Consider the following 144179-nt stretch of genomic DNA (forward strand, 5'->3'; position numbering starts at 1 on the left):
CCTTGAGGATTTTGCACGTGGAGATTGAATACATTAAATGCCTACCTCGAGAATGTGTGATTTTCTGAGCGCTTTATGAAGAGCGCATGATGGGTTACCATTTTTTAGATGCGGTGAAGATCAAATGATGCAAAGTGACTTGAGATCTATTTATATCATTTCATTCTATGTAATGTGTTTGGATGGTCAGATTTGGACCGCTTGAAATTGTAAACCTAAAATACTTAGGGTTTAGGGTTTATGTTACTAACCTAAGTCTATAAGGTCGATGAGTTTTGATATTGTTGTTTTTGGCAAATGTTGTTTTTGTGTCTACATATTGAGATACTTGCCAAACCAGAGTGTGAAACCTACAGAGTGTGATTGCAGAGGAGAGCAGCTGAAAAGGACATGCCTTAGCAAGTAGTGTTGTTATCAGATCAAAGCTTTACCTATTGACTTCTAACCATTTCAACAGAAGGAAAATCCCTTGATCGGGTAGCTTTAACAGGCTTATTGTAAAACCTCCAACAAGGTGACTCAAGTTCATTGAGCTCTTTAAATCCTCTAGCGAGGTAACCTTTAACAGGGTTTCAACCTTTAACAGGGTATATAGCCATCCCTTAACTGGGTGATCTTTAACAGGATCGGTTCCTAACAGAACCTTATTGTAAAGTCTTTAACCAGACTAGGCTCCTAATAGAGCAAGCTTCAAAAGAGTTTAAAACAAGCTTGTGGGTATTCATCCCCACCGTGGTTTTTCCCATTTGGGTTTCCACATGAAAAAACTGTGTGTCATGAGTTGTGCATTTTTCATGTGATGATTGAGTATTCTTTGTTTAGGCTATTATGCATGCAGAGCTAATGGTTATGGTATTACTGTTACAATACATGCATATGTATATGGGTGAAGTAATTATCAAGTGTTGAATGATATTTGAAGTATTCAATTTTATTGGTTTAGTTGTCTGAAGTCTTACTATGTTTAACCGGTATTGCCATGGTTAAGTTCAGTGATGAAGACAACCGGTCATCATTGTTTTAACTTGATAAGTTGTTGAGAAGTTTTTGTCTGTACTGATTCACCCCCCCCTCTCAGTACCCATTAAGGTATTTGTTGTTCATCATTATTCATCAATTGGTATCAAAGTGACTCCAGGTCCTTGGTGATATAAGCTTAACCGCTTGAGGTAAAAGATCCTTCTTTAATGATGAAGAGGGAAGGTCCTAAGTTCAATAGGGATAACTTTAAAATATGGAAGGACAAAATGAAGATTTACATCAAGATTTTGGGTTCTCAACACTGGAGCTATGTTGAGAATGCCTATATAATCCCCACTGGCACTCTAACCGATGATCAAAAAAGAGAGATTCAAGAAAATGGTCAAGTCATGGAAGCCCTTATTAGCAGTCTGTCTGATATTGAGTCAATTGATGTACAAGATAAGGAAAATCCTAAGGATGTATGGGACACACTGGAAACCATTTATGGTGGTGATGAGTATGTCAAGCAGGCTAAGGAAGAAAGCCTTAGAGGAAAATTTGAGGACATGAGGATGGTTGAAGATGAAACCATTCAACAATATGGCATAAGGATCAAGACTGTGGTTGGAGATATCAACAGCACTGGTGGAACAATTGAAGATGCCACTGTTGTCAGTAAACTTTTGAGATCATTGTTACCGGTCTATGCAATCAGAGTTACTGCTATTCAGGAGCTAAGGTCTATTGACAAAACCAAGGTATCCTTAGACTCTGTCATTGAAAAGTTGACTACATATGAGTTGAATATGGAGGAGGTGATGAAATGAGCCATGCATTTTCAAATGAAATGAAAAAAGAGTTTGAAATGTCTATCATTGGAGAGATAAAGTTCTTCATTGGTTTACAGATTCAACAAATGAAAGAGGGTATCTTCATTATCCAGTCCAAGTATGTCAAAGAGGTATTCAAGACCTTTGGCATGGAGGAGAGCAAACCGGTTGGTACACTAATGGTGACCGGCTATAAATTGACTAAGGAAGATGTTTCAGTGTTGGTGAATGAGAAGGAGTACTGATCAATGATTGGTAAGCTACACTATGTGGTCCATAGCAGACTGGACATTGCTCATGCAGTGGGCATAGTAGCTCATTTTCAGAAGAGTCCAAGAGAATCCCACTTGGTAGCGATAAAGAGGATGCTTAGATACTTGAAAGGGACTGTTGACGATTGATTGTGGTATCCATACAATGGCGACTTTGATCTCAAAGTGTTTATCGATGCAGATTGGGCAGGTAATGTGGACGATCAGAAGAGCACAACCAGTGGAGCGTTCTTCCTTGGTGGAAGATTAGTCTCCTGAACAAGCAAGAAGCAGAGTTGTATTTCCTAGTCTATAGCTAAAGCAGAATATGTGGTAGCATTTATGAAGTGCACTCAGGCAATCTACATGAAGCATGTACTGAATGGCTTCAAAGTGCCTATATCTGAACCGGTGAGTATTTTTTGTGATAATACTAGTGCAATCAGTATTTTCAAAAATCTGGAATTGCATGCTAGGACAAACCACATTGAACTCAAGTATCATTTCTTGAGAGAAAAGGTTTAGAATAAAGAGGTTGTATTAGAATATGTTTCCACTAAGGAGCAACTAGCAGACATATTCACTAAGCCCTTACCGAAGACTACATTTACCTATTTGAGCGGTGAATTAGGGGTTCTGCCTCTTCATGAAGTAAACTAAAATTGTGTGCTCCACTTCAGTCAGGTACCACAGTGACAAATCTTACAAGGTTGATGTGTTGAAGGATACTACTCCATAGGGGGAGCAACATAGTGGAGTATGGAAGCTCATGCCTCCACTTTGGCATTGTTGTCAAAGGGGGAGAAGACATATGATAGGGGAAAAGATATCTGGTGTATGGGGGAGAAGATATCTGATGATGAAGATATATGGCAGAGTACACACTGACCAGTCCAAATGGTGGTGGTTGTGATCTTTGAACCAGTATATTCTATTGAGCATGGTACAGATACTGAGCAATGATACACTAAGCATTGCCATCAATGCCAAAGGGGGAGATTGTTGGCATATGATGAAGCGGTGACTAAGTATGTTGTCATTGATGTCAATATGTGCTCAAGAAGGTACACCGGTATGCACCAGTATGAAGAGTGGAAGTGGTTTTGGTCAACTGGGATAGATTGAACTGATGTTAGAGTTCACTAAGTATAACTACCGGTTGGTAGTCTCTATTCAGTTTTAGGGTTTTCGGTATGATCTGTGCAGTGCAACTGATGGTGTTTTGTGAACGTTAAGGATAAGGATCAGGATGCCATGTTAGTTGTGAGAACGTGAAGGATTTCCTTGAGGATTTTGCACGTGGAGATCGAATGCATTGAATGCATACCTCGGGAATGTGTGATTGTCTGAGTAGTGTATGAAGAGCGCGTGATGGGTTACCATTTTCCAGATGCGGTAAAGATCGGATGATGCAAAGTGACTTGAGATCTATTTAGAGCATTTCATTCTATGTAATGTGTTTGGATGGTCAGATTTGGACCGCTTGAGATTGTAAACCTAAAATACTTAGGGTTTAGGGTTTATGTTACCAACCTAAGTCTATAAGGTCAATGAGTTTTGATATTGTTGTTGTTGGCAAATTTTGTTTTTGTGTCTGCATATTGAGATACTTGCCAAACCAGAGTGTGAAACCTACAGAGTGTGATTGCAGAGGAGAGGAGCTAAAAAGGATCTACCTTAGCAAGTAGTGTTGTTATCAGATCAAAGCTTTACCTATTGACTTCTAACCATTTTAACAGAAGGAAAATCCCTTGACCGAGTAGCTTTAACAGGCTTATTGTAAAACCTCCAACCAGGTGACTCTAGTTCATTGAGCTCTTTAAATCCTCTAGCGAGGTAACCTTTAACATGGTTTCAACCTTTAACAGGGTATATAGCCATCCCTTAACTGAGTGATCTTTAACAAGATCGGTTCCTAGAAAAACCTTATTGTAAAGTCTTTAACCAGACTAGGCTCCTAATAGAGCGAGCTTCAAAAGAGTTCAAAAGAAGATTGTGGGTATTCATCCCCGCTGTGGTTTTTCCCATTTGGGTTTCCACATGAAAAATCTGTGTGTTATGAGTTGTGCATTTTTCATGTAATGATTGAGTATTCTTTGTTTAGGTGATTATGCATGCAGAGCTAATGGTTATGGTATTACTGTTACAACACATGCATATGTATATGGGTGAAGTAGTTATCAAGTGCTAAATGATATTTGAAGTATTCAGTTTTACTAGTTTAGTTGTCTGAAGTCTTACTATGTTTAACCAGTATTGCCATGGTTAAGTTCAGTGATGAAGACAACCGGTTATCATTGTTTTAACTTGATAAGTTGCTGAGGAGTTTTTTTCTGTACTGATTCACCCCCCCCCCCCTCTCTCAGTACCAGTTAAGGTATTTGTTGTTCATCATTATTCATTATAGATTACATAGGGATAAGTGGTCTTGAGGTACTTGCAGTTACAGGAATTTGGTTATTCAAAGGCCTAGGGTGTGTCCAACAGTTTTGTTCTTGAAAGATGGGTTTGTTTTGCTGATAGCCTTGATCTAGTGGTCGATAAGGCCTATTGTCCTAAGACTATTACCTCTTGATTGAGTCCAACTCATTATCAAATCCTGACAACACCTTTTGCATGGACGTTTGAAGCTCTTGAATCTTTGGAGGTGGAGGCAATGCAGGTGTGCATGGTTGGCATGTTGGTTCTGTTGGAATTGGTGTAATTGCAAGTCATTGTGTAGGAGCCTTTGGGAATAAGGGCATTGGAGGTGTTGGAGCTAACTTTCTAGCTTGAATTAAACACCTTTCTGCCTTGATAGCAGTGTCATAAGCTCCTGGAAGGTAATCCCTTCACATTGATTGTATCATCACAAATATGTCATAGTTCAAAGCCTTGAGGAATTATAAGAAGGCACAATTTGTAGATGGTCTGACCAAAGCAGGGATTTTGTCCCAAGTCTTTTGAAACCTATAGTTAAAATTTGCCATAAACTCATATGGGGCTCTCTTTATGGTTGTATGTTGTTCAACTAGTGACAAGGCATCACTCTTGTCTTCAAATTTCTTGCATAATCTTTCCCCTAATTCATCCTAGTTATGGATTGAATCAGAGGGTAGACCCTTGTACCACTGCAGGGCCTTTCCCTTGAATGATGAAGCTAGGAGCCTCACTACAAAATTGTCCTCAGTGACATCAAAAACTGTAGATGCTTGACACATCCTGTATATGTTCAAATGGGGTGATAGAGGTTTCCTCAATAAAAAATGGGATAGCCTTTAAGGCTGCAACTGGGATGTCACTATTTTGGGTTAGAGCTAAGGGGCTGCCACCATTAAAGGTGACAAATGAAAGTATTCTAGGGACTTCCATGAGAAATAGAAACTCCCTCTTCTTCTAGAATCTAATAGTTCATACTATCAAAGAAAAATATCTCTAGAAGATGCTCCTATTGAAAAACTTGATGTGAAATGGCAACTGGACTTGAGCAAGAGCCTAGATTTGATCCTCAGAGACGCCAAGTGTTGAATGACACTGCCTCCAAAGGCAATATTTCTAAGAGCAACATTAAACTCTTAGCAAATAAATTGAAATGTGTGTCCCACCAGGCTTGCCAAAAACTGTTGTCACAAAAGTTTGCACCCTGTGATGATCAGACTTGATCACCAACTGTGTGAAACATGGAAATAACCTCCCAAGTGTGAGACTTGTAGAAGTGAAGTTGAATCTCCAAAGAAGGCCAACTTCCTTTCCAATCTGAGATGCAAGTTTTGGACTAACCCAACTCTGATAAATCCTAATCTATGATCTGACGGGGAAAGAGAGAAAGAGAAGGGATGCTTGAAAGAGGGGGAAATAAGGCTTGCACCTAGACTTAAAAAATGATCTTCCTACCTATGGTTGCACAAGATATCAATGAAAGCAACCAATAATATGCATAACTTTCTATCCTAATTAGTTTCCTAAAGCATGAGTGAAGGTTAGACTTCTTATAAAAATCAAAATGAGTTGCACTTAGCTCATAGATGAAGTTCTAAGAGGGATTAACATAGCCACCTATACTCAAAAAATAGACAAGAATGCATTTAGATAAAAAGGTAAAAATTTACACAAGTTATCCAAACTGAAAGTAGGCAAGATAGCTAACTTTATTCATATAGAGGCAAGCCAAAATTTATAAATGCAGAAGAACATGAATTCTACAAGAGAAAATGGGAGAAGATCCTTAGGAAAGACTACAAAATTTGCCTTTATAGTTTAGGCATAACTAAAAATTGAACTACAGCTAGAAACCCTAACCCTACCTAGGGTTAGGTTATAAAAATATTCGAGAGGAAGATCATATCAGAGAATGATTTGATGGCATGTGAGTGCAATCTAAGAAAAGGCCATCATCTCGAAGAGAAGAAAAATATCTCTGTAGAAAGGGGAAATCTCTACGAATGATGCATCTGAGATGGTGTATGCAAGCAAAAAAGTCTTCATTCTACAATGAAGAGGCATGGGTGGTGTCCAAAATCGGCATGCACATCAAGTCTAGAGTAATAGTGCAAATATCTAGTAGTTGGATCAAAGATCAGATCTAAAATCGAGCGTCGACTATGTAGAAAAAGGACCTTGACCATTGGATCGACAACCAACTCTACAGAGCATTTAAAATTTAACGGCCCCTACAAGCTTGAAATTCAGCCGCTTGATCATTTTGGGCGCACGAAAAAATGGACACGCAAGATTGCGCCACATATCCCTCCAAAGGGCTTAATCTGAGTTTAAAATATGGTCATTGATCGGCCTCTTTAAGAAAATCAGGCGGCACCGGATGAGCCACATAGCAGTTTGGCCCCACCTATCTATAGCTGCTTTGTAGCACTTGAAAATTCTTCTCTAAGTAACCGAGTAAAACAATGATGAAGTGTCAACTAACATGACATGTTAGTCACGCTATCGCTATTTTACAAGCCTGAGAATGGCCTCGGAGCCCATTGCTTCAAAACAACAATGTCATCTTCCTTTTACTGTGGTTGTTATTGCCATTTCACGGTCTAGCATTTGTCTTTGGCCTTTACCGCCATGAAGTGGCGATAATCATTTATGTTACCGTCACCTGAGCTCGCGACCTCTCGAGTTGGGCCCCGCTTTCTTTAACCATCATCGTGAGACCGTGAAGTTCCTTAAACCTTAGGCTTTAGCACCTTTTGGCACATCACGAGGTCAAGTAGAGATCAAACTTGACGGATGCGACCCTGTGAAAAGGTATCCCTTTCCTTCTATCTCTTTGCGGCCAAGGATGGAATATTCCTTGATGTTGCTGCGAAATAGTGATGAACTAAGTGTTTACTTCCATATCGTGGGGGGGGACAAAAGCAATAGTTCCCTACTTCGTGAAATGGCAATAAGTCATTTCCTTTGCACCAGCAGGTGGGGAAAAAAGGAAACCGGTCCCTCAAATGTTTAAGGACCCTCTAGCCGGTAGGAACTTAAGTGATTTGACTGGCTGGGGCAGTCAATAAAAAATTAGAAATTGAAGCCTGAGGAGGTCACTAACCTTCATGTTATGCACTGTTTCTGAAAAAGAAAAGAGGAAACTCGCTCTGTTGAGAATGACTAACGCGATGTGTTAGTCACAATGAATTCTTAGATCAGATTTCTGCAAGGGTTTGCACAAAAATTGCCAACAATTAGCTTAATACAAGACTATGCAACTCTACAAGCTTGATTCTTAGGAAATTTATGAGTACAAATCTATGGATATTCACCCAATAAATTGAAAGAGATATCTTGACCTGATATGATGGTTGATTGATGATTTGTTAAAAGTTGTGACCCTATGCTAAATTGATGAGCATAAGAGTTGAACTTAATGATTGATTGATAACAAAAGTTTGATGAGGTCTTAGTATCTTGACAATAACTATGGTTTGATCCTAAGATTTGATTTTTTAATTTTCTTGAGAATAACTAATTCTTATGATGCAATTTATCTAAGGATACTAATATTTACAAACTGATTTTTTTGATCTAACAGACTCTAAAGAAAAATAATGATGCAAAAACAAAACTAGATGAACCTACTAATCTTAATGACTTGGCCAATCATAGAGTTGGAATTGATTTTGGATCCCAATTACATAGTTTATGTGACCTGATTGTAATTCAAATTTGAACATAGGAAGTTGCATAACTTTATTGGTAAATGTGTAAAGGATTGATGAAAATTGATTGATCCTACTATCAGATGCATGAAATATTTAAGGTAGTTGTGTGAAAATTCTTAGTAGATGCACAAATTAAATAGCAATTGTGTGGATCAGTTTGCGATTGCATGACAAAATTCTGTAGACTATTTTGTATGAGATTTTCAATGCAATTAGTTTATTAGACAATTAGAATACAATGAATATAGTCTGGTTGCTAACTCAATGACCCTAACTAGTGTAATCGTGTATGTTCATAGGCCAAATTCAGCCCAATTTTCACTGGTCTTAACATAATCGAAGACAATTTAGACAAATTAAACATCCTAAGGACAAGACACATTGCTATGAAGTCAACCCGTAATGGTAATGCTTTGTCAACCTATAGGCTCAACACCTAAAGGGGTGTTTTACACTCATAAATATTTGCTTGAGTAGGATAGATAGAAGGTTTCAATACTGGTAGCATGAACCAATTATTGCATATTGGTGAGAAGTTTTCTAGAATGATTTGTTGTTATTGATGTCAACATATTCTTCTATGTATTCCAGTGTTGTGGTCAGATTGGATGAGTTGGTTTGGCCATTGTGTTGTTGTTGAATTGTTGCGGTTTAATGGGTTTAGAGATAATTATCTCTAGTTGATTTAGCAAAAGTTTTAGAGGTTTGCATGGTGATTTATCATGTTGTGTGATCCATTTTTAAGGTTGTTCTTTAGTTATTCGTGTTATTCGATATTTTGGTTTGTGCTCCGGAATTGCTATATCTTAGTTTGTAGATTTGGCAGAGTGTTTGGGACATTCATATGTGTCCTCAATTCAGATGGTTTGTGATTTCAAAGTTTGCAAGTGAATCTTTCAGTTTGACAATCAGTTTGGTTTGTGTTCTTGAGGTTTGGTATAATGATGATGGATATTCTGGTAAGTGATGATGTTGCGGTTGCTTTTTATGTGATTCATGTTGCTTGTGGATATTTATAGATTGGGTCCTATCCATGTTGATGGTCCGCAGTGATCGTTGTGTGCATTATTGATTATTTTCTTGATCTAGTGGTGTTCTTCATGCTATGCGACATTCTTGGTGATTGTAGCATGTTGAGGATGATCAAGGCGTAATTCTTGGTGGTGTTTCTTGGTTGCGGTATTGATTTGGTTCCAGACTGTGTCTTAGTCGATATTGTTTTGGTCTTCATGTATGGTTGTAGTGTGTGAGGTTATTTTTTTGTAATTTGTGTTGAGGGTTTAGCCGACCTTGAAATATAGGTTTATGATTTGTATAAATATATATCATTCATTTGTGAAATGTATTTGTGTTGTATCTATGAGTGTGTGATCAAGTAAGTGTGCCAACAAGTGTTATGATCTTTCAGAAGTGTAAAGAAAAGTGTGTGGTAGAGAAGATCATACTATTCTTAACCAAAACAGTAACAAGGCATGTGGAGATGCTATTTTTACAGTTCATGTAATCCGAATTGTTGTTTGAATCTTGTAAGGTAGTGAGACTTCTTTAGGGTTGTAGCTCTTCTTGTATTTGAGTAGTGAGCTGTAGGATGTGTGCTCGAATGTATGTGCATTCCCCATTGTAATATTTATATTTACTCCTAATAGGGTATTATCTCATTGTGGGTAGGTTTTCGCCGTGGTTTTTCCCTTAACTGGGTTTTCCACGTCAAAAATATTGGTGTTATTTGTGTTATTGATAAGGTGATGGTTTATGCTTTCATTACTAATAATATATATGAATTTAAGTTTGAGTTGTGTAGAGTGTGTGAGAAAACTAATTCACTCCCCCCCTCTCAATTTGCTGCATTTTTGCCAACAATTAGTATCAGAACTTGGTCACGGGTTCAAACCCCTCACTTGCACGAGGGGGATTGTTGCAAGGTGTGTGTCATTGGTCTCCTTGTGTTATGAAACATAGCGCTTGGGTTTGTGACTTGGATTAACTACCTCCTGCGGATTCTATAAGTCTAGTGGTTGTATTGGGCATTAATAAGTTGATCTTTTGGTGCAACGTGTTGCCTTCCTCAAGGTTGTAGCCCTTCTTGTATTTGAGTAGTGAGCTCTAGGCAGTGTGCCTGAATGCATGTGCAATCCCCATAGTAATATTTACATTTACTCCTACCAGGGTATTATCTCATTGTGGGTAGGTTCCCGCCATGGTTTTTCCCTTAATTGAGTTTTCCACATCAAAAATCTTGGTGTTATGTGTGTTGTTGATGTGGTGATGGTTTATGCTTTCATTGCTAATAATCATATTTGAATTTAAGTCTGAGTTGTGTAGAGTTTGTGAGTGAATTGATTCACCCCCGCCCCCTCTCAGTTTGATGATTGAAGGAAATGTTTCACATATCTATTGGAGAGAAGGTGTGAGTACTGCAGTGTATATGCTTAACCAGGTGCATATTAAAGGTGATGCCGGTAAGACTCCTTATGAGTTATGGTTTGGTCATGCTCCTAAAATTAGATATTTTCAAAAAAAATGGCAGTGAATGCTATATTAGAAGAGATGAAGATCTAGGGAAGTTTGATGCTAGAAGTGATGAAGGAGTCTTTCTTGGTTATTCTACTAAGAGTAAGGCCTATCGGTGTTATAACAAGAGATTGAGAAAGATAGTTGAAAGTGATAATGTGAAGGTTGATGAAAGAAATGAGAAGCAAATAACATCTTGTGGATTTGATTTAGATGATTAGATTGTCAGTCAAATAGAGGAAAGCAAGTGCAGACCAAGAATCAAGTGCAGATTGCTTCAAAAAAACCTGAGAATGAAGGAGAAGCTAGTGCAGAAGAAAGATTTCAAGAGTCTGAAAATCATGTAAAATCCTAAGACTCCTAGGTATGTAAGGTTAAATCATTCAAAGAATCAAATCATAGGTTATAAAAAATAAAGGTGTGATGACTAGGAGAAGAGTTGCTGAAGAGTATTGCTTGATTTCTAAGATTGAACCTAAAGATGTTGATGAAGCTTGCAAAGATGAAAATTGGGTTAAAACAATGGAAAAAGAGTTGAATCAAATTAAAAGAATAATACATGGATTCTTGTTCCCAAACCTAAGGATAAAAATGTAATTGGAACTAAATGGGTGTTTCAGAATAAATTGAATGAGCAAGGTGAAGTTGTTAGAAATAAAGCAAGACTTGTTTGTAAGGGTTATTCTTAGATGTAAAGTATTGATTTTGAGGAGACTTTTGCTCCGGTAGCTAGAATTGAAGTTGTTAGATTGTTTCTTGCTTATGTTGCTTACAAATATTTCAAAGTGTATAAGATGGATGTCAAGTCAGCCTTTCTTAATGGTGAGCCAGAAGAAGTCTACATTGAGCAATCAAATGGTTTTTAGTTGATAGATCATAAATATATGGTTTGCAGGTTGAAGAAAGCACTATATGGATTGAAGAAAGCTCTAAGAGCTTGGTATGCAAGATTAGATAAGTATTTGATGAAGCTTGAATTCAATAAAGGTACTGCTGATAGTAATTTGTAGTTAAATATTGATAATGATAACATCTTAATTGTTGAAGTTTTTGTTGATGATATTATTTTTGGTGGAAATGATGGTTTGTGCATGAAGTTTACTGATGATATGCAGAATGAGTTTGAGTTGTCTATGATAGGTGAGATGAAATTATTTTTGGGATTGCAAATTATTTGGTTGGGTAAAGGTATTTATATATCTCAATCTAAGTATGTGAAGGAATTGTTGAAGAAGTTTGGTTTAGATGATGCAAAGCCCGTTAGTACACCTATAATGACCAGGTGTAAGTTAACAAAGGATGATGATTCTTCGAAGGGAAATCAGACTAGATATAGATCTATGATTGGTGGTTTGTTGTATTTGACTCAGACTAGACCAGATATTATGATGTTGTTTGTCTTTTTGCTATATTTCAAGTTGATCCTAACAAATCTTATGTTGTTGTAAAAAGAATTATCAGATATTTGAAAGGGACGGTTGATTTTGGTTTGTGGTATCCTAGAGATGATGATTTCACTTTGAATGCTTTTACAGATGTTGATTGGGTAGGTGATGTTGATGAGAGGAAGAGTACTAGTGGTGGTGCATTTTTCTTGGGTAAGAGATTGGTTTCATGGATGAGTAAGAAGCAGAATGCTATATCTATGTCTACTACATAAGTTGAATACATTGTTGCTGCTAGAAATTGTACTCAGGTGATTTGGATGAAGCAGATGTTGAATGATATCAGAGTTACTAATGATGAGTCTACTGCTATATACTACGACAATTAAAGTGCTATCAATATTTCTAAGAATCTGGTGTTGCATTCAAAGACCAAGCATATATCAATCAAGTTTCATTTCTTAAGAGAGAAGGTAAATGAGAAGGAAGTCAAATTGGAGTATGTTTATACAAAGGAACAAATTGCAGATATCTTTACGAAGCCTTTGCCTAAGGATACATTTGAGTATCTAAAAGAGAAGCTAGGGGTGATTTCTCCTCTCAATAAGAACTAAGATGCATGGAGTTGCATCAGTCTGGTGGACTTCACAGAGATTTCTTGTGATTTGGATTGATGAGTGAGGTTGCTACACAAGTGGAGTAGTCAGTATGTTGTTCAGTCATTCAGATTTGTGTGTTTATATAAGGGGGAGAGAATCAAGATTGGTGTTATATATGTCTTTTGCATTGATGTCAAAGGGGGAGAGAAGCATGTGAAAAACCCTATGGGGGAGAGAAGCATGTGAAAAATCCTATGGGGGAGAAGAGCATGAGAAAAACTACTATATTATGTGCTGATCTCAGGGGGAGATTTTTGTGAGTTATGGGAGATTGTTGGTTGTTGATTTCTTTCTTTTCACATTCATATGTTGCCATCAATGCCAAAGGGGGATATTTTAAGATATTACTGAGAAGTTTGTTGGGATGATGTGTTGTCATTGATGTCAACATATTCTTCTGTGTATTCCAGTGTTGCAGTCAGATTGAATGAGTTGGTCCGGCCATTGTGTTATTGTTGAGTTGTTGTGGTTTGATGGGCTTAGAGACACCTATCTCTAATTGATTCAACAAAAGTTTAAGAGGTTCGCATGGTAATTTTATCATGTTGTGTGATCTGGTATTGAGGTTTTTCTTCAATTGTTTATGTTATTCGGTATTCTAGTTTGTGCTTTGTATTGCTCTAGAATTGCTATATCTTAGTTTGTGGATTTGGCAGAGTATTTGGGATGTTCATATGTGTCCTCAATTCATATGGTTTGTGATTTTGAAGTCCGCAAGTGAATCTTTTAGTTTGATAGTCAATTTGGTTTGTGTTCTTGAGGATCAGTATAATGATGATGGAGATTCTAGTAAGTGGTGATGTTGCAGTTGTTTCTGATGCAATTCACGTGTTGCTTGTGGATGTTTCTAGATAGTGTCCTATCCGTGTTGATAGTCTGCATTGATTGCTGTGCATGTTATTGGTCATTTTCTTGATCTAGTGGTGTTCTTCATGTTAAGCGACATTCTTGGTGATTGTAGCATGTTGTGGATGATCGAGGCATAATTCTTGGTTGTAATATTAATTTGGGTCTAGACTATGTCTTAGCCGACATTGTTTTGGTCTGCATGTATGGTTGTAGCATGTGAGGTTATTATTTTATAATGTGGGTTGAGGGTTTAGCTGACCTTGAAATATAGGTTGATGATTTGTATAAATATATGTAACATTCATTTGTGAGATGTATTTGCGTTGTATTTACAAGTGTTATGATCTTTCAAAAGTGTAAAGATAAGTGTGTGGTAGAGCATATCAGATTGTGCTTAATTGGAACTGTAACCAGGCATGTGGAGATGCTATTTTCATAGTTCATGTAATCTGGATTATTGTCTAAATCTTGTAAGGAAGTGATCCTTCCTCGGGATTGTAGCCCTTCTTGTATTTGAGCAGTGGGCTCTAGGCAGTGTGCCTGAATGCATGTGCATTCCCCATTGTAATATTTACATTTACTCCTAACAAGGTATTATCTCATTGTGGGTAGGTTCCCACCATGTTTTTTCCCTTAACTAGGTTTTCCATGTCAAAAATATTGGTGTTATGTGTGTTATTGATGTGGTGATGGTTTATGATTTCATTTCTAATAAGCATATCAGAATTTAAGTTTGAGTTGTGTAGAGTTTGTGAGCAAACTAATTCACCCCCCTCTCAGTTTGTTGCATTATTGCTAACACCAATCACCCTCTTCCTAGAAGTTGCAATTAGCTTATACAACCTGAAAATTCATATCTCAACTCAAGGGAGGTGTTTAGAGAGTAACTTTAGGGTGCAATGCTACACCCTTGCACCAAAATCAACACAATGTTCGGGTAGTTATAAAGGGTGGGTCTCTATACACAATGGTTTTAAATCAATATTTGGGGAAAATGACACATACACATTTGACAGTGAGACACTTAAGTCTCTAATCAACCCTATGTGGTCTTAAGTGCACCTCCAAATTGACATTGTCGACATATGATTATGATATGGGCTACAACTTTTACTCTCACACTTTTTATATAGTGGCCCGAACAAAATATTGCTTGAGGTCAAGTCAAGGGGTGATGGAATCCCCAAGGAAGCCTCTCCAATTAGAATTTTATGATTTTCTCTTACACCCAGGATCCATGAAGGCAAGGGGAGATGATACTTTTAATAAGATTTTATGTAAACAACAAAAATGTATCAAGGCACCAAACAATGATGAAATGGATAATTGTCCCTTAGAAATCCATATGTTTGCTAACCACCAAGCACATAAGAGTATAAGAAATAACCAATTGAAATGAAATTCTCCTATAAGGTTCTTGCAAGGCACTTGTTAGTAGTTTGAATGGTTTATTTCTTTGGTCCACTATCGTCAAAACGCTAAAAAATAGAAATTAGTACGAAAAATCTTAATCTAAAGAATTAAAAAATAGAAAACAACAACATAAAATGACAGAAAAAATAAACAAATGTAGAAAACAAAATATTATACCCATTGAATTTCAATAGAAAATTGTGTGAAATCAAACCAACAATTGTGTGAAACTCGACTATCAAATTCATAAATCCAACGTCAGTTGCATGAGAAATCACAGTTGATTGCATAATCGAAGAAGCAATTGCATAAATCCTTCGTTAGTTGTGCACTTTGGAACCTGTAGCTGCACATTTTCCAGGATTGCACAAAAATAAGAAGTTAGCTTTTTGTTCATTCACATCAGGTTCACCATATGTATACGAGAAAAAATAAACGTGCTAATTAGACCTAATAAGGTAACCACTAAATTTCAAATCTAATAACAAAGTCCAATCGTAACACAATGAAGCAATACTTAAGAGAAATCAATAATAAGAAAATAAACCCAATGTTGATGCTCAAACACTTGGCCTCTATTGTCTTGTTCCTTGTGTTGGATGATGACTTCCAAAGTTATACTTTACAAAAACCTTCAAAATAGATGCACAAGAATACAAAGATAGTGGTTGTTGATAACAGAAAATGAGCTTGGATATATAGATTTTTTGAAATTTGATTCAACAGTTGAGATCGATTTGAGAACAAATATAATCAATGGTTGAGAATTCATGAGACAAAGTGGTTGAAGATGATCATTCAATGTGACTAAATATGATTGAGGAAATAACTCATTTGACCGATCAATTAAGAGATTTGATTGAGAGCGGAACTAGATTGAGTAATGAATAAAAAAACATGATTTCAAAAATAGTGAGTTGACTAGTTAGTTAGAAAAAGTGATTAATGACTAACTCAGAGTCAGTGGCAGTTAAGAATTTCAACATGTGATGTTGGAGAATGAGAAAAATTTGCATTTTGGTGAATTTAGATGAATTTGGATTTTCAAAAACATGAAATTGAAATTGAAATGAGAGGGAAATGAAGTTGATTTGAATTTTGAGGGAAATGAAATTCATTTGAAATGAGAGCTAAATGGAATTAAATAAATTTGGAAATTTGTTTAATTAAGAAAGCATACTATAAATGAATTGAATTAAACAATAAAGATCTCTTAATTAAAGTGAACAATCAAAATTAATTAAATAATATTATTTAATTAACAGTTGTAGCATCTTAAAATTGCACCACTTTGCAATTTTGACCGCATTTGGGTCCCCACCTTAATGTTTGTGCCCCTATGCCTAATCTAAACCTAATTATGCTCATCCCAATCAAGTATTGCTGCATTTTTTAACTTTACATCAATTTGGCACCTTGTCCTAGCCCCAAAATAGGGTAGGACCAGGGCATGGTGCCTTGGTCCTCACTAGGACCATGGTTCCACACCATGGCCCTCCTCATTTTGGGCCCCTCAAAAACACAAATTAGCATTTCAAATTTGAGCAGGATTCCTAGCTCTGTGTCAGCTCATGTCAGAAAATTAATTAGTTTTCTTGATGGGCAAGTATAAAAGGAGGCTTCCCCTCTTATTTGAACATTCGACAATCATAAGACACACACATTCAATCAGGTAATCAATCATTCAAGAGAAATTGAGCAGCAACCAGTCTTCCTTCAAGCCTTGGAGCAACAATAAAGTCAAGATTCAAGCATTGAAGTAGACATTTTCATCCTATTTTGTTGAAAACTTCATAAAACCCTAATTTTGTGTGGAGACAAACAAAACTTCACAAGGAGGTATATCATTTGATTTTCAGTCATTATTCAACATCTCCCTCAAAAGGAGAATCTTCCATTACAACAATTTCAATTATCTTTATCTCAATTTCATGGTTAATTCCAAAACTAGGGTTTGACTTAGGCAAGCCCCTATTTCCCCTTTTTTCTATGTGCAGGAAATAGGTACAGAGCTATGATCTTTAGAATCGATATTATTTGCAAAGACGAATCAATCCCCCTTTGGTGTGTGAAAATATTGGAGGATCATGGTGATGGGCACCACAATCCCGACATTTCAGGTGCTTTATCAAGGATCAGATCTGAGTTTGCAAACATTTCTCAGATCTAGGTGCAAAGCTCAATCCCACATCTGTAGCTCACGACTTACATGTTTTTACCTTCATTTCCAACACTTTATCTTAATTCAACAATTTAATTTATAAAAGATGACCCCAATTAATCAATACAATCAGTATTCAGTCTTAATTATTGCTAATTTATGATTGAATCTATTGCATTCCCCCTCTTTTAAATGTAATGGTCATCTTAAGGAAAAATTAGTGGGTTTCTCCCTCTAATGGTGGAAACCCTAATTTTTCACCATAAAATAGTAAAAAGAAAATGATTAATGATGAATTGATTATAAATTTAGAAAAAAATGAATTATGAATTGTGAAGTGGAAGAATAATATCAATTTGGTGGAATAATATTAGACTAATTAAATAATTAATTAACAAAAAGGAATTATTAGTAAAATTAGCATTTTGTAGGCGCGGGACAATTTTCAATGTCTACAATAAATTTATCCAAATTCTTATAAGATATCTTTCAAAATAATCATCCATGTCACTAATTAAAATACTTTAAAATTACCTTTTTCTCATACAGTCATCTAAAGCCTTTTTAATTATTGTACCATAAATAGTATCCAAGAATACATTTTTAATAGACACAAATATTCCTCTCAACCATTTATAAAACCTTAACATCTTTTTCCTAAAACAAAATTAATGACCATTTAAAATGCACTATTACTTGGTCGTCTTCAATTATATCAACAGATACAAATTGCATCTATTGAGGAACCAACCTTGATTAGTATGTTAGCTAGTTCTTTCCTCGCCTTGCGTGTTGGAGAATGGGTGAGACTGCGAGCTAGAGACTAAAAATAGAGATTGTGTGAGACTGGGTGAGACTGCCAACAGAGACTACGTGAGGGGAACTGTTTGTAGAATATTTTGGCCTATTGTCATTGATGTCATAGATATAATTTGGTTTGACATGTATGTGTAGTGTCAGAAAATTGTGCCTCCTGCAATTTTAACCACATTTGAGGTCCTCACCTTGGTGACGACATCTCCTTCCCTAACCGAGGCCTATTTCTGCATTTTCGTCCCTTCACCCTTCCTCCTCTAGGACCTATGGCTTCTCTAGACCCTGTCCGGGCCCCAAAATAGGGTAGGATAGGGGCGTGGCACCCCTGTCCCCCCTAGGACAGGGGCATGGCGCCCTTGTCCCCACCCCTTAGGGTGGCCCTATGTCAGGTCTGCCCGGTCTCCTATGGACAATTTGTCTTCAGGGTTTGCAATTCCTCTTTGTCGACCTTCGGTGGTTGAAAATTAATCCTTGAGGTATGTATAAAAAGGAATTCAATTCCCTCATTCAAGGACGGATGAGAAGAGGATAAGAGGCATAAGGATAAGATACAAGATTTCAAGGTCATCATCAAGCATTCAAGCATTCAAGTCCTCTTCATTCATCCATTGGAGAAACATTACAACATTCATTTGTAAGCATGTGTATGTGTTAGGGTTTTGTCATATTGCATTCCATTTCATACAACATTTGTGGTTACATTCAAGAAGCAAAGCAATCATCATCAACAAGTTGCAAATCTACAAGGTATACATTTCCATTGTTTACATTCAAGCATTTGCAACTACTTTCTTTCCAAGTTGATTCCTCAACCAGGGTTTGTCTGAGGCAAACCCCTATCCACAACCATTCTCCCTCTCTTTTTTGTGTGTAGGTTGCAAGTGCGTAGCTGTAATTATAGGTTTGGGCTTCATTTGACAAGACAAAAGAACCCTTTTCGCTTTGAGGATTTTGTGGAGGACCATGTACATTCCCACGATGGTCCCAATGACTTTTCTCCAAATTAGTAGGGCAGATATGTATCAATCTAATTAGCTCAGATTCAAAGTTACAGCGTGATCCTGAACTGGTAGCTCCTCATTTCACTCATTTCACTCATTTCCTCTCTTTTCCACTTAGTCAACAAGTCAACTTTCTCATTTACAAAAGAGGGTAAATCACACTTCAACCCTTTCAATCCCCTTGGAATTCACATCCTTGTTTCCCTTGGATTTGGATCTAGTGGATTCAAGCCCCTCTTTTGAATGTAAAGTTCATCCCAAGTGAAAATCATCCTAGTGGCTTCCTTTTTCTCTCCTAGGTGGGGAGTCACTAGGATCTAATTTTTTGCTTTACATTTTGGTGAACCTGACGTCTTACACATTAATTTTAATTTCTCATTCTTAGATCTAATTAATTGCAATTTGAATTTTAAATTTTCATTTTCAAGTTTGATCTATTTCCAAAATTTAGAGGTTAATTGCATAAAAACCCTAATTTTTCATTTTGAGAAAATTATGCTTGTGAGGTATAAAATTTTAATTGCTTATTTCAAATCTGATTTCTATTTTAAAATTGCAATTCAAATCTTTCTCTTTATTCTGAAAATTCAGTGGTTAAATCATAAAACCCTAATTTTTAAGATTCTTCTATTTTCGACCTTTGACTGCAATTTTGACCAATCTAGACATCTCCAAATCGACTATTTTTTTGGATTCCCCATTAAAATCATAATCTCTATCATCCCTGAAAATTTTGAAAAAAGTTGGTCGTGTGTGTTTTCGCCACCGTCCTCGACTTTTTTCCCAAAATTTTGAGAGACAAAATTGGCTGTATTTTTCTGCTCAAACCCAGAAAATCAGCGTTCTTTATCAATTTTAACACTCTCTAAGGTCAAGCACAAATTCAGAATTCATCAAATTCAAACCTTAAAATTAATTTTCATAGAAAGGTCCTAATTTTAGATTTTCCTTTCCAACAAATTCAGAATTCACTTAAGAGACATTTAATGGCAATCAATAAATTGGATTTACTTGCTCTTTTTTATGTGATTACATTAATTTTTGCATACATTTATCATGTGCTGGATAAGAGTTTCTTCCATTTCCTGTTGCTTCTCTTTCTTCGTAGCACTTGGTCATATTGTGTTGTTAGGATTTCCAAATTATTTTCTTTTCAATTAGATCTCAAAGCTTTCATGTATCATTTATGTTGCATTATGATGATGTTGTTAATGAAATGCATTTCCTATGTTAATCACCTTAAAGCTTTTGTATATCCTAACCCTTGTACCTCTCCTAGGGTATCTCGTGTAGATGAAATGAGATCTAATGCTTTACCCAATGATCTTTCTAAAAGAGAGAAAGCATTGGAAAGTAACATAGATCCATCTTCTTCTCGTACACATACCCTTGAGCAAAGGGGGCAATATGGAAACATCAACATTATTACATCTTTAGATCCTCCTTATTCTTCTAAGACCTATATTCAACATCAAAGTATATGTAGGGAGGATGATGTCATGCATTTTATTCATGACCTTTCTCCTCACATAGAACTAACTAAAAATGAGCATTTAGATGATGAAGATGATCTTCCCCAATCTTCCAAAAATGATAAGTTTGATAAAGGCAAAGAGATTCTCATTTCACATGATACTCCTCCTTCATCTACAAATCCTTTTCTACCTCCTTACACATCAGATTTGAAAGAAACTCATGATCATGTTCCTCCATCAAGTCAATTGCAACATTCTTATAGTCGTGGCTTTCATAAAATTACAAAACAAGGTTTTAAAGGACAAGGAATTGGGAAATTTGAGCATGGAATTCATATCCCTATCAATCCTCCTACACAAACTACTACAAGAGGCCTAGGAAGTGGTACCGCTCTTTTTATGGAAGAATTCCTTTGGCTTCAAAATTTTCAAGATTACCTTCAAAACCAACAAATCAAGAGAGCCCGCAAGAATGCTTATTCTTCAAAGTGTCCTTTTTGTTCATTTCATCAAAACCATGACCATAATGCTGATGATTGCCCTGATTTTCAAAAATCTATTCAAGATGGTTTAAATAGTGGAAAAATTAGAATTGTGGATAATGAAACTTCTTCTTCTAACAAACCCTCTTCTTTATGTCAAGGTGATATTTACCATCCTAATAGATTAGCCACAAGAATCTATTGGAAGTTGAAATATGACAAGAACATTTCCTTTCCTCCTCAAAATAAAAACAAAAATCTTAAGCAAGTGAAAGGTATTGAATATTGCATTTTTTCATGATTCATATTCACATTCTCTTGGAAAATGTTATGCATTTAAGAAATTTGTTCAACTACAATATGATCTTGCACATATTTGTCTTGTTAACATTATTTCGGGGTTGTCCGTAGGCGGCATTTTAATCCGGTGCCCCCCCCTTCTTTTGACTTCCTAGTTGCGCTCACCGTACAGGCCAGGTGTCTTTTCAGCATTGTTCTTAATGGCCTTCTTTTTCTATTTGAGGTTAGGGGCAATGCAGATTTGTCAAATGGCTCTGGTTTTGATGACGACGCATCCGGTTGGACCCCACTCTGCATCGCGCGAAGATAGGGACACATGGTGCCTCCGTGCTGCCCATCCTTTTTCTATTTAGATGTTCCTTTTCAGATGTCCTCAGAGCTGTCGCGTGTTACCTGTGGTGACCTATCTCTCTGGCTATGATTTGCGTCAAAATATTTTCTGTTCGGGCAAGTATGGAGATGATACGACAAGTTGGAGGCAACAACCTCGGAAGCGGTTTTGCTAGGTGTGTTCCTACAGGATGCCACGATGGTTTTTTCTACTCAGAAGCGGTTGCGGGAGGATGGCAAATGCTTTGGACTATTAGCCGAGTCGGGGTGCTCTATTTATAGGGTTTTCTTTCTTGCTTTAGGGGTTCAAAATTTTTATAAAAAAGAACAATTAAGTATTCCAGATAGCATTTCTTTTAGCCTTTTAGCTGTTATTGTTTTCTGAGGAAAGGATAATCAAATTGTGCCTACGGCCTCTGTGATATATGTTTTCAGTATGATGTAATAGTTTTATGTGCATTCTTATAATTTTGATGACTTTGGAGATATATGTCTAATACTTTGCCGATTAAACTATGTTTTGCACTTGTTATCTAGTGGATGTGTGATGTATGTTTCTTTATGTTAAAAGGAATCTTGGTTGTGTCTTGTTTAAGGTTTTATTCAGATATATAGATTGTTGAATGGGCTTTAAAACCATATGTTTCTAGGTTTTATATGTTGTTTATGTTTTCCCAAAATGCTCTAGTGCATCGCCTAAATAGTCTAGATCATTTCTTTAAGTTTCCTCTTCCCCTTTTCCCCCAACCACAAGGAAGAGCCGACTTCTTAAATCTGGAGGTCATTCAATGATTTCAGCGCAATAGGTCCCCCATCAGTGAATTTCCCATAAGGTTGTTTGTTTCGAAAGTAAAATTTAGAGTCAACATGTCTCATAACAGATCTAGTTGTATTTCTTGGTAAAAACATCATGCCTTAGCATTTCTTTTCCCTTCATGTTTCTCTTCACTATAGCTCTTTATCATTAGTGGTGGTATTGTTTCACTTTAACATACTTTGGGGCAGCAACATGAAGTCTATTTTTTCTTCTTCTTTTTATCTCTATCTTTGTGCATTATTCATTATTAGATATATTTTCTCACATAAGGTTATTCTTATGTGAGCATATAATTGTTCTTTGGTTTCCCTCTTTGCTTGGAGAGGGGCATCTTTAATGAGTACTACACTTCTTCTATTTCCTTCATTCTCTTGGAAATCTTACCTCTTCTATGGTTTCAATTATTCGCAAGTATGATATACCCCTTAGCAGGGAATGATCTCTTGTGAAGTATGTATCCCTTCCTTGCAAAGATTTGTTCCACTAGGACAACATATTACTTGAAACTAATCACCATCAAAAAATGTATAATGTTTCTCCTTGTTCTCCTCACTTGGGGGCAAGGATTTTCGCTCCTTTCCCTTTCTTTCTTTCTCATTTATCATTATTTTCTTTAGAGGCTGCATTTTTCATATGTGATTATCATTTCTTACAACGGTATACTTTTATGATTAATCCCCCTTGGGGAATATATGATGCTTTTTCTCTTTTCCTTTCGAACATTACCACTTCTTGAGACATGTATTTTACATTTACTAATGTCTTTTCTTGCACGTGTTCATGTAAGTTCATTGCACATTTGCTTATGTTTAATCTCTCTAGTATATTGTGTAAGCTCTTCTCATTGTCCCTTAGCTTGGGAAGCAATGATCCTTCTCTCTCTCTTTCTCTAGGGATCCACTTTTTCTTATTAAGTGGATGGTGTGAGTTCTATTACTTGATGTCATTTATTGTGTCGAATTGTTGTTGTTCACTCAAGGATTCTCTCTTATACACGAGTTGTTAGTTCTTGACTACGACACTTTTACACTTGGTAATGTACATCTATGATAAGTTCACCCATCCCTCTAGGGGCTAAAAGTGAGTCATCCCTCATCAAGAATCCCTTTCACCTAGAAATAGGAGGAAGGATTGCATTCTTGTTCTTGCCTTTTCTTGTTCTAGAAGATGTTATATTTGTCTAAGACAACTCCTCTTTGGGGTAGATGTCTTTTGAACAAAGATCTCTTCTCCTCCAAGGATCACCTTTACACTTACAACAAGATATCTGTTTCCAAATATCTTATCCTTTCTTGAAGACTATTCCCTCTCTTGCTTTGATTTATGGCATTGTTTCATAATGGATATCTTCTTTGTGATGAAGGTAGGTATCCTTGTTCTAGTTTCCTTAAGATATCAACATCAACCTATGTTGACATCTTAAGGGGGGGCACCCACACTACTCATTTGTACTATACTTCTCTCATGCATTGTACAGTAAGACATTCTTGGAACCAGAGGGAAGCCTCTTAGAGAAAGATGTCATCACTTTTTGTACAGTGGGTCATTCTCGGAACCAAAGCACGGCCTCTTAGAGAGAGATGTCTTCACTTCTTCTTTTCTTGTACAGTGGGTCATTCTTGGAACTAGAGGGAAACCTCTTAGAGAAAGATGTCGTCACTTTTCTCTTGTATAGTGGGTCATTCTTGGAACCAGAGGGAAACCCCTTAGAGCAAGATGTCGTCACTTTTCTCTTTTATAGTGGGTCATTTTCAGAACTAGAGCACGGTCTCTTAGATCAAGATGACGCCACTTTTCTTTTATGCGGGGTGATTATTCTCGGAACCATAGCACAAACTCTTAGAGCAAGATCCCACACCTTTCTTGACACCTATACTATACATTCTATATTGGTTGTAGTGTACTAGGACATAGACTCCTATGAGGCGCTTTCAACCTCACTTGCAAACACATGCATGAGGTTGAGTGGAACTAATGATGTTCTCACTCTTTCTCTTTACATGGATCACCTAGACAGTCTCTAGGGGCGAGATTTTCCATGTCCTTCTCTCCATGGACTACCTAGTTTTAGGGGTGAGACATCCATGGTTTCTGTATTCTTCACCTTTCTTCTCATGGATCACCAAAGTGTGTATTCATGTTCTCTCTCTTCTCCCTCTCATGAACTCATAGTTTTACTATTGATGGTTCATGGATGATGTCAGCTTTTCTCTTTTATGTGATCGCTCATGTTTATGTGATGGAATTGGTCTTTGTGTCCTGATTAGTTATTGAGAGATCTGAATATCGAGGTCTCTTCGACTAGTTAGTTTGTCGTCTTGTGTCTTGTTCTTATTGTGTGTCTTTTTGTGCCTTGTCTTTGTTTTCATGTGTCTTGTGTCTTTCTGTTTTGTGTTCTCTTGCGTATGTTGGCATGAGTTGAGAACCTAATATTGGGGGTTTTTTTTCTCCTCAATATTAGTGGTGTTGTATACTCCTTGTGTTTTTTCTCTGCATCTCTCATCTTCATCTTTCCTTTTCTTTTACTTTACCAGTGGTATTGGTGTAGGCCATACTCTCGCTAAAGTGGGGACTAAATGTAGTGTCATAAAATTGTGCCTCCTACAATTTTAACCACATTTGAGGTCCTCACCTTGGCAATGACATCTCCTTCCCTAACTGAGGCCAATTTCTACATTTTCATCCCTTCACCTTTCCTCCTCCAAGACCTGTGGCTTCTCTAGACCTTGTCTGAGCCCCAAAATAGGGCAGGACAGGGGCGTGGTGACCCTATCCCCCTAGGACAGGGCGTGGCGCCCTTGTCCCCACCCCTTAGGGTGGCCTTATGTTAGGTCTGCCCAGTCTCCTATGCACAATTTGTCTTCGGGGTTTGCAATTCCTCTTTGTCAGCCTTCGGTGGTTGAAAATTAATCCTTGAGGCATGTATAAAAAGAAATTCAATTCCCTCATTCAAGGACGGATGAGAAGAGGATAAGAGGCATAAGGATAAGATACAAGATTTCAAGGTCATCGTCAAGCATTCAAGTCTTCTTCATTCATCCATTGGAGAAACATTATAACATTCATTTGCAAGAATGTGTGTGTTAGGGTTTTGTCATGTTACATACCATTACATACAATATTTGTGGTTACATTCAAGAAGCAAAGAAATCATCATCAACAATTTGCGGATCTACAAGGTATACATTTCCATTGTTTACATTCAAGCATTTGCGATTACTTTCTTTCAAGGTTGATTATGCAACCGAGGTTTGACTGAGGCAAACCCCTATCCACAACCATTCTCCCTCTCTTTTTTGTGTGTAGGTTGTAGGTACATAGCTGTAATTGCAGGTTTGGGCTTCATTTGCAGAGACGAAAGAACCCTTTTTGTTTCGCGGATTTTGTGGAGGACCATGTACATTCCCGCCATGGTCCCAATGACTTTTCTCCAAATTTGCAGGACATATCCGTATTAGTCTAATTAGATCAGATCCGAAGTTACAGCACAATCCCAAACTAGTAGCTCCTCATTTCACTCATTTCCTCTCTCTTTTCCGCATAGTCAACAAGTCAACTTTCTCATTTACAAAAGAGGGTAAATCACACTTTAACCCTTGCAATCCCCTTGGAATTCACATCCTTGTTTCCCTTCGATTTGGATCTAGTGGATTCAAACCCCTCTTTTGAATGTAAAATTCCTCCCAATTGAAAATCATCCTAGTGACTTCCTTTCTCTCTCTTAGATGGGGACTCACTAGGATCCAATTTGCCACTTTACAGTATGTATGTGATTCAGTTCAAAAAATTTCTTCTTTATATGATGTTTCATTATCATGAAATACATGTATGAACTTACTTCATGCAGCTTTGGGTCCAATATTCTCTTACTAGAAGATGTTTTAGGTCTGGTCCCATCTAGGTGGGATGTGAGAAAAGTCTTTTGGTTTGATCCTATCCAGATGTGTTGGAAGTGTGTTCTTCAAGGTGTTCTATGATTCAAATTGGAAGTTGGCATTTATTGGAGTTATTTTGGTTAATATTGCATGTGGTTAAGTCTAGTCTCAACCTTTTTGGATGAGCTAACTCATTAGAATAATTGATGTGGATATATTGCCATCAATGTTGCATATTAATGTATGGTTGTTGAAAAACAACTATTGTGTGTACAATGTGTATATGTGAAAATATTTATGGATGTAAATATTGTTATGTGGATTAAGTACAATGAATGTATGAGACAGATTTGTGCACTTCAAAGGATCTATAACCTATGCATATGTCAGATGCACTTCTAATAGTTCAAACTTTGTATACTTCTCTGATAGTGAGTCATTTGTATTTGGGAAGTGAGCCACCCCTCTTGTACTGTGTAACCGGTTACATATTGCATCATTCCTGAGAGAACACTCTCTCTATGGTTTTTCCCATATTGGGTTTTCCACGTAAAAAAATTGATGTTATGTGTTTTATGTTGATTTCATTTACTACAATAAATTATGTTATGTGATTGGTTGGTTAAAAGTTTTAATAAGTTCAAGGGAATATTGATTCACCCCTCCCCTCTCAATATTCTAGATATTCAACAATTGGTATCAGACCTAAGTCCTTTGGAAGAGTTTAACAACTCGAAGGAGATCCAAAAAATTGAACTTATGGGTTTAAGAAAAGATCTTAGAAATGCTCTTGAGGATCTTGAGGCGGTAGAAACTGAAAAACAAAGATCTGAAAGAAAATGTCCAACTAGCTAATGAATGCATTAAGAAGCTAAGAGAGAAGATCTAGAAGTTTAAGACAAGGCACAAAGAAGTTAGTGGAGAGCTCAAACAAGAAAACAACACTATTGCATATCTAAAAGTAAAAAATGAAGACAATGAGAAGGCCAAGGAATACTTGAACAAAATGATGAAATGCAAAACAAAAGAGTGCGAGAAGATAAAGAAAGAAGTAACATCTCTAAAGCTAGATCTAGAGAAAGCAAAGAAACAAGAGAGTAAAATAGAATCCAGTAAGTTTGACAAGGTAACAGATGCAAAGAAATTTTCGGAAACCGTGAAGGAAGCGAAGAATAAATCTGGTGAATGTTCACAATCCAAAGCAAATCACAAACAAGATTCATGTTCGATAAAAGTAGCAGCTACTAAGGAAGAAAAAGGTAAGTCTCTAGTTGAGCAGTAGGTAAGTAGGAAAACCACCTTCTTTAATGGGTTCTTGTTTTAAATGCAATAAGGTAGGACATAGAGCAATAGAATGTAGAATTAGCATGAATCAAAATTCTAACCTATTCTTCAGGTAGATGTTATACATGGAATAATTTGGTCATAAAGCTAATCAATGTAGAAATCCATTTATGAATCAAAATAGATATAATCAATTTAGAGGAAGATGTTATACAAGCAATATTTTTGGACACAAAGCTAACCTGTGCAGGTCAAGACATAATCTGGAATCATTAGGTATCACAACTACAACAAATTCATACATATGGAAAGAGAATGTAGAAGAAATGAGGATCAAATTCTAATCAAACCGACAAAAAATATCAATGTGAAGGATGTGAAAGTAGATATGAAGAAGATATGGAAAAAGAAAGATATGGTAAATGCATTAGCACCTAACCCCAGTGCAGGTACTCCATCCGAAAACTAAATAATTTGTGGCTTTGGCCTAAGGGGAGCAATCAGAATATATCATATCCTTATCCCCTGCCAAATAGTGCGAGGTCGTATTATTGGTAGAGATAAGTGTGATGAAGTCCGACTATTGTAACTCATCACAAGATCCAGCATGATGTTGTGAAACTCGAGAAAGTGGTAGACAACTCGTGAGCATTTAATGTAAAACATTAAATGAAGGAATATAAGGACAACACTTCAATAAAATTAGTTTCACTGCAAACTAAAGAAGCGTTAAGAGTATTGAAGGTGATCAGTGTACCTAGGATTTATTCAACAAATTTGTTCAAGGTTATCAATTTGTTGAATCAACGATCATGGCTACCTCGACTGTAGTTGATGTTGTATTTGAGCCTCATCCCATATTCATGAAAACTCCTTACAAGGAAATAGAAACTGGCCTGGATGGGGCTTTCTCAAATATTCCCATTGACGTGGTTCTGGCAGAGGACATATGGTCCTTCATCCATGTGAAGATAGAAGAATTTAGTCATCACGTGAAAACGCTGGAATTGTGGACTAAGAAGATGATCAATGACCATGGTCAAGTAAGACCCAAATTTGCTAACCTAGCTGAGAGGAAACTTGACACATGGAACAATTTTCCTGACTTCTGTTATAATGAGAAATGAATTAGGATAGCTATGAGTAGGTTTTATGATGAATTCCTTTGGTTAGAGCAAACTCACCTCATCACTAAGAATGTAATGAAAATAATTACTGATCTGAGTGATCCAGAGGCATTCTAACTCTAAAATCCACCAAGAACAAATATGTCATTGAGCTAACTGGTGTGACATCCGACAAACGTTCTCTGGCAATTAATTCTATAAGGAATCCAACGGTTAGTACTTATCCATGATGATTGGAAATAAGGTTTATTTCACTAGCAGTGAAAATTCTATTTTGGCCACAACAGTTAATATGGCATATGAAATGGAAAAGTTGAACAAAAATTTTGGTCTATGTGAGATCTTGCAGTAGCAGTTCCTTGAAAATCTTGCACAATGTATGAAGAAGAAGCATTCTTTCAAGTCTGTAACCCTAGCACTGTGTATTCTATTTTACTTCCTACAAGAGTTACCCGTACGAGGTGGGATTTTTTGGGTTTCCAGATACCCCAGTGGCTCATCAGATTGTAGACAATCTAAGAGGGTTTGTCAATGACAAGGCAAGATAGGAAGTGTTTGCAACTTTTTTCATTATTTTCCAAATGAACATGCAAAGCATAGACAGTATCCCGAATGAGGTAGTTGTCAAATACAAGAACGACATTACATTTGTACTCATAGCAGATAAATATTTCATGGAGGTTGTTGTGTTGAGAAAGGTTTGGATCCCTTCATTCAGATATGAAGCTACTCAGGAAATTCTTGAAGGTGCAACACAAGTCCTTTTTCAAAGTTCGGTTGATGAGTCTCAAGAACGCTTTGGGACTACATATGAAAAGTCCTTGAAGGTCTGCATAAAACATACCAAGAAGGATTGTGAAAAGGCTGTGAAGAAAGTAACTCAGGAGTCTCTAGATAAGGCTAAGTTTATTGAGGAGGATATCATTGAAATTAGGCGTTCTGGAAGGCTTGCCAGTGCATCCAAAGCATCTAAGATCACTTAGAAGGAACTATCTTCTTCCAGTTCCCCAAAGAAACCAACCAAAACCAAAAGAAATAGTTCTTCAATCTAAAGATGAGGAAGATGTTGAGCAATACCAGATACATGTCTGCAAGTCTAAAGGAAAGAAAGTCAAGATGCCACTCAATGCAGAGAGCCTGTGTGAATCTATGGTTCAAAGTAAAAGTCCAAATGAGGTAGGTCGTCTTTATTCTAAAGAAAATGTTGAGGATCAAAACATTATTATCAAATATTTTTTGTTATATTGTGTGAAATTTGAAGCTACAGCTGATCAATTTAGAAATGATATTCCAAAATAATTATATGATGAATTAATTAGGATCAGACAAATTGTTGTTAATTAGGAACAATCCATTAAGGATCAGACAAATTGTTGTTAATTAGGAACAATTCATTAAGGATCATGTCTTTGAGTTAGTTGGTTCTGCACTATCCCAAGATAACAATGCTACTCTAATTGAAGCATGCAAAACCAAATTAATAACCAAGAGAAGTCTAGGTAGTCTTATGTTAGGAGAGGCTAATGCCAAAGAAAAACTTAAAGGTGAAATCATGGAAACTGCAGTGATAGTTTCAAAGAACCTTGGCTTGTTCCATTTTGTTGACTCGGACACTTCTACTTGTGTACGTGAAAATGTATCGAATAATCCTATTAACTCTCCTGTTGATAATCTTGATGATAACCCAGTTGATGATTCATCTACTATAGATAATGCTATGGACAATGTTATGGATATTCCCAGAACCTTTGAGGTTCCTCCAGTTAATGATGAGTTTATTAAAGGAAAGGAAATTGAAGATGTTGTAGATGAGAAATTATCTATTAAGCCCAAAAAGGATGAACTTGAGCTCAAGGTTCCATCAGTTGATAAGGTTGACAATTTGGTTAAAGAGTCTAGTCTGCAAGTACCTGCTTTAGTAACAATAGTTGGTACCAATTCCGGTACTGCTAAAGATACCTAGAAAAATTATTTTATGCACCCCTAATTATTCAGCCTATCACTTCATCTGTGCATTATGTTGATTTTTCTAATGTTGACCTAGTTCAGAAGCTTGAAATTGGAGAGGCATTCGTTTCATCAACAAGACAAGATTTTAGGAAAATGGATAAGATTGTTGATGATATGTTGGCAACACTCCATGCTGCAATGCTAGACTGTTAGCTAGATCTAGACACCCCTAATGTAGACAAATGCAAAATGTTGATTAGTTCATTGAGCAGTCACAATGAGAAGCCGAAAGAAATGTATGAGAAAGATAAAGAAAATGATCGAGAGAAACTGTTGCAAGAATTCAAGGCTAAATGTGAGTTAGCTCATCATCATCTCTCACAACTTATTTCTCAAAGACAATCGTATCTGTAAAATGATGGCATACTCTTTTCTTACAGTCTTTAGTGGCCAAATGCTATAAAGAGAATCAAAGATGAAGTGAATATTATTGAGGACAAGATTCGACAAGCTCATGCAAACTTCAAGTTGTCTACAGACTTATCCAATTCTGGTAGATCCAAAATTAAAGAGCTTCATGAAAAATACTTTGGATTGCAACAACAAAGGGATGACATTATTCTTCCCTTGGGTAAGTTGAGAGATTCGAGGAATGAAAGTATTTTTATCATGAACAAGGCCCTCTCTCGAGCCACTCAATTCCAATATCCTATTCCTGGCTCCATTCAAGAGGCAGAGCAATCACACACATCCATGAAGGTTCAGATTGATTTTATGTTTGAGGCCATTTCTTACTGGGATAAGCACAAGGATGCCTGGACTACGCATGTCCAGAATCTTACGCAGTTCTCCAGATGATCACAACTATCTCCCTAAGGGGGATTTTTTCAGTTATTTAGTTATTTATGCATTGTTTCTAACCTTTTTGACCCTTTGTCATTGTTGTCAAAAGGGGAGTGTTAAGTGTTAGCAATATTTTTATGTTATTTTATGCAGACTCTCGGACAGTTGTCGGTTCAATACTTTAGTTGTTATTTCAACAAACTTATAATGTATAACTTTATATTGCCATCAATGACAAAAGGGGGATATTGTTAGCCTATTGCCATTGTTGCCATTGCTATCATAGATATGATTTAGTTTGGCATGTATGTATGTGATTCAATCCAGAAGTTTTCTTCTTTATATGATGTTTCTTTATCATGCAATGCATATATGAATTCACTTCATGCAACTTTGGGTCTAGTATTTACTCTTACCGGAAGGCGTTTTGGGTCTAGTTCCATCTGGACGGGATGTGAACAGAGTCTTTTTGTTCGATCTTATCTAGATGTGTTGGAAGTGTATTCTTCAAGGTGTTCTATGATTCAAATTGGAAGCCGACACCGCTTGGAGTTATTTTGGTTGATATTGCATGTGGATAAGTTCGGTCTCACCCTTTCTAGATGAGCCGACTCATTAGAATAATTGATGTGGATATATATTTCCATTAGTGTTGCATGTTATTGAAAAACAACTATTGTGTGTACAGTGTGTATATGCAAAAAGATCTGTGGATGTAAATATTGTTATACGGATTAAGTACAGTGAATGTATGAGATAGATTTGTGCACTTCAAAGGAACTGTAACCTATGTACATGTTAGATGCACTTCTAATAGTTCAAACTTTGTATACTTATTTCTCTGGCAATGAGCCGTTTGTATTCGGGCAATAATCCCTCTGGGTAGTGAGCCCAAATCAACAATGAGCCACCCCTCTTGTACTGTGTAACCAGTTACATATTACATCATTCTTGAGAGAACACTCTCCATGGTTTTTCCCATATTGGGTTTTCCACGTACCAAATTTGGTGTTATGTGTTTTGTGTTGATTTTATTTACTGCATTAAAATTATGTTATGTGATTGGTTAGAAAGAAGTTTTAATACGTTCAAGGGAATACTGATTCACCCCTCCCTCTTGGTATTCTGGATATTCAATAGGAGATAGTGTCTGTTGTGAGGTCTGAGTTTGTTGGAGATAATCATGTTGGTCGAGAAAGGTTTGAGCTGGTCAGAGGCAATATAAAAAGTGGCAAAGGTGTGGGCCCTGGGCTGCATACCAATATGTCTTTCTGTTGCCTTCTTTGGTTTCTATTTATTTTAGTTTACATTGTCTCTTTTTTGCAAATTAGGATAAAACTGGAAAACTCACAAATACAACCAAATCCACAAGAGACTTCATCATGGAAGATAAACAAAAATATGTAAGTGAAAACCTAGATCCAACATGTCAGGGACCCACTGTTGTTGGGTCTTAGTTATCAATAAAAACAGATACTCAAGGGTCTACTATTAAAAACCTCTTCTCAGATGCAAGTATGGGTTTGGAAACCCTAGGGATGGTAAAATAGACCCCAAACAATTTTGAACCAACAAAAGGGGTTGCAAAACCATATCTAGGCACATAATGGGGTGACTTTGTTAGACCTTGGAAATCATTTTTACTAGACCTTCATCAGTCTAATGGGGTCAAAATAAGTGATAAACTAATTTTTATGAATGAAAAGCAATATTTGGCGATTTTAAGGCGTAGGAAAATCCATAAGAGGTGACAACTACATAAAAAGAGGCTCATTATGATTCTACCAAAATTAGCTAAACACAACCCCACAATAGTTGTTAAGATGTGTGATTTAGTAGCTTATCAGATATATGCCAAGGATGGGTTAAAGGAAAAAAGAAAGAAGTTTTCTCCTTCAAATAGACATGAGAGAAAACAAGCCTAAATTGAAACTTTTTCTTTAAACAAAGAGACAAGGAAGGATGGTTTTCAAAGCAATAAAGAATTATACATCCCCCTGACCTCTCCATTTTTGTGGTCATCAGAACTGCATGTTAGCAAGCTCATGAAAATGAAAATAAGGATTGAAGTTATGGAAGCAAAGAGGCAACAAGAAGACAATAAATTAAGAGAAATTACAGAAGACAAATGGTACCTTGAAAGGGAGAACAAGATGTTAAAAGAGAAAATAACGAGTTTGCAAAATAGTGTATAGAGGGGGCAAGAAGAGTTAAACAATGTAAAACAAGGAATAGAACATGCAAAAACAACAAAGAAAGATAATTCAGAGTCAATAAAAATTGATATCATGGCATAGCTGGAGGAGTTTCAATTGACAGTAGAAGACATGGTGCTAAGAGAAAACAAACTAAAGGAACAAATAAAGGAAGCCAAATCTTGGGCTGAAGTCCTACAAGTGCACAAAAGGAAATCATAGAAAAAAAATCAAGAGACAAATAAGAGAATTTAAAGACAGACAAGGCAAGGAGGTAAATATCATTATCAAAGGTTTGAAGGACTTAGGGGAGAAGGAAAGAACAAATATTCTAGCAAGAGATTTTTTCAAGGACAAGATGAAGTAGACAGGTTGTATTTGAAGAGGGGAAAAGACTAGTGAGGAGGATTTAGTTAGCAAACAATGCAAATCAATCATAAAAACATATGAATTTGAGAGACATAATTTGAAACACACAAACAACAATAATGAAATGCATATACCTCACAAACCTTATACCTTATCCTTCGGATGGAGCTTGATGAAGTGAAGACGCCCTTGGATGATGCTCCACTTGATGTGCTCCTCTTGCTTTCTTGATGTGGATGGCTCTCTAATGTTGTGCACAAATGAGATGGATCTTGAGGGATGATAAGGATGAGATGATCAAGTATGGATGGGAGATGATTTTGACATGATAAGGGTGCTAAGATGATTTTCTAGGCTCAAAAGGGTAGCATAAGATTACTAAGCTTGGAGATGAAGAATGAAGGGATGGAGTCCTCAATTTATAGGAAGAGGGGAGGAAGAATGAATGGTTAGGATGGATCCAAGATGAAGGGCTAAGATTGCTTGTGAGCTCACACAAGGCCCAAGAGAGGGTGTGGAGACCAAGAGATATACATTAAAGGCATTTCTTGTCTCCACACTCCTCAAGGTGCATTGGGAAGACTTCCCAAGGTGCCTTGAGAAGAGCAAGGTGTATTAGGAAGACTTCGTAATGTGCCTTGAGAAGAGCAAGGTGTATTAGGAAGACTTCGTAATGTGCCTTGAGAGGAGCAAGGGATGTGACATTCCTTGTAGAATGGCGATGAGGAATTTAAAATTCTCCAAAAAGGGATGATCATGGGGATTGGAGGAATAAAAAGGAATTAAAAATTCCTTGGGAGAGGAGATGCCTAGAGGAATGTGAGATTTTAAAAATCTCACAGTCACCTAGGAAAAGAGCATTAAAAGCCAGTGGTTGGATGGAAGGGACAAGGAGTTGACTTTGTGTCTAATCATGATGATTAGCCACTAGCAACTCAGTAGGAGGGGATTAGAGGAAGAATTAGGTGGGATAGGATTTGTAGGGGGATTTGACTAGGAGAGAGAATGAGTGGGAGAATTAAAAATAAGAAGAATAATGTTAAGTGGGTTTAGGGAGTTTCTAGAAGACTTTATTAGGTTAATGATAAATTAGGAAGATGATTTGGAGGAGTCATGTGGGTTAACTAATTAATTGAAATTAATTAGCTAAGAGGAAGATTTGTGAGGATTCAACTTTTTAGAAGAATAAAGAAAGGGATTGATTTATTAAATAAATCAGTCACATACTATAGTGACAATATTAATTTTAATTAATTAATATTGAGGAGATTTTGAATTAACATAATTAAATTAATTAACTATGTTAGGAATTAAAAATAATAAAATAATAATTTTTAAGTGTCTACATTTTGCCCCTCTTTTATGCAATGGCAAATTTGGCGATGTGTAGAAGATAGAAGAAGAAAAGGATGCCCCAAGCGTAAATCATGGGAGGTGTATGCCCCCTCGAGAATTTTTTCGAAAAAGAAGATGAAAAATTCTCAAAAATAGAGGAAGAAGAATTAGAGTGGAAGGGATAAATGAGGAAGAAATATGAAGCAATTGTGAAGAATTTGGAAAGAAAAATAGGAGATGCGAGACCGCGGAAGAAAATGGGCCCTCATGGGGCCCATATAAGTCACAACGGGCCCAATGAGGGGTCATTGTTACACACAAGCCTTGGAGCTACTCAGAATGAAGAAGAAGAGAAAGAGAGATGGATCACATTCTAGTTCGTGATCATCGCGCTAAGAGGATCTAACGATTCGACCGACCGACAAGATATGGACCACCGGTGAGTAGGTCTATCCCTCTTTTGAAATTTTTGATTTTAGGTATATTTTAGGGTTAGAAACACTTAGGGTTTAGATTAGGCGAGGTGCTCACGCTGATCGTTGTTTCAGCATGTGCACCCCTAGGCCAGTGTGAGCACTAGCAATCAGAGCGGGCGCTCGTCGGGAGGTCGGGTAGAATAGGAGTTTTGCTAGGGGAAATGGGGGATCAACACGGTCACTCGCGCTTCAGCATGGGCAGTCACGCTTCAACGCAAGCGGTCACACTTCAGTGCGGGCACCCAAGGGTTTACGCGAGCACTCACGTTGATGGGTCTAAGAGGGAAAAAAGAGGGTAGGGGGGCAATGTTGGCGCGAGTGCCTGATAAATCAGCGCGTGCGCCTGGGATGGGTGGAAATGCAATTTTGGGTTAAAATTTTGGAATGGGGGGTTTTGAGATGTGAAAGTAATGATTTGGTCTAATGGATGCAGGTGGAGAGGGGGCCACTGGCTTCGAGAGAGCATTGGCTTGCGACAATGAGCATGTACCATGAGCTAGGTCGTGATGAGCTGGAGATTTTAGATGCGCTGGGATTACTTTATGTAGGCAGATGGCCTAGGATACGGGTGCATACTGCTATGATGACTGCACCAGTGGAGAGGTGGGATAGTTGGTATAACACCTTTCGTTTGCCGACTAGAGAGGCGACAGTGACCTTGCTAGATGTTTGAAGGATCTTGAAGATCCACGTTCATGGCGTGATCCCTGAGTATCAATTGGATGCAACTTATTTTTATCCGAGGGAGGTGTGCGAGTATGAGACGCCACCGATGCTAGATACGAGCAGGATGCACTTGGGCCGAGTGATGGGTATTTGGTAGATTCCTCGATTGGTTTTGGTGATTTGCGGCTTCCTGAGTGGGCAGATCATACCGGATTTGGGTGGACACGGATTTTCATTGGGGTGGAGCAGATGCGTTTATTTCATGGTTCATGATGGCATCTAGTATGCGTGGGGGTCAGCAATGCTAGCCTAGTTGTATCATGACATGCATCTGGTGATCTACAGGGACTATGCCAGTTTATTTGCGAGGGTTACACTGTTACACATCTGGGCATGGGATCATATTGCAGTGACTCGGCCACTAGAGGTAGCCACAATAGTCGTTTGTGGACAGGTACAGGGGACTGCTTCACTACACACAGACAACGTCTGTGTGGTTTTGGAGGAGGATCCTAGATGAGCTGGCGCAGTTCACATGGAGGTCGTTTTTGGGATGTGAGCGGTGGAGGGATGACTGACAGTTGCACTAGGTAGGAGTGGAGATGTGGATATTGAGGAGGTTGGTCTACATCATGGAGTACTATTCTCCATTCAGGGTGGCTCGACAGCTTGGGCAGGTGTAGGATATAGTGGGGGATATTCCAGTGTATCCTCGGATCACACGGGAGGTGAGGTATTGGGGGCCTACAACGAGTCCCTTGGATGGTCGGACGAGTTTCCAGACAGTATTTCACATAGTCTGGGATGAGTGGATGGGGGCAGGGGAGGATCCAGGCATGAAAGGCAGATACAGGAGCTAGTGGGAGGGGCACTTGCCAGTGCGGTTTACCATTCCTGGGGTTTTAGATGATGAGGAGTTGGAGTCGGGGGTTGATCAGGTGGTGGGTGGGGAAGATGATGGCCCAGGAGAGAGAGTTGAGTTCACGTAGGGCATGGTGTGGGTGGACAACAGAGGAGAGTTCGGGTTGTGTGGCGGAGGGATCCAGAGGAGGAGGAGGAGGAGGGAGATGGAGAGGATGCCCCAGTGGGAGAGGTTGCGGAGGCCGCAATTGGCGAGAGAGAGGAGGCTGCAGTTGGTGAGGGAGGGGAGGCAGTTCCTATGGATATCCCTGAGACCCACGCAGAGGAGAGGGGATGAGTGTCGCAGGCTAAGTTTGACCGTGTTCAACAGAAGCGAGATACTTATAGAGCGAGGCTCCATTCAGTTGAGGATGAGCTATAAGTAGAGAGGGCTCAAAGGGAGAGCATGGGGGCAGAGGTGGAGCAGTTGACATGGGAGATAGTCGATCTGATAGAGAGTCTCCATATTGTCAGGACAGAGGTAGATGCCTTGAGGGCGGAGGGGGAGGAGGCAGAGAGGATGTTGGAGGAGGCCCAAACAGGTACAGCTGTCGCAGGGCTCCAGGATTCTCTTCGTCGACAGGATGTCGAGTTAGAGAGGTTACAGGCTAGAGTGCAGAGGGTGGAGGCAGAGGCGACATAGTTGCGGGGGGAGAGGGATGCAGCCCGACAGGCATTGGTTCTGGCAGGATTGACACAGATGTTTTCTGATAGTCTGCAGCAGTGAGAGAGGGCGGAGAGGTCAGCCTGAGAGGCACAATACTATAGGGAGCTATATCACGGAGTAGTGCCTATAGGACAATGAGCAGCCTTGTACACTGAGAGTGTGTTGTCTCACAGGACCCATAATCAACGGCCGACTCAGAGTCAGCAGACAAGGGGATCAGTGGGTTTTTGGCCACCAACACGGGGGCAGGAGGATCGGGGGGAGGGGGCACAATAGAGGGGGGTGGAGAGATGGGAGGGGAGAGCTAGCTCCTTGTATTGCTTATGTATTATATTTTTGACCCTTCGGGGCGATCATTGTATCATGACAGACATATTTTCCTCTTTGTATATATATACATGATTTGATTGGTGATAGATGATGTGTAGCATTTATTGTGATGAATTCTTTTTGTTTTTCTTATGATGTCATATATGGATTCAATCATGGATGTGTTATGCTGACTTATTTGTGATGCAGAGTGGATGCTTATACATGTATGTTTATGATGTGTTGTTGACATGGTTTTTTTGGATGCAGGATGAGTGATTTTTTATGTTTTTATGTATAAATGCACATGTGTGATGGATGAAATGATTTATGATGCGATCTAAATGTAATGTTATATGGATAAAAAAGTATCTTTTATTTATGTGATGCATCCTAAGTGCAACTTTATATGCTAAATGTTTTGTGGAAAATGACTATCTAAATGAAATAAGTAATGCAATCTATATGATGTGAATAAATAATAGAAAGAGGGAATATGCCAATAATAACATAATGATCTTAGATAGAAGAATATGGAATAGATGGGAAATGGGGGAAATTGAGAACTCCATGGGATTATTGAGTTTAGGATTTTACGAAATGATAGTGAGATTTTTGTGCACAACAAATGTGGAGAGCCAACCTAGTTTTGATATTGCCCTGGGTGACTTGCACCACTGATTATAGAAATCGGGATGCCATGAGAAACCCAAGGTGTGGACTGACTCTCAGATAAACGAGAATTCCTTACACACAGCTATGCAAGTGTTAAGAAACACTGATATAGAGTTGTGGGTACGTGCAAGGAGACCCTCAAACACACCGATAACTCTTGTACACAAAAGGGTAGGTGTTGACAAACACTAATACCTGATCGTCGGTTTATACAAGAGAGATCCAAAACATGCCATGCTATGAAAATATGCCCCAATATGCACCTATTGTAACATACCTGGATATGGCAAACCCAGCCAGTCATAGATAGTTGCAGTCGTAGGGCAAGATGCAAGTCTAAATGAAAAGATCCGATAAAATCTAACAAGTCAATTCTTCTATGACCAAATGATATCTCTTGCCAAGAGTAGGACTAGGATGGAGGATTAGGTTGTCAGGCGAGGGAAGGAATCATCCCTAGGACAAAGTGGACTTGTGGATTTAGGCAAGTGATTTTATGGTTTTGGAGAGTGACCGACGGACTTGGGATTGTTACTCAAGACTTCTTGAAGTTTACTCAGAGGCATAAAAGATCAGTTTAATGGGACACTCCTTGTTCATGACTCAGGCGAAGACTCATCATCATACGCGTGTTTTATTGGGAGGCGAAAGAGAAGGAATGTTGCGAATGGGTGGACTAGATGGCAGGTGATTTGCAGTGTCGATCTAATAGACAGTGGATCCAGTTATTTACCTTTGGCACCTGCATGGAGGTTTTCACCAAGGTACTTGTCCATAGCGCCACAAAGTGGTTTTCACTGGTGGACGAATTATTTTTCTTTCTTTTTCTGATTTTTTTTTTTTTTTTGTGTCACACGGTGCCTGTTTGCCAGGTTTTCACCAAAGTGATGCTTTTTTCAGGATCTTTTTCTTTTCTTTTTTTTTTTTTGTATTTTTCTTGATTTTTAATTTTTTTTTAATTTTTTGACAATTTAAGACTTTCTGAGGACTAGGCATAAAATCTTTTGAGGTGCATGATATTCATTGGATAATCCAAAGGATTGCCTTCAGGAGTAGCCAACTGATAAGCTCCTGATCCATATTTTGTTGTGATTACATATGGTCCAAGCTAATTAGGCTCGAACTTGCCTTTCTTTTCTCTTTCTTGTAGATTTTTCTAATTCTCCAGGAGGACAAGATCACCAATTTGGAATTCTCGGGTTCTGACTTTCTTGTGATAACTCATGTGCAAATGGTTTTGATATACTCAGAGATGATTCAAGGCCTTGAGGTGCCTTTCATCTAACAATTCTAGCTCTTGCAAGCGGGCAATTCTGTATTCCTTGTCTCGTAAGATATTTTGAAGTGATACCCTTAGAGAGGGGATCTCGATCTCAAGGGGAAGGATGGCTTCGGAGCTAAAGACCAAGGAATATGGGGTGGTGCCTGTGGGGGTGCAGATGGAGGTACGATAGGCCCACAAAGCGGGATGGAGTTGGAGGTGCCAATCACAGCCAGCTTCATTGACTATCTTTTTGAGGATTTTTATTAGGGTTTTATTAGAAGCCTCAACTTGGCCATTGCCTTGGGGGTAATATGGAGTGGAAAAGCGATGTTGGATGTTGAATTTTTGGCAGAGTTCTTTGAAATCCTAGTTTTTAAATTGTCTACCATTATCTGTAATAATAACTTTTGGGATGTCATATCAGCAGATTAGGTAGTTCAAGATGAATTTGGATATTTGTTTGCTAGTGGTAAAAGTAAAAGGGATAGCCTCTACCCATTTGGTGAAATACTCGGTGGCGGTGATAATGAATTTATGTCTGTTGGAAGATGGAGGGTGAATTTTTCCAATGAGATCGAGCCCCCACTGTGAGAAGGGCCATGGTGTAATAAATGGTTGCAATTCTTGTGACGATGCATGAATCTTGTCACCATGTTGCTAGAAAGGGATGCATTTCTTCACATAGTTATATGCATCTACTTCCATCTTAGGCCAATAGTATCCTGTTCTCAAAAGTTTTTTAGCCAATGTGAGTCCACTTGAGTGTGCCCCATAGATACCCTCGTGTACTTCACGTAATGCCTATTCTGCCTCTTGTTTATCTAAACACCTTAGGAGGGAACCATCAAAATGCCCTCTGAATAGGGTATCTCTAAGGAAGGTGTAACGAGCACATCGGTGAATGAATGTTTGTTGTTGGGTTTTGGTGAGATGTGGGGGAATGGTGTTGCCTTTGAGGAAAGCGAAGGTTTCTTGGTACCAAGGGGACTTGGGACCAACGAGAACACACACCATTTCAGACTCTGGTAGGTCATATGCCGGTATAAATAATTGCTCAACCAAGAACTCACACTTCTGACTATGTGCGGGCATTTGAAGGAGGGAGCCAATGGTGGCCATTGCATCTGCAACCCGATTGTTTGTTCGTGGGATTTGGTCAAACTTGATTGTCGTGAAATGTTGCTTAATATCTTCAACCATGGTACGATAGGGAAGGAGTTTATCATCTTTTGTATGCTACTCATCATTGACTTGTTTTATGACGAGCTGAGAATCGCCATAGACTTGTAACTCCTTTATTTTCCAGTGGATAGCCAAGTGCAAACCTGTGATGAGAGCCTCGTATTCTGCTATGTTGTTGGTACATGCAAAGGCTATCTTGTATGATTTCGGGATGCCATCTCCTTGAAGTCTGACCAATAATATTCATGCGCCCGATCCATTTTGGGTGCAGGAGCCATCAAAGTACAATCGCCATGTGGAGGATGTGGTAACAGTCATAATGAACTCATCTGGTAATTCTGTGAGAAGAGGATGGTCCCCTGGAAGTGGAGCTTCAGCCAACTGATCTGCAATGACTTGTCCCTTGATTGCCTTTCTGTCCACGTATTCAATGTCAAATTTGCTTAAGGGCATGACCCATTCAGCGGTTCTGCCAGTGAGAGCATCTTTTGACAAGAGATATTTGAGTGGATCAATTTTAGCAATTAGTTTTGTTTTGTTGTTTAGCATATAGTGTCAGAGTTTTTGTGTGCTAAACACTAATGCCAAGCATGCTCTTTCAATGGGGGTATAATTGAGTTCATACCCTACCAGTGTTCGACTAATGTAGTAAATGGCATGTTCCTTTCCTTGGTCATCTGTCTGTGCCAATAATGCCCCCAATGCTGCTGCAATAGCACATATATATAAAATAAGGTGTTCTCCAGGAGTAGAAGGCATCAATACTGGAGGTGATGCTAGATATTCTTTTAGTTTCTCAAAGGCCTTTTGTCATAAGCAGTCACATTTGAATTTCATGTCCTTGCACAGGAGGTGTGCAAATGGATGGCACTTATCTGCTAGTTGTGAAATAAAACGTCTAACAGATTGTAGTTTCCCCTGGAGACTGCGCAGTTGTCTGAGAGTTTTTGGTGGAGGCATTTCCATGATAGCTTTTACTTTTGCAGGATCGACCTCAATGCCTCTACGGGAAACAATGAATCTTAATAATTTTCCCGATGTGACTCCAAACACACACTTTTTGGGATTTAGGCGTAGTTTGTATTTTTCTAATCTTTCGAAGATTTGATTTAGAATAGGGATGTGTTCTTGTCTTGTCTTGGATTTGCCTAGGAGATCATCCACATAGTCCTCCATAATTTTGTGCAAGAGGTCATGAAAAATTATTGTCATGGCACGTTGATATGTAGCTCCAGCATTTTTAAGACCAAAAGGCATGACCCGGTAATAGAAAGTACCCCATGGTGTTGTGAATCCAGTTTTGTGTTGATCCTTGTTTGCTATTCTGATTTGGTTGTATCCGGAAAAGCCATCCATAAGCGATAGCATTTCATGTCCTGTCATAAGGTCCACAATCATGTCTATATTAGGGAGCGAGAAATCATCTTTAGGACAAGATCTATTTAGATCTCGTAAATTTGTGCAGATGTGGATGCCCCCAGCTGGTTTGCCGATAGGTACAATGTTGGAAACCCATTCAACGTAGTCTATTGGTTTGATGAATTCTACATCTAACATTTTTTGGAGTTCCGCCTTGACCAGGAGTGTAATGTGTGGGTGCATTTTGAGCAATTTTTGTTTTACAAGTTTTGCATCTGGGCGAACAACAAGATTGTGAGCTACCAAGGTAGGATCCAATCTTGGCATATCGGCATAGGACCATGCAAAATTGATTTTTACCTCTGTAAGGAAGTTGATGAAATCTTGTTTCTCTTTTTCTGTGAGGGACTTAGCAATGAGCACATTTTGTGGGATGGCTTCGGTGCCCATGTTGATGCTATTTGTTTATTCTATCAGCAAATTCGATCTGTCCTGTGGAAGGTAACCAATGGTAGGGAGGTCAAGTCCCTCATCGTCAAGTGCCTTTTCCAAGTTTTCACTTTTGGATACGCCCTTTGTTTTTATTTTTTGCTCATCCAAAGGTGCCTTAAAGAGGTTTTCACCTAAGGAATCATGTTTTTTGTTTTGATTATCTTTTTTGCGACTAAGGGCATTGACCTGACTACCAAAGTATCCCTTTTCATGTAGTTGAATACCCTCTACTCTGTTACAATCTTCCAGATTTTGCACTGTCAAGAGAGTAATGAGAGCATTATCATTGACGCAGATGTCTAACATGGGTTTGTCTCATTGGCCCCAGTCTATGAGTTCAGGATGGACAAGATATAGCTCGTGTGAGGTGGGAGGGGGTATGGGGGAAATGGTATTGACGTGAGTGTCAAAGAAGATATCATTTTCATATTCATAAGGCATTTCATGGAACTCCTCTTCATCAGTGCTTTCAATATCCAAAGAAGGACTATAAGGGGCACCAACGATAGTAATCTTAGGAACCGGGGTGTACTCCAAGCCTCTGTTGTATTTGTAGGAGATAGGGTTTATGGGTGTTTTTCTTCCTTTCTCCTCCGGTCCCAAGCCATGTCCTTTGTAACCCATTTTTCAACTATGACTGATGTTTTTGGATACATCTTTTTGGATATTTTTGTTGGATCTTCATCCTCTTCCTGGTACAGCCATGAAGAGACATCTGCTTCGAGGCTCTCCTCATCAAGTGGGCCCCATTGCTGGAAGGTGGTGTTTTGGCATTGCATGACTAGTTTCGAGTCCTTTTTGAGCTCTTTCGGTTTGCCAAATGACTTAGAAGAGAGAGGGAGGTTGCCTATTAATAAGACGTCCTCCAATTTGTATTCTCCACAACCATTGTCCAAGATCTTGATTTGATTATCTGGTTGGGATGAAGTGGAGGTGATGTTTGATGTGTCAGATGGAGGTGTTGGCGAGGGTCTATTTAGTGGGCAATGATACGAATGTTTCCCCTCTAATAGTCTGCAATATTGAAAAGGTTGGGGATCACCCTTGATAGTGATCTCTCTTCCATTATAGGGGAATTTGATACATTGGTGATAGGTGGAGGGTACGGCCTACAAGGAGTGAATCCATGGCCGCCTAAGGAGAATATTATAGGGGAGATAAAGATCTAGTACTTGGCAAGGGGTTTCAATTGTAATAGGTCCCACTTGAAGAGGTAAGGTGATCATGCCCTTTGAAACTCTCTCTGCATCATCATATGCTTTTATTGTGATCCTTCCTAATGTGTCTACCAAGTCCTCAGAAAGTCCCAATTGTTTTATTAATTGATATGTACACAGATTAAGTCCGGATCCACTGTCTATCAAAATACGTTTGACCTTTTGTTTTTGGATAAGGACTTCAATGTGCAAAGGTTTGTTGTGATCTTCATTTGTAGGAGCATCTTTGGAAGTAAATACAAGGTGTTGTTGGGCAGCCAAGTTTCCAGTGAGAGGTTGGAATTGAGTAGCATTGATGTTATCAGGAGCGTGGGACTCAAGGAGGGCTTGTTTCAAAATTTCCTTATGCACAAGGGAAGTCTTGAGAAGTTCCAGAATGGAAATCTGTGCAGGGGTCTTCCTAAGTTGGTCCAGGAGGTCAAATCGGCAAGTGGAAGACATGGGTGGGGGGTTTGGTTGGGGGGGAACTCCTTGGATGGTGACTTTTCCTCGGCGTGTGGTTACTTTACAATCATTTTGGGGATGGGAGGTAGAAGGCATGGCGCCTTGAATAACTATCCTAGCAGAATTCAGTCTACTTTGGGGAGGGCGAGGATTAACTCCTTGGACGGTTATGACGTTTACATGGTTGTCTATGGGCTTGATACGACCCACTAAGGAGTCAAAGCTGGTTATGTGATTAGTGTAGTCATAACCCACTGCGTTAGATGATGAGCTTTTTCCTTTATCATGCTTCGGGAATGGTCCCTGGTACATTTTAAGTTTGTCATTGTTATTACTAGGTTTTGCGTTTGCTACTTCAATCTCACCCCTATCAATGAGATCTTGCATGTAGATTTTGAGCTTCATGCACTTTCGTGTGTCATGTCCATTGATACGATGATACTCACAATACTCATTCTCATTATACCATCTAGGTTTGGGTTGATTGGGGTCAAATGGGCGAGTAATCAAAAAAACCACTGCGCTTGCTTGGACAAGTTTTTGAAACACCATTTCAATAGGCTTAGCAAGAGGAGTGAAGTCTCTTGGAGCTCTGTTATTTGATCAGGGTGGTCGTCCTTGGACTAAGACATTGTTGTGAGGTTTTTGGGATTGATTTTGGTTGTTTTGGTTGTTGAATTGATGATTATTGGTGGTGGATTTTGGGGGAGCAGCCACGGTTTGGACCCGCTTTGCATTAGTTACACCATCGTTGACCATATTTTTTTATTTTTAGACTAGAATTTTGGCTTGTCGTTATGATAAGAGGAAGAACTTTGTGTCGATTTCTGGTAATGTTTCAAAGTTCCTTCCTCCAACAAGACACGTTCGAGGGCAAGGCCCTTATTAGTCAATTTTTGGAAGGATTTGATACATTGGGAAGTCAAGGGTCTTGAAAGTTCAGGCACCAAGTTCTTTTGAAACAATTCAATTTGATGTTGTTCTAGCATGTCCTACTAGAATTTCTTGATAAGATGTCACCATCTTTGTAGGAAGTTGGCGAAAGTCTCTTCGAGCCTTTGTTTTGTGTTACATAGGTCCATCATAGAAACGTCATTAGCCATGTTGTAAGCATAGTGGGCCACAAATTTTCTTTGCCAAGTCTGGGAAGGAGACAATGGAGCCTCGTGGTAGAGATGAGAACCATGCCAAGGCATCTCCTGTAAGACTCTTGGGAAAAAGTCTCCAAAGATATAGGTCACTATAGGAAACTTCTTGACATAAGATGTGAAATTCCCGGACATGGTCGTGGGGGTCTCCTTTGCCCTCATACTTGGTGAATTTAGGGATCTCAAACCCTAGAGGGTAAGGTGCAACTGATATAGATGGGTTGTAAGGACAAGGAAAAAATTCTTCAAATGGGTAAGGTTTCCTCTTGTTAGTCCCTTCCTTCATGTCCTTGATGATATTTTTCATGTCTTGAATTTCCTTGATGAGGTCTTGTTGTGGATTTTGATAATGATGAATTGTATTTGCCCCAAGAATTGGATGAGTCAAGGAAGGTGTACCACCACCACTGGATTGATATGCTGAGGAGGCAAGAACGTGAGATGTGATGACCGATGTCGCAGGGACTTGGGTGATAGTTGGTTGGGGTTCGCAAACTGTTGTGACGGGATTGAGTACGGCCCGAATAAAATTTGTGACATTGTTGACATGAAGGTAAGTTTGTGGAATAGAAATATGTGGTTGAATGGAAGGAGGTGGATAGAAGCGTGTTGGAGGATGGATGAGATCGGATTTGATAGTGGTACATATGGTAAAGAGGAAGAGGTGGGATGGAGACCACGGTGGGAGGTGCCGCAGGCGGCATTGATTGAGCTTGGATGATTGATGGGGCTGCAATCGATTGAATTTGAGTAGCCGGTGCAACGCTTTGTGTGGACGTAAGATCCCCTTGTGGTTGCTGGCCGAGAGTGGATTTATCAAATTCGGGTGGAAGTTGAGCTCCATTTTCAAGGAGAGTCTTTAGAAGTGCAGTAGGATTGTGTTGGACGAACTTTTCAACCATCTCTTGGTTATAAGAGTCTGCTAGGAAAGTTTGCACTTCCGGCGAGAGTTCATCTTGGCTAACCATGTTAGGATTTTGGCTTTGATTTTGATTGCTAGGTTGCCCACTTTGTGTAGGATCTTGTGTGGGATCTTCATATAGGACACTAATGTCCGACATGCCATATTGTTGTTCAACCATCTTTTTCTTATGGGATCGAGTTGTGACCATACACGAATAACCTTAGAAAAGCTTGGAGGAGGAAACTTGTGATGAAAGGACTTAGCAAAATGTTTGTGGAATTTTGGATTTTGTCTTTGGATTTTGTCTTTGATGACAAGGGATTTTGTTGATTGGTGGGGTTCTTGGATTAGAGCCCGGATTTGATTAGGATTTTGACCCCTTAGTCCTTGGATGAGGATTTTAGGTGGTGGATGAAACCACAAGCAAGGTAATGACCAAGTTGGGTAGAATTTAGACCTGGGAATGGTGATTAAAAAGCCTCTCTTACACCAAGGGTTGACTAATGACCCTAAGGAAAGTAAAGACACGAGTTAAGAGTCTTGATTGACTCAAAAAGGATTAGGCAAAAGGTACTTGGAGAGGATTCTTCTTCAAGCACGAGAGCCAATTGATTAATGATGAGGTCTAAATGAAACTTTACAAGGCATGTAACCTTAACGTGAGGTTAATATTGGATTAGAGGATGATTGGATTTGGATTTTGATAATTGATTTGATAATGGTGGGAGATTGATTTGATGTGCTAAGTCCTTAGGGAATTTGAGGATGATTGATTGAGGAGGTGTGATAGTGATGACTTAGAAGAAACTTGATGACTAGGTTGTTCTTGGCATGAACATGATTCAAAAGAGAATCGATTTGAATGACAAGTTATATGAAGGGACACGACCACCCTGATTTGGACGATAGTTGGTGCTTTAAAGGACAAATCTAAACCTTGATGGAGAGCATGGACTCTTAGTTTCTCACTTAGGCTATTGAGACATGGGATGGACAAAGTTTGGACACAATTTTGGACTTTGTGTAGGTAATGACTTGGACAATTGTTTGTGCCTTGACAAGTGTGTTTTTTTTTGCAAAATGTTTGGGGGATAGTGATGTGTCTTTAGTCTACTCTTGGAAAGTATGTACCAAACAAAGCAAACACAATGATCAAATGCATATTATCTCAAAGACACTCATGCTCATACACAACATTCTTAAGGCTGGCAAGGACAATAGTCATTGGATCCCAATTGGTTTCCCAGTTATGCCTACCCAGAGCGGACACTTAGATGCTTGACCCCACTAGCTCCCCTCCACGACACTCACTTCTCTGGGGCAGCCAAGCATCAATTCCCATGAAAACTCCTCATGGCGAACTTTGTGTCTCTACTAAGGGCCGTAAAAATATGGGCGGCTTTGGAGGTCCGACCTCCTGCACCAATGACTAGAAGGTTTTTGGCCACTATGAACAAGGTGTTTAGTAAGTCTTCCCGTTAGGAACTACCCTTCGCAGTTGTGCAAGCGCAATTGAGGCCTATAGCTCAATGAAGCACCAAGAACTTAGTAGTCATGGAAGCGTGATTGAGATCTCTAGGATCCTACTAAGCACCCAATGTGAGAGTGAACTCTCATATAGCCTCAACCATTGACCCTTTCGTAGTCAATGACCTATTTATTATAGTGAGTTGGGAACCCCAAGTCCGGTGTACTCACTTGGGTCATTCCCCTCTTACCTTCTCAAAGAGCAAGTTGGGAGGGCAGACCCGCTAGAGGTAAACATGCAATCAAACAAGAAAAGGTTGGAGGGTCCGGATTTTTGATCGTCTAGCTAGACGAGAGCATACTCTCCTACCTTTACCCTTTTCTTAAAACACGTAAAACAATGATTCATTGCCTTTTAATTAACATCTAGGTGCCTAACTTAAAAAAAAATGCACAATGTTTGGTTGAATCTGCTAGGCAACTTGCAAAAACGGGATTAGTATTTTATTTTATTTTTTGATTTTTGAGTCTTGGATAGTCGAATTAAACTGCAAAACTAAAAAGATGGAAGTTAGTCCGAACTATACTGCACATACAGTGCATGCATTGAAGTGCAATCAGAGGCGTCGAAACGCCTGCGTATGCGCTAAACTAAATAAAAATAGCAAGTCAAAATGACAAAAAACACAGGATGGAGAAGGACTTTATACCTGTCTGTCACGCTGATAAAAAAAACGCTCGCGTTGAAACGCCTGCGCTCGCACCAAAACCTTTAAACAGAAACCTGTGGGAATTAGTGGGTAAAATTTTCAAAATTTAAATTCAAATATCTAGGCGGGAATAACATAAAAATGATTGCGCTGATTAAAAACGCCTGCGTTTGCACCGTAACGCTTGCACATGCGGTAAACAAACAGATAGATAGCAAAAAAATTTAAATTTTAAAACGGGAGTGGGAAAAATTTAAAATGTGGTGGAGCAGTTGCGCTAGTTCACTATCGCTCGCGCTGATGTGTTTGCGCTTGCACCGAAGTAGGTTTTCTGTCGCGCTAACCCCGAGTTGCTCGCACTGATTGCAGTCTCTCACGGTGTTCCAGGATCTGCGTCTCACAACTCACAAAAACTCATAAAATTATTATTTCTTAGGGATGTGGGTCCCACCGGGCGTGCCAAAATGAAGAGGGGAAAAGACTAGTGAGGAGGATTTAGTTAGCAAACAATGCAAATCAATCATAAAAACATATGAATTTGAAAGACATAATTTGAAACACACAAACAACAATAATGAAATGCATATACCTCACAAACCTTATACCTTCTCCTTTAGATGGAGCTTGTTGAAGTGAAGACGCCCTTGGATGATGCTCCTCTTGCTTGCTTGATGTGGATGGCTCTCAAATGTTGTGCACAAATGAGATGGATCTTGAGGGATGATAAGGATGAGATGATCAAGTATGGATGGGAGATGATTTTGACATGATAAGGGTGCTAAGCTGATTTTCATAGGCTCAAAAGGGCAGCATAAGATGAAGAGGAGAGGAGAGGAAGAATGGATGGTTAGAATGGATCAAGATGAAGGGCTATGATTGCTTGTGATCTCACACAAGGTCCAAGAGAGGGTGTGGAGACCAAGAGATATGCCTTAAAGACATTTCTTATCTCCACACTCCTCAAGGTGCATTGGGAAGACTTCCCAAGGTGCCTTGAGAAGAGCAAGGTGCATTGGGAAGACTTCCCAATGTGCCTTGAGAGGAGCAAGGGATGTGACATTCCTTGAAGAATGGGGAGGAGGAATTTAAAATTCTCCAAAAAAGGATGATCATGGGGATTGGAGGAATAAGAAGGAATTAAAAATTCCTTGGGAGAGGAGATGCCTAGAGGAATGTGATTTTGAAAATCTCACATTCACCTAGGAAAAGAGCATTAAAAGCCAGTGGTTGGATGGAAGGGACAAGACATTGACTTTGTGGCTAATCATGATGATTAGCCACTAGCAACTTATTAGGAGGGGATTAGAGGAAGAATTGGGTGGGATAGGATTTGTAGGGGGATTTGACTAGGAGAGAGAATGAGTGGGGGAATTAAAAATAAGAAGAATAATATTAAGTGGGTTTAGGGAGTTTCTAGAAGACTTTATTAGGTTAATGATAAATTAGGAAGATGATTTGGAGGAGTCATGTAGGTTAACTAATTAATTGAAATTAATTAGCTAAGAGGAAGATTTGTGAGGATTCAACTTTTTAGAAGAATAAAATAAGGGATTGATTTATTAAATAAATCAGTCACATACTATAGTGACAATATTAATTATAGTTAATTAATATTGAGGAGATTTGAATTAACATAATTAAATTAATTAACTATGTTAGGAATTAAAAATAATAAAATAATTATTTTTAAGTGTCTACAGTATTCAACAAGCGAATAAGATTGGAAAGAAAATAGGAGAAGGAAGGGATGGGCATGTAAAAGTTACTTTAGGAAACTTGGAAGACAAATATGTGATCCTAAAAAATAAGGGGATGCTTAGAGGTACTTATATTTACTTGGATGAAGATTTGACTTTTGTACATCAAGAAGAGCGAAGGAAAGAGTGGGAGAAAGTTAAATTAACTAGAGATGCAGGAAAATGGGCATGGTTGAAAAATGGGAAAGCTTAAATCACCGATCGATGGACACACAAGAAATAGGGATTCAAGGCCCCACGAGAGTATATAGACATGGTAAGTTGCAATTGTAGAGGTTTCTAGTGGAGAAGAGGACCGAGCTTGGGGACCATAGAAAAGGGGAAAGACATTATTTTTCTTATGAAAACACATGAACATGATAGATGCAGGGTTCCAGACATTGAAAGATACATTGAAATCTCTGTGTGGAATGAAGAGACAAAAATAGGTAAAGGGCATGGAGGAATAACAATCCTAATTAATAAAGAAATGTGGCGTGATATTATAAAGTTGGAGAAAGAGGACCCAAATAAGCAGTTTATATGGCTGAAAATAATAAACATTGAGGATGCAATTTGGATGACGGCTTGCTATTTTGCTTCAAAAAGCTCAAAATTCTACATGAAGAGAAATTTGGATAATGAAGACCTTTATGTTGCATTAAAAAAAGAAATTTCAGCTTATAGCATTATAGGTGAAATTATCTTAATTGGAGACTTCAACGCTAGGACAACAAACAATCAATCGATTTAGTTGAGAAATGATGTGGGAGAAGACAACAACCCCTTATGGCTAGGGGAAAATGAGGTTCATCTTTGGAAACAAACTTCACATGATAGGAATAGGAGTGTTTCACACTTTGGGGCAGAGTTGTTAGGCCTTTGCAGCTTATATGGAATGGTTATATGTAATGGCATGAAGAATTGGCCAAGATCCAATAGTATTACTTGCAAGACTTATAATGGACAAAGCATGGTAGACTATGTAATATGCTCTTTTAGCTCTATTCCCAAGTTGTTGAACTTCAATATTCAGAGTTGTCCCATAGAGTTGAATTCTGATCATATGCCTCTTTTTATTAAGATTGGCATAAATGCTAAGGGCTTGCATGAAGAGCAGAATCAACAATCTCACAAGAAGGTTGTTAAACAAGGTAAAATCCTTATAAATCAAGAAAACCATGAACTCTTTAAGGTTGCTCTAGAAAAGCACCTAAAGTAGCAAAAGAGTATGTTTGTAGTAGCATGTTGATCCCTTTAATACACAAGGCTTTGAAGGCATGTAAGCGATCTAAATCTCTGAAGAAAGTTTTAAATACCTTTCCAACTAATCCTTGGTATGATGAAGAGTGCAAGGCTACTAAAAAATATCTTAAAAGAGAAGGATTCAAACAAGGAAAACAAGAGAATATACAAATAATTGATAAATCAAAAAAAGAAAGATATGTAATTTCAAGGAGGAATGAATTAATTGCTTTGGGGAAACACAGTTTCAAAGGATTTTGGAGGGAGCTACAACTTAAGAGAAAACAAATTGAATTTAATATCACAAATGCCCAATGGTTAGAATATCTGAAGCTCTTATATGAATGAACAAATGAGAAAAGTAACCCACCCACAATTGACACTTCTACTGAGCTTTTCTCAGTAACAAATATCAAACAAGGTATAAAGAATTTGGCAAGTGGTAAAGCACAAGATATTGATGGTTTACAAGCATAATTTTTAAAGTGGGGAGTGGATCTCCTAGCTCCACATATTAAGAAGATCTTTATAGGTAGTTACTCAAAACATCTTTTTGATTGAATGTACAACTAGTGTTGTTATTCCCCTTCAGAGAAGTGGAGACATCAATTAACCTTTCTAACTATCGTACTATTATTGTCAACCATCTCTTTGGGAAGATTTTTGGGAGCATGATAGATTATATAATCAACAAATGGGTAGAAAAAAGGGTAAGAGGATAGACTGGTTTCCAGCCTAAACACTCCACCATCGACCACTGCATCACTCGAAGGCACTTCATTAAAAATGTTTGGTACAACTAAGGGGGAGATGCCTTTTGTTGCTTCGTTGATTTCAAAAAAGCTTTTAACATTGTTCCTAGGGATAAGCTTTGTCACAAAATGGATGAACTTGGGGTACCAGAGGAGTTTAGAGTTGTTGTCCACAAACTTTATGAGCAGGTTAAAGCCAAATTAGAACTAAAGAGGGTATGTCTAAATGCTTTGGTAGTGACATCGATGTCAAATAGGGGTGTCCTTTATCTCCTACATTGTTCGGTTTATATATTGATAAACTTGAAGAGTGGTTAAACAATACTAATAAAGAAAGTATCTAGTTGGTAGGATACGTGGTGAAGTTGCTTCTATATGTAGATGACCTTATTCTTATTGCAAAATCGACACAAGGTTTGAGAGAACATTTGAAGACTCTTGAGCTCTTTTGTGAGGAGGTAGGGATGCAAGTGAATACTAGCAAAACCAAAGTCATGATTTTTTTTGAAAAGGAAGAAGCAACAAGTTAATTTTATTTTTGACGGTAGGCCCTTGGAGGTAGTGGAGGAATACAAATACTTAGGAATTGATTTTCATGATACGCTCAACTAGGAGACATGCATATCAAAGAGGATCCAGGGGGGATGGAGAACCTTATACCTTCTTCAGAACAAATGTAGGAAATTTGAGTTGTGGGATCAGAAGACTGAGAAAATTCTTTTTGGTTTGTTAGTGGTGCTTGTTATCCTTTATGTGTGTGAAATTTGGGGGAATAACATGTGCAAACCACAAATGGCAACAAATAGAAAGAATTCAAAAACATCTAATCATTGGCAACCTCAAAGTCAAATCAATGATACCTTGTGAGATTCTTTTAGCAAAAGCTGGTATGTTCCCAATTGAGGCCTCAATGGTAATTCGGTTGTTATGCTACTTAACGATTGAAAATATCGATAAGCACCATTGGCCCAAAATGATTGTTGAAGAGGAGCTAAGTCATAGGAAGAAGACGTTGAAGAAACAAAATAGCAAGTGGATGAACAAGTGGGACATAAAATCTACATGATTGTCCTAGTAGTAAAGAGGAGATTAAAAAGTGGGTATTAGAAAAATTTAGGATGACCATGTGGACAAAACAAGTAGGTAGAAAAAAACATACTATATTAAAGAATTTAACCATACTTGGGAATATGATGAAATAGTTTATTTGAAATCTATGATCAATGGAAAGACCAAAATTTTAATTGCTCAGTTGAGGCTTGGATCTCATCATTTGAGATGTGAAACAGGCAGGTGGAAGGTGCCCAAAGAAGACTAGGAAGAAATGTTAGGAATTGCATGCAAAAAATATCAATTACATGCAAATAAAGGTTAAACAGAGGAATGAAAAACACATAAATAATAATAGAGAGGAGACAATTTTAACGTGGTTCACCCAAACTCGGGCTATGTCCACCAAATAGAGAGTCCAATATTATTATCTAGTAAATCGAACCGATTACAATCAAAAATCCCTTACAACTCAATACCACTGCAAAATACTACAAAATTCTCTACCGAAAACCCTAACCCTTAGCCGTTTTATCAAGACTTATGTCGGTTACAAAATGTCAGGGAATAGAAAAATAATACCCGATGCCTTTATAAAATAATAAAAGTCTTTTGGGCTCACGGGGAGCTACCCCTCGACCCCACCTTGTATCCCAACAGGGAGCGCGCCAAGGGTGTTGCCCCTGGACCCCGCAAGGGGCGCTGCTCCCAAACCCCCATTAAATAATTTGGGGGGAAACTACGCAGATAGAAGTGAGACAAATTAAACTCCGAGTTTAATTAGGCTCCATATAACAATAAGAAAGGACATGCATTTTCTACAGTAAGAGGGCGGTGGAGAATGGCATTTCATCAAGGAGTGTACAACTTATGAGGATATTCGCAGTCAATTTGAGAATGAGTTAAAGGTGGACAGTTCAAATGAGCTTTTTGAAAAGACAAGGCTTCACAAAACAACGAGTTTCTTACTCAAGATTCATAATAAAAGAACCAAGATGAAAATGAACTTGAAAATAGGTTAATTTTGGTTCTTGGTCCCTTAGACCGCTAGATCTAATAAACGTAGTAAAATTCCTTCATTCATTCATTGAACCCTTTTATAAGAAAACATAAAATATACATGTGTAAATACAAATTACTTCATCACATACCAATTAAAAAGAAAGATCAATTAAAAAATACTCCAACCCTTTTCAAAAATACTTTCACCCTTGTTCCCCATATTCAATAATAACAAAGAAAAATAATTTATTTATTTTGTTTCAGAAAGAATTCTTACAACTGAATAATATGGACCTGCTTAAGGCAATCAGTACTTAATCCAATACCATGACAGTTTTGTCCCATAGACTATATTTAATCTCATGAACGTTAAAATAATTTCTTCCTCCTCCTCCATGAATAAAAACAATCTCACATTCTTTCCTCTTTCGGTATCTGGCCAATGCGTTTCAATGCGTTTCAGAAATACACGCAAACGCTTTTAATATTGAAATGAACCTTTTTTTTAATGGTGATGATTGAATAGTTACTGCAGTCTGCCATTTCTGGTTGCCAAATTTATTGAGAGTTACCAGTGGGCCTCCAAATTTATTCAACGTGTAAACACCTGTTGTTGAACCACATCTCTTAGGAGCATCAATATTTTAAATAGTATATTATATTTTGGCAGTGATCAGAATTGGGGATGGATATAGTAAGGAGAGCCAGTCATGCAGGAACATGGTATACAGCCAATGGTACCAAATCTCTTTACCCCCATTCAAGCAGTTCAAAACAGTAGTCATGCGAAAACCTGCATTAAATTTTAAAATTTTATGTTTTTTCATTGTTTTGTAATTGAATATGGCCAATGTGTGCGTGAAACGGGTATTGGTTCAGGTGGAATCTAATACTGTAATCACTAATTCGTGCAATTCTCACTGAGTCGGACAGAGCAGCTCTCTTTTAAAGTTTCATGCATACAAATTGGCAAGCATTGCGCTACTTTTAGATAGCTGTGATGCTGTATTCACTGTTGCATTTACCTTTTCCGCGTACTGCTGAATTAATTGTTTCTTGCAATGGTCCAAAAAACGCTTTGTTTTTTTACATAATATCTCCTCGGTGATGATTGACAATAAATAGTGTCTGCCCAATTCCATTCCGTGAAAACAAATTTTTATTATCACAGTCGGTTTAATCCTATTAGCCAAAGATGCCAGGGCCCATCTCTGGCTTAGATAGATGCAAAGATATAGACGTAGGTATGCGTCAACTGAGGAGGCCAGATCTAAGGCTTGGGGGAATTTGACGAAACAGATAATCATGAATGGTGGCATCCAAGCTAGGGGAATTTGCCAGAATTTATTTTCTATATTGGAGTTGAGAATTTTGGTTTTCGTTGGAACATTTAGAGGAATATAAAAAATTCCACCCGAGTTTTCTCCTCTTTATTGCAAAATTCTTCTTTTTTTTTTTCAATAAAAGTGGATTATTCCACTAAACTTTTTTTATTAATATTTTTTATTTTTAACTTTATTGCAAAAGTCTTACAGTGAATGACATTTAAAATTTATATTTTAACTTGGGGATTTTCAGATATGTTGGAAAACTTGTTCGAATGTGAGCAACACAGTCATTTTGAAAATATTATTTCTTGTTTAACAGTTATGTCTGTAAGGAATATTACATCATTAGGGTGTGTGTTATATCATATTTATCAGATAATATAATATTATTGGTTTTAGTGTGTTTATGTATTATGAATTGTTAGGACAACTTGTCTATGTAAAACAGTAGTTATAGAAACTCTCTTATGTTAGTCCTATAATATAGTGTTATGTATTATTGAACAAAATAATAGGATCACATTATTTTGAATTTCATTATGCTATTGGAGCTGGAGTGTCTCCACCCTTGCGCAGCCAAATGTGGTGACTGCTCCTTGTTCATGAAAAGTTTTCTATACTGCATTCCTTCAGAGTGAATCATACCTATACCTATTTTTTTTGGGCTGTGTGGCCAGCCACGATCAAGAGAGATACACATGGAAGAAAAGTTGGTGTGGAAGCATTCATCTGTGGTGATTGGGTCTTGTCTGCACCTTATGTTTTGAGATCAGACCTGCTGCTGCTGATTCGTGGTTAATGGTGGTGATTTACCTGGTGATCGAGCTGCTGAAAAGAAGCTGCATCAAAGCAGGAAATGGTCCAGAATGCTTCTCCTTAGACTCTTTTTGCTGCTTAGGATCAAGGGACCTTGACATATCTTCCTTTAAAACTAAGCTATTACCATTATGGTGGCATTTAAAAGGAGGACCATTTAAACTTAGAGATTGAATTGGAAGAGTTATGGTGCCTGTTGGAGGAATGTGAGTTATGCAACAATAAGCAAGCAAGGAAAAAGAAACCTACAGCAAAGGTGTTGAAGAGTTATGAAAAGGTGAAATAGAATGGTGAGGATAATACTCACCTTGTGTGCAAGAGCCATTTTCAAAGAGAAAAGTCATTAAGAATTAGCCAAGGGGTGTGTTGTGACGTTTTCACACATAGCCCCATTGCAAATGGGGACCCCCAATTTTTTCCTGCCTTTTAGCATAGTGGTAGAGTCCTTCGCCATTAACCTTTGTATTGAAGAGGTATAGTTGGTCAGGTCGCCAGAAGTTAATCAAGTCAAGAGTGAAGACAGCCAGTTATCAAGGCTTTTGGAATGGATGACTCGTCTTTTGCTAGGAATGAATAACTAAGGCATTATCAGTAACTTCCTTTGCCCTTCCTTGGCATTGACTGCCTTCCTTTAACCTTCCCGTGAGATGTGAAATGAAGCAATATGAGATGAGGAGTCAAGTCGAGGGTTAATTGCACTCTGCTGAGAGGTAGGTCACATAGGGCAAAATTTGTCTAAGTATGGGAAAATTTCCATTGCCTAAGTTTTGGAGCGAACTTCCTTTGCCTTGGTTTTAGAGCGAATTTCTTCCTTGGTCATCAAAGTGGAGTGGTTGCACTTTATCAAGAGGTAGGTAGCACGAGGAAGATGAGATTAAGGTTGATGAATTTACATTGCTCTTTTGGAGGAGCGAACTTCCTAAAATGCTGACCTTGCATTAGCATGGCACAAACAAGTGAATGAATGGAGGAGTCCCTTAGATTAAGTTTAGTCAACTATGCAAGTGTTTCCTTCGTCATCCGGGTGATCTGATCATACTTCATTGGGAGGTTGCAGGGGCAAAATTTGACTGTGTGTATGAAAATTTCCATTGCTCCTTCTTAGGAGCGAAATCCTCTTCCTTTGCCCCATTCTTGGAGCGAATTTTGCTTCCTTTGCTCCTTCTCGGGAGCGAATTTCCTCTCCAAGCCTTCTAAGACATATGAACTCCATCTAGTCATCATAGGATGTCTTCGTTTGAGCAATGAAGTCAATCCTCAATCAGCTACCTAAAATTTGGCTAAGTACAAGGTCATTTCCTTTGCTCCCTCTTAGGAGCGAAATTGACTTCCTTTGCTCCCTCTCAGGAGCAATTTTCACTTCCTTTTCTCCTTCCTAGGAGCGAATTGGACTTCCTTTGCATATTTGAGAGTGATGAACAAGTCTAGTGCCTTTAACATCATTGAAAGAGGTAAATGCATCATGGTTTTGACAAAGGAAAGAATGGAGATGGCAAATTTGGAGTGACTTCCTTTGCTCCCCTCCAGGAGCGAAATTGACTTCCATTGCTCCCCTTTAGGAGCGAATTGCTCTTCCTTTGCTCATTCATAGGAGCGAAGTCATCTCCAAGGCATTCATTGAGGGTAATTTGATGACTTTTGTGCATGGAAACTAAAAACCTAAGACATGAGTTGATGAAACCAAGCTAGAGGGGCTAATTTGAGGTCACTTCCATTGCCCAAGTCTTGGAGCGAAAACACTTCCATTGCTCCTCATTTGGAGCGAATTACTCTTCCTTTGCTCTTTCATGAGAGCGAATTTGCTTCTAAGGCCTCACATGAAGGTAATTTGATGCATATGAGTTGATGAATGGAGAGTAAGTGGATGAAAACTGAGCTAAGTGTCTAAATTGCAATGACTTCCTTTACTCTCCTTTAGGAGCAAAATGTACTTCCTTTGCTCCCCTTTAGGAGTGAAATGTGCTTCCATTGCTCCTTCTTAGGAGTGAACTCACCTTCCTTTGCTCTTTCATGAGAGCAAAATTCCCTCCTAGGCATTTTTAATGATCATTGAAGCATTTCATATAAGAAAGGTGATAAATTTAAGACATAAGAGAGTAAATTGATGAAATTTAGTTAAGTGGGCTGAGATTGATGTGACTTACATTGCTCATGATTTGAAGCGAGCTGAATTTCCTTTTCTCCTTGATAGGAGCGAATTTTACTTCCTTTGCTCCTCCTTAGGTGCGAACTTCCCTCCATTGCATCCTAAAAGGTGAGTTAATGAATGGAGAACAAACCTTGAGCATTTCCTATATTTCACCTTGCATATTGATATGACATGAGCAAGTAAAGGGATCAGATTGATGGACATTTTGATAAAGAGATGCTGGAGATGGGGATTTAAATGCACTTCCTTTGTTCCCTTGGAGGAGCGAAAATTACTTCCATTGCTCATCCACAGGAGCAAATTTCTTCCTTTGCCATCTAAGGAAGCTGAGTGCACTTTATTGAGAGGTAAATTGCCTATGCCAAATTTGGTTAAAGTATTGGAAAACTTCCTTTGCCTATGTCTAGGAGCGAATTTCCTTTGCTCTTGTTTAAGAGCGAATTTCTCTTCCATTGGTCCCTTGTAGGAGCGAAAATCAGTTCCTTTGCTCCCCTTTAGGAGCGTATTGCTCAATTACCATGCCTAGCAATGCAATAGAAACACATTTGGTGCCTAAAATTGAATTCAAAAGGAAAATGTATGAGATAAGTAATAAGTCGGCCACCTTGAAGAAACAATTCTAATTCTATTTGCTTAAAATCAGGTCGGCTTTACCTCAAAAGACACATCCTTTCCCTTAAGTGCCTATAAAGGGGCATTCAAAGTGTTTATTTGATCACCATTTCAAAGCAATTCACTTCTCTAATAGCGAATCCAAGAGTAGAGTAGCAAATCTAATTAGCATTAGCAGCAAATTTGACCAAACGGACAACGAATTTTGATCTTAAGAGCAGAGAATTCAATCATAACTACAGCGAAAGGGAGCAGATTTGCTCATAGGAGGAGCGAACTTCCATTGCTCCTCAATAGGAGCAACCTCCCCTAAAAATGCACCTATCAGACCTACAACACATTGTTGACGTGTATTTTATACACCATCATACACAGAATAAAATACCAATAGGTATCTTATCCTCTCTTGAGAAAATAGTCTCTAACTGCTGAAGATTCGCATAAAGGATCAGTTAGGAAGACTCCAAGGTTCTGTTAGTAGGGTCTCTACGTGTGGACAAGCTTCCAGCGGTATGATGTGATTTGCTGTTTCCTTCAAGGGGCCTTACATATTCTGAAAGTTCAAGATTTTACTAAACTAAAGAAACTATTCAAAAATAACAAAAGAGTAGGGTTTGAAAGAGGTCTAATCTAATCTAACCCTAAGAATGACTTCCTGTAGACAAGACTTGGCAAGATTCAACCAACTTCAATTTTGCCATAAGATAACAACTCAATTGAAATTAGTGCGATCTTCTAAGGTAACAAAATGATATTCAATGCATCAAAGATCAAAGACACTACCACGAAGGTACATATCCAAGATACAATAATGATTGAAGATTAAGGGACTCAAAGTATTCTTCAGTCGACCACGCAAGGCGTTCCTACAATCAGCAAGAAGCTAGTGGTTTGGATTACGAATCCTACCAAAGATCAAGTCTCACACAATGTCCTTCAAATTAACACACTACTTTGATTGAGCATGATTCAAGTAGATTAAACAACCATGAAGATAACCAAGAAAGTTGCAACAAAACACCATAACTTCAATATTTTATTGATTTCCAAGTCATCATGTACAACAATTGCTTGAATTCCTCTCTTCAAAACTCAATCTTGCTACAAAATAAAATTGCTTCTAGCTCTAATTTCTCTAATCTCTATTCTCTCTTACATCAACTATCGACTATTGACTATTACTAAATGAAATGAAAAATGGGGGTATAAATAGCATCCCCAATTACAATGAAAGGTCTAGATCGAAAGTAGATCAACGGTCAAGATCATGACACCTAAACCCTAATTAGGGTTTGTTACAAATGGCCTCCTTTTTACTGAACAATATTAAATACATAGCCAAATATTAAATTTGGCACAAAAACCTAGGAGACATAAACCAATGACAAATAAGATGCCATGTCATCTATAACAACCTTTCATCTAGAACCTTATTCCCTTTCCAATGTTCTTTTTTTGCATATGCAATGAATCTTGTCACGATTCCTTCGATTTCTGCAATTGGAATCTCGGGAAGATTCTTCATACTCTCTTCCAAGTGGATGACCTGATCGAATGCATCTAGAAGAGCTGCGTCCCAAGTAGATTCAAGTTCCTTTGTTCTTTCAATCAGGAGCATAGTGGCAAACATTTGATCATATTGCTCATCTGTAACATTTGCGTCCTTGCAAAAGATGACCTTGATTCTATCCTCTAATTCCTGCATATCCACATCTGTCTCGACCTCGATCCTTCTGCCAAGAATGGTACGAAGTACCTCAAATACTCTGTCTTGGATCGGATTGATCAACTCCTCAACTTGGCCACATCTAACACTGATGTCCTCGAAGAAAACACTCTTCATATGGAGCAAGGTTGACCACTGAAACAAACTGTGAGATTCCCCATCCAAGATCTTCTCTTGCGCTAAAACTTTCCTTGATGTGTGTCTAATTACCTTCAAGACGAGAATGATGACATCTTTGGTATGGGCAAATGCAGCTACTGTTATCATCAAATTGTGGATTATCTCAAGAACTTGGATAGCTTGATGAATAATCTTCATCATCCTTGTTACAAATTCTATGGCCACTGTATGAGATCTATCCATCCAATTACTTGTACGTTGGACCATGTTCCTGAATCTTTTTGCTTCATTGATTGATTGAAGTGGAAGTGCTTGCACTGGTGATCTAGCTGGATCCTGACGTCCCAAAGGTTCATTGATGTGACTGAAATATATCCTCCATGCACCGACCTCTCTCTCAAGCTTTCTGTTCTTCTCCATTTCTTCTCTAAGCTTGTCTTTCAATGCCTCAAATGAATCGGTGGCATCATCTAAAGTCTGCTCTGCTGTAGATGGTCCTAGCTCAAATGTCTGTATATCATATTCCTCTGCTAGGATCTCACCCTCATATTTGTCTACTGCCGGTGTAGCTATCTGCAATTTCCTGGATCCAGTCTCATCTCGAATCATCTTGGACATCTTGGTAGCCTTCCTCTTTTCTGTTACTTCGTGTGAACGTCCAACAAGGCTCTCTAAATCAATTGCATTGTCCTCGTCCTCTACTACGATCACCTTGGTTAATCTTTCCTTCAACCAATCTGGGATGGCTGATCTTGTTTCTTGAACTTGAATCTCTTTATGCACTATTTCTTCTTGTCTGGGAGGAGATGTCATTTCATTATCTTCTTTATCTTCATCTAACTCATAATCTTGGAGAGATCCATCTGGTGAACCATGCTGTGCCTGTCCCTCTTCCTGCCTGTCATTCTGTACCATCGATTCCATGGATTCTTCCACTTGAAGTGTCCTCTTCTCTGGTCTAGAAGAAGTACCTGATGATCGATCTCTGTTAGCCTCTTGTTTCCTCTTGGAAGACTCTTTCTTTTCCGACCTTTCTTTTCTCTTCGAACCTCGTGGATGGAGATTGCCCTCACTGGCACATCGAAGGTTACCTTCACCTGAATTTCTAGGATTAGGATTGCCTTCACTCACACTAGCTCCACCTTCGGCTGGTTTCTCTTCCAAAATGAAAGTCATAGCTATGCCTTGTTCTCTCAACTTCTGATGTTGTATGTCAACCCATCTGCGAGTACAAGACAAGACTGGTGCCATCAAGGTATCTAAATCCACGACCTCGGGCTCATTCCAATCTAACCTTATTGTTTTGCTTTCTCGATCATAGGAGGACTGGATATGTCTGCCACTGTCCTGAGCTTGGTCGGCCACTCTGTAAATCCTGCATTTCCTGATGAAATCCAAAGGCAATCTAGAATGCATTTTCCGTTTCACTTCAAGATCATCTAAGAGATTCATCATAAAATCTTCTATTTGGTACTCATGCCTAAACCTTCTGCCGACTGTCTCCTCTAAATGTCCATGTGGATCAAAGCTTTCTCTCAAAGCAAAAGATGGAAAAGAATACAAAGCTAACTCCTTCTCTGCGTCATCCATGGCTAAAGCATTAGGACATACCTCAACTGAGTTACCCAAAATGATAGGTACTGGAACTCCATTCTGATGTCTGTGTCTGAATGCCTTCACATATGCTGCCAACTATCTTGTTACTTCAAGTAACACAATTCTGTCTGTCGGATATCTCGGCAACATGTATGGAGGTAAAGGACATCCATGCACTCTAATATAAGTGAACTTGGGAAACTGAATGAACCAAGCACCGTACCTCTTTATGAATTCCTGGGCATCCTGAGATAATCTGTTGTGAATCCCACCTTGCAACGTCCTTGTGATGTTCATCGTGAAGGTATCATTAACTAACTTATAGTTGCTCCCTGGCGGATGATGCAAGTAGGCATAGGAATCACAAGCTCTGACCTCGCTGGGTCCTCTTCCAATCACTCCTCTGTGAGGTAGTCCTGTGTACTCAACACTCTTGATCAAGGCATAGATGACATATGAACTCATGTGGAAGGACTTAGTAGCCTTGAGTCTCCTCAACTGTACGTCCAAGCAATGGCTAATCATCCTAGCCCAATGTATCGTACCCTTCCCTTGAACAATCACCTGGATGAAGTAAAACATCCAGTTCTCAAAATAGAAGGCATGAGGGGCTCCTGTAACTCGGTTGAGCATGGTAATCAAATCTCTGTACTCCTCCTGGAAATCAATCCTGTGCGGTGTGTTCGGGACCTTGCTCAGACGGGGACGGCTCTTAAGTAACCAGTTCTTATTGATTATGCTTAGACAAGCATCTGGATCATCTTCGTACATTGATCTGGCTCCTTCTATGCTCTTGTATATCATGTCCCTGTGCTCTGGAAGATGGAAAGCTTCACTTATAGCTTCCTCTGAAAGGTACGCCAAAGTGTTTCCCTCATTGGATACGATCGTTCTGGACTGTGGATCATAGTGACGAGCACACTCGATCATCAACTCATGGCACTGAACAGCTGGAGGAAAGCCGGCCGCCTTAATGATGCCACTCTCGATTATTCTCCGGGCGACAGGTGATGGCTTGCCAATGTAAGGGACCTCTCGAAATTTCTTCGTGCTGAAGTTGCCTAAGTTTGTATCTCCAATGTTGCTCCATTTCGACACGATCTTGGTCTCCACTTCTTTGGTCTTTTGATCTTCTTTCATGAGAGCTGAACGACTGGTGGATGCTCCCGCCTTCGGGGTTGCCATACCTACACAACATTTCATAATGAGAGACTAGATTTTGCAATGAATAACATAGATTAGAGAGTAAATTTTAGGAAACATCATGATAAGTCTTTAGAGTTATCATTTCCTAAAAATAACGATTGAGCTAGGAATTCAAAATTCAAAAATCAAAATTTAAGTTATGATGATCAACAAATAAAACAATAAAGCAAATATCGCCATACCTCAATAGAGAGCTAACTCTAGAATGCAAAAAGAACAAAATCGCCTAGGAAAAATTGACGTATAAATAGTCTTCAACGCAATCTCTCCTTTAAAATATCAATTTCACCACCTTTTGATATGTCCTCGATGTGATCTTCAAAGCAACGTTCCTCTTATCAAGTTCGCCACCCTTCAAGTTTTTGACGTGATCTCCAATGGATTTGACAAGTTCGCACAAATGGAAACCTCAAGTTCGCACCACCTTGCTTGGAATGAAATTCGCTCCACCTTGGATATCAATTCGCACTTCTTCCTTTGATCGCATATGAGATGAAAATGATAATGTGAAAATAATGATTTTCACCTCCCCTTTATAGCGCTTACCTCTTATTCACCCCAAGGCCGACTTGGTAAAAACTAAGGCAATTTTAAACGATTTTTAAATAAATAACAAGGCCGACCCTCATAAAACAATAAAATACCAAGCGCTCTATAATAATTAATTAATTTGCCATCATTTTTAATTAATAAACTTCGATTTTTTACAAGGCAAAAAATAATTAATTAATATCAAGTGCAATATTTAAATGCCAATTTTTAATTAAATTTTCAAAATTATCGATTTTAGCATTCAAAATAAATCCAAAAATGTACGTTTAGCGCCAAAATTTGAAAATGAAATAAACAAACCTCATCGCCCTGGTCCCTGACTGAGGGACAGGAGCGATCCATCAACTGGGTCTTGATTCTTGCAATTTCAACGTCCAAAGTCTCCATCCTTACGTTGAATTTGGCATGTTCGCTGGATCCTTCGAGTTTGATTGACTTGCTTGTGTGAACAAATGCCTTTGGACCATTATCGCCCTGGTCCCTTGGAGAGGGACAGGAGCGATCTTAATGTTTTCACTTGAAATTCTCCATTTTTGATATCAACTCCTCCTTCATCACCTTTTAGAAGACGTTTCAAACCTTGTGCAACTTTATTTTGATGTGATCTTTAAAGGATAACATGTGTCTTGGCAAATATCGCCCTGGTCCCTTGGAGAGGGACATGAGCGATCCTCATAATTTCTCCTTGACCTGGCATCTTTAATCTCTAATCTTCATTGTAGGGCGAATAATAACATTGTTTGTTCATTCCATGCTTGTTCCACTTGATTTTTACAAGGCATTTAGACTTTAGAAAGATTATCGCCCTTGTCCCTTGGAGAGGGACAGGAGCGATCTGGAAGCTCTAGCCAAAATGTGTGATCTTTCAACCTTGATTCTTCGTTCATTGCCTCTTGAAGGACGTCCTTGATCTCACGTGCACTTGCCTTGACATGCATTTAAAGGATCATGAGTGTTTTAATGAAATCGCCTTGGTCCTTGTCCAAAGGACAGGAGCGATATGAGTTCCTTGCACAAATTGGTAACACTTTGACGTTCAAAACTCTTGCATATCATCTTCAAAAGACACCTTATACCTTGTGTGGTCCCGAAAAACCCTGACTTGGCATGAACTTGAAGGAAAATGAAGAATCCCAAGCAAATCGCCCTGGTCCCTTGGAGAGGGACAGGAGCGATATAGCTTCTGTGTTCAATTTGAGGATCTTTTAACGTTTGAAGTCTTTGTATATCACCTTCTAATCATGCCTTGGACCTCATACGACCTTGCAAAACCTTGACCTTACGTGATTTTTGAGGGATTTGGCCAATATAATAAACATCGCTCTGGTCCCTTCCTGAGGGACAGGAGCGAACTTCAAGTCTTTGGGTTCATGCTTGCGTTCTCCAACTTGCAATTGTCCTCATTGGGTAAAACGTGATCCCTTGATCTACCTTAATCACTTGATGCTTGTTAATCTTTCGAAATCTATGCCTTTATGCAAATTTCGCTCTGGTCCCTTCCTGAGGGACAGGAGCGAATTAGGTGTCTTGATGCAAATTCTTTAACTTGGCGACCTTTGTAACTTTGTGCTTGATGGAGATGTCTTAAAATGTCCTCACCACCTTGTTCTTCGCCTTGGAGTGTCCTGAACTTGGAGGAACGGCAATATAACCATTATATCGCCCTGGTCCCTTGGAGAGGGACAGGAGCGATCTTGCTCTTGTAGGCTCCACATCACATTGCTAACCTCTAAAATTATCTTCAATGGATTCGTAACATTCCATTCCATTCATCCATGCCTTGGGTTTGATTGTAACTTAGCAAGAAATTTGTCTTAGACAAAAATCGCTCTGGTCCCTTGGAGAGGGACAGGAGCGAACTTAGGCATTTAGGTCTTTTGTTGACATTTGGTAATCTTCAACTTATCTTCAATGAGTTCATTTCACCCTGTTTCTTGCCTTCAAACTTATAACTTGCTTGATTTTCGTCCAGAACATGCCCTATGAAGAATATCGCTCTGGTCCCTGGGAGAGGGACGGGAGCTACAGTGTACTTCGCCCTGGTCCCTTCCTGAGGGACAGGAGCGATTTTGGCATTCTGGACCACTCTCCTTCATGTCGGCACTTCAAGTTATATTCATTTGATAAAACATATCTCCTTGGACATCGTCAAATTGTTAAGTCGTCAAAATCCTGCAAGGACAAAGCAATATTTGATTTGTAGCTCTGGTCCTTTCCTGAGGGACAGGAGCGATTTTGCTTCCTGGAGGCACTTCCGTGTTCGTGAAATTCTTCAATTTATATTCAACGGAAAGATCACGCCATTCTTTATCACTTGCAATTCGAAATTCATCTTGACTCTGCAGGGACGGTAAGATATTTGAAAACGAGCTCCGGTCCTTCACTGAGGGACAGGAGCGATTTTGCTCCTACAGGCCAAAATATCATGATTTTGCACATTTAATCTCTTCACAAGGCGAAAACAAATCATTCCCCATGCCCGGGATCAAAAATAAAAAAAGTCAAAATTTGGTCAAAATTACTCAATTGGACAAAATTCACATTTCATCATCAACACTTAGACAAATTTAAGCTCTGCACTCAAAATTTCAATTGAAAGTAGACCATTTTGGCGAAATCATTGCATTCAAAATTTGCATCCTACAAAAGGAAGCTCAAAAAGCTCTCAAAACTGACTGGATTCTGGCCTGAAAAGACGGCAATTAAAACCCTAAGGCTTGACCCTAAATCCAGACAACTGACTGACTAACAAAACCCTAAAAGCGAAGCGAAAAGCGAGCGAAAAACGAGCAAAAAGAGGGGGTCCCCATTTCAAATGGGGCGATGTGTGAAATGGTCACAACACACATAAAATAAGAGATTATACCAAATTAAGAGGGTGTGTAAAGATTATATATTATGTGTGCTTAATACCATTTTTGTTTATTTTGCAGGGATAATTAATGAAAAGGATGAAGATTTGGACTAAAAGCAACAATCAAGAATACTTCAAAAGCATGGAAGAAGACTCCAGATATTGTCAGGATGGAAATCTTCAAACATCTCGACAGCTGCAAGCATGAAGCAAGCATAACAACAAATGGAGCGGGATACCTTCAAAGGTTTCATTCTATCATGGTGACATGGAGAGGTCAAAGGAGTGTAAAGGGAGAAATCACACAACTATCTCAAGGCCGGATAAGTATGCAAAGATGGAGGAATGAATCGACTGTAACATCACTACATTGAGCAAAGTGACTAATGTTGACTATCAAGAGATATTGCTCAACATTCCTTCATGTTAATCTGTCAAGAGTCTACAAGTGCAAATTGAGGTGGCATCCTAGTCACCATTCCCACCAATAAGAGGATTCTACATCAGCATGTTTGGATTCAATGAACCAAGCTCATTCACGGGGACAGAAACTCCAATGTACCTACCCCAACTATCTATTGGTCGAATATTCTATAGATGCTACGTGTCAAAACATTGTAATTATTTCATTGGCTAGAATAAAGTTTGTTGTAACAAACCCTAATTAGGGTTTCATTGTAAAATCTTGGTCATTGATCTGAAACAATCCTGGCCACTCATTGTAATGAGCTCTCTATATAAAGCTCATACTTCTCATTTGTGAAGCGTTAATAGATAGTTTAGAAATAGTGAATAGTTGATAGATGTTAGATAGCAAGCAATTAGAATAGATTAGGAGAAGAAGAAATTGTTGCTAAGGCTTTTCATTGAAGATATGATGAAAGGCGTTATTTCAATTTTCAACAAGCTACATGGTTTCTACTTCTCATTTGCTTTCACGTTGACTAGATTGAATGGGGGAATTTGTTGAATACATTTGTGTGGAATCCATTTAGTCCATACCACTAGCCTCTTGCTGATTGTAAGTGTGCCTTGCATGGTCAACTAAAATTATATGAGCTTAACTTCAATTTTTATGTGTCCATTGTTTATGCATTAACTTGAATGGTAATCAATGTTTGATGATAATGATTTGAACATCTTTGAATTGCACCTTAAAAGATTGTAGTGAGCTTGTGTCAAATTTTTTGGTTTGATGATGAGACTTTGCCCAGTAGGATTTCATCGAATCATTCACCCTTTTCTTGCATTCTAAGTCTTAGGATAGAATTCCTCAACCCTTTCCCTTTTGCCCTTTTTTCAATTCAAGCTAGTTTAGGGTAAAAAGCATCATAAGATTACAACATTAGACGATCAAGTTCCAACAATTCAAGCATTTGTGTACAATGTAAGGCCCCTTGGAGGAACAACAATCACAACGACCAACTGTGCTTATCCACATGTCGTGACCTAACATTGAAGAACCTTGGAGTTATCTCAAGTGATCCTTGTGCGAATCTTCAGCATTTGAGAGACTTTGATCAAGAGAGGATAAGATACTTTTGGGTATTTTATTCTGTGTTTGCATGTGCCTAAAAAACACATCAACAAGGTGGAAATGTTAGAACAAGGAAAGATTAAATCTATTGAAGAGCTTGCAAAAATACTAGTGGATAGAAGACCCTTAAATGTGGTCTTCCAGGAGTTACAGAGAGCAGAGATAGATGAATGGAATGAAGATAAAGAGGTAGATGAAGTTGTGGATGAAGTTGCAATGGGCTATTATTTAATTTTTCTAATCATGTTGATGCTGATTTACATACAAAAGAGGTAGATGAAGTTGTGGATGAAGCTGCAATGGGCTTTGATAGTCTGATATTTGATAGAGAAATCGATGAAGAAGAAGACAATCTCTTGTTGAAAGAGGAGATACAAAGATTAGAAAGATTGTTTGAAGGGGAGATGATAAATGTTGAAAGAAAAGAGGTTGCAGCTGATACAGGCCTCTTTGAAGACATTAAGGTGGAAGATAGAGATGTTGCAATAGTAGGGAAAGGGGAAATTTCAGAGGTGGTTTTCAATTTTTCAATATCGATATTGAGGCTAATTTTTGTGTGGATGAAATGACAATAGTATGTGGAAAAGAAGAAGATGTTAATTGCAGCAATAAGGTGGTACAAGTTGAATTCAGCAAGGTATGGTCCATTTTGTTGATATGCAAGAAGATGAGTGTAAAGGACAAATAGGTACAAAAGAGGAAGTTGACATTTTTGATGAATTTGCTAATGTCAATTTCTATGAAGAATTTGAAGAAGATGAAGTAGAGTGGGAAGATGAGACTTGGTGGGGTTCATATTATAGTAAGATCAATTTCATAAGAGGAAGAAAGATAAGAAAGAAGAAGATAGGAATTTTCAGAGCAAGTTAAAGAAAAAGAAAGAACACGTGGATAAGAAAGAGAGGTGGTTGAAGAGGAAGTACACTATTCTCAAATGTTCATGAGTTTCAGCTCATGGAACATTTCCACTTACCATGGGTGTTTGATGCTGGAGCATCTAGGGGTGTATGGTAATCTTGCATCACCCAAAAATATGGTTTCATTTAATTTTGCTTTGTTGGTTTTATTTGATTTTGTTTGTTGTAGGCAAGTCTTTAATTCTTGAACTTCAGCACTCGAGAGGAAATTTAATCCCAAAAGAAAATTTTAATTTGGTTGAGCAATTTAATGTTCCAAATCCAATTAATGGGGATAAATTAAGGGGTTGGGCCTATGCATTAGTGTTTTGTTTTTATTGCTCTCAAATCATGATATTGTTGATTTATAAAGTGCATTATTAATATGCACATTAAACAATTATTGTAAGCTTGAAAATCCAATTCCCAATCTCTGGTTGTGAACATTTCATACAAATTAAATGCTCTGGAAAAACCAATCCCCATAAATAGCTGTACCTCATTCTTGGGTGCCAAATTAAAGAGTTACAAAGGAGGAGTTGTTGGAATCTTTGGAGGAGTTAAATTTCTAGATTGCTGGCAAGTGTTCTTGGAGGAAACCCACGGCCCTATTTTGGGTGTTGGGTAATTTATTTAAAAGGTATGAAGAAAAAGAAGAGTAGAATGCCTGGTTGCAGGAGAAGGGGATGTGGAGAAAAGGATGAGGAGTTGAAGTTGTAGAGGTGAGGCTTTTTGGGCATTCCCAATGTCCAAAAAAAAGAGGTTTCCTGGAGATTTTGGCATGAAATAACGTATGTGGTTATTGATTTAAAAAAAATTCTGAGATTGTTTTTCTGTAGATGAATGTTGGATCTTTGATTCTATGAATTTTGGAGGAAAGAGATTACCAGTTCAAATTTATTTTCAAAAGTGGCCTGTGAGAAAACTTTTAGCATAAAATTTGTGAGATTATGAAAAAATAAAATGTTTTTCTTTTTGAATACCCATTTGGTTGCCTTCAAATATTTATGCTTGTGAAGAATTGTTAGTTGCTTTATGGCTGCAAAGATGAGAACTCCTTTTTTGAGTTCTTGATCTTTGTTTTGCATCAACCATAGGAATCAGACATTAATAGAGGACGAGAACATCCTCTAGCTGATGGATAATTTCAGAATCTTTTCGGTGCAGCAATGGTATAATTGACCTCCAATCATGAAGACTTCACAATCTTGATTTGAGAGACTGACCTCAGTCAAAAAAATTTGCCATCCACTTTATTTTCTTTGTATATCTTTTTTTGGTATATTTGCTTGCAAATTGGGTTTAGTGCAAAATTAAGGGTGCATTATCGGTGGTATCTGATACCCTCATAGTTTGTCTTGACCAAGGAAGCAATTATTAATTTTTTTAGTAATAATTGAGAAAAGTAATGCATTCACTATTGAAAAGTTTGAAGGTAAAGACTTCCACACATGACAAGTGAAGTTACAGTTGATCCTTATTGAAAAGAATCTATGGGATGTAATGGGTGGAACTACAAAGCCAACTGATGCTGATGGAATCACAAAAATGGACTACAAAAGGTCAAAGAGCAACAACTTTGATTGGTCTTGGACTCTTAGATGCATACCTCGAAGCAAGTATGGGATGCTTTAAGTGCTTTATTCGGATCACAAGCTTCTAGTGCAAAGACAATTTGAAACAACCATCTGAATGTTGAATTCTCATGTTAGAAAACAAATATTCAGGATCCTCTGATTTGTTGTCCATATAACTTTCACACTATTTTGAAAGCTTCTTTGGATGTGCATCCCAGTAATTGTAAAAATAGCATCTGTAGGAAGAGTCTTTTTCTTTGACAAGACAAAAGGATGAATTTGCTGAAGTGTTCAGATCTGTTTAGTAAAAATTTAGAAGTTATAGAGGTGTATGAGGATAATATCAGAATGACTTTTGCAACTTGAACCATATATGAGTTATCTAAAAAGTAAAGAAAATGGTTGGTCGGAGGCATAGGGAAATCTGGCACTTCAAGAGAGCCATATGAGGTATGCCCTGGCTAGATCGAAGGATCTAACTTATCATCACTCCAGGTTAGAAAACTTAGTCATAGTTTGACTATCACGTGATGGATTACTTTTTGAGCAATGTCCTGGCCATGTTAAAGCTTTACGGGTCCAATTATTCTTTGCTTGTATGAGTGGAAAGTCAAATGTATATTGGTACCCATACTTAGGGCAACTGCTTGATTAATTATGTTTTACTGAATGTTCAATGATCTTTCAAGACCATTTTTCTTGGCTAACCATTCTATATGGTGAAGAGTTCAGCAATACTTTTTTTAACTATAGTATTCTTAGATCTGTAACTAAAGAAAAGTGAATCAGAAGTCTTAGGTACCATGTTCTTTTCATAAATTTCCTTTATAAAAATATCTTTCATAAAGAACTCATCGTCATTTGAAATATGTTGTGTCAGCAAACAAGCTAGGAGAGGAGCTGGACACATGGTTAAGAACTTGTGGCCAGTTTAGATCACCTGATGTACGAGGAGTAGTTGCTCCGTAAGTTTCAATCTTCTTATTTTGTATTCTATGGAATCAATTGTTCAGAATCTAGATGCTTGTATTTCATCCAATTTTCCTTTGTTGTAGATTTTTTTTTCCATACTTGAAAGTTGAATCTATAGTCAATAATAAGGGGAAGCCTTTTCAATTTTGGATACACACACACACAATTTGTAGTTTTAGTAACTAATCATTTGCCTGAAATCTTCCAGGCATGCTGGATACAGATACTCAGGTCGCTGTGCAGCATTTGCTTTTACACATATTGATCCACAACAAACGTGAGTCAGCCTAATCATGAATTTCAACTGAGTTTCCTTTTTAAAATCACGTTGATAGTTATGTAGCGTGCACCATGCAATTGTAATTTTAGTATCGTTGATAACTTGATACATCCTACATGTCTCTTGTGTGGATATCTAAGTATCTATTTATCACATTGCAGAAACAATATTTATATTTGAAGAGGATGCAAATAATTTCACAGTTTGATGTATGCTTGATGACAGTGAACCTAAGTGTGACATTCAGGAAAGTCTTTAGTCAACTAAATAACTATTTTAGTAATCTGAATATCTTAGGGAGGGTTGGTTATAATGGGTCGTCCCTACTGGGAAGTCTTGATAGTTTTTGCTGATTTGAAGATCTCCATGCCTGAGATTATTAATTACGCTTCTCACTTTGGGAGCCTTTAATGGGGCATGTAACCGAATTCTATTCTTCTTTTATGAAGTTATCCTTTTCAATATGATCTATTGGTATGTGCATGCTTACTTCTTTATTTTTGTAGAGATCTATATGTGCTTGACACATTAGGCTGCACTTGATAGATTACCCAAGCCTAGCGTTCTAACTTATTCAATGATGAATATATGCAGTACTAGATTCCACCGTACATCCATAGAATAATTGAATCAAATGTACACATATAGTTAACACGACTATTTGTTGTATCAATTTTCAATTATGTAACAGTGAGTACGTTTGAAATTGCTTTCTAACAATATTCACTACAATGTTAAGAAAAATCACATTCATTATAAACAAGGTATGCTTATCGATGGTATTCCTTGGCTTAAGAAGGGCCTAAAAGGTGTCACTTCTTATCCCTTAAAATGTCAGGATCCTTCAAAAATTATTTTGTAGTTGGCACATTAGTTGTGTTTTGATACCAGAGGGAAATTAAGAAATGCAAAGAATGAGAAATGAATTATTATTATTCATGATTTCAACTTCTCCTATCGGAATCTATGATGAAGCAATCATGGTTGAATAGTGAACAGGAAGTTAATTATGTCTAAAGTTTGTCAGTACAGAATATTTTTTACTACATGTCTGCTTTAGTGGAATATGTACAGATGCCTTCACAACTTCAAAGATGGACGTGATTGGTCAACCTAGCCAAAGAGGAAACATCAGTAATATGCAGACATGGCGGTATGAATTTGTATGAAGAGATTTCACTTCAGAAGCTATACTCCACAATGCAGTATGTGATGATTGGGAATAATGTAATCTGTAACCAGAAATTGCATGGTTGAGGCTAAATGGATTGCATTTGATTCGAACACATCATTACAAGCAAAATCCTTTTATAAAACAAGTTGCTTGACAAAGAGTTATGGTAGGGAGATTGTAGGTAAATGTGGTTTGTTCAAAAAGATAAACCAACCTGGAGATTGTTACTTGTAGGAAAATCAGCCTTTAAATCCTTGGATGTCTGCCATGGAGATTCGGACAATGGATAAAGTGACATGCCATGTCTTTCCTATGACATTGAGAAAGTAATAGAAGGCATTCTGAAGATGGATTTGTTTCTCCGTTTGTCATTAACTTAAATGCAATGATCAGGTTGTGTCAGGGTAACTATCTTAGCAAGAGATGATGCTGACAATATGCATTAGATCTAGACACAATCAACATAGCTAGGCAAATGCTAAACTAAGCTTTTACAGAACTCGTTTATATGTAAACCATTGGAAAAATTCCAACTATAATAGAGACCATGAGGAAGTACTCATGCATGACGCCACAAGCATAGATGGAATTAGTGAATGATGATCTGCATATTGAGGAGGAGTTTGACATTTTCAATTGTACACACCCACACACATATGTTCAGTAAAATGTATTCAGGCATACAAAGATGATTTGATAACGAGAACATGTAGTTGCAGGAGGGGAAGAATAAAGAAAGCTTGAAACAGTTGCAGTCCTATGGCATTAAAATGGACATGTGGCAGGCAGTGTACTTGTTGCATAGCAGAGGAACTAATTGAAAATTTTGGTGTTGGTGTTTGGAAGGCTGAATGTGAGGAGAGATGCCCAGCAAAAGGAGGTGAGACCATGTATCTGCCATAGATCTGTATTGTAGTTGGTTACAACATGGTAATATTGCTATGAAGCAAACACCATATGCTGTGCAGGTAGTTACATTTATTGGTGCAACAGAATGATGTATGGGTGTTAATGAGAAGCCAAACCTTTTGCAAACAAGTATTTTATCGCAGAAGATAAAAGATTGAGCCCACTTGGATGATCTGAATGCGTGGAGGCTTCTCTTAAGTGTTTTCAAAATTGTTGGCTCAGGCACCATGTAAGATTTGGTAGTTGTCTGCCCCACAAAGATGGACAGAGAAGAGAGTTTGTGCGATTACAGTATTTCTGTAATACACAATTTGGATACAATTGTTTCATGTTTGGATTTACCAAGTAGATTGTGAATCCAAGGTGGAGTATCTAATTTGAGATTGCCAAAAATCTTTTCATCATGATGCCATATCCATAAAGTACCATGGAAGGAAACATACTTGTTGACATGTGGTACCTTCTATCCACTTGTTCATGATGTTTGTTTGTCCATTGGTTTGTGGGTGTTAGCTTGTGTTAGGTGTGAGCTCTATACATGTCAATTAAAATAGTTCTTATAAAAAGCCTCTAAGAAATCTTCTACCCTTGTCACTCACAATATTGTTAGGCAAACCATGCAATCTATATATCTCTTTAAAAAACAAGCTAGCCACTTGAGGAGCTTTGGAAATTGAGGGAATAGTAAAAATACTTAGTCTATCCACAACAACATAAATGCAATCTTTTCTTTGTACCTTCAGAAAGCTCAACATGAAGTCCATAGAAATGGTTTCCTATTTTTCATTTGAGATAGGCAGCGGCTACAATTTATGTATGGGATGTGTGGGCTTCTTCTTCTTTTGTTGGCAAGTGATGCATGCACTCTCTAATATGAGTGAGGACTCCTCCTTAAGTCTCTTCCATGAAAACCTTTCCTTGGTTGCCAATGCATCTTGTAGTATCTTGCATGTCTACAAGAGGTGTCTTTTGAAAATATCTTAGACCATTTTCCTTCATTTTAGAGCTAGGAACAATTTATATTCTTGTACAAAATGTGCCCATCCTTGATGGTATAATTATCAATTTATCATCCTTCACAATTCCATCAATTATATTAGTGTAAAAGCATTCTTCACATATTTAGCCATAATGTTAATTTTCCAACCAGCAGAAATGGCACATATAGAACATAAAGTTGGTTTCCTAGAAAGTGCATCAGCAACAACATTGATCTTACCTTTAACATATTCTATATCAAAATCATATGCTTGAAGTTTACTCACCCATATTTCTTAGCTATCATTTAATTTTTTTTGATTAAGAAAATACCTTAAATTGTTGTGTTTGGTCTTGGCCACAAACCTACACATACTAGATATTTTTGGAGTTTGTCCAATGCATACATAATGGCTAGCATCTCTTTGACATAAATAAAAAATCCTCTTTCCATGTTTTTTAGCCAGCGAATCTCAAACACTATAGGGTGTTTGTTGTGCATCAAAACTGCACCAATACTCTTATTTATGAATCACCTTCTAAAACAAAAGGAAGTGATAAATTGAGATAGCTAAAGCGGGACACAAACTCATTACTTCTTTGTCTTTGAGTGTATTAAAAGCATGATGTACTGCTTCGGACCATATAAAGGCTCTCTTTTTCATTAGATTGGTCAATGGTGCTGTTAACTTAGAAAACCCTTTAACAAACCTCCTATAATAGCTGTAAAGACACTAAAATCCCTTAGCTGAGTTAATATTTTCAGTGGAAGTCAATTTGAGATTGCTTGGATTTTTTGTTGATCTAGAGGCCAATGAATAGCACAACCAAGAGAGAAAAAGATAGACAAGAACACACTGTTTTCTCATCAAGATGCAAAAATCGATCAATTGGATTAACATACAATGTAAATGAGCTTGCTTATAAAGGCAAGGCCATAGGGAAATGAGAGCACTCAATTATGACATGTGGTCCAATGAGATACAAGGGTAGGCAGAGGTAGGTAGGAGAAACAATAGATAATTTCACTGAAGGTGGATCACCCACCAAAGGTAGAATGTGATAACAAGATAACACCACAAAAGGTGGAATTTCTCCTACAACCATCTTCCCTAGATGCAAAATTCCTAAGTGTCTCATATGCAAACTACAATGAATGCATTATCTTAAGTCAACTTAAGTAAAGTGTAATTATGAGACATAATTTACACCAACCACCCCCCCTTAAGTGCAACTTAGGCGAATGTAGACTCAAGCTAACAATGCAAGATGGTTCAAGATGAGGCCATGTTAGGTACCCATGTTCAAATGCAATGCAATCTCTCACAAACGGAGAAAGAGAGAAAAACCTAATGGGAAAAAACTCCCCCCCAAAAGATAGATGAAAGCACACAATTCTCTCAATGAAGAATGAGAAGAACAAAACCTCATGTGAGGATAAAGTCCCCCCCATAAGAGAGAAGAAGAGAGACCATGAAACCCCCCTCAATGTAGAATCTCTTGCAAATATGGTCCAATGATGTTGACCAAAATTCCTCCACATTAGGAAGAAAGAGAGCCAATGTTGCACCAAGAATGTCAAAGTGTGACAAAACCAGGAACCAATGTTGATAAAGAATGGATGACGAATCACTCACTGCAACAAAATGAAGATCAGGCATGGAGACACCTGCTTGAGCATTGAATGGATACTCATCAATGGCAGATTGGTACAATCTAAGTCTCACTGGAGCCATGCACAAATAGGTACAATCTAAGTCTCAATTGGAGCCATGCACCAAGCCTCACAAGATATTTCCTAATCTACAGAGTACAAGAGGATTACATCAAATTTGTCATTAATGACAAGGTACAAAGAGGTGTGACATTTTATAGTAGTGCGTTACAACATAGCTCATGCAAGAGAATACAACATGATGATGCAAATATGGAAACATGAAGATGATGCCACCAAAATGATGCCCTGTAGAAGACTGCAGATGAAGATGCCTTTGATTGGAATGTTGCCAAGAAAAATGTAAGAGCAAATTGATCCCCCCCTGATTGCTGGTTGGAGAATGCTACAATACAGGTATGATAAGTGGACAAGAAAAAAATTGTTCCCAATTTGCTTATTAAATGAAATTTTTTTTTCTAAAAGATTTAAAAAATCTTATTAAAAACAATTATTAAAAGCATAAAAAATTCATTAAAAATTAATAAAGAAAAATTTGAAAATTTTTTATTTTTGATATTTAAAAAAAAACTTTTAAAAAAAAGGACACGTTTTTTTTTAAATTTCCATTAGAAAACTTTATTAAAATAATAATAAAGAGTTTTTGTTTAATTTTAACGTTTAAAAGAAACATTAAAAACTTTTTAATAAAAAAACATTAATAAAAAAATTGTAAAAAGGGGTAAAGATTTATTCAGAAATCACAGAATTACAAAGAACAGGCCTCAGGCCCACCAAGACAGCAACAAAAACTAAAAGGAACCTAAAAGAACCACCAACACCACCACTACAAAGTCTAGTGACCATAGCATTAGATCCGACTGTCGGATTTCCAATGATAATACCTTTTCGGAAAGCCCTCAAACAGATGACGTTATACCAGAAACTAGGCTCATCCAGAGCCTCGAAGGGCCTCAAAAATGACAATGAAAATGAAACAAATATAAAAGGGAAATTGATCCTACACCACTGGGTGCTCTTGCATCATCCTATCTTCCAGCATTAACCTGTCTAAAGTTTCAAGATAATCAGGAGGTAGACCATCCCTTCCACTAAAATCCCAACCATCAACATGCTCTGAATCCCACTTGGCCAAACGATCAACCACTCTATTTCACTCCCTGGGAATATGACAAAAGGAGACAAATTCCAATGCATTACATAGTTGTAAAATCTGTCTGACCACAAAAGCTAATTGCCAACTCACATCCGTCAAATTTTGGTTGTTCAACATGTCCACAATAATCTGAGAATCCGACTCACAAATAATCTTCCTCCATCCTAAAAAACAACCTCGCTCAACAACAATCTTAATAGCTAGGGCCTACATAAGATTGTTAGAGTGCTGCCCAATATAAATAGAGAAGAAAAAAACTGCACAACCATCATCACCTCTACCTATACCTCCAATACCTGCATGTCCAGGATTCCCATGGGAAGAGCCATCTGTATTAATTTTTAAGATTCCCATAGGAGGGGGAATCCACCTTCCATCTCTATTTATCCGCTGATCCGCATGTCGAGATCTATTTCTAGCAGCACAGTCCATTTTAATGTTTTCCAATTGTAGATTCCTTACAATAGCATAATCACTCGGATCAATATTTTCAGACAAATTGCACTTAGCCGAGATTGTCTCCTGAAGTCTATTAACTATCTTCTGCCACAACTGAGGACTCCCTATATGTGAATCACAAAAGACCCTCGGATTCCTTTCCAACCACAAATTCCAGATAATAAGGGTTGGCCCAATAGCCCAGGCCACTTGAAGAAAAGAGGTCTTTGCTAGGGGTTTGCCCAAGCTATCCCAAAAGTCAATTAAGGAGGTAGCATGAAAACATGCATGTTGCCAAGCCTCCCACCATTTGTGCCGAATCTCCCTAGAGAAAGGGCATAGAAAAAACAAGTGGGAGCAGTCTTCCTCATTATGCATACAAAGATAACAGATAGATGGTCCCTGGAAGCCTCTCTTACGAAGATTCTCCCACGTGAGGCATTTCCTCTGAGCAACCAGGCATAAGAAAAAATTACATATCGACCAAAAGAAGCTATTCCAAACCTTCTTCCACTAGGGAACATTCGTCAGGCCATGCAATTGCCTATCAAGCTGAGCATAACCTTTAGCAACAGAAAACTTGCCTTTTGGGTTAGGACCCCAAGCCAAAATATCTCTCTCCTTCAGGGAACTACATAACCTACCCTCCAAGATATTAACCAACACCACACGATCTTCATCCGAGCCACCCAAGGGCCATTCAAGAGGATCCTTCCAACAAGTCACCTCAACCTGTCCAATGCGCCTAACCATTTTAAAATTCTCCACCTTAACCCATCCAGCATCAATGAAAATGTTGCAAAGAGGCTAAAGCTGTGGATAACTATACAGAATAGAAGGGTGACTATCCCAAGAGTCCTGCCAAAAAAGAGCTTTAGAGCCTCTTTTACAAATCCAGAAAAGGCCATCTTAAATAAGTTGGGCACCTTTTTTAAGAGTATCCCAGATACAAGAGCCCCTGCCCACTAAACTAAGACGAGGCACCTCATGATCATTAGCACTAGGGAGATACTTGTGGGTTAAAATCTTGGCTCAGTCCTGATCCTGACTGTTACACCACCTCCAATACAGCTTAGCCACCAAGGCCTTGCTAACCAAGGCAATAGATCTCAGGCCAAGACCCCCAGCATGTCTCAGTCTACAAACAGAGTCCCATTTAACTAAAATCCACTTAGAAGAAAGAAAACTACCAGACCAAAGAAATTGACGGGAAAGAGCATCGAACTCTCTCACAAAGCTGGAGGGGGGAGCTTGAACAAAACATCTATAAATGGGAAGCGCTTGCACCACAGTCTTCAGAAGAATCACTCTTCCAGCAAAGGATAACCACCTGTAAGTCCAATGATTAACCTTGCAACGAAATTTATCCAAAATTCCTTGCCAAAAATCTCCGCGCTGAACCCCCAAATCTAAAGGAATCCCGAGGTACAACAAAGGAAGGGACCCTGTCTGAAATCTGAGGATCCCGACAATCCTATTCTGAATAAGCTGAGGGATATTAAAGAAATATATGGATGATTTATCTTCATTAATTTTTTGACCCGAGGCTTTGCAATAGATATCTAAAGCTCTCCTGAAATTCACTGCCTCATTGATTCTGGCCCTGCCCATCAAACCTGTGTCATCCACAAACTGAAGATGAGAGTAGGGAGGTAGAGCATTGCTCCAACTCCAGCCCTGAATAAGACCATGTCTCACATGGGAAGTGAGAAATCTGCCAAGACCTTCAGCCATGAGAATAAATAAATAGGGAGATAAAGGGTCCCCTTGCCGAAGCCCCCGTGAAGCACTAAACAATTTCGAGGGTTCCCCATTAATAAGAACTAAGAAAGAGGTAGAAGTCACACAACTAAGATCCCAATTCACCCACTCTTCTCCAAAACCAAAAGCCAAAAGGATCTTTTGTAAGAAATCCCAACTCACCCTATCATAAGCTTTGGCCATGTCAAGTTTAATAAACATAGCCTTCTCTTTAGAGGAAGCCATCGAATGAATAACCTCCATTGCTATCACAACTCCATCAAGGATCTGTCTTCCATCAATGAAACCACCATGCTCCTTAGAAACCAAAGTGCAGAGGAGTGGTTTGAGTCGTTCAACAATCAATTTAGTGATTATCTTGTAGACAACATTACATAAAGCAATAGGCCTGTACTGATCCAAGCTATTAGCCCCCTCCTTCTTAGGAACGAGAGCCAAGAAGGTAGAATTCATAGATTTGAGCATTTGTTTATTCCTATGAGATTCCTGAATCACATCTAGAAGATCATACTTTATAATCTCCCAAAATTCTTGAAAAAACTCAATAGGAAACCTATTAGGGCCAGGAGCCTTGCCTTTTTTCATTTGAAACACAACCCCCTCAAGTTCCGACAACAAAATGGGGCGCAAGAGAGCATCATTCATTTCAACAGAGACAAGAGGGGGAATACAGTTCAAGATGGCCCTCTCTTCCACCATAGCTTCAAGATCCTCTTTGGTAAACAAATTAGAAAAAAAACTGACAGCCTCCGTAGCAATTTCTTCTTTAGATGAAAGATGAACTCCTTCTGAAGATATGAGAGAGGTAATAGAGTTACCATTCCTCCGAGCCTTAACAAAATTATGAAAAAAAGCAGTGTTTCTATTACCTTCTTGGAGCCAATCCACACGAGACTTTTGTTTCTAGAAAATCTCCTCACGCAACTCCCACTCTTCTAAGTCCTTTAGAGCAAGGGACTTGGCCATACTGAGCTCCACAGTCATCCCTTGATCCCTAATTTGATGCATAACCTCATCCAGCTTGGATTGAGCTGCCATCTTGTGTCTATGTAGATTCCCAAAACATTGTTTATTCCACCTCTTCAGCCTGTATTTCACATGTTGTAATCTCTTCCCAAAGGTGTACATAGCCTGCCCGTGGGTAGGCACCCCTTCATTTCACCAATCAACCATAAGATCCCTCAACGACTGATCACGAAGCCACATCAATTGAATTTGAAAGAGAGATTTTTGGAGGTTCTAAAAGATGTAATAGAAAGCTTAATAGGCCAATGATTAGAACCCCTCCAATCAAGAATTTCTGAACTGGTGGACCACCTATCATGCACCCAATAGCAGGATACCAAAAATCTATCAAGCCTTTCAGAGATAGCCTCAACACCACTCCTATTATTCCATGTAAAGACACCATTAATTGGCTTCACATCAATGAGATTCAAGAGACCAATATTATCTCTGAGTAAATTTGAGGAAGGATCGAGCCTGAATAACCCACCTCACTTTTCCTCCAAACTAGTAACGACATTAAAATCTCCAGCCAAAATCCAGGGGAGAAGAGGATCTTGAGCCCGAACAAGATTGATGTGAGCCCAAAGATGTGACTTACCCACAAGATCAGTAGGAGCATAATTATTAGAGAAGAGGCATCTTTCTCTAGTCTCAAAGCTAGAAGCGACCATAGAAATGGAAGACCTACTAGAAAACCACCACAAAGGGGAAACTTTCCTCGGGTTCCAGAAGCAAGCAACCCCCCCTGAACTGCCATAAGAGCTCACTCTCTGCCAAAGGCCCTGGGGCTAGACACGCAAAGAACAACTGGCCAAACCATCCACTGAAAGCTTGGTTTCTTGAATAAAAACAACATCAGAGACTCAGAGTCAATTAATCTGCGAACAACCTTTTGTCTGGGGATGCTGTTCAATCCCCTTACATTCCATGAGAGCACAATCATTTATGTGGTTGAGAGAAGTGGGAATCAATGGGCTTCACAGACCCCAACTCAACCAAAGTATCACCAATAAGCTTAACCTTTTCTTGATCTGTTTTTCATCCACTCCTTAAAGGTTTGTCTAAAGAACCCTTTTTGAGGGTCTTCTGCTGCAAGCCTAAAACAAGCAGAGCTTTGTTAGTCTTCACAAAACCTGAGTCCACTATAGTGGAAGGAGGAGTAGACGCCATGACCACTGCACCTTCAGGGACTTGTGACCCACTAAGATCTTTGTTGTCCTGAACATGGGAAGGCAAATCCATAACCATTTGAACATCCCATTGATTCTCCCAAAATAGGGCCCGACCCTCTTTCTTGGAATCCCCATCCAGCTCCTCATGCTGAAATTGGGCACCCAAGGACATTTCAATTGGAACTCCTTCCTCATGGACCAAATCCTCTAGAACATCAAACCTATTTAGGGTGACATCATTTTGCCTATCCAACCTGGTTCTCTTCTTTCCTTTGTCTTTATTTCGAGGTTTGATAGGAATGAAGCCATCTTTATCAGCAGGACCATTAGGCATAGGGGCTTTCCCCTTATCTTCCCCCAGAACAGAGTAAGGAGGATCAGAAACAGCCAGTTTAGAAGATTTATTTTTGGGACATCTCCGCTGTAAATGACCATATTCATGACAAATTCTGCATCTAAATGGCAGGGTCTCATAGTCCAGCTGTTGGATCCAAGAAGATGTCCCCAAACAGATTTCCATAGAGTCTGGCAAAGGATTATTTAAATCAACTTCTACACATATACGAGCGTAGGAAATTACCTTTCGATCTTGAGTTTGTGAAGTCGAACCCACAGGTTTACCAAGAAGCAGTGAGATTGAGTGAAGAATATTTTCTCTCTAGAATTCCAATGGAAGCCTCAGCAATCAGATCCACACGGGCACACGAGAGGGAAGCTCCTTAGCAGAATTAAAACCAATATGCCAAGGTTTGATAAAGAGTCCCACCTAGTTGAAAAAATAAGGGCCACCCTCAAAAGCCTTGTTCTTGTTTGCTAGGTTGGAAAAAATAACCAGAAAATAGTTATTGGCTGCCATAAGTAGCTCCATGTCCTTCAGGATTCTAGACACGGCGTGCCCAAGACTCTAAAATAGGTATAGAGAGGCGAAGACCGATAAATTTGCATATGAGAGCATGATTACACCAATATTCAACATCCTCCGAAATTTGCTCAGGTTGAATAACCAGAACTGGACGATCTTGGGATCTCTCCAAACAACCATTCACCTTTTTCATGAGAAAAGGCTTTTTCGAAGAAGAGATGCCTGCCTCTGATTGGGAATGACTAATGTGTTCCTTTCCACATGCATGCAACAAATGAGACGGATCCGCCATATCCAGATTTCCAGAGATCATCTGAGAAGAGGATAATCCTCTATTCTCCATGGACCCAGAGAAAATACCAAAAGAAGAGGGGCAGAAAACCCAACCCCAAAACCCCACACACCCCCAACGGCAACCCAGAGTAGAAGAAACATAAAAGGGTTGCAAAAAAACCCTGCGGTAGCCCAGAAAACCCGACCACGGGCAAGCAAAAACCAACCCCCAGCAAGCAAGAACCCCCCCCGTGGAACAAAGCAAGCAGAGCACAGGACACGGGCTAGGGCACGTCGGCCCTAGCACGACGCCCACGCAAACGTAGAGCTATCATTCGTTTTTTCAAAACATTAATAAAAATTAATATTAAAAAAATGATTTTAATTTTTTTTAAATTAAAAAAAAAAATTAAATTTAACAAAAAAGACTTTTTTTCTTAAAATGGCCCCCCCAGTAGCCCTACGTGGCAGGTCTGTGGGGCATGCCATGGTTGGTCTGCAGACCTTGCCATGCAGGCCTATGAGTCCTTGCGGGTCACCCCCAGAAAAATTTAAACAAATTTTTGCCCTTTTTTTTAAAACGAAACAAATAAAATTGCCCCCCCATGAATTAATAAAACAAATTTTAATTCGATTTTTTTTAATTTCTGAAAAAATTTAAAAAGGAACTTTTTAATTTTTTTTTTTAGACATGTACCTGCAACAATGACGTCTATACGATAGGGAAGGTCTTTTTTTTCAGCTCTAGGTGCCTAGCTCCAACCGGGACGAATGGACAGGTGATCTTGGGGTCTTGGGCCTTTGAACACAATGGTGATGTCGGATTTTGCCAAAAATGCTCCAAAATTGCAGATCACTCCTGGGATAGGTAACCACCCACCTTCAAATGGCTTTAAATTTGGCCTCTGGTGTCAGAGCTGGACAAAACAAAAGGCGATTCTGACTTTTTCGAACCTCTTCAATCCAATGGTAACCTTAGATCTGACCCAACAAGCTTCAATATTAACCTGCAATAGAAAGCTCCAAAATACAAGACCCCAAATTGCATCAAATTTCTCTCAAATGACCATCCATGGAATCCTATAGGCTCTGATTGTTACAAACATGTGTTTTGTTGTCAAACAGTGTGGTCTGGATATGTTCTGGTCTGAACATTTGTTGTATTGGATACTGTGTTGAGAAGCTGATTGGAGTATTGGTTGATTTGGTTTTGGTCTGGAGGTCGATATGTTTGGTTCTGTGTTTTGGTTACAGGTAGATTGCGTTGGAAATTGATTCAGTTGATATCAGTGAAGACAGTGGGAAGCATGTTCTGGATGGTCCAGGTTTTGTTTGTTTTGGTCTGAACTCTTTCTCTTTTGGTGCAAGCTTTAGGTCATAATATCGGAATCAGATGTGATATATGTTTCATCTGGTAATTCCTTGAGAGGTATTCTTTTGGTCTGGTGCTGCACATTGGATGTTGTTTTAGGACCGGTCTATGTTTCATGTTTTATATTTTTGGTCTGGTTGTATATTTTGAGTCGAAAAAGTGTGTACACGTTACAATCTATCTTGTGGCCGACTTGGTGAGAATGCTTTTGTTCCAATTTGATATATATATGATGATTTGTTGAAAAGAATAAGTGTGTGCATATATGAGTGGATGTGAGAGATGCGAACAAGTTTGTTGATATTGAATATGCAAGATATGTGTGTAAGGACGTTGGTGTGATACTATTGCAATGCAAAAGTGATAGTGGATGTAAGTGTTGTGATTCGGAAGATCTGATAGTCTGGATATTTTCTGTAAGAGTAGAGTTTGAGCTTTAACAATGACTGTAATCAGCATATGGAGATGCCTCTATCTATACAGTTCTTTTTCTGAAATCTTTAATTCTATATCCTGCCCTGAGTTCAGTTAGCTTCAAGTTTTGCAAGTCCTCTTTTGTATCTTGCCTTGAGTGCAATTAGCTTCAAGTTTGCAAGTCCTCTGTTGTATCTTGCCCCATGAGTAGTTAGCCTTGCTATGCAAGTTTGGAGCAGTGTGCTCTACCTTTTGTAATCATTTTCTATATAGTGAATTATCTTGTGGGTTAACTCCCACCATGGTTTTTACTAGTTTGGGTTTTCCGCGTATAAATCTTTGGTGTTCCTGTGTGAGTGCTTATGTTGCTATTGTTTAATTCTTCTATAGGTTAAGTGGATTAAAATTATTAATTGTGTTATTGAGTTTTGGAATTTAATTTATGCTGATTCACCCTCCATCTTTCATGTAAAATCCCTTGCTTATGCAATTAAGAAATGAAGGTTTATGGTTCAAGGAATTTTGTCAAACAATTCACATACAGTCTGAAACTTAAAATTAACTGATTGCAAACTTCTAGGAATCAAATGCTAAACTGAAAACAACTCAAATATGCATCAAATTGGAAGTTGACATTTTGTCAAATAGTTGCCATACATGTTCTCAGAAGTAACGAATCTGAAGTACACTACTGCTGTCACTGATGTTCTGATTTAATTTCAGACTTCATTGAATAAACAATAACATTCATTGATGCAAGTACAAGAAGTTATTAAAAACTCTAATGGCCAACTTCCATTCTCTGAACAATAGTGCTCAGAAAAATAACATTACATAAGCAAATAATGATCAAGAACCTGATTTAATGGTGCCAAAATGAAGGTTGAATCCCAGCAATCATGTATGAGTTGTCACAACAATTTTTTGAAAGCTCCAAGTATGAAATCACCCCACTAGGAGCTGGCCGCCCAAATGCCCTAAGTTGCAGATGTAATAATAAATAATTGCAGCCCTTCCTCCCCTCCAATGATTGATGGAAATGATTGCCAAGGTCAGCCGAGTTGAATGAACAAGTGCCCACAAAATTCTGAGCAACCAGCAATGAGTAATGAGTGAAAATGTGAGGATAAGTAGGTCTGATCGACCCTCGGGACAGAACTGGAAATGACCTCAGAATGTGCCTTCAAACACCTCTAAACACCACCAAATCACCTCCAAGATGATCGCCTATCTTCCCTTGTAGTGCAGCTATAACATGGATAGATGAAGCATTGTCCCAATTCGACCTCCATGAATGCTGATGCAAAACACAATAAGCTCAGATATGAAGGACTGAAGTATCCCTCGCTCACAAATGCAACCCTTCGGAGGATCTTTCACCACCTTAGTTATGCCAATCAAAGAGAGTTATCGTACTCAATGACGGAAATGATCTGCAGAAACCCTTGGCTCCACAAAGCTCATTAGCACAAGAAGATGTCAATTATTCGATGCCAAAACAATGAGCCTCACCCCCTATTTATTCTTTTTTTCACATGGATCGGTCCCCTTCTAGAAGATTCTCTTTTAATATAATAATATTTAATTGCACCTTAAAATAATATTTAATTGCACTTTAGATAATATTAAAATATCTTTATAATATAAAGTGCAGTTGACTTCATACGTGACACCATACATGAGAATACATTATCCCACCAAAAATCATATAAAAATGAAATGTGAAGCCACACGCAACTGCCCAAGCGACCCTCTCATCAACTCCTTGGCCTATGAGGGTCAAGTAATAGGCCAAACTCCTTGAATGTCTGCGAACTAGTGAGATGGGGACATTACATTTCAGCATCCAATGTGTGTTCAACATTGATACCATGTGATAATTTGCCTATAGAAATCCAAGATCTAGAGGCCATTGAATAGCACAACACAAGAGAGACAAAGATAGACAAGATCAAACTATATTCTCATCAAAATGCAAAAATTGATCAACTATACAATGAACATGAGCCTGCTTACAAAGGCAAGGCCATAGGGAAATGAGAGCACACAATCATGACATGTGGCCCAATGAGATACAAGGGTAGGTAGGAGAAATAATAGAATATTCCACTTATCATCCACTGAAGGTGGAATGTGGTAACAAGATAACACCACAAAAGGTGGAATTTCTTCTACAACCATCTTCCCTAGATGCACACTTCCCTAAGTGTCTCATATGCAAACTACAATGAATGCATTGTCCTAAGTCAACTTAAGTAAAGTGTAATTACATGAGACATAAATTACACCAACAAAAATGAACTCTTCTCCCTTTTATATCTCATGTTTGAGGGAGCCACAACTCTTCATGGCATGCCTCTCGACCTTTCATTAAACTAAATTAACTTAAAATTATGTTATATTATATTTTATTATTATTTTTATTTTTTTTATTTGAATTTATTATTATTATTATTATTATTTATTACAAAATCCTATTTCAGAAAAGGGGACATTACATTCAGTGACTAAGAACAAGTTCTACTCCAAGAATGCACCTTTGGGTCAGCATGAAAAACCTTTTCATAAGGGTTTCCCTCAACCTAAGGCACTACCTTTGAAACCAAGCAAGGTTAAATAACCCAAGAACAAACTTTTAAGGAAAAAATTATTCTTTTCTTGTAGAGAGCCATGGGAGCAAGGCATAGATGCTTGGGAAAGGGACAAGTACACTACATAGAAGTGGTTTTTGATGAGGATCTCAAGGCAAAAGAAGTAGAGAATGAGGTTTTAGCTAATGAGATAGAGCAAGAGGACAAGCAAGGAGAGGTTGCAAGAAGTAGATATCATCCTTTTGGAGTACAAGGGGTCTTGCAAGGTTATAGAGTGATAGTATCTATTGATGGTGGGGCCATGCACAACTTCATTGGCAAGGGTTTGGTCAATAGGATGGAATTAGGATAGATGATTTTGGGGTATTGAACATTACAATGGTTGATGAGTTTACTATTCCATTGAATGTTATAGTAGCTTATGGATTTACTATTCCATGCAACAAGAGGATTCAACATCATGATATGACCTTAGGGAGACATAGAGTGCAAGATGATTTTTTATGTGGTTAGTGTTGATGTGTATTTTATGCACTATGCAACACAGAATAAAATACTAAGTATTTTATCCTCTCTTGAACAAAATCCTCCCAAGTGCTAAACTTTGTGATCATACGGGATGACTCCAAGGTTCTAAATGTCAGGTCTTGACGTGCTCTTGGATAGACTCGCCGTGTTTGATGTGATATTGCTAGAATCACAAGGGGACTTACGTTGAATCTTAAATGCTTGAAATGTCGCTGGAATGTGGAAATTTTACTTAACTTAAAAACAAGAAAAAAGGATAAAGGGTTAAGGAAGCTAATCTAATCCAAAGAATGCAAGAGTGATGAACAATCTTTGGTGAAACTCAACTAGACTTTTCTTTGCCATGCAAAGAAACAACTCCACAAAGTTTCATGCGATCTTCAAAGGAGAGCAAAATGATGTTCAAACTACTACCACGACATAGACAACATCAATGTAATGCATATCAATGTGTAAATAGCAATTGAAGTTGAGCTCAAATAAGATGGATCTAGTTGACTACGCAAGACATTTTACAATCAGCAAAGTGTTAGTAGTATGGATGTACGAATTTCACTATTGATCATACAAAAAGTTTTCCATTCATCTAAACAACATTGACATTAAATGAGAAGTAGAGACCATGCAAATTGTTGAATCAACATGTGAAGTTCACCATATCTTCAATGAAATTTACATGCTTCTTACAAAAATGTCTTGGCAACAATCTCCTTTCCTCCTACTCTACTTAACTATATGCTATTTAACTATTTGCTATTGCTTGCTACTAAAACTATTAACCTTTACAAATGAAAGAGTGGAGCCTTATATAATGCTCTCATTACAATGAAGGGCCAAGATCGAGTCCACATCAATGGCCGAGATTGAAAGATAGAAACCCTAATGAGGGTTTGTTACACCCATTACAAAGCATTTAATGCTTGACCAATTGTAGACGCGTAAAATTAATTAAATTAATTTAGCCTTTTCACATAATTAATTATATTAATTATGTCAATCCTCCTCAAAATTAATTAAATTATATTTTTAATAATTTTGTCACCTTAGCCCTATAATTAATTTATCAAAAGTAATTATATCCAGTTCTTTTAAAAAATTATTTCAATCCCCAACCTATAGCCAATATTTCCTCTAAATCCTAATTAGTTAATTAATTCCAATTAATTAATTAATGCCTTGATTCCTACAAATCACCTTCCTAATCCCCATCATCTAGCCTAATTAATTCTAGCCTAACCATGTGTTGTGACCTATTCACACATCGCCCCATTGCAAATGGGGACCCCTACTTTTTTCGCTTTGTGGGGTTTTGCTTTATAGGTTTTAGAGTTTTGTCTGTTAGCCTTTGCTTTTCGAGTGTCGCCAGGGGGATCACCAGGATGGCAGGCTCTGCTTGAGCCGAGGTGAGTCTTTGGGGCCCCAAAATTAGGGTTTCTTTGAAAGTCTTCCTTAGGGCCTGGTTTTGCTCTTGTTGCTAATTGTGTCTTGCTTGGTGAGTGAGTATCATTCTTGAAGGTCCGAGCTAGGTCAAGTTGGTGAGTGATGAAGTTTGGAATGTCATCCTGATCTTCAAATGCCCTGAAATTTGGCTAAATCTGGAATGTCCCGATCCTAAAATTTGACTGTCTGGAAAACTGAAGAATCCTCCAAAAACTAGATTTTGCAATATAACTCCTGGAGGTCCGAAACCACTCTTAAACATCCTGACAGTATATATGGAATATAACTTAAAGTATAAGAATACTTAAATGTTATATTCCATAAAATGATCCTGACGGAGAGACCAAAATGTCAAATTTCGCTCCTGACCCTTCCAAAGGGTCCAAAGCGAATTTCGCTCTTGACCCTTCCAAAGGGTCCAGAGCGAAATTCTCCATAAGACATTCTACTTTGACCAAAACCTAGAACTAACGCATTCCTAGGCTTGAATGAAGGTAAAAACGCTTGTTTGAATGAGGAAATGTGAAAATGAAGTCAGGATTTGAGCCCAAGGATGATTTTCGCTTTTGACCCTTCCAAAGGTTCCAGAGCGAAATTCATTTTTCTCCACTTTGCTCTTTGACATGACCAAGTTTGTTGACTTCTGGGGCGTGATGGGAAGGTTTTGGTGTACATTTGTCTTTGAGAGGAGATTCGAGGTGACAAAATGATGGAAATTAGCCTAAAGTAGGAATTTCGCTCATGACCCTTCCAAAGGGTCCAGAGCCAAATTCTTGAAAACATCATTTTCTCCCTTGTTTAGACCAACGTTCTAGTTTTGAGGTGATGGGATGTGAAAATTTGAAGGATTTTGGCTAAGATCAGGAATTTCACTCCTGACCCTTCCAAAGGGTCCAGAGCAAAATTCTTGAAAACACTCATTTTTCCTTTAGCCAAAGTTAGGACCAAGGTGGAAATGAAAGGAAAGTAGTCTATGTTTGCCTCCCAAGGAAGATTAGAGTTTGAAAAATCAAGAATCAAGGTCAAAACATGATTTTCACTCCTGACCCTTCCAAAGGGTCCAGAGCAAAAAACCTTATATCTCTTGTTTTCTTCCTTGTTTTGGCTAGGCGTTGGCATGATGAAGGAGGAATTAGTATGTTCTTGCCCTAAGAGGGAGTGGGATGCTTTTAGAAAATCAAGTTTTTGCCTAGGAGATGAATTTCGCTCCTGACCCTTCCAAAGGGTTCAGAGCAAAATTCGTTATATACTTTATTTGCTCCCTTGTTTTAGCTTGAAACCTTGCTCCTTAGATGAAGAATGATCTATGTTTGCTCCCAAATGAGATTGAAAGTTTGAAAATTGAACAAACAAGCCCAAATCATGATTTTCGCTCCTGGCCCTTCCAAAGGGTCCAGAGCGAAAATCTTCTTAGACCTCATTCCCTTCCTTGTTTGACCAAATTTTGATTTGCAAGGTATCTTGAAAGGAAGAATGGACATGTTTGGCCTTTGGAAATGTTTGAAAGCATTGAAAAATGAAGGATTTTAGCCAAGAGGGTGAATTTCGCTCCTGACCCTTCCAAAGGGTCCAGAGCGAAATTCTTGGAAACTCATATTTTCTTCTTGAAGATGGTCAAATTCTTGAGTTTTATGGCATGGTTAGAAGGACTTTGATGTGTTCTTGCCTTTGAATATTGGATTGAGGTAATGGAGTAGTCAAAACAAGCTCAAAATAGGAAATTCGCTCCTGACCCTTCCAAAGGGTCCAGAGTGAAATTCCTAAAATCCCTTATTTTCCTAGCAAAGTCAAGTCCAACTTGGGTTTTTGTAGCTTGGATGGGTGAGGAGAAGTGTTTTCTTGCCTTTTAAGGTGGATTCAAGTTGAAATGATGGAGGAATAAGCCTAAAACAAGATTTTCGCTCCTGATCCTTCCAAAGGGTCCAGAGCGAAAATCCTAAAACCCATCATTTTCTCCAAAATTTGTGCCAAGCCATGCCTAGACTAAGGTGAGGGATGCCCTTGAGATTGTCCTTGAATTTATTGTTGTCTCCAAAAATGATGATTTTGGGCTAGAGGAAGAAATTCGCTCCTGACCCTTCCAAAGGGTCCAGGGCGAAATTTTGCAAAACCTATCTTTTCCCTCAATTTTATGCCAAATCTAGTGTGGATCAAGATCAAAGAAGGCCTTAGGAATGACTTCAAATTGCCAATAATTATCAAGTTTGAAGGAATTGAGCCAAATGATGAAAATCGCTCCTGACCCTTCCAAAGGGTGTAGGGCGAAATTCACAAAATGTCCTTTTTCCTTCAAGTTTGAGCTAAGCCAAGACGATGATCAAGGCAAATTGGACCTAAAGATGGCCATAGGCATGTGTTTCAATAGGTTTTGAGTCCAAGAGGTAAGGATTTTGAGCTAAAGAGTGGATTTCGCTCCTAACCCTTCGAAAGGGTCCAGAGCGAAATTCCCAAAATCACCTAGTTTGCCCATGAGGAAGGTCAAGTTGTGGATTCCTAGCCTTTGGTGAGCAGAAGGATAGCGTATGCTTGCCTTGGAAGGCATTTTGTAGTAGAGACATGATGAAATTTGTCCAAAAATGCAAAATTTGCTCCTGACCCTTCCAGAGGGTCCAAGGCGAAATCCTTTGAAACTACTATTTTTCACCTTGTTGGGGCCAGGCGAGGAGCTAATTGTGAAATAATGTTGAAAAGAGGTCTAAATTGGGCAAAATAGCAAATTTCGCTCCTAACCCTTCCAAAGGGTCCAGGGCGAATGTCCCTAGGGAGAATCTTGAACAAGATTTTTTTTTTTTTATATCCTCTTGTTGATGATTTAAGGTGGAAAATGCTATGTTATATGACCTTAATCATCTTTTGGTTTGTTGTGCAGATGAAAGAAGACCAGGCCAGGGCAAGGACGACCTTCTCCGGTCCAACATCATCAAGGACGACCTCTTCTAGTCCAACATTTCAAGCAAAGATGAAAGAAGACCAGGCTAGGGCAAGGACGACCTTCTCCGGTCTAGCATCATCAAGGACGACCTCTTCCAGTCTAGCATTTCAAGGAAAGGTACACCATCCATCCTGCACATCAAAGACTAAGGGGGTTGAAGCAAGAGTTAATTAAAGTTAGCTTCTCAGCATCACCAAATTGAACATCAACCAAGTGTCAGACAAGGTGGCGTCCCAGTCATCATTCCTCCAGTTAGATTGGTCCACCTCAGTGTGTCCAGATTCAATGTACTTGACTCGTCGGGGATGACACAAACTTCGATGTACCTACCCCGGTTATCCATTGGTCGAAGATTCCAAAGAAGACACGTGTCCAAATAATGCAATTATTTCATTGGCCAGAATTGAATTTGTTGTAACAAACCCTAATTAGGGTTTTCATTGTAAAATCTCGGCCATTGATCTCAAATTGATCTAAGCCATTGAATTGTATTGAGGGCGCTATATAAGCCTTGGCTCCTCATTTGTAAAGGCTAATAGTTAGTCAATAGTTAGCTAATAGTGAATAGTCAGCTGATAGAATAGCAGTTAGAGTAGAATAGAAAGAGAAGGCAAAGATTGTTGCCAAGATGTTGTTGTAAAAGACTTGTAAACTTCACTGAAGAAATGGTGATATCTATGGGTCGATTCAACAATTTGCATTGTCTCTATACTTCTCAGATTTGATTTCATGTTATTAGATGAGTGGAAGAAATGTGTTTGATTGATGGTGAAATTTGTATATCCATACTACTAGCAGTTTGTTGATTGCAGACTTGCCTTGTGTAGTCAACTGGAATCATTCAGCTTAAGCCTAACTTCAATTGTCGCTTCTTCACTGATATGCATCAGTTTGATGGTGTCTATGCCTGTAGCGATGATCTAAACATCATAAACCTTTCCTGCGAAGATCGCACTAACCTTGTGGTGATGGTCCTGGGATGTCAAAACAAGACTTAGTTAGAATTTCATCAAAGGTCATTCATTGCTCCTACATTCTTAGTGTCAGAATTAGATCCTTCATTGAAGAAATGGTGATATCTATGGGTCGATTCAACAATTTGCATTGTCTCTATACTTCTCAGATTTGATTTCATGTTATTAGATGAGTGGAAGAAATGTGTTTGATTGATGGTGAAATTTGTATATCCATACTACTAGCAGTTTGTTGATTGCAGACTTGCCTTGTGTAGTCAACTGGAATCATTCAGCTTAAGCCTAACTTCAATTGTCGCTTCTTCACTGATATGCATCAGCTTGATGGTGTCTATGCTTGTAGTGATGATCTAAACATCATAAACCTTTCCTCCGAAGATCGCACTAACCTTGTGGAGATGGTCCTGGGATGTCAAAACAAGACTTAGTTAGAATTTCATCAAAGGTCATTCATTGCTCCTACATTCTTAGTGTCAGAATTAGATCCTTCCCTCGCCCTCATCTTTTTTTCCTTTTTTCAAAAATCTAGGCTAGTGAAATCCTGTGTTCCAGTAATATTTAAAGCAAATCAGATGTTCAAATCACCGAGTGTAAGTCCCCATGTGATTCCAGCAAAATCACATCATATCGCAAAGAGCTTATCCACACGTAGAGAACCTACATATCAGAACCTTGGAGTTACTCCGACTGATCCTTCGGCGAGAGCTTCAGCAGTCGGGAAACTTTGTTCAAGAGAGGATAAGATACCTCTGGGTATTTTATTCTGTGTTTGGTCGTGTACAAAATACACATCAACACCATGATTAAAATTTCCTCCAATTTTATATTCCTCCACTCGTTCTCTCTCCTCATGTCCCATCCTCCTAACTTGCCCACTTGCACTCTAATCCTTCATCAACTCACCTAATCACTCCTAATCATTTGCACATCCCTAATCACCTTGATTATGGATGGGTCAACTCTTTGCCATAAATGGCTTCCCCATCTCATCCTCCAACCTTAAATGCTATCTAATTTTGTCTATCTAAGGAATGTCAAATCCCTTGCATATCCCCATACCCCCTCTTCCCAAGGAATTTTTAATTCCTTTATCCTTTATTCTCCCCATGCTTCCTCTTTCTTGAAATTTTTTAATTCCCCTTGTCCTCTCCCAAGGAGTTTTATATTCCTTTCCTCTCTTCCCAAGGTACTTGGGGAATTCTTCCCCATGTACTTGAGAAGTATGGAGAGAAGAAATGCCTTTAGGGCGAATCTCTTGGATCTCCCACTTGTCCTCTCAAATTCTCTCCCACTCACTTTCAATCCTAGCCCTTCATTCCCCTTTGATCTTGGCCATCTATTTTGGGCCCCTCCAATCTATAAATTGGAGTCTCCTCTCCTCTCATATCAATCCATCTCTTGCACATTGTTATGATGTCGCTTTGAGCAACAAAACCATCCATTGCACCCACATTATGCCCAAATATTGTCTCATATAAGCCAATCCATCTATCACATTATCCAAGTCCTATCATTTGTTGTGTACTTGAGAGCAATCCACATCCCTCATCCAAAGGAGCAAATCAAGTGGACATCAAGGGCGCATTCCCCTTCCCGCTCAATTAGAGGAGGTGAAGAATGAAGGTGAAACAAATTCACTTCGTGTGCTTTTATGCTCTTTATTTGCTTATTTTATATTTCATGCATTGTGATTTTGCTAACCCGTACTTTCCTCATCCTCACCAATGACAAAATTATATTGAGTGGGACACATGTCCTTCATTGAATTATTCACCAATCAATGATGATGGTAGGTACATCAAACTCTGTTCCCTCGTGTTTTAGTTATCCTTCTCGATGGATGAGTCAAGTGCATTGAATCTAGACGCCTTATCTTGGAATGATGTGATTGGATGAGTGATGACTGGGTGCCACCTTAGCTAGCTATACACCTTGTAACTCATTACAAGTGTAGGTGATTCATGCATATTTCCTGATATTTAGCATTTCCAAGCTCAATCAATGAATGAGACGGAGGTAGGAGATATTCCCAAATTGCATCATCTTCTAACTTTGATTAACTCTTTTGAAACTATCTCCCTGATGTACTGGCAATGGTTCTTGGATTTTCAGAGGAAATTCAAAATTTTGAAAATTTTCTTCCTTGAGCAAGTGCACTCTCATGCTGAACCTTGTGCTTCCTTGATCTCTTCTATGTGGTGAAGTCTCTCTCTCCATGAAACAAGTTTATAGTGTCTATCCGTTGTGATGGAAGTCATCTTATCCATTGCCTTGCATGAGCTTGAGCCTTGGAGTGCTGCAATGTCTTCCTCGGGCCCTTGTCTTTGCTTATGTGGTGAAATCTTTCCTAGAATTGCATTTCTGATCCTCCACAATCAGACCTGATCCTTTGCCTTTGCCTGCAAAACAAACAAGAGGGTGTCAAATACATGTGATGCATACCAATTCTACCTATCTCTGTGCTCTGATTTGTCTGATTAAGGGATGTCTTTAGGTCTGATTTTGATTGATTTCAAGTTTGAGACTTATCTTATTTTACTTTATTTCAGGTCTGAGACATATCCTTACTTATTAGCTCTCTAAGCAGTGGATTGGAAGTGCTTCTCAAGAAGTTTGGGCTTTTTGAAGGTCATTGACAAGCAGCACAAGTTGGACTTTTGAGGGTCCACTTGCTGCGGGTGATCAGACTTGGTGATGAGCACTAACAGTGCTTGCAAGATGATCACGGATTTAGGGAGGCATTGACAATGCCTTGATCTTGGTTATACCCTTTAGGTGGAAGCTAAAACTTCCAACTCTTGCCCTCTACATGCTTTAATTGTCACCTTTTGATCTTTCACTTGATCAGCTTTGAAATTGCTCCTCCTTCACCTATTTGACCAGATTTTCAAGGCAAACTAAGACTTCATCCAGCATGATCAGACCTTTGACACCCCATAGAAAGTTCAGACTTTTCAATAGGCATTGACTGAGAAATTTTGGGGGTTCAATAGGGCATTGACTAAGGTGTCAAGAAGGTCGGAGATCCAAGGGGTCATCGACTGTGGTAGTTTGGACTTCTCACAAGGCATTGACTGGAAGTGCAAGTTGAACGGGCTTTGGAGGTGTTGTGACCATTTCACACATCGCCCCATTGAAATGGGGACCCCCTCTTTTTTTGCTCGATTTTGCCTGTTTCTCTCTCTGCTTTTAGGGTTTTGGGTAAGTGAGTGAGTTGTCTGGATTAGGGCTAAGCCTTAGGGTTTCCTTTTTGATATTTTCAAGCCGAAGTCCAGTCATTTTTGGAAGATTATTGAGCATCCTCGTATGAATTGCAATTTTGAAATAGGACGAGTCCGTCAGGATGTCAGGTGTGTCTGTCTAGGTACAGTCGGAATTTTGAAAGCAAGTTCAAATTTTGCCTAAGTGTTAGTGATGGAATTGTGCAATTTTGTCCGGGTGAATTTGGACCAAATTTTGGAAAGTTTGATAATTGACCCCTGGCCTTGGAGATGACCTAATAATGCCTTGTGAAGTGACTGAAAGCCTAAATTCTTGATATTTTGGCCTATAGGGGTAAAATCGCTCCTGTCCTTCTGTCAGGGACCAGGGCGAAATTGGTATTTTATGCATCTTGGTTATTGACTTGTTTCATTTGTCTTGTGCAGGGTCGCCAAGGGATGCAGTAGAACGCAAATTGAAGATCTTGAAGATTTTTGAGACTCAAAATGGCAAATTTTTAAGGTTTAAGGCCAAATTGCTCCTGTCCCTCTCCCAGGGACCAGGGCGAAATGGCTTACTTAGGGCATTTTTGGCCTTACTTGATCAAATTGAAGTGTCAAGGACGCAATAAGGGATGAAATCAACATAATGGAGCACCCAGACTTAGTCGTTTGCAATAAAAGTTGAACATTTGGCCTTAAGGACAAAAATCGCTCCTGTCCCTCACTGAAGGACCGGAGCTTGTTTCTCAAAGTTGCACTGTCCTTGCAGGGTCAAGACAATTCTTTGATTCGAGGAGATCAAGGAGGACACGTTTTGTCTATTGAATATAATTTGAAGTAATTTGCAAGCAAGGAAATGTGCTAAAATGACAAAATCGCTCCTGTCCCTCACTAAAGGACCGGAGCTTGAACACCAAGTTTGCCTTATTCTTGCAGGATTAAATGATTTCGCGATTTGGAAGAGATCAAGGAAGGTACGTTTTGCCTATTGAATATAACTTGAATGGACCCCGAAAGAGAAAATCTACCCAAGAAGTCAAGTTCGCTCCTGTCCCTCTGTCAGGAACCAAGGCGAATTTTAAAGATAGCTCCTGTCCCTCTCCAAGGGACCAGAGCGATTTTCTCAAAGGACAAGTTTTGGACCAAGGAAAAGCGAATTTCAAGTTTGAGATGAAGGAAAGGCGACCCAACCAATCCGTTGAAGATAATCTTGAAGGTTGGCAATACACAAATGAGCTTACAAATGAAAGTTCGCTCCTGTCCCCCTCCAAGGGACCAGGGCGAAATCTTGGTTATCTAGCCTCTCCCTCCGAATTTGAATGGGTCCAAGTCAAGACACGAAGTCAAAATGATGTTTGGGATGTCTCTAAGAGGAACGAAGTTGCAAAGGACCACAAAACTTGCTCAAATTACCTAAGGCGCTCCTGTCCCTCTCCCAGGGACCAGAGCGAACTCTTCAAGTGTGCCTAATTTTAGAGTATTACTATCGTTTGCAAGACTTAAGAAGGAATAAGAAACAACGTTTTTTGCTTTGAAGACAATTTGAAGTTGATATGATCAAGGGTTCGCACAAAGAACAAAATGGCGCTCCTGTCCTTCAGTCAAGGACCAAAGCGATTTCAATAAAGTCAACCGTTCCCTTCAAAACTACGTCAAGGCAAGATCATGCGGGATCCCAAATGTCTTTAGGAAGATAATGAACAAGGAGTTAACGTCAAAAATCAACAATTTTGTGCCACAAATGCAAGTTCGCTCCTGTCCTTCAGTCAAGGACCAGAGCGATTTCTATGAAATCAAACATCTCCCTCCAGAATCACGCCAAGGCAAGAATTGTGCAAAGTAAGGAGTGCCTTTCAAAGATGATGAACAAGGAATTGACCCCAAGGCTCGGCAAAATTTGACTAAAATGTAAAGTTCTCTCCTGTCCCTCAGTCAGGGACCAGGGCGAAAATCTCCAAAAATCAAGTTTGCTTTGCAAAGGACAAGATTGGCATGCGTAGAACAAACAAGGATGATCATTGCCTACCTCGCAAGTTGATTTGGCAATTCAAAAGGCAAGGACCATGGAGTAAAAGCAAAAATCGCTCCTGTCCCTCACCAAGGGACCAGGGCGAAAATGGTCTAAGAGGCATTCATTTCAAAAATTGAATAGATCAAACTCCAAGTTACGAATGAAGATCCCAGTTTGGACGTAAAGGAAGCGACTTTGAACGTGAAAATCAATCCAAGTTGGCTAAATCGCTCCTGTCGCTCCTGTCCCTCACCAAGGGACCAGAGCGATGTGGTTAGTATCCCTTATATCTCTCATGTTTTGGCGCCAATAAATTTTGAAATACATTAAATGCTAAAATTCGATAAACTTTGAAATATTTAATTAAAATGGCATTTAAAAAATAGCGCATAAGGCATTTAATAATTAATTTGGCCTTTTAAAAAATCGAAATTATTAATTACAAAGGCTACCAAGTCTTTCTACATGAAGGCTACCAAGTCTTTCTACATGAGTTCATACATCATATATGCCTTGATCAGGAGTTTTGAATATGCAGGATTACCTCACAGAGGAGTGATCGGAAGAGGGCCCGGGGAAGTCAGAGTTTGTGATTCCTATGTTCATTTGCATCATCCTCCAGGAAGTGACTACAAGTTAGTCAATGATACCATCACGATGAACATCACCAGGACATTGCAAGGCGGGATTCACAATCGGCTATCTTAAGATGCACAAGAGCTTGTAAAGAGGTACGGTGCTTGGTTCATCCAATTTCAGAAGTTTACATATATTAGAGTTCATGGAGGTCCTTCACCTCTCTATATGTTGCCGAGATATCCGACAGACAGAATAGTGTTACTTGAGGTAACTAGACAGTTGGCAGCTTATGCGAAGGCATTCAGACACAGACATGGAAATGGAGTTCCTGTTCCTATCATACTAGGAAATTCAGTTGAGGTATGTCCTAATGCTCTAGCCATGGATGATGCAGAAAAGGAGTTAGCTTTATATTCATTTTCATTCTTTGCCATGAGAGAGAGTTTCGATCCTTATGGGTATATAGAAGAGACAGTCGGAAGGAAATACAGACATGAACCTCAGATAGAGGATTTTGTGATGAATCTCTCAGATAATCTTGAAGTGAAAAGAAAGATGCATTCCAGATTGCCTTTAGACTTCATCAGGAAATGCAAAATTTATAGAGTGGCCGACCAAGCTCAGGACAGTGGCAGACATCTCCAATCATCTTATGACCAAGAAAGCAAAGCAGTGAGGCTAGATTGGAATGAACCTGAAATTTTGGATCTAGATACCTTGATGGCTCCAGTTTTGTCTAGTACTCGCAGATGGGTTGATGTGCAACATCAAAAGTTGAGAGAGCAGGGCATATCTATGACTTTTACTTTGGAGGAAAGGCCAGGCGAAGGAGGAGCAAGTGTGAGTGAAGGTAATCCTAATCCCAGAAACACAAGCGAAGGCAACCTTCGAAGCGTAAGTGAAGGCAATCCTCATCCTAGAGGATCGAAGAGAAAGGAGAGACCTGAAAAAAGAGAATCCTCCAAGAAGAAGCAAGAAGCCAATAGAGATCGTTCATCCGGCACATCTTCTCGACAAGAGAAGAGGACACTTGAAATGGAGGAATCTATGGAATCAATGGTACAGAACGATAAACAGGAAGAAGGACAGGCACCTCAACGTTCATCAAGCCAAATCAATGAGCTACATGAAGACAAGAATAATGACGAAGTGACATCTCCTCTCAGAGAAGAAGAAATATTGCCTAAGGAGATACAGGTTAGAGAAACAAGATCTGCCATTCCAGATTGGTTAAAGGAGAGACTAACAAGGGTGATTGTAATCGAGGACGAAGATAATGTGATTGATTTAGAGAGCCTTGTTGGAAATTCTTAGGAAGTGACAGAAAAGAGGAAAGCCACTAAGATGTCCAAGATGATCAGAGATGAGACAGGATCCAGGAAATTGCAGATAGCTACACCAGCAGTGGACAAGTATGAAGGTGAAATCCTTGCAGAAGAGTATGATGTAGAGACATTTGAGCTTGGTCCACTCACAGCCGAGCAGACATTGGATGATGCCACTGATTCATTTGAGGCACTTAAGGACAAGCTTAGAGAAGAAATGGAAAAGAATAGAAAGCTTGAGCGAGAGGTCAGTGCTTGGAGAGGCTACTTTAGCCATTTCAATCAGCCTTTGAGGCGTCAGGATCCAGCAGTATCTCCTGCGCAGGAACTTCCCTTTGAATCAATTGGTGAGGCAGAGAGAGTCAGGAGTTTGGTCCAGCTTATGAGCTCTTGGATTGACAAATCCCATACAGTTGCTATTGAATTTGCAACAAGAATGATGCAGACTATTCATCAGGCTATTCAGGTTCTTGAGATCATCCACAACCTAGTGATAACTGTAGCTGCTTTTGCTCATACTAAGGATGTTATCATTCCTGTCCTGCAAGTAATCAGACAAACATCAAGGAAGGTCCTAACGCAAGAAAAGATAATGGATGGGGGACCTCATAGTTTACTCCAATGGTCAACTTTACTCCAGATGAAGGAAGTCCTTTTTGAGGACATCAGTAACAAATGCAATCAAGTTGAAGAGATTATCCATCCGATCCAGGACAAAGTGTTTGAAGTATTATGTACTATTCTTGGCAGGAGGATTGCAGTTGAGACAGATGTGGATTTGCAAGAATTAGAAGATAGAGTCAAAGTCATCTTTTGCAAAGATGAGAATGTTATTACAGATGAGCAACGGGATCAGATGTTTGCTACCATGCTCTTGATTGAGAAAATCAAGGAACTTGAACCTGGATGGGACGCTGCTCTTCTCAAGGCTTTTGATCAGGTCATCCACTTGGAAGAACGAATAAGGAATCTTCCCGAGATTCCAATTGCTGAGATCGAAGGAATCGTGTCTAGATTCATTGCATATGCTAAGAAAGAGCATTGGAAAGGGAATAAGATTCTAGAAGAAAGGTTGTTATAGATGATGTGGCACCTTAATTATCATTGGTCTATATCTCCTAGGTTTTTGTGCCAAATTTAATATTTGGCTATGCATTTAATATTGTTCAATAAAAAGGGGGCTATTTGTAATAAACCCTAATTAGGGTTTAGGTGTCATAATCTTGGCCATTGATCTTCTTTTGATCTGGACCGTTCATTGTAATTGAGGATGCTATTTATACCCTCATTCATTTTCATTTTGATATATAGATAGATAGATAGATAGATAGATATAGAATTCAGAGAGAGCAATAAGAAATAGTTAGAGTTTTTGAGAAGCAAGTTATTTTGTAGCAAGATTGAGCTTTGAAGAAGGAATTTCAAACAATTGTTGTTTATGATGGCTTTGAGATCAATAAAATATTGAAGTTATAGTGTTTTATTGCAATTCTTGTGGTTATCTTCATGGTTGTTTACTTTCTTGAATCATTCTCAGTCAAAATAGTATTTAAGTTTGAAGGACTAAGTGTTGGGCTTGATCTTTGGTGAGATTCACATTCCAAACCACTAGCTTCTTACTGATTGTAGGAACGCCTTGTGTGGTCAACTGGATAGACTTGAATTACTTAAACCTTCAATCGTCATTGAACTTTGGATATGTGCCTTTGTGGTAATGTTCATGATCCTTGATGAATTGAAAGATCATTTGTTACCTTAGAAGATCGCATCAATTTCAGTTGAGTTGTTATTTCATGGCACTATTGAAGTTGGTAGAATCTTACCAAGTCCTACCCGCATTGAGTCATTCTTAGGATTAGATTAGAGTTTACCTCTTGCAAACCCTACTCTTTTGATCTTTTTTGGAATTCATTAGTATTAGGAAAATCCTGTTCCTGCAATCCGGATACGTAAGTCCCCTTGATGAAACAGCAATCACAACGACCACTGGTGCTTATCCACATGTAGAGACCCTACATAAAAGAACATTGGAGTCACCCTGATTGATCCTTTTTTGCGACATCTTCAGCAATTAGAGACTTTATTCAAGAGAGGATAAGGTACCTTTGGGTATTTTATTCTGTGTATGATTGTGTACAAAATACACGTCAACAGGAGGTAGCATTGACAGTGGCAGGCCGAGCTTTTGAGATCCCACTGACCAAAAATGATCGGGCTTTTGCATGTTCATTGACAATGCCTCAGTTGGGTCAGGTTTCTCATGGGGCATTGACAAGAAGTGATTCAGCCCTTGGTAAAGCTACTAGCCTCCATTATGTTCATGCCTTCAAACTTCTTTAGTGGTCCATCTTGATCTCCCTTTTCCATTGAATTCATCTCACTTAACACATTAAACTCACATTTCCTTCATCTTTGACATACTCATTGCCTTAGACATTTTCATCCAACCTTGGGCGGAGTTTTTAGCATGCATTGACAGTCACCTCTGGGAGGTCATGGATTTGATAGAGAGTCACGGACTGAGAAAGGTCAAGCTTTTGCTAGGGCACTGACTACGCACAAAAGTTGTTAGCCTCGCTTACTCAATCACTTCAACTTCATCAAATATCAAGCGTTGATCCTCAAATGTTCATCTTGCTTAGTAAAGGCATCCTCATCATAGATCGGGCTTTTAGGGGGTCATTGATTCTGACCTCACTTATGCAATTTCATTGATAGAGACACTTACTTCATAACTCATCTCCTAAGCCTTGAGAGCTAACCAGTGTTCCACGGGCGTTGGGGACGGGGGGACGCGTTTCCGAGACGGGGGGACCAAGGGCTTAAGTTTCGGGACAGCGGGGGGACGATGGGGTGACGGCGGCGGGGGGGGTGGCGGGGTGGTGGTGCTGATATAGTTATACATATACATATAGTACTTGAAAAACTAGTTTTGAAAAGATGTATGACAGTATAAGAATTACATTTCAAATGAGACTATAGGAAATTTGAAATACTAAATCTAATACCAAGATTTCTTCAATGCTAATTGTGTTGTACTTGTTATATGGAGCCTAATCAGACTCGGAGGTTAAATTTTCCCTACTTCTATCGGCACGGTTTCCCCCTATATTTTTCAACGAGGATTTGGGGGCAGCGCCCCCAAGTTGGGGTCAAGGGGCAGCGCCCCTTGCGCGTTCCCTGTCGCAATACAGGGTGGGGTCGAGGGGCAGCGCCCCGCAAGGCCAAAAATACTTTTATTATTTTCTAAAAGGCATCAAGTGTTATTTTTCTATTGGCCCACGTCCAATTAGGGTTACCCCTTAACCCCCCCAAAAATCACATGTTTATAAAAAAATGCTTTTTTTGTTTGCTTTTGACATGGGTGATAGGAGACGTCTGGGCGTCTCCTTGTCTCTTGAGAGACGGCTGCACGTCTCTCGAGAGACGGGGAGACGCCCAGACCTCTCCCAAGGAGACACCCAGACGTCTCCACGTCTCCCTGGGAGACGTAGAGACGCGGAGACGTCTCGGCATCTCGGCGACGCTTGGGTGGTGGTGGCAGGACGGCGGGGGACGTCATGTCCTGCACGTCTCTCAAGGGATGGGGAGACGCCTAGACCTCTCCCAAGGAGACGCCCAAATGTCTCTTGGGAGACGTTTCCACATCTCCACGTCTCCCTGGGAGACGCAGAGACGCGGAGACGTCTCGGCATCTCGGCGACGCTTGGGTGGTGGTGGCAGGACGGCGGGGGACGTCACGCCCCCGTCCCCCCTATTAGAATATTTAATTATATTTTAGTCACCTATATTTAGTTCCTTGTTTAATGGTCATTTAGCTTTTTAGTTAATTAGCTTTTAAGCTTTATTTAGCATTTAGCTTTTTCTTTTTAGTTAATTAGCTTTTAAACTCAATTTAGCTTTCACGCTTAATTTAGTGTTTAGCTCTTTAATCTTTTACTTCAACGTTATGTTCTAATTATAGAACATCGTCTTGTAACCTCTATATATACGTTTGTATATCTTTCAATGTAATCATTCAATTATTGAATCATTCATTCAATTTATTTTTCATGGTATCAGAGCAGGTCGATGGGATTTTTTAAAGTTTGGCGAATTTTTTTAATAAAAATTCATGGCCTTCTTTCTGGAATATTTTCCAGATTTTTTTTATTAAAAAAATGATTTTGCTTTTTTAAAGGCTTTTTGAGGGTTTCAAGGGTTTCTGGTTCGTGGGCAAATTTCTTTGTGCTGGGCAGCAGTTTATGTTTTTTTAAGGTTCTGGAGATTTTCGAGCCTGCAACCTGGAAGTTTTTTTTTGCAGATTGAAAATTTACCTAAGGTTTCTGCAATTTTCGACTAGGGTTTTGACCCTTTAGGTCAAGTTGAAATTTTATTTTGGTTGCAGATTCTTGGTGGGTTTTTCGAGACCTCAATTGGGTCGTCATCAGATTTTTTTGGGTGCATCGTTTTCTATGCCTCAATTTTTGAGCCGTCGGATCTGTATTTTGATTTTAGATTCTTGGTGGGTTTTTCGAGAGCTTTTCTAGGTTGATCTCATATTTTTCGGTTTGCCTCGTTTTTCGTGCCTCAAATTTTATGCGAACGAATTGCCTTGGAATTTAAAAACAGTCAATGATTTTTGCTAATTCTGTGGGCGTTTTATGCTGTACACCTGACCTAGGGTTTCTGCCCTTTTTTTTTTTTGCGTTTTTTTTGGAAAAAAATCGTCAACATTTTTCTGTTTTTTTTACAAAAAAAATCAGAGGTATTTTTTTATTTTCTGCAAGTTATTATTTTTTTCTGATTATTTTCAAGAAAAATTTCAGGTTTTTAAGTTTGCAGAAAATTTTAATTTTTGGGTTTCTTCCAAACCTCGAAATTCGCGCTTTGGAATTCGTGCCAGAATTCTCCTCCAGGGTTTCAAATTTTTTGTGCAGCTACTTCTATTCTGATTTTTGAATCAGATTCTTCTGTCTCATGCTTTCACTAGGTTTACCTCGTTCAACCTCCATTTTCGTGATGGCATCTTTGACCAACATCATGTTGGAACACAGACAAAAGTTCAACAACTGCCACAACACCTGGAAACAGTGCATGTTCATGATATTTGAATATCATTACCTTTATCAGATTGATTTAGGCCAGACCTCGTCTTACAGGTCCCATGGTTTTCATGATTTTTTCCTGAAAAATTGTCTGTTAGTTTTTTGATTTTTTCCACAAAAAATCTGGGAGGGTTTTCACGATTTTTTCCTCAAAAATTGTTCGTAGGGTTTATAATTTTCCCTTAAAAATGATCTCATCTGTAATCTGCAATATTCGCGTAAGATTTTAATTATCTGGGTTTTACCGTTTTTTTCCACAAAAACGATGATTTGTAACCTCAGATTTCTTGGTTTTTCGATTTTCTCCTCAAAATCGTAAATTCTCTTTTCGAGGGTTCCCATTTCAGGGTTTGATGGTTTTTTCTTCAAAAATCGTGCTTTGTTGTAGTCAGTTTGGGTCGCACCTACCTGGGTGAACATCTGCAACCGTGGTATCTTGCAGTCAGTTTTGGAATTGATACTCTTCTGCAAAAGGGTTTGCCGATTTTCCTCAAAATCATGGTTTTAGTTTTCAGTTTGGTTACCCAGCGTTAGGTTGGATGGATTCTGGTATTCTTGGTCATTAACACTTTTCAGATCCAGGGAGGGTCTCCACCGCAGCAGAGTGTTCTTTTCATTTGTGATCAAAAGACCTACAGTGTCTTCTATAGGGTAGTTAGTAGATAGAATGACCATTAAGGGAGGGTATTAGAATATTTAATTATATTTTAGTCACCTATATTTAGTTCCTTGTTTAATGGTCATTTAGCTTTTTAGTTAATTAGCTTTTAAGCTTTATTTAGCATTTAGCTTTTTCTTTTTAGTTAATTAGCTTTTAAGCTCAATTTAGCTTTCACGCTAAATTTAGCGTTTAGCTCTTTAATCTTTTACTTCAACGTTATGTTCTAATTATAGAACATCGTCTTGTAACCTCTATATATACGTTTGTATATCTTTCAATGTAATCATCCGATTATTGAATCATTCATTCAATTTATTTTTCACCCCCGTCCCCGAGACATTTCTTACGAGGGGACGCGGCCAAAAAGGGGGGGGACGCGTCCCCGTGGAACACTGGAGCTAACTGACCTCACTTCAACTCAAAGAGAGAGGCATGACTTGATCAGCTCTTGACAATTTGAGAGCTACACTACCTCAAGTAAAAGATTAATAGAAAAAGACACTACAACAGACCTAGAAAGTAGAAAAAAGTGGGGGTCCCGATTTGCAATGGGGCGATGTGTGAAATAGTCACAACACTTAGCATTGGTGAGACAAATGTGGTTTTGGGTGTGCAATGTTGCATTCACTTGGCGAGTTTACCCAAAACTGTCAGACTATGGAGTTGAAATTCAAATCTAAGGAAAAGGAGGTGGTTCTTCAAGGCTTATCCAATGGAGCTCCGAGGATTGCTTTGGCTAAAAGGATGGAAAGGTCTTTTTGTAGAGACCAAGTGCCTTGGGCAGCACAATGCTTGATTATAGACATAGTTCATCCAAGGATGGGAGATCTTATCATGTTGACATCCAATCCTAATTAGTAGCTGGGTAGAAATAGAAGGAAAAGGAGATAAAGTACATGTTGGTTTTAGACCAAAATGTTCCACTATTGACCATGGTGTTACCCTTAGGTTCTTGGTTGAAAAAATATGGGATACCCAAGTGGGGAGGCCTTTTGCTGTTTTGTAGACTTTAAAGAGCCTTTGACACAGTACCACGCAACAAACTATGGAATAGAATAGAGGAACTAGGAGTTCCAAATGTGCTTAGAGTTGTAGTGCATAGACCCTATGAGTAGGTCAAGGCTAAAATCATAATCATAGATGGAATGTCAAAATTTTTTGGCAGTGATATTGGTGTCAAACAAGGCTGCCTACTTTCCCCAACTTTGTTTGGGCTATACATTGATAAGTTACAAGAATGGCTAAACAAGGCTAGTGGAGAGGGAGTTCAATTGGCTAAATATGTAATAAAGTTACTTCTATATTCGAATGATCTCTTTTTAATTGCTAAAATGGCTCATGGTCTTAGGGAACACTTGAAGGCGCTTGAAACCTTTTGTCAAGAGGTTGGGATGCAAGTGAACATTAGCAAAACCAAAGTGATGATCTTCTCTTTGAAAAGAAATAAAAAGACACAAAATAACTTTCTTTTTGAAGGCAATTTGTTACAAGTACCTTGGGCTCAATTTTCACAACAAACTTAATTGGGAAACATTTAGAGCAAAAAGAATTTGAGGATGGAAAGCGCTATATTCCCTACAAAATAGATGTAGGAATGTAGAACCATGGGATTGGAAAATGAATAGAATGCTTTTTGGTTTGTTGGTCACCCCAGTGATCCTCTACAGTTCTGAAATTTGGGGCAGCAACATGTCAGATCGGAAATGGAGGCAAGTAGAAAGAATTCAAAAACATCTAATAATAAGTAGTCTCAAAATTAAAACTATTGTCTGGTACGAGATTCTATTGGCAAAAATTGTCACCTATCCTTCCAAAGTAGTTGCAATGGTTTGTTTTTTGAAGTTACCTAAAGAAGACTCAAAATATGGAAAAATACAGTTGGCCTAAGATGATTAAAGAATAGCTATAAGGAAGAACACATGGATGAAAAAATGGGATGTTAATATATAGGAATGTCCAAATACCAATGAAGAAATAAAAAAGTTTGTGAGGGAATAATTCAGGAGTGGCATATGACGAAACAATATGGTCGTAAAAAAGTCTACTATATCAAAGATTTCAACCCCACAAGAGATCATGAAGAAAAAGTCTACATAGGAGTGAATATTAAATGGAGAGCAAAAATATTGATAGCTCAATTAAGAACTAGTTCTCATTACCTGAGGTGTGAAACAAGTAGATGGATGATACCTAAAGAAGAGTGGGAAAAGAGAATACGCCTATTTTGCAACATGGGAGTGGTAGAGACAGAGCGACATTTTGTTATGGAATGCCCAACATACAGTGACATCCGTACTAGTTATGAGGACATTTTGAAAATAGACAATTTAAGAACTTTGTTTGAGGAAACAAAGCTGGACAAAACAACAAACCTATTGATCAAAATTCATTGTTGAAGAGAAGATCTAAAGAGGAGCTTCCAAATTGTATAAGGCTTTGGTGCCATGTTTTGGGGGGTGTGTGCTGTTCTTGGGTCCCATTGGCTCCTTTCGCCTTGTGGATGTTATTAAAATCTTTCATTCATTCATCCATCTTGGATAAGCATGGCAAGGTGTTCAACGATTTTTTTTCAAGGTTGCCGCTAGATAGAGATTTTCAGCATGCTATTGAATTGGAGGAAGGATTGAAACCGATCATAAATACACCTTATTGTCATCCTAGGAGGCATAAGAAAGGGATTGAGAAGGCGATTAAAGAGTTGTTGGATATGGGACTATGAAAGTGACCTTATGCAATGAAAGTAAAGATTAGACTAGAAGCAATTAATGAGAAAGTCATTAGTGTTTCGATTGCCATTGGAATTACAGCAGCAAGAATAGTGAGAATGAACTTACAAAAAGCACAAATGTAATCTCCCAATAGTAGGATGTCCTCTAAGGAAAGAATCTCTAAACTCAAGCTTGATTGTGAGTTGCACACAATTGACTACTGCCAGTCAGTGGTACACAAACCTCAAGTGCAGCAATTCTAAACCTATTATAATTTCAACTTTAGATTACTAATGCATGTCAAATCACCTTCAAGTGGTATTTCCTCATAGAGGCATTGAGTGCGACTAGATGAGCACAGATGAAGAGAAGAGTGAATGCCCCACTTTCTCCTCAAAGTGTGTAATTTAGATAATGTTGTAATAACTATAATATTACTAATAAGATATTTTAAGCCTTAATTATAGTCTCATGGTACAACTGCTTTAGTTGGTTTCACCGTCCTAAAATCTAGGACCCACTAAAAATCACAAAAATGATATTTTTATAAGGTAAATAATGTTGGCTAATCTCTAAGGTACAAAGGAAGCTTATGAGCTACATATTTCATTATTGAAGGTTGTGCAGAGGGAGTTCATAACTCATTTCATGAGAAAATTGATTAGGAAAACTTGACACACCAACCATAATGATGGCTTATGTTGAACTTCTCAACACAGTGAGGATAGGCAAACTTGTCATACACCATCTAGATCTGATTTTCGGCTATGGTAATAGTTAAAGATTTCAAATGATTGACACATGACAACATTGGGATTTTCAAGATGTCCTCATGGTGCATCATTGAGTAAATATGAGTTGCAACAATAATGATGAACTCAACATAGTTTAGTTTTTGAAGACATTGTTAAGTAGTTATGCCACATGCATGGGGATACATAATGCATATGCACTTAGTTTCTTAATAATTTCTGCATATGATAGATTTAGGGAATTGACTAGAAAGGCATTCTATAAGACATCTTGAAGTAAAGAGAAAATAATGCATGCAGACTTGATTTCTCACTAATCTCTGCATATGATAGTTTTGGTGAATTGACTGAAGTGCCAATTGACAAAGCAAGCTATGGAGAGCACTTGATGAGACTTGAACTTGACAAGCATGATTCGACTCGAGACTCGGGTTTCGGAGGAAAAACTCGGCACAAACTCGACAAAGCAAAAAACCCAAGAAACCTAGAGATTTTTAAGGATTTAAAATTTGTTTAATGCACCCTTAATTAAATAAACCTTAAATACACAATAACATCATCAAATAGAAGCTAATTTGATCACATACACAAGTATACATTGATCACATAAGTATAAACACATATTGTAGTTGAAGGAAATAGCACATTTTGATACATAAATATTGACAAATGTATACAAAACTCATGGAATATGAAATCCATGACATCAAATGTTCCAAACAAATATCAAAACAATAACTAGAAGCCTATGGCTGAGAGGAGCTTGCATCTTTCATATGAACTCGTCTAAGGTAGGTCCTAGATGATGCAGTAGTCATAATATTTTCTTACTTATGAATATGCAGAGATTTGCAACAAGGGATATGTATTATGTAGATTTTTATGATCACGATTCATCATTGGCCTATTACTTGCTTAGTTTTATAGTTTGATGAGGGTTTCAGGGCATCTCCAAAATGAGGTTGAGGGTAGCACCACTTGCGCATGTCTTAAGGTGAGAGAGAGAGGTAGAGAGATAGATCTAGATCATAGAAATGAGACTCGGACTCGGCACAACTTGGTGAGGGTAACTCGACTCGAGACTCGGCAAAAACACTTGGTGCAGACTCAACAAGTGAAAAACCCAAGAAATTTAGAGATTTTTAAGGATTTAAAACTTGTTTCATGCACCCTTTATTAAATAAACCTAAAAAACACAATAACATCATCAAATAGAAGCTAATTTGATCACATAAACAAGTATACATCGATCACATAAGTATAAATGCAAATTGTAATTGAAGGAAATAACCCTTAGATGTATAAATATTGTCAAATGTATACTAAACTCATGGAATATGAAATCCATGACATCAAATGTTCCAAACAAATATCAAAACATTAACTAGAAGTCTATTGCTTGGATGAGCTTGCATCCCTCCTAGGAAGGCATCTAAGGTAGATCCTGGATGATGTAGCAGCCATAATATTTTTTTAACTATGAATATGTAGAGATTTGCAACAAGGGATATGTATTATGTAGATTTTTATGATCATGATTCATCATTGGCCTATTACTTGCTCAGACTTATAGTTTGATGGGGGTTTGGGGGCAACACCAAAACGAGGTTGAGGGTAGCACCCCTTGTGGGGGTCTGAGGATGAGAGAGAGAGAGGTAGAGAGATAGGCCTAGATTTTGGGGGAGAGAGGTAGAGAGGGGATAGAGGAAGAGTGATAGGGAGAGAGATAGGTCTAAAGTTCAGGGCAAATAAAGTGAGTGAGATAGAGCAAGAGAATGAAGATAGGAGCCTACTAATTACTAAAATTTGTATATGTCTGAAAATTTATAAGATCTTCGAAAATCTAGAATTTGCATTATAACTCCTAGAGATCTGAAACTCTCAAACATCCTACCAATATATACATGAAATATAACATAAAGTATAAGTCACATTTCCCTTGACCTATACTTAAATGTTATATTTCGTGTATAATTCTGACGAAGAGAATGAGGTTGACTTGAAGACAAAGATGGCAAGCTAAATCATGTTATACTTCATGTATATTATGGGGGCATGTCATAAACCAAAAAGGCATTTAAATTTTGACATTTGAAAAAACAAATTTTGAGTTTGGCCAAGTCCAGGAGACGCTCGGACTTGGTGAGCCCATAAGACTCAGCAATTCTCAACAAGACTTGACCAAGTTCGAGTCTAAGCTGGTGCAAAGCACCTAAGGGTCCAAGGAGACCTCAAAGGAAAATGTGGAAAGGTTGAGTCTATTTGAGTCTATTTGGATGTAAGAGGGTCATTTATGACCTAAAACAATGTAATAAGACCCTTGAAGGTCAATTTATGTAATGGTTAAGTCAAGTTGTCTAGTTGTGTCAAAATTGTGTCAATGTTGTCAAATGAGCAAATTTATGTAATAAATGTTAATAAGGCATGGTAAGTGTCAAAATGGGTTCCATATGATGTTTTAAGAGTGTTAAAATCATTAGATTGAGTTTCTTGATGATATAAGGACAAAATGTCAATAATTGTCAATTTCACACATTCAAATGGTGGATTCCAATGGCTAGTTGGTTCTTAGGTAGTTATTGGAGTTGTTTTCGGTTTTGGGGGTCAAAATGTGTTTAAAAACCTCATTCTCATGTGTGGAGAGGTTGTTGATGTTAATTTGAAGGTTGATCTATGTGAAAACAAACTGCTGCAATAAAAATTCAACATTTTCCTTGTATTTTATGAGTAAAATCTGAACTTTTACATGTTGAATTCTCACTTCCCTTTCAATTTGTGAATGGATTTATTGTTTGGATGATCTGAGCACGTCTCTACATCCATTTTCAGAGGTTTTGAAGGTTTATTAATCATTTTGTGAAAGGCTTAGTTGACTGCCCTGCAATTTGTGTGTTATTGACAGTTTTGGACAGTTTTGAGGGACATCATGTGGAAATAGACTCAGTCCACTTTATGTAATTGCTATTTCTTGTGGAATGAGTCTAAGACAATGTATTATATCCTTTCATGTGGTTTTGGTTGCAGGGAAGAGTAAATTGGAGAGATGGTGACCACCAATTGTGGAAAAGTTGCATGTTGAAGGTGAATGTGTGACTGTCTCAAAAAATACAGTCTCAGTTCAATGGGCATATCTCACAATTTAACCGTTGGATTGTTCTCATTTTCTGATATGTTGTTGGTAACCAAGGTTTTGAGGATCTCACTGGAGCGATTGGATAAATAATGTCGGGTTAAAAAGTTATAGACAACTGAGTACGGGTCTATGAAGAAAGACTGATTAACTTCTTGTTTGACAGTCTAAAGGTCTGAAGGTTTTAATTGAATGAGGGTAGCATTTTATGTTGGATTATATCTACACAAGTCATTTTAATGGTGTTTGATCCTTTGGTTGGGTCTAGAATTGATTGGAAGTGAGGGATTGGGAAAGCCCTAGGTTTTGGGTCCTAAAAGTGAGGGTTTGGTGTTTGGGTGTGTAGATGAGCATGGCACCACTTGAAACCTTGAAAATCTGTTGATTTGCATCATAACCTAAGACTGTTTTGGGGTTTGGAATTTCGGAGTGAAGTTTGTGATAGGGTTGCTTTGTAAAAGCGGCCCAATTAGGCCTAATCCTAGTAGGAGAGAGTGTTGGTTCAGAAATTTGGTCCAATACAACAGTATCTGAGTTTGAAGTATGTTGTGTAACTCAGAAATGGGTATCAGAATATGTAATTTGTTGGGCAAGTGTTTTGGAAAGGTTTTGAGTTATTGTTGGATTACCCGATTTGGAGGGCTAGTAGGAAATGGCCTCTTAAGTGCAGTTTGGTGTATTGGGATTTGAACCGGTCAGTTTGGGCATGTGGAACCTTGTGTCAGGGTTTCATAGGTGTGTTAAAGCCCTGAGTTATGTTGGGTTAAGTCATTGAAGTTGGAAACCCCATTAGAGTGGTTTGGTGAAGGTTTGTGAGTGCAAGGAGTGAAGGGTTGTGGAACCTAGTATTGTAGGTTTGGAGTTTTATTATTTCCAAGGTCAGTTGAGTGTGATAAGAGGTTGGCACAAGGCTTTGCATCATGAGCCCCCAGGACTTGCCGAGGGTGACTTACTCGAGACTCGCTGAGTCCAGGTGAGTCCGAGCGAGACTCAAAACTCTGGTCTACATCTTGGGGGAGAGAGGAGAGAGTGAGGTAGAGAGAGGGTATAGAGGAAGAGTGATAGGGAGAGAGATAGGTTTAGAGTCCAGGGGAGATAAAGAAAATGAGATTAAGACAGCGAGAGAATGCTAATAAGAGCCTGCTAATTACTGAAATTTGATTGTCCAAAAATTTAAAGATCTAAAACCTAGAATTTGCATTATAACTCCTAGAGATCCAATATTTGTTGTATATTCTAGGGGCATGTCATAAACCAAATAAGCATTGAATTTTTTTGAGTTTTAAAAAAAATGGCCAAGTTTTAAAACACTTGGTTCACAATGGCCGAGTCCAGGTGACAGAACTCGCCCAAACTCGACCGAGTCCAAGTCCGAGCCCCTAGGACTTGCATGCCTGACTTGACTCACAACTTGCTAAGTCCGTGTGAGTCTCATTTCTCTAGTATTACATGTGGTCTCAATGCCCCAAAATCAAATCAAGCAAACATCATCCATCACTGCAACCAAATTCTAGTGAGGAATTTGCAAAGTTTCATCCACATGGCAAAAAAACACGTAGGGAATTAAAATAATGAAACAATTCATGATTCCAATGCATCGCTGCTGTAGTTGAAAGAAGGTAAAATATAAGTCTGTTGATCGTAAGATTGGGACAACAATGTTAAGAGAAACAAAGTGAGTTGAAGTTTCAAACTAGAAAACAATGATAAATCTCAAGGGACCCTCGTCTTCAGACACGATCTGGTAATGTTTTTCCTTTGGTGCAGGATGATTTGGCTTGATTATTGACTTAGGTGGTTTATGTGCAGGTGCCATTAAATTCAAAGAATAGTTGTCTTGTATTTTGACGTTGTAAAAGGGTAGATTACCAAAGCAATTTGATTCCAATACTAAACAAACTTTCAAAGTAGACGACATCAGACTGAAAAGAAAGTTCATAGTTGGTAGAAAAAAGATACATACAGCCATTGAAATCTACTTTTGCAAATCAGCGGTAGCCATTAGAATGCACCTAAATTGTATTTTTCTGCTACCTGAATAGAACAACTATTAGGATATACTAAAAGAATCCACTCTAATAATTAAAAATAAACTTTAGTAGTGATTACTGATTACCACCAATTTTGAACCAAGGAAATCAATAACCCCAAAAAAATACATGGCAAAATTTATAGCCATTATGAATTTTCGGTTATGCCTTTTGGCTTTATAAATGTTTGACAGGTTACATAAGAAAGACAGACAATGGATTTCATTCCTAATTTAGAAAATTATCGTCATATATCTGGATGATCCAATGTTTTTGCAAAATTAAGGTAAAACATAAGCACGCAGAGAGAGTACCAGAACTCAGTCAAACTGTAAACTACACTTTGGATATCCAAATGCAACAATAAATTGAACATTTAGGACATATATTCACCAATTATGTGGACCCTAGTAAGATCAAGGTGATTTGAGTTTGGAAACACCTACATTTTATCAGCAAAATAAGAAGTTTCATAAGATTTGCAAGCTTCTTTCTATTGGAGACTTGTCCATGAGTTTTCCATTATGCCTGTCATGTCCCCACCTTCAGCTTACCTGGATTTTGCCTTAAATTAGTAATTCCACAATATAGTTTATCATTTTTTTCTAATTATGAGAGTGACTTAATCTAGTCATTCAATAAACCTACAAATTCACAAATAAGTACATGGATTAATAGCACATATATTACAAAGAATGATAAACATGTATTTCTACCTGTAACCAATCATAGTTTAGTTTGGTAGGAAAGCCTCGAGAGGGCGCCTGTAAACTGCTCAACCCAATTAAGCCCAAGAGCGCACAACGTCCCACTATGACAACTCACCTCTTGGCCCGCAAGAGGCAGGAACGTCCCACTATGACAATTCTATCCCTTGGGGTGGCCTACTTAGCTTGGGAGAACCGGTAAACTGCAATCCCCTAACGTACTTGCTCCATTCATTCCTTTGATTGATTACAAGATAAGATATACGTACATATATAAATAATCTAAGAAAATATAATCAAGTAACTTATTCATTATATCCATAATAATATATATTTATGATTTGTCTTTTTATAAATAAATATATTCTTATTGATATTATTTCAAACATATATGTATGTATATCTTGCTAACATCATTATTATATATAAATCTATTATTTTTATTCAGGCTTCACGTATTAAGCACATCCCAATGTATACCATCAAGAACAAGGATGTTACGGCTTGTAATTTAATAACAGTTCTGATTTGATCTGATCGATGGTGACCAATGAATCTTCCTTACCAATAATCTCAGCTTTTTTTGACCGAACTGCCTTCTCCTTTTTGCATTCGATGCCTTTCCTTTGTCATTGTTTTCCCGTTAAATAGAACCCAATGGCTGTCTTAAAAGCCACGTCCCATGCCTATGGTGGAGTCTCTTCCCAAGGTTCGTGCCTCAGCCAACAATTCATATTTTAATTTAGTTAGTAATTATTATTTATTACAATTGGCAGTTTTTTATTATTAGTAATAATTCGGATTTGATTTATTGTTAATTATAAATTGTTTATCTATTGTTTATTAATACATATAAGTAATATAATTAAGGAAAATAAATTGATAATGATAGGTTCTAAAATATGTTTATGTATTGATTAGTTGTTTTAAAGATTCATATTTGTTTTTAATTTGAATAAATCAATACATCAATATATTTAAATACAATTTATTGTTTCCAATATAGGGGATATGACAATGCCCTTCAAGGATTTACGAAAAGGTTTGTGTGGACAGAAAGTCAACACTCATTTCTCACTCTTGCAAGTTTCTTTCTATTGGAGACTTTTCCATGAGTTTTCTATGATAGATCTGTCTTTTAAAGAATTACAAAAAGGTTTGAGTGGACAGAAAGACAACACTCATTTCTCACTCTTGCAAGGTTGTCTTCTTCCTTTTCCTTAGAGTGTTGGTGTCCACATATTTCCTTGCTTTCAAAGCATTCTCAGTCTGGTGAACTGGATGTGGACGCTTCTCTATTTGCTTTGTTTCCCTCATAGTTTTGAGTGTGCATGTTTTTCAAAATCTCTACAACAACCAAATGTCTGCCACTTCCAAGTCTCAATCCTATGGTTTTGCTTTCCCCTTATGTGGTGCTCATTTGGATTTTCTTTCGGCACAAGTAAATTTTCTACTGGTTTCTTCTTTGATGGAAATGCGAGACCCATTGGTTATGGTGGATGCACTTACAAGAAAGAATGGATTCAACAATCACAACCAAGGATGATTGGATGTCGTGCACATGTTAATGAACTTTTCAGGACTTAAAAGGTGGGCAACCTTCTAACTTTTGTTGCCATTTTAAAACACTACTGTACCCATCAATTCCATCAAATCATGTTTCAGTGATGGTTTGATAAGTGGAGAAGCATCTAGAAGTATCAAATCTAGATTGCTCCTTCAGAGTCAAATCTAACTCCAAACATAATTTCTTTCAATTCCAGAACACCATTCCTAAAAGTCATAAGAATAGAACATTCATATTTAATTTTTAAATGAAATTGAATGGATGACTAGGAAAAGGGCCTTACATAAGATGAGGATAGATGGCAATTGCATTTTAGGATTATTCTATTGTTTGAGTTTAGTTGTGATTCTCACTACATTGAGTTCGAGAAAATGTTTTTTCACAGAAGCTGGCTAATTTCTGAGACAATGCTGATCCTGCATCTCTTTAGTGTAAACATTTGAAGAGTGTGAACAGGTCTCGTGTGTTTCTTCTTGGCCCCTCACATCGTTACCGCACTCAGAAATGTGCCCTTTCAAGTGCCACAATATACAAGACACCCCTTGGTGATTTGCACATTGATTTGGAAGGTGAGACAACCTGCCTTCTTTCTTTAGATTTGGCCTTGTTATTTGATGTGTATCTTGAATTAGTTTTATGTGATAATTCTGGTTTGAGTAGGACTGTGTGTGAATGCTATGGTTGATGAAATAATGTGTTTTCATTTTCTTATAGTTGAAATTTATTTTTACTGTTTTTTCTGAATTCAGTACATTGGGACTCCTCTAGTCTCCTATTCTGGTTTCTTCCCATGTGTTGTTTTACATTTGCAGCTAAATTCTTCGAGACTTTGCATATTGTGATGCTCATCATCTTATGTTTCAGTTTATAAAGAGCTGGAAGCAACTGGTGAATTCCAAGTCATGGACATGCAAGTAGATGAAGCAGAACATAGCATGGAGATGCATTTACCATACCTTGCAAAAGTGTTTCATGGGTGATCATTTCTCCATTTTTTAAGTAGTGCGCATCTTTTCAAGAGTTGACTTTGTTAATCTTTTCTGCGTGCTTCTCTACAGACACCCAGTAAAGATCATTCCCATTCTTGTTGGTTCTATCAGTTCAGAGAGTGAAGCCATCTATGGACGCTTGCTTGCAAAGTATGCCGATGATCCAACAAATTTCTTTTCCATCTCATCAGACTTCTGTCATTGGGGACAACGGTATTGCTCCACACTTACCAGATTTTAACATTCCCTAACAAGCTTTTTCTTTTCATTTCAATGAATCTCTTGCTGACTTCCTTGTTTGTCATTTTGGCAATCTGTTTCCTTTTCTGCTTCACTATTTGCAAAGAGAATTACACAACAGGAATTACAATTGCATGGTTTCTTGATTTTTATTTGTATCAGATTCAAGTTTTTGTACCATGACGAGAAGGAAGGTGCTATTTATAAATCTATCGAGGCCCTCGACAGGAAAGGAATGGATCTTATAGCATCAGGAGATCCCATTGCCTTTAAAGACTACTTGTCTCAGTATGGAAATACTATTTGCGGTCGGCATGCCATCAGTGTGTTTCTCCATGTGAGACTTTGAGAAATTGGATATTCTCTGCTATAAAAATCTGCAGCGCAGTAATTCATTTGTCCAGTTCTAACTAATTTTGTTGCAGGTGTTGCAGAACTGTTCAACAAAGATGAAAGTTAAATTTGTCCAATATGAGCAATCAAGACAATGCAAAACAATGCATGATAGCAGTGTAAGTTACGCTTCTGCAGTGGCCAGAGTAGAGACCTAAGGTGGAACTGGATTTCACCCACCAGTACCATGTTATTTTTACCCATAAATGTCGTACTTATTATCAACCCGCCGAATAAAGTTCTTCAACATTGTGAATTTATATGATATCATTTTGTTGCCATTTTTTTTTTGCAGTTTCTATTCTATTTTGTGAGGAAGAACATTATTAATGAAAATCTTGTATTTGCATGCTATTATGCTGTCATCAATATCAGTAGACATGAGTAGCAAAGTACGCATCTGTTTGTGCTCAGGAGCTAAGTTGAATGACAATTAGAAACGACTGGTTTGATAGTAGGATATAGTTAGGGAACACACCATGAACATATAAATTGAGAAAAGCCATGATTTTTTAGAATAGGCTGATTGAAGAATCAAAACAATAAATACCTCGCACTTTCAAATTGACCCATTTGTCCAGTTGTATTTCTTGACAGTTTGATAAACTTCCAAATTTTAGTAAAATAAAGTGCTTATTGATAGTATTAGATGCTATGAATCTAAATCAGTTAGAACATGTTCGACAATTTACCTTCGATAAAATAAACTACATATGACGAACTCAATAAACAATGTGTACACCCTCAAATGTGATCTCTTATAATCGTTGAGAAGTGCCAAAGGATTGTAAATTGTTTAGTATACCCTAATAGGTACACTGTACATCTAGAGTTATTCACTGGGTGATAGGTTATTTATGTGCACATCCAGCGGCATGTATTTGGCTGTCAAAGTGATTGGTCACATCTCTAGGCAGAGAATTTTAATAACTACTTGGGGTTAATTATGTCCATAATTTTAATAGCTCTTTTAGAACATCACACTATATATATCATTCTAGCAACGCTTTCCTAAACATCTTTGTTCAAAAAATTTATTGCCCAATTTTATCTAGCTAAAATTGAATCTGAGTGCCAAAAACATATGGTTTAGCTTGGAATCATGAAGAAGACATCCATGATGCATGATTTGTGAAGGCAAGTTGATCTCATGAGTTCAATTGATAGGTTAGTGGCATGTTGTATGTTGTGTGTGTGTGTGCGCTATCTAATGAAAATGTTTGACTAAGGTGAAAGGTGAAAGGAGAAAGTTTAGGTAACCATTAGTAGACTTTGAGTTTTGACTCTTTTGTTGAATATACTAATACATTTTCAACACAAATAACTTCATAATATAAAATAAAAATAAAATAAAATTGTAGCGTCATAAATTGTACACCCTTAATTAGGTGGTACAATTCCATGCTTAGGTTAGCACCGGCCTTAGTGTGTTGCATCTTGCATTTAATTTCTCTTTAAGCATTTAATTAATTGATTAAATTAAATCTAAAGTCTTTTTTTATCCCTCCACACATCATAAAATTGGCCCCTTAACCCTAAGTACGCCCCTTTTTATTTTATTCTTTCAATTAATTAATTCATCAAAAGCCCTAATTATGTCCTATTTCGACCTTCAAGGCCCGATTTTGTATACTTAAACACCTTGAATCATCGCATCCTTCTGGAATTGACATTAGAATCACGATACTTTGCATCCCTAAAAATTTGGAAAAAAGTTGACCAAACCATGGTGGGGCACCATGGTCCCAACTTTTTTCCCCCAAATTTCGGGAGCATGTTTTGGCGGTATTTTTATGTTTAAATCCAAAGGATTGTGAAATTATATTGATTCTAGGTCGGCCTTCAAAAATAAAGTTAGTGTTTCATACATATAACCTTCTCTTTCCTCATTTGAAGGATCCATCTAGCAATTTTGAAGGACTCTCTTAACAAGTGAAAGTGCAGGTTTATGCTAAGTTTTCAATCAACAAATCAAGCATCTATTAAGTCTACATCAATCATTTTCATCATCAATTGAAGCTTTGAAGATATTGAAGAATAATAGGAGATCACCTACTATTGATTGACTTGTACCTCTCCTTTAGGGTTTGGTACGATTTCATGTTATTTTCACGAGTTTCATAACAATCATTTTCAGATTTACATTCATGCTTTAGATCCATTATTGAATTTGTGATTTGAAGCATTTACATTTACATTTACACTCATTTAGGGTAGAACTCTCCAAGCGTAGGGTAGAACTCTAGATTCACTTTCTTGTTCATTTTAGGATCTTGCACGTACACAAGATTCTTGCACACACATTTTTCAGTACATTATCGACTATTTGTGGAGGTGGAAATCACCAAAACAAGGGGTTTGACTAAGGCAAAACCCTATATAGCCAACTAGACACCATTTTTCAAGTTGCAGGTGCAGGTATAGGTACAAAAACCCGACGAACGTACGACATTTGGAACCAGCAGAGCACACAGGTGCAGACTCAAGATCAAGGGCAGATCTCAGTTTTCTGAGACTAGGGCATGACGCCTTGGTCCTCTATGTTTTTTTGCTTCCTGTGGTAGTTCAACATTACAAAGCTTCAAGATCCAGATTCTAGAAGAAAAACTCTCTGCAATAGCAAAGACCAGGGCGGGGCACCTTGGTCCTACTCAGTCAACCTCAAATTTCAATGACAAGTGCACATCTGAGTTCCTTTTCTTGCTCTATACTCAATCTCTCAGTTTTTAGTTATGCAAGTTTCAGTGTTTTCAGTTTATATTCACATTTTTGTTCATCTCCCTAGCCTAGTTGATCATCTCATTACATTTGACACATCTCTTCATAGCAGCAAAGGAATAGAAACCCTAAAGATGTTCATTGACTCTCTCTTAGTCAAAGCGAATCATCTCCTTAGGCTCTTTCGTATTCTAATGTGTGCATGAGAGTGGGATTAGGTCTTAGTTTACTTGATTCCCTTTGCATTCATCACAAAAATATTAAAAATTCATTACATTTGATGTAATTTTCTATTATTAATGCTCCATATTAGACCACTACATTAGGCCTTATATCATAGCAATCGATCAAGGTTGACCATATGTGGGAAGGAGTGAAAATATGTTCTCAATTGCTAATTTTGGGTTTGATACAAAACTCAATGTGTTAGATTTAATATCACAATAGATATTAAGCTATGCATTTCATTCCATTTCCACCCAAAACTTCTATTTGTATGTTTATAACAACTTGTTTTATTTTCGATAGCTAGTAGAGTTTTATTAGGAATTAGTATGTTTCTCTAACTAACTTTCACTTTTTCTTTTTTTCTTTTTTTTTTTGTATTGTCTTGAAGAAGAATTGAACTTAACAACATCTAGGCGCTTACAACATTAGCTTTTTCATTTTTGATTCAACCTATTATTATCTCACATATAGGTAACCTTTTTTAATTATTTGTACTAGTAGTAACAGAACTATAGAAACATTACATGTAAAAACTTATGTGAATTAGTTATAAATTGATTCAACACAAATTTGTGGGTTAAAAATGAAAACTCTTATTTTTAAGAAAATTTTGCATTACAAAATTGTATTTCTAAGAAAATTGTGCATTATGATTTCTTAGTTTTAGGAAAACTCTTGATTAAAATTTACTTTTTGGAAAATTATGGTATGCAAATGTTTCATTTTTGTAGATTTATATTTTTCATTACACATTATTTGGAAAAAAACTAGTGATTTCAAGATTTATGAGAGTTCATTTGGGTGTTTCATGACCCAATATGATATATTCATAGATATCTAATATTGTTTGATAATAATTCAAATAATGTATTTTACATCATCATCATCATCAATTGTCAAAATATGCAATCCTTATTTTGCATCTAATAAGATCACTACTCTAATCTCTTTTTGAAGTGTGGGTCTATATTATTCATATATCATCCCAAATGACCTATCAAATTGAGGTGATTATCATCTTTTGAAAGTTCATTTTCTATAAATTCGCCCCCATAATGCTAGTGTCAACATTATGTAATATTCACAATGGTTGAGCTCAAGCCTTGTTGACCTTTAATAATCTATTTGAGATGGTTGTAATGTTATGCCATCTTTACCCAAGCATTTTTAGTTAGACTATTAAATTTAGCTATAGTATCAATCAAGGTAACACATACTAACTAACCATTTATTTAAAGGAAAGAAAGTAAAATCTATGCAATTTCCACACCAACCATATGAGAGAAACAATGCAACTATAGATAGATAAAACCAATGAGCAATGCACAACACAAGACATAATTTAGGATGAAATTTATAGAAAAAACCTAGCATCAAAGGAGCAAACTCAATGTATTAATCACAACAATTGAATTACAATGCACTCTCACATCAACTCCTCTTCAATACAAATCTTCAATGCATGCATAGATAAATTTGGACAAAATAACCCCAACAATTTTACAAGTGTGTAAACTCTATCTCAAGCACTCAATATATAGACCAAGGAAATTTTAAAAACTATAAGTTGTTTCCAAAACCAAGGGACCTAACTTGGGTACCCAAATGTGTTTTCTCAAATTCTAATGCTCCTCATGATGGCTCCAACTTTCAAGAATAGTATGTAACTCCTAAAGTTAAATATTCCACTCACTAAACTTGGATGTTCCACATTAGTCCATTTAAATAGCTAAGAAGAGGTTTTATTGCATGCCATAATGATTGGTCGAAAGTCCTTTCTATGTCCTCCCAAGTCCACTTTGTAATTTTTCCCTACATTTTCTTACACATTTGAATAATGGCATAGATGCTCTTACATACGTTATGATATCCAGAGGAGAAGTGGCATAACATGTCATCCAAGGAATTCTTATATTTATACCAAGTGAGGTGCCCTTTTACATGTGGCCATATATTTACAACACATTATAAATATTAAATAAATAAATTTTTACCATATTTGTAAGGTGTACAACACCTAATCTAACATTCTTCCACTTGCATGAATTGTAAGAGGGATTTCGATAAAAGTGAACAAACTACTAAGGGTTGAAATGCCTTCTCAATTAATACTATCTATACTTCTAAATAGTCATGGGATTTATTAATGCATTTGCAACTTTCATTGAAGCATACACCTTATTGATCATATCTCTTTTTTCTCCAACACATCATAAACAAAATATATTGCACAATAATGTGCTTTGTCAATGAATTGAAAGCAAGGTTCATTACTAAATTGATGACAACCTGATTGTCACATTAAATCTACATAATATTCTAATTTATTCCAATATTTAAACACAATCTTTGAAGCTAGATTGTCTTCTTATAGGCATAGGTAGTTGTCATATGCTTTGCTAGTAGTCATAAGAGCAACCACATCAACTCTCTTTCCCATCTAATTGATTGCACTATCAAACTTGTTTTCAATTAAGATAAGAAAGTATTTGAAAGGGTCCAACCCTTGTACAAAGCACGAAAAGATCAAAAGTGGGAAACAAGGATCTCGACTCTATACAAAGGCTACCAAAAGGATGGGTGGAACAAGCCTAAATAGGCCATGAACAATAGAGAAACAACATATCCAAGAGAAAAGGGAGCAACTGGAACCATGCTACCAAAAAGACTACAAACAAATGAGAGAGTTGGGGCCACTAGAGTCCCACTTAGATAATATTAAGCCTGGAGCAAGTTGACCTTTCACTCACCACTTGAGCATGAGTGTGAGACACAGAATTAGGACCTTTCTTCCTTTGAACAACCATCCAAGTGATACTATCATACAAATTCTCATTACAAGGGAAAGTACGAGGAGAAACTCTCACAAAGAGTTCGTTAGTGGACGAAGAGGGGGCAAAAGGACAACAAGGTGAATGGTAGCCTTATACTATGTGAGGAATCTAGAGTTGAGCCAAAGCTAAGACCAAAACAAGATGTTAGACCAAGGTAGGAGGTTCACCAATAGGGTCCGTAGGGCACACTAAGGCCGCACCAAAAGCTAAGGACTCGTCAACATCCTAAGAGAAGTCATTCAACTGAGAATCAATAGATTGGATAGTCGAGTGATCACCATTAGCATTCCCCCACCAAGTAGCAGTGCCTTTTTGATGTGAAAGTGGACAATCCATAGCCAGACAATCAATCGAGAAGCAATAAGAACATCTGAAATGGAGGGCCTCATAATCAAGTGGTTAGGTCAAGGCCTATCCCCAACCATTAGAACCACATCCCTATGAGGAGACTTGGAGATGTCAATATCCACCAGTATGTGAGAAAAGGTAGAATGCCCCATGCAGGAAGTGCAATTGTCAACCCTTAAGAAGCAACCAAGTCTCATGATTGATGGCAATAGTATGAAGATGGCAATAGTAGACTTCATGATTGATGGCAATAGTATGAAGAATCTAAACTCTTTATAAACTATTGAGAGTTTGAAGCTTCCAATCATGCCTCATCCATAGCCTTAGAAACTAGGATGTCTTAGTTCTTGCAACACCTAGGTATAAAAGCATCTCTATAATGTCACTTCACATATTCTACTCATCCTTTTAGAGAAGAAATAGCTTGTGATGTAGTGTAAATGAAGTTACATGAAATATTTATTGGGATATCTACATGTAGTAATATATGTATGTGAAACATAAACCTTCAAAGAGTAGTTGTGAGAATAGTTAACAAGAGATACTAGATTCCATTAGTGAATTCATTCTCAACACCTATTACACTAGGTCCAAAGAAGCTCATGTCATGCAACTACGAATACTCATTTCACAACTCAACTCTAATTGAAGAAAAATCTTTGTTGCAACAAGCCAAACACTTCACTAAGCAACAACTAGAAGCCAAGGGAGTGAATTTTCTTCCTAGACTCAACACAATTGAGACTATTGTTTCTCAACAAGGGGCAACTTATCTTGGAGTATTCACCAAACAAGGCACATATGGTTACACTTAGACCATCTACATGGCTTGCAACAATTTTGGCACTACTTATCATATCTATTGTATTCTTGAGCATCTCTCAAATGCTCTAGGGAACACAAAGATCCATATCTATTGTTGAGAACATGGTAAATATATATAGTGAATGTGTAAACATAAAGTATAAAAAATTGATTAATTATAAAATTTGAAATATAACATGAAGAAACAATTTAATATTAACAATGACATGTAACACCCAATGTATATGGAGAAATATTATGAAAAAAACTCCAACACAAAAGATACACCAAGCGTGTATTAATCTCAACAAAGTAATTACATTAATATAATATAATTTAACTTTAGTTTAATAGTATTCCTCTAACATAACACTATTAAACCTACATCTCATACCTATAATTCATAGAGAAAAGGGAAACTAGAAACTACATGTGGTTTAGAAACTAGTAGCCACCAAAACCATGGTCCAAAAGTGAAAACCTAGGTCCCATGATACAATTAATCAAACACTCGAGATAGATATCAATTATAACATCATTTAATCATAAATATTGGTAGACATGCTTCTCCAAGTCTAGCATAATGAGCATGACACCTAATGAGGGATCCACCAATTATAACAAGATGCTCAACACTTGTTAATGTTACTCTCTAGCACCCAAGGAAAGAGAAAGAGAGTGGCATTCAAGAATGATACATGTAACTCCCACTATTGATTTGTTTCCTTAACCTCCTTATTCAATGTCAATCTAATGTCATCCCACATATCTTGGAGAATAATAATAAATTAATGTGTAACAAATTGTCATGGGTGTCTGTGTACCCCTTTCCAAGATGTTTAGAGATAACATTATACATAGGATTGCAAGCGAATAGTATATTAAATTATAGCATTCTCCTACTTGATATTTTGATTACAATGACATATTAGGGAATACAATATGAACTAAATGTGAGAAGAGTCAAGGCCCATGACCTCCCTACACCAACATAATTTATTCATGTTTATTGGTTTTGTAAGAATGCGTGAATACTATCCAAAATATCCACTTTTTGGATCATGACATCATCTTTATACATCTCATGAACAACGTGATATTGGACATCTACATGCTTAGTATGAGTATGGTACATGAGATCCTTTGTTAAATAGATAATGGTTTTGATTGACTTCAATCTTTAAAAATGATGTTGAAAATGGTTGAAAGTGAATTTGTTGGTTAGAAAGAGATGGTACTTTCCCAAGGCACCATAGGAATGGTTTTCATCATTTGAGGCTTTTTCCCTTTATTATTTCTACGTTTTGGATTTTTTTAATTTTGTGCACTTTGAATACAAGAATCTACTTCCATAGGATGAAATAATGTGGGCGACACTTCTGCGTGCGAAAATGCCTCTGCGAGCGAAAAAGCGATGCAATGCATCGACATCCTTTTTAGAGCGTTCCTATTTGCCATGGGGAAATTATAGAGGCTCTGCAAATTGATTTGCTGTTTTGGCTAAAAACTCTGGGATTGAGGATCTTGGTAGGGTCATTTCGCGGACCCGCGATCAGGAGGCTTTCTTTGCAAAAACAAAATACTCTCTAGTTAATGAGGTTAGGGCTCCCCCTCCTCTTTACAAGGGTTGGGATTGGGACTGGCATTTGGTGAGCCGTAGAAATAAAAGGGCTTTAAGGCAACCAAATGGCCACAAACGGATTTCCAATAATTGTAGGGAGGAGGGTTTTGTAAAACCTAACCAGTCAAAGAGATCCTCTGCTTACCATACTATCCCTCCACGAAAATCTCTGGGTAAATTTTCAAAGGATATGGAAACCCCTGGCTGTCACAATTCTAAGGAAGTCGAGCACCCAATGGCAAATCTACCTTCAAATTCCCCAGGTACGCCTAACGGGTTGGTCATTGAAATTGATAATTATACCCAGGCCAGGTATCAAATGCATTGCAGCAACAGAATGATCTTTGCTCGGTGGAAAGGTTGGGGGATCCCGTCTGAACAAATTGCCAACTGGGTGTCGTCCTCCTTCAATAACCAGGTAAAAATTGACATCCTTCTTGATAATTTCTTAGCTATTGAATGTGGTAATAAGAGTATGAGAAATTCATTGCTAAACGGGGATATATTATCATTTAAGGGTCTAGGGTTTGATTGCTGGGATTGGCAACCTCTCTTTCTCCCATCTCAATTCAATTCCTGCATGGTTAACAAAGCAATTTCACTTGATAAATTTCCTGTAGAATTGCGAAATAATGACCTTTTAAGAATAATAGGCAACAAAATAGGTAAATTTGTAGAAGTCAAAAAATCAGCTCTAAGCTTCTTTAACCAACTCTTAATCGTTAAAATGAATATTAACATTAAATCTTTAGAGCCTATAACTCTAAAACGCAATAAATCTTGTTTAACCCTAGAATTACCCTTTTATAACGGTTCCTTTGAAGATTCTAAGCCAAGGAAGATCCCCTTCGAGAAACCCTTCCCTGAATCTTTTCTTAAGTCTAATGGCACACCATTTAGATTCATGGAAGGAGGGGGTTTCACCCTAGAGGGCTATAAGATTGATATTAACCCTAATCATCTCACCATGAACTGATATCCTCATAGCTCCCCTATTAAGCCCTCTCGTTCCCCTCTTCCTCCACTGCTTACTATAAATTCACCTATAGTTGACTCTCTTCTCAAGGATCGAGATCTGGAAGAAGGTTAAATCATTGAGGTTATCCCTCAGAAAGAGCAGCTCGGTCTGACAAATATGTCATCATCTAGCTCTCTCATCCCTCCAAAGAAGCTGAGTCCCTTGGGGTCTCCCCCTTTAATGAAACTAATTACTCCTGAGCAATCAACAGTAATGGATAGGCTTTCCCTGGATCCAGGAATGGTATCCTTGCAGGATCATCCAATCTCTCTATCCTCAACATTGGAGGGCTTTGAGGAGGCAAAGGCTCGCCCTCCACCTTTGAAGGCTATTTCTGGTTCAATTGTAGAATCTGAGAGTGATCGAGTGGCTAGGGAAGTTAACATCATTGCCAATTTTGTAGGGGAAGTAGTAAACGACCTCATGGATCAACTGGTTGCTGAAATTTGTGATGATGAGGAGTTGGAAAGACAAAGGGATCTCTTAATAAAAAATCTAGTGGATGTTTCCAGAGTCGACCTATAAACATATGAATTATTTATAGCATTAGATAACTTAGAAAATGATAACCCAAATACTCTAGGCATTCTCAACTCTGATAGAAGTAAGGACTCTCCTGACTGTGCTAAACACAGTAAGAGAAGAGGTAGGAGATCCCTTGCTGAACTAAGATCAAAGGATGGAGATGCCAAGGGTCAGTCTAAAATAAGTACTCTTTTTAATGTAGGGGAGGGGAAGTTCCTCCCCACAAAGCCATGAAAATCATAACATGGAATGTTAGGGGTCTGAATGCCCCTAACAAAAAATGCATCTTAAAGTGTTGCAACTCTGATTCTAAACCAGATATAATGTTAATCCAAGAAACCAAAATGAACTCCTCTGAGATAGCCCTTTTCGAGAAAAAACTAGGCGTTAGACAGCTCAAGCACTCCCCTGCTACAGGGGCCTCTAGGGGCTTAGCCATCATTTGGGACTCTAGATTCATCTTGTTTACACCTTTAGAGATTAAGAAAAAATGGATGGGAGGAGAAGTAGTAAGTTATAAAAATAACCTAAGATTCAAATTGATTAACGTTTATGGTCCTATCCAAAATAGGGATAAGGCTAAGGTGTGGGTGGAATTGGAGTCTTTCCTCAAAAGTTTCCCAAATGATGTATGCATCATTGGGGGAGATTTCAATGCTATCACTAAGGTAGCAGACAAAAGAGGAGGTAGCAACAAACTTCCTCCAGCAGCTACAGATTTCAATCATTGGATCAATAGGAACTCCTTGTTGGAAATCCAGACGGCAGATAATGCCTTCACCTGGAACAACAGAAGGCTTGGTTTCTGTAACATTGCTAAGAAACTAGATAGGATCTTTATCCATGGAGGGCTCTCGAAGCTTAACTTTACCTTGAATGTAGAACCCCTCCCTTTAGCAGGATCTGACCATTTCCCATTCCAACTAATCTTATTATTTGACCACTCCCCTAAAAATTGTCCCTTCAAATTTGAGAGCATGTGGTTCAAAGATGATAACTTTTTAAACTTAATTGAGAACTGGTGGAGAAGCTCAGTTTTCTCTTGTTTGAAGATGTTTATTATCACAAGCAAGTTAAAGCTTATCAAAAGGAAGCTCTTAGAATGGAACAGGACTAATTTTGGAAATATTTTCGATAAAAAACTCCTAATAGAAAATGATCTTAAGAATGTTAACATTGAGGTTCTTGAGAAGGGGATGGATGAGCATCTCTTCCTCAAAGAGAAGGCTCTACTCTCTGAATATGAAAAGATACTCTCAAATGAAGAGATCTTTTGGAAACAAAAATCGAGGGAGACTTGGTTGAGTGATGGGGACCGAAATACTAAGTTTTTCCACAATAGTACTAAGCAGAGGAGATGGGTCAATCAAATTTCTAAAATTAAGAATTGCCAGGGTTCCATCCTGTTTGAACCGGATGATGTTGCCTCCGAGGCAGCACAATTTTTTGATAAAATCTTAAACAATATTGAAGGCTCCAACCTCAGACGCCAACTCAATATTATCAAGAATCTTCCAAAACTCATTAATGATGACCACAACAAAATCTTGTCAAAGAAATTCTCTAAGGAGGAGCTTAAATCTGTCCTTATGAAGATGAATCCCGACAAGGCCCCGGGCCCAGATGGCTTCCCCACTAGCTTTTTCCAAAATGTTGGGGTTTTATGGGGACAGAGATCATGGACGCCTTGGAAGGTATTAGGAACTCTGGTAAGATTCTCAAATAAATCAACAATACCTTCTTAGCTCTCATTCCCAAAAAAGAGAATCCTGAAAGCTTTAATGACTTCAGACCAATAGCCCTCTGCAACACTCTGTACAAACTCTTAACCAAAACCCTAGCAACCAGACTCCAGAATCTTCCCCCCATTATCATTAGTGAAGAAAAAACCGGCTTCCTAGAAGATAGATCAATCTATGATGGGGTTATTATAGCCCAAGAGGCCATTCATTCGATCCAGCTCAACAGGGCTCCAAGTATGCTAGTCAAATTAGACATAAGCAAAGCTTACGACAAAGTTGATTGGTGCTTCCTATGCAAATGGTTGGAGGCCTTTGGATTCTCCAAATCCTGGATCAACCTAATCTTTGAATGTATATCCACCCCCAAATTCTCAGTCTTGGTTAATTGTTCCCCGGAAGGTTTCTTCAATAGCTCAAGAGGGCTCAAGCAAGGAGATCCTATGTCCCCCTTCCTCTTCATCATCATGGTTGAAGCCCTAGGTAGATCCATCTCTAAGGCCAAAGAGGAAGGTGGGATCCAAGGAATCCCCATTACCAGTAGCCTCCGTCCCTTTATGCACCAGTAATTTGTCGACGACACGATGCTTTTTGGGCAGGGAAGTGTAAGGGAAGGGGATCCAAGGAGGGTTAGCAATTTGTTGATGACACTTCCCTGCCCAAAAAGCATCGTGTCGTCGACAAATTGCTATCCTCGGGTCAAGAGGTGAATCTGGCCAAGTCTACAGTTTTTATGTTCAACATAGACCTCTCCTTAGGAAAAGTGATCAACAATGTCCTAGAGATTAGTGAAGGAACTCTTCCTTGCAAATACCTAGGCATTCCCCTTGACAAGGGTAGAAGACCCTCAAAATTATGGGACAACTTGGTGGATAAAATCAAGTCTAGGATTAACACTTGGAAAGGAAAATGGCTCTCATCTGCAGGTAGAGCAACCTTGATTAGATCGGTCTTGTCAGCTATGCCCATTTACCAGCTCTCCTGTCAACATTTATCTTCTTTTAAACTTGGAGAGCTCAACAAGCATCTCAGGACTTTCTTTTGGTAAGGTGCTAATGACAATCATAAAATATCACTCATATCCTAGGATAAGATATGGAAACCTAAAGAAGGAGGAGGAGTTGGCATTAAAAACCTTCGTGATCAAGGCAAAGCCTTGGGTGCCAAGCTGGTCTAGAGGATGTTTATAACCCCCCACCTCCAATGGGCTCGCTTGTTGCACCACAAATACCTTAATGGAGGGAATCCTATCCAAATCTTCAGAGAAACCAACCCTCCCAGAGGGTTCTGCATATGGAATTTTATGTTAGACTACATGAGGATTATCTCTGATAGACTTACTTGGAACCTGGTGTCCAGGGATAAAGCTCTTTTCTGGTCCGATTCATGGGGTGGATATAAGGCTATTGATAATACCCATGACTTAGGTGCTACTCAGATCCTTCTTGAATCTCATAGAGGACCCCTGTTAAACAACTATATCTCCCCTTTAGAGGATGGGGCTGGTTGACAGTGGATCGAGAAGGAAGATGAGGATATCGCAATAAGGGATAAACAAAAACTTATGGCAATTCTTAAATCAAGGAACATTGCTTTAGGTCAGGTTGAGGACAAGCTCGTATGGGATGGCTCCCTTAGAGGAGAATAAAACTCCAAGGATGGGTACTCTCTCATCTCCAAATCGTTTATAAGACCTATGACTAAGCTTCCCTTGAAACTTTATTGGGATAAATACTGTCTACCTAAGGCAGGTATCTTCTCCTGGCTTGCGGTTCAGAACAAGCTCCTAACTGCGGACAAATTTAGAAGAATGGGGTATGAGGGCCCTAGTAGATGTCCTCTTTGCGAGGCTGATGAGGAAGACACCAATCATATCCTCCTTAACTTCCCCTTTGCTCACAAATGTTGGATTTGGTTCACCAATAAACTTGAATGGTCTGCGACCTTCCCCCACACCATCTTTGGAATGCTCAAGGCATGGCCTCTCCTCAGGCGTGCTGTCTCTTTGAAGGTTTATGGACAACTCTTCCTTCTTCCATTATGTGGGAACTATGGAAGGAGAGAAATAGATGTCTCTTTAAGAATGAAAAACTAGAGGTTCCCAGAATCATTAACAGGATAGAGTCAGCTATCACTGAGCTTATGAACAACCGACTATCATCAGGCACATTGAAGAATGACTCTATCACTTATTGGGATGAAATTATGATGAAACGTTGGGAAGGCTTATCCTTTCCTCCCTTTGTAGGAGATGGTCCTATTGCTAGTCTTCGATCAAGGGAGGCATGCAGATGGTAGCCCCTAGGCGAAGGTTGGATGAAGCTAAACTTTGATGGGGCATCCCATGGCAACCCAGTGAAAGCAGGGATAGGATGTGTTGTTCATAATTGGGAAGACAAGGAACTAGCAACCCTTGCCTCTCTGGTTGGCATCAACACCAACAATTGGGTGGAACTTATGGCCCTGGTGGAGGGTCTACATTTATGTAGGAAACTAGGAGTTAAGAACTTGTAAATTGAAGGAGATTCGGCTATAATTGTCAATGCTCTAAGGAAAGGTAGTATGCCTAATTGGAGACTAAATACTTTGTTGTCAAAATCTCTTGACTTATGCAGAGATCTTGATAGGTTCACAGTCAATCATATTTATAGGGAGGGCAATAAAAGAGTGGATGAGTTGGCCAACTTGGAAGCCGATGGCATCAATCTCCTGTCTGTGCCACCTTAAGGCAACCCCCTCTTTTGTTTTCGTGTCCTAAGTGGTCGTTAGCATGTTCCTCCTTTCATACCCTTATGTTTCTCTTGCCCAGACTCTGTTTTAACCTCCTCATTTATTCCTCTTCCTACCCATTGTATTTTCTTATAGATACTTAGACAAGCATTCAGTTTAAATATTGGCTTCTCAACATATAACCATTAACTAACACTTATGTTTCGAATATCACTTCGATCAAGTATTTCCTTCATTCATCGATATACTGTTTTCGGTTGCTAGGGTTGTCTCCTCACCGCTTCCTATCTGATATCCATCGGGTTTTTATGTCGATGAAACCATGGGCTTCGGTGACCTCCTTTATTTTTCCATGGAAATACTTCTTCCATGGATATCACTATGGCCTGTTGATGAATGATCTATTGTCTCACCGAAGCCTTTCTTTATCCTCTCTTGTCGTTTTCCACCAATAAAGTTGTATCGGCGAAACAACGCATATCGGAGACATTCCTTTTAGCCTCCTCGAAACCTATCTTCTCATCGATATCTTTTATCGATGTATCTGCCTTTTGTTTAATCGACCTTATTCTTTTGATGAGAAAATTTCTTGCAGTGAGTCCCTTTGCACCGATGGTATTATCTCCTCAAAGACCTTTTCCCGTCGATGAAAACCATCTCCACTTTCCTCGATATCTTTTATCGATGGAATTTCTATTTTCGATGAGTCCTTTATGAAGTTCATCAACATTTCCTTTCTTTCGATACCCTTTTTTCAATGAGACATCGTTGGGTCTCATGTCGAAGAAACCTTGGGCTTCGGTAACTTCCTTTATCCTTCCATCGATACACTTTTTCTATCGACATCACTACACTCCTTCGATGAATGGGTCTATTGTTTCATTGAGGCCATCTTTCTTTTGATGATTTGCTTCCACTATCATCTTTCATCGATGAGCTCATTAGTAATCTTCCTCGATAAAGTTGCATCAGTAAAACCACACACATCGGTAACATGTATTTTAGCCTCCTCAAAACTCATATTCTTATCAATATCTTTTATCGATGTAGCTTCCTTCTGTTTGATTGAGATCATTCTTTCGATAAGAACACTTCTTTCGGTAAGTTTCCTTCATGTTGCCCCGATGGTAATATTTCCTCGGTAGCCTTTTTCCGTCAATGAAAACCGTCTCTTCTTTCTTTGATATCCTCTTTCGGTGGAATCAATGCTTTCGATGAGTCCCTCTTAGGTTCATCGGTGTTCTCTTTCCTTCGATACCCTTTTTATATCGATGAAACTCTCTCATGTGTTATCGACCTTTTATCTTTCAATGAAACTGTCACTGTTGGCCAATAACTTTAGTATCTCTTTGACACCCTTCTTTTCTCGAATAGTCCTATTGATGAAACCTTCCCCAATTTCTTCGATCTCATCATTTCGGTAGAACTATCTTCTTCGGTGAATTCATTACATGTCCTACCTATACCGTAGTTTCTTCGATAGCCTTGCTTCATCGACGAAACCTCCTTTGGTTTCTTCGATATACCTTCTATCGATGAAAAATAATGCTTTCGATAAGTCCCTTATGAAGTTCATCGAGGCCTAAGTCTATTCGATAAATCATCTTAACGATGAAACATCAATAGGTTTCTTCGATTCAACAGGTGTACCATTTCGATAAAACTAGACATTTCGGTGAGAGGTTAGTGTTTACTTCTTATGGCTTTGGTTTGGGCGATAACTTTTAGGATTCTGATGTCGGTGGAAGTTTCAAGGGTTCTATCAAAACTCTTAGGGGCATGCTTGATTTACTTAAAGCTTTCCCATGACACTCAATTAGGGCTTTGAAGGCTCTCAAACCATTTTCTTTAGGATGGTATCTCCCAACGATATCTCTGCAGAAATATTTATGGAATCTGCCTCATTAATATTTATTGAGTTTATGCTCTTCGATGGGTAATCTTTCTCGCATTTTGTTTCTGGAGATTTTTTGAGACTAATATTTTGAGCTGTGTATCCTAATAGGGTGACCATCTAGGCAGGTATGATATATTGTATAAGTTGACCTGTTCGGTTTTCTTTTTCCTAACATTCTGGTGAAAGATTTTCTCAAGATTTTGTGCAGCATAAGGAGCAGAGCATGCTTACCCCTGTGTTTTAGGAATAGCAAGAACTGTCACCCACAAATGGCAGCATCACCCCAAGAGATGGGCAATTTGCTACTCAACTTCACACAGAGGATTTCTACATACAATCTTCATTATTTTGGACAAGTTCCCTTTGTGATCTTGTACCTCCATTTTGTATTGCATTCTTAATTTTTTTGATCCTTGAGGGATCTGGGCTAGACCAGAGGTTTTCTTCCCTCCATTCTTTCCTACCAGTGCCCACACCGAATGGAGGTGTAAATGTAAATCTATCTACTTTTTAAATTAATAAAATTCTTTGGCCTGGGCCTTTTATCGATAAAAAAAAAAAGAATCTACTTCCACAGTAAGTTAATAATATCTCATTTTGAATATCTACAATGTGGATGATTCATGTGGTGTTACACTTGATGGATGTAATTGTGATATCCAATGATTGCTAGGTTGGCTTATCCCATGATGTTGTCAAGGAAAATATAATAGGAGGTAGGTTGGACAAATCATGTATAAATACAAAAAAATTACTAAAAGGGATGTGGTGATGGAGGTACATGGGATGATGGATTGGTTTGGGTAAAAGGGATGGATGGATGGATGGATGGATGTGATTTTGAAGGTAGGCATAAATGTCACAATGCCAAGGGGGAATTAGAACCAACAAGTTTTCTCACCATTTGGTGTTCTACGGTTGGATTATATGATGGATGTCATGGTAGATTTTTGAGTGTTAGATTTTTGGATTTGTAGGCCTAAGGAACCATGAATTTTTTATGCTCTTGGAAGCTAAGATTTCAGACTCAAGATTGGGTATATATATTGCTATACTTTGGGACCCAGATTAATTTTATGTTTGAGCTTGTTATATTTTGGTAGAAAATTTAGATTTTTGGAAATTGACATTCCTATATTTTGAAGTCCATGTGGATTTCAAATGTTTAATATTCTACGATTTCTAGCTACTATTGTTGGCTTTAGATTTATGAGTTTTTGCATTGAGGTCCTTAATTTTGAGCTCTATACTTTGGAACCCAAATGAACTTTGTATTTTGATATTTTTGGATGTTGATATTTTAGATTTTTGGTTTCAGAAGAGTGGGTTTATGGGGATGGCATTTTTTGGTATAGGTAGGATGTTAAGCCTTTGGCCTATTAAATGCTTAGGATTTTCACTTTTGGGATGTAAGGATTTTATAGAAAATGGTGGGATGCCATGCCCTAACCCTAATTGGATGGTTAAGATTGTTGATGGAGTCGATGAAAGGATTGGTGATGGAAGAGATTAAATGTTTGGTAATTAGGGTGACAAATTTGATGAAATAATTGGTGATGGGGGTGATATGGTGTATGAAAGGATTGATGTTAGCAAGTCTCATAGATAGTTGATGGAGTCGATGAAAGTATTGGTGATGAAAAAGATTAAAGGATTGGTAATTAGGGTGACAAATTTGATGAAAGGATTGGTGATGGGGGTTATATGGTGTATGAAAGGATTGATGTTAGGAAGTCTCACAGAGGGCTATAAGAGGGACCTATTTTAACATCATGAGAAGTTGCCCTAGTTCTCAAGGGTGTAACATGCTTATTCTATTCATTAAGAGATTTGTATCTAATGACTGGGAATCCTTGGTTTGCATAAACATGAGTTTGTTCAAGAAATATATATTCACGAAGGCATAATCCCCTTCCTTGATAGTTCATGACGCTACAAATTTAATTTGCAATGGGATATTTTATACTAGGGAAGCAAGGTAAAAATCCATTATTAGATAGTTGGGAGCTAGTGGGATTTTCAATTTGCACATTTATGAGAATACTAAACCAAACAATGGTGTTTTGGTCTAATAGATAGGATGTTGGTTCTTGGATGGGATTGAAAGGGGGTTGATAGGATTATTTTCATGGTTAGGATCAATGAGATCAATGTAGGTGATTTGATCTTAATTGGACAAAATTTGGCATACATTAAATAATGATTTTGATTTTTATCTTGCAATATGAGTGAATTTCCCTTAAGTTTGATGGATCTTTAATTAGTTGTCTCTTGGATGTAATTTATAAACTTTGAGAGTCAATATGTGGGATGTCCTTGGATTTTTTATGGTTTGTCAATCTTAGATTTAATGGATCTTATGGATTGCATGAAAGGGGCGAGTTTTATTCTCTTAGATTTTTATATACGTTGATTTATAGGAATGTCAATACTAGGGGTATTATGGATTGACCTTGAAATTCTTATGATTTTTAGGGCTGTGGTACAACCACTTAAATTCTTGTCTTTGATTCCTTGCTAGTATCCCTTGGATAATAACGTGTGTAGTTATGGTAAGTTAGTTAGATTGATTAAGTCAATTGGATTGATGAGATTTATTGGTTTTTTCCTTAAGATTTGAAGGTTTGAGTGTTGGAGTATATCTTAAAGGGGGTTACCAATTACTCATTTGCAGTGTGGATTTTGGTCAAGAATAACTTGTTTTTAGCATGAAAGACCCTCTTGTGCTAGAATGGTTTCTTCTTGGTAAGGGTTAATACACAGGTCATTGGGGTTAGGAAGGTCATTGATGGATGGATTATAATCTTATAATCTATGGGGGTTGATGAATTATAATTAAGATTAATATGGATATATGGAGTGTCTAATTGATGGTGGGCTATAAGGATTGCTGGATGGTGATTAGCCTTGTATGATTTTTATTTTAAAAGTTCCCCCCTATGTAGGTTTTTGAGGTTATAGCTTAGGATAAGCTTGGCTTCTACATTCATAAGGTATCAAATCATGGCATCTTTTTCCTACTATAGGATATAATCTAGTGGTGTGTTTCATTGACATGGAGATATTCAAAAGATTTTTTACTTCAATTTTGAGGATAGTTTGTGCAAGGACTCTTTTGGTCTAAGGGATTTTGATGGTTTATGATTGGGTGATTAATGCTTATGACAACATTCTTGAGATAATATCATCAATAGGTTCATCGATATATGTGTCTTGATCTAGAAGACTATCATCATCATGATATTCATCTTGATCAACAAGGATATCATCATCATCAAAGTCAAAGGGATCCATGGGTTGGCTGAAAAAATGGATTATGGTTTCTTGATTTTATTGATTTAAATTTTACAAAGTTCTGACTTAATTTTGTATGAATTTAGCATTAGACAATATAAAAGACATGAGAACTCCCTATCTTATTTAAATGGAATTGTTTTGTTTTGTAGGTCCACAAGTATACATTAACCCCATTATAAATAGTATGGCATATTAATCTCAAGGCATTTACTAGTTTTGATCTTCAAGCTCACACAAGAGTACAAGAGGAGAGAATATATAGCATATTATTTAGTTTTTAGAAGTACAATATGATTAACTTTCTCAGGATAACCACTTATTAGTCCTTGATATACTTGAAAGTACATTATACCTGATTCCATGGAAAGAAGTTTATGTATAATTCCTTGGTATGATATAATAACTCATTCTCCTCCTTCACTTGCAAGCTAAGCCCATAATAAAAAATTTACCCCTAAGTGAGATTCTTTTGTTTCTCTACTTGATTTCTATGTCCCACTAGAACACATGTTTTAACGTATCCACTTGGTGATGAAATTCAATATATGACAACTAAAAATAAACTAAAGCAAAAGGATTAACCATTCTTCATTTTCAAGATCACCTTGTGGTGCAAGGAAAGAGCATACACGAATTAACCTTTTATGAAAAACAAAAATATGATGAAAGGAATGCTTTTTATTTCTAATATCACCTTTTGGTGTGATGAAAGATAAAAAATGCTCCTAAGTCATAAAAATTTGGCAAACACGTTCATTAACCTTAGAATATGAAATGTGTGAAAACAATGAACCCACATAAAAGATGTATGGGATTATTATTTGGTCATGAAATGAACTTACAACATACATTATTAGCTTGATCTCATAAATAATCTTTGATAAATAAACCTATAGCAATATGTTAGAAAATGACATGAAAAGACTAAATACACCCCTTAAAATTATGAATGTTAACAAAAAAAAGTTTAAAATATGATAAAATAATTTACTAAAAGTGCCTAAATTGTTATGCAGGGAATATACACAATTGAACTGTGTATATATCATTACATAGAAAAAACAAACTAATAATTAAAAGATTGGATTCTGGAAAGTAGAAACACTACTCTAAGTCTAGAAATGAAAATCTAGTTGCACATATGCTAAACTAAAAAAAGGTTAATAAACTAATAAAAATGATACAAGAAGATTTAGGTGTTTTACTAGGTGTAGAAGTGTCATAGGATGGTACAAGTTTACTAATCAATACATAACACAATAGGATGATGTGTGTGTCCTACTTTAGGTCATAGAAATGTCAAGAAAATTACAAGTGTGCCACTAGGTGCACAAACACTAAGAGGGTTATAGAAATGCCACTCTATAGAGTGCTTGTGCCACTAAGAAAGGGTTTAGGTTTTTGGGTATTCTAAGAGTGAATGATCACATATGAATTAAGATACATTATTTGACATAAAAGTTGCATCATTCAACAACATAAATACGTGAAATTAAAAAATACATAAAATGGGTGAAAAAACATATTAAAAATGTCAAAAAATATTAAAGAACGACAATAATGAGATCAATACATGGTTCAAATGTAAGTTATAGAATGTGAATGCTAAAATATAGGGGGGACTAATAGAAAGCGAGCATCAAACAAGAATCTTACCTTAGATCAAGCATGTACCTCCAATAGATCAAGAGGAATGTAAACAATAATAGAAAGTAATGAAATTATTATCACACAAAACTTTGATGACCTAAGTCTTGTTCTCTAAGTGATTGATTGATGGTTGAAGTGAATGTAATTTTCCAATTCTATAGCATGGATTTCATATCTAATATTCTTTGTTAAAAATGGTTTGTGAATGGGTTTATTTCTATATTTTGAGTATGTTGGATAGATGGATTAGATTAGAAGGTGGAATGTTAGGGTTTATCCTTTTGTAGGATAGAATGAGACAATGAAAATCAACATCATGTGATTGGTACATAATTAGAAAAATAATGGAGGAGAGATTGACAATGGAGATTTCATCAAATCTTGATGAAGGGTGGATATTGAAAACATTCTTTTTGGAGCCTACTTTCATGTAAATGATTGATTTTGTTTATGTTAATAAAAGTGGTGGAGGAAAGTGCAAATGATTTATTAGCGGACTAAACTTGATTTTTTTGTTCAACTAAAGACGAGGGGTATTTTAGAGGAATTAAATAAATTTTAATATATTTGTTTAATTTATGGAAGAATGTTGGCAGAAATGATTAACTCAATTAAATAAGTGTGATTTATTTAATTACTATTGAAGAATGGTTGAAGTTAATTAGTGTTAGAAAAGGATAAGGGGAAATATAAGTATGTATTTTAGGTTTCTACAATAACATCTTTACAATTTTTGTTACAAGATATATTCTAATGTGCCTAAGAAGAGGTATTAAAAACTATAAAATAAGATAGTTAAGTGTATATTCATTGGCTATGGTGTTGGTGTGAAAGGGTACAAACTTTGGGATCATATGGTTGAGGGCATTTTATATATGAGGGCATTTTAGAGAGATTAATCCTTCTCCTACAATGTTGTATCCAAAAAAATGAGAAGAAATATGTGATTAAATTATTCCCAAAAATTGAAAAAATTGAACTAGAACCTCATGAAGGACATAAAGAGGAGGAGAGCTCAAATATTCAAATGTTTTTTAGTATGAGGTAGAATCTTCACTTCAACTCTTGAGGACATCCACTCAACATAGACAACAACTAGATAAGTATAATCCTCCTAATTAGAGATGATTACTAACATAGAAGAGCCTAGAACTATGAAGGAGGCATTATGTATGGATGAGAAGATGGTTGCATTAAATAAAATTTTAATGACATTTGGTATCTTGATGATTAGAAACTCATTTGTTGTCAATGGGTGTTTAAAAAATAAGATCATTTTTATGACAATTTTGAATAGTATAAGGCTAGACTAGTTGTAAAGGGATATTCATAGGTCGAGAGAATTGATTATAGTATCATTTTGTCTTGAGATTAAACAAATGGATGTGAAGATAACATTTATTAATAGTGATTCAAATTCCCTAAAGAGACCTGCATGACACACCTAGACTAATATGTGGAAGAAGATAAATAATCTTTGATTTGTAAATTTTTAAATTGTTTATTGGATCACAAACAATCTCCTAGGATATGGTACCGTAAGTTTGTTTCCTTTGTGTTGAGTTTGGGAATTTTAATATCCAAATTATATTGTAGCTTCTATTATAAGATGCATAGTTATTCATTCTTGTTATTGCAATGTATGTTATTGAAATATTATTTTTGGTAGGAAGAAGGATGTGATTTTCTACTTGAAGTCTTAATTTTAGCATAATTTAAGATGGAGTTAAGGGCACAATATACATTTTTTTCATGTACATCAATAGAGATAGAGTGAACAAAATTCTTTGGTAAATTTTGTGAACTCAATGTTAGAGAGATTCAACATAACATCTTGTAGATCATCATGTGCCTTTATCTCAGTGGTAGCCAAATTATCTATAAAGAAGTATTTGAATTCACCTAGTGAGGTGGAGGACATAGCTTGAGTACCTTATGCTAGTTGTATTGGGAGCTTAATGTATGTTATGGTTTGTATGACATGAGACATTACCCAAACAATGTGAATCCTTAGCCATTTAATGACTCATATTGGATGAGTTAATTAGAATTTAGTTAAGAAGGTATTCATATATTTGTAGGGTACCTGTAAATTCTATTTTTATAATGGTGATTATATGGTGAACCAACACTCGATAAAATCTTGTGGATTATATTGGGCAAGTGATAGTAACAATAGGAGATCCATTAGTGTTTACATTTTAACTTTATTTGGTGATGCTATTAGTTGGATAAGAAAGTGGTAGGTTATGGTAACTTTTTCCACTATAAAAATTAAGTACATGATTTTTGCCCATGCTTTTAAATAACCAATCTAGCTCATTTATTATGTTTAGGTGCGAGGTTACATTAGGAAGTTAGTATAGTTTTGTATGACAATCAAAGTGTCATAGATATATCAAAGAACCTAACCTTTAATGATATGACTAAGAACATTTATTTATAGTACCATTTTATGCATCACATGTTAGAGAATGGGATGGAGATGCT

General features: G+C 37.9%; 1 protein-coding gene across 3 annotated transcripts; it reads left to right on the forward strand.

Annotated features, from left to right (window-relative positions):
- Positions 1–55389: 55389 nt before the first annotated feature.
- LOC131041431 (uncharacterized) lies at positions 55390–120561 on the forward strand. Of its 3 annotated transcripts, none has more exons than XM_057974532.2 (8): positions 55390–55757; positions 72870–72954; positions 73170–73238; positions 119115–119227; positions 119523–119634; positions 119717–119860; positions 120050–120224; positions 120313–120561. In XM_057974532.2, the coding sequence occupies exons 1-8, from the start codon at positions 55706–55708 to the stop codon at positions 120436–120438; spliced, it is 876 nt and encodes a 291-aa protein (XP_057830515.2). In that variant the 5' UTR covers positions 55390–55705; the 3' UTR covers positions 120439–120561. The 3 variants fall into 3 exon arrangements, with proteins under 3 accessions (XP_057830515.2, XP_057830516.2, XP_057830517.2); XM_057974533.2 differs by having other exon boundaries at positions 120322–120561; XM_057974534.2 differs by having other exon boundaries at positions 119759–119860.
- The last annotated feature ends 23618 nt before the right edge of the window (positions 120562–144179 follow it).

This window comes from Cryptomeria japonica, chromosome 11 (assembly GCF_030272615.1).
Source record: "Cryptomeria japonica chromosome 11, Sugi_1.0, whole genome shotgun sequence".
Classification (NCBI taxonomy): Eukaryota; Viridiplantae; Streptophyta; class Pinopsida; order Cupressales; family Cupressaceae; genus Cryptomeria; species Cryptomeria japonica.

Bases quoted from the DNA above. Each gene is read 5' to 3' on its own strand.
- LOC131041431 (XM_057974532.2), top strand. From the start codon at position 55,706: ATGGATATAGTAAGGAGAGCCAGTCATGCAGGAACATGGTATACAGCC. The intron at 73,239-119,114 runs GTGAGTCAGCCT...GAGTGTGAACAG, and splicing joins CATATTGATCCACAACAAAC to GTCTCGTGTGTTTCTTCTTG. The intron at 119,861-120,049 runs GTATTGCTCCAC...TATTTGTATCAG, and splicing joins TTCTGTCATTGGGGACAACG to ATTCAAGTTTTTGTACCATG.